This window comes from Botryllus schlosseri, chromosome 15 (assembly GCF_051294905.1).
Source record: "Botryllus schlosseri isolate E-star chromosome 15, Bs_hap1, whole genome shotgun sequence".
NCBI classification, from domain to species: domain Eukaryota; kingdom Metazoa; phylum Chordata; class Ascidiacea; order Stolidobranchia; family Styelidae; genus Botryllus; species Botryllus schlosseri.
Window position 1 is genome coordinate 3,590,663 of NC_137250.1, and position 143,277 is coordinate 3,733,939.

General features: G+C 40.3%; 4 protein-coding genes and 3 long non-coding RNA genes across 9 annotated transcripts; 2 read left to right on the forward strand and 5 right to left on the reverse strand.

The window, feature by feature from the left end:
- Positions 1 to 16,388: 16,388 nt before the first annotated feature.
- On the reverse strand, positions 16,389 to 19,907 carry LOC145457285 (uncharacterized). The gene is made up of 2 exons (XM_080335472.1): positions 16,622 to 19,907; positions 16,389 to 16,554 (listed from the first exon to the last, which is right to left on the reverse strand). The coding sequence occupies exon 1, from the start codon at positions 19,880 to 19,882 to the stop codon at positions 16,898 to 16,900; it is 2,985 nt and encodes a 994-aa protein (XP_080191598.1). The 5' UTR covers positions 19,883 to 19,907; the 3' UTR covers positions 16,389 to 16,554; positions 16,622 to 16,897.
- Positions 19,908 to 20,004: 97 nt separating this feature from the next.
- LOC145457284 (uncharacterized) lies at positions 20,005 to 23,794 on the reverse strand. The gene is made up of 2 exons (XM_080335471.1): positions 23,612 to 23,794; positions 20,005 to 23,544 (listed from the first exon to the last, which is right to left on the reverse strand). The coding sequence occupies exon 2, from the start codon at positions 23,186 to 23,188 to the stop codon at positions 20,021 to 20,023; it is 3,168 nt and encodes a 1,055-aa protein (XP_080191597.1). The 5' UTR covers positions 23,189 to 23,544; positions 23,612 to 23,794; the 3' UTR covers positions 20,005 to 20,020.
- A 12,771-nt stretch (positions 23,795 to 36,565) lies between these two features.
- On the forward strand, positions 36,566 to 36,953 carry LOC145457767 (uncharacterized). Its single transcript, XR_013920968.1, has 2 exons — positions 36,566 to 36,706; positions 36,776 to 36,953. It is a non-coding gene; the product is annotated as an uncharacterized LOC145457767 (long non-coding RNA).
- A 9,245-nt stretch (positions 36,954 to 46,198) lies between these two features.
- Positions 46,199 to 58,621, forward strand: LOC145456995 (uncharacterized). Its single transcript, XR_013920753.1, has 5 exons — positions 46,199 to 47,032; positions 55,205 to 55,330; positions 55,577 to 55,727; positions 57,367 to 57,542; positions 58,436 to 58,621. It is a non-coding gene; the product is annotated as an uncharacterized LOC145456995 (long non-coding RNA).
- Positions 51,959 to 54,612, reverse strand: LOC145456994 (uncharacterized). Of its 2 annotated transcripts, XR_013920751.1 has the most exons (3): positions 53,591 to 54,012; positions 52,042 to 52,212; positions 51,959 to 51,973 (listed from the first exon to the last, which is right to left on the reverse strand). It is a non-coding gene; the product is annotated as an uncharacterized LOC145456994 (long non-coding RNA). The 2 variants fall into 2 exon arrangements; XR_013920752.1 differs by lacking the exon at positions 51,959 to 51,973 and having other exon boundaries at positions 52,140 to 52,212; positions 53,591 to 54,612.
- Positions 58,622 to 63,119: 4,498 nt separating the features above from the next.
- LOC145457574 (uncharacterized) lies at positions 63,120 to 66,221 on the reverse strand. Its single transcript, XM_080335796.1, has one exon. The coding sequence runs from the start codon at positions 66,219 to 66,221 to the stop codon at positions 63,120 to 63,122; it is 3,102 nt and encodes a 1,033-aa protein (XP_080191922.1).
- Positions 66,222 to 72,156: 5,935 nt separating this feature from the next.
- On the reverse strand, positions 72,157 to 121,353 carry LOC145456983 (caspase recruitment domain-containing protein 11-like). 2 transcript variants are annotated; one of them, XM_080335133.1, is made up of 21 exons: positions 120,840 to 121,353; positions 108,761 to 108,880; positions 108,510 to 108,699; positions 105,260 to 105,446; positions 103,747 to 103,893; positions 100,324 to 100,467; positions 98,663 to 98,788; positions 98,404 to 98,595; positions 96,904 to 96,967; positions 96,794 to 96,843; positions 94,663 to 94,745; positions 94,418 to 94,601; positions 90,540 to 90,727; positions 86,118 to 86,291; positions 85,769 to 85,844; positions 84,881 to 84,946; positions 84,589 to 84,736; positions 81,489 to 81,619; positions 78,380 to 78,507; positions 74,342 to 74,458; positions 72,157 to 73,135 (listed from the first exon to the last, which is right to left on the reverse strand). In XM_080335133.1, exons 1-21 carry the CDS (start codon positions 121,039 to 121,041, stop codon positions 73,033 to 73,035), a joined length of 2,820 nt encoding a protein of 939 aa, XP_080191259.1. In that variant the 5' UTR covers positions 121,042 to 121,353; the 3' UTR covers positions 72,157 to 73,032. The 2 variants fall into 2 exon arrangements, with proteins under 2 accessions (XP_080191259.1, XP_080191260.1); XM_080335134.1 differs by having other exon boundaries at positions 96,904 to 96,964; positions 120,840 to 121,352.
- Positions 121,354 to 143,277: the final 21,924 nt, after the last annotated feature.

Sequence of the window (143,277 nt, forward strand, 5' to 3'; positions counted from 1 at the left end):
GTGTTGATTTTTTTATGGTGCCAGCGCCATGTATAGAGTGGTCCGCAGTTGAAATGCAATAAATTTAGAACAAAGATGTTATATTGATGTGAAAATTTCATTCTGTGAACGAGGTTCACAGTGCAGAACCTACGCAAGGTTAGTTTGTGAACGTGAACCTCTAAATTTCTGAGGTTCACACACAGAACGCGAAAGTGAACCTCCCGTTCACACCATCCCTAGTACATTGTATCCAAATTGATTTGTCATTTACTTTCGTAGTAAAAATATCACGTTGACTTTTCTCTAGTATTTCGCTTGGATAGTCCAGATCAGTGGTTCCACCGTGGGTGATATCGTTCCCAAGGGGCGAGAAACAAGGGGGCGAAAACACGTAAGGGGGCGACTAGGTGTGATAGGCGGGCAAAAATGTTAGAACGTCCTGTGAGATATAGGGAGATGTGGTACAGATGGATCAAGAATTGCAAAATGATCTCTGGCCCTCAAATCTTCAGCCGATAAGAGGAGATCGTTTGCTGGCTCAACACTTTGAAACCGGTTATATATATATACGTTAATATCCACCAATAGAAAAAATATTTATAACCGTTCAGAATTAGTTGCTCGAACGTATCATAGGTCCCCACCCGGCGGGTCTGAAGAAACACGACCTGGGAACCTATGAGACATCCGCTCAAGAACTTGAATGTTCCAACTTTTCTTGCTGTGTTAAATAATCTAAGCTACAGCAAGCCAAAAAATGTTTAGTCGCAACCGTCGAGAAAAGACAATAATAATATCTCAAATGTTGCCATGAAATCACGTTTCGATTTAAGCACAAGCTTACAAACTTCAGGGTACATACACATTGCCCGTAAAACGAGATTTTGACTTCCAAATAGCTCATTATAGCGATAATACATCACATGTAATTAATAAATACAGCGTCTATGTTTGTAGGCCTGTTTCTGTCGTTGCATGACTAGTTAGTCCAACTATTTTGCTTGATTTGGCTATGGCGACATTGGCCTCAACCGTATAAATTATGTATATGAATTGAAAAATGGTACGCAAGGATGGTATTGAATACAAAATATATGCCGTTATATAGCGTGGTACAAGTCACATTTCACTTCACATTAAAAATTATTGTAGATTTGTTCGGGTTGAATGTTACCAAGAAAACTAAATACGTCGATTGAAATTCATTTCACACCCCTCAAAACAGAAAACATCTGTCAGAGACCCCATAACTCATTCAAGTCGAAGTTTTTTGCAAGTGAGATTGTGAGGAAAGGTACTGCCAGCATGCAATTGTAGACTAAGTCACGGAGTGTACTCATGGGATTATAGATAATTTTTCAAGTATTTTCGGTCCCAGTGTCTCATCGGTACCACATCTCTACCTATTTAATTACCACGGCCAGAAAATGCACGTGAAGACTGCTTATTCTGCATATGACGCGACAGTTACCTAAAAATAGATCAACTCGACGGAAAATAGACGCGGAAACCGCTTTTCCGAGCACCTACTCGGATAAATGACCTTTTTTAAGTCAATTTACCAGCGATCAGAGTTAATTGAATAAATTCCCCGTATAGCCTATATATGACCTCTTTTTTGAAACTGTTAATATTGGGAGGCCAAGATTTGTGACGAGCTTGATAAGGGGGCGATGAGTCGATAAAGGTTACGAACCACTGGTCCAGATAATCGAAAGAGAGAAGGTTAGCTTTCGTGTGACCAATTATATAACTTGCGTACGGATAGTCGTGGAACATGAAAATGCTCAGTTGGGCACCCATGCGGGCATAGCTAGCAATTTATGTTTGTTTCGTAAACAAATATGATAATCATATGACCGAGCTCCAAAGGTATTGAAATCGATATCAAGAGAAAGATACTATTGCACTGATTCCACACTTGGTATCGTGCTTGAAGCATTACTCGTTTGCAGAATGGAAAAAGTATAATTATACTGTAAGTCTATGGCATTGACACATATTGAACGATCTACTACTCGCAGTAAACCATCGTTTTCCATTTAGCCGTACGCATTGTTCTGCTGATTTTGGATTCAAACTGAAAAATGGATATTTTATTTCAGGATTGCTTTTGCCCTCGATTGCCAAATATAAAGCATTACGAAGAGGTAAGAATAAGCTTCCACAAAATATTAGTCGCGTATTCTACTGAATGCATATTATCTGAGCTACTTAGCAGTAAGGGTGCGAACCCATAAAAAGTATTGAATGTTGTGATGACGAGGCTATAAGAAGTTCACTGTGAACATGAACGTTAACATGATATCATGATAATAAGAGAAGTCATAATGCTAATTCCATGCACCATAATTTTCTCTGTGCCGGCTGTAAATGTGTAGGCCTACAACACTTTAGGGCCAAAGTATAATTCCATAGAGGGCAATAACAACGAAGACGTAACACAAATACTTATTATTACATCTAAAGAGGGACAATTGATTTTTGATGATAGCTACTGGATACATCAATTTACCTGTTGCTGTACAATGTGCAATAGTGCATACACTACATACCTATGCCTATTTTGATTAGATTAATATATATTGAATTAATAGCGCCGCTCGTTGTAACACGAATCCGTGTTCTTTATCAGTGGTTCCCATCCACTGGAGATTTGCCACAAACCATGAAAATTGTCAACTAACTCTATTCCAATAAAACAAAAGAAATAGGTAAAATTCAATGAAAAATATAATACAGCGATAGCATACTTCTTGCTCTTTGGTAAACATTTTTGTTTTATCACTAGATTCAATAATATTATCATATCCAAATTTGTGCAATAGCTACTAAGAAAGTGTTATAAAATTTGTCTTAAGCTTTGTTTTACATATCGACATGAAAATGGAGTTTGCAAGCCACAATGTGCTTTATTTTTTGTCCTTGATTATTTTGCGGCATATACATCTACTCATGATATAGATGCACTGCACACTATATGTGCATATGTATACCATAAGTGCATATGCCGCTGGACAAGGAAGGTGTAGATATACCCTTGGACGGCTTTCTAAGTCTTCTACCACCCCTCCATACTATCCCAGTAATGTATGAGCGCCAAGCGGGGAAGTCATGGATACCAGTGTTACTAATCAGGTCTTTGGTCCGACCCGACCGGGAATCGAACCCACGACCTGCTGTTTAAGAAGCCGGACGCTTCACCATTACGTTGTCTTCTGGAAAAGGAGTCATTGAAACTAAGAAAGTTGAAAGTTCGGTTCGGTTTATTAGAAATTTTTGTCAGTTGAATTCACCACAAAAATTGCGATACAGTGAATAGATAGGAAGGTGTTGAGCGACTTGGACTAATCTTTGGAATCAGACACCCACCTGGGCCTAGGCGATGTAAAGAGGAGTTATGCGCAACTGAATGAAAAGTGAAAGAAAATAGTATAGAGAACAAGTGAAACAAATGGGGTGGCATGTCATGGAAGGCGAAATCGATAGGTCAGTCGTGGTCCGGTAATCTTGAGGGCAGTCTAGTATTCATGCCAGTTGAAAAATGGGGGTGCCGTTGAATTTTCAACATTCAACTGCAGATGGGTCCCACTTTGCAAAAAGGCAGTAAATGGCTGTTCTACACTATAGGAATTGTATCTGAAAAGACGTTTCTCTATCTTCTATTCGTCCTCGTGTATATCACTATTGCATGGACATAGTAGTCAACTACAGTCAGCACCGTAACTGCCGCACCCCAAACCCCCCAATTGGGGAGGGCCCGAGCTCGAAGGGGGCCCAAAATTATTTCGTGAATTAGCATAAATTAAAGAGCATTTTTTTAAAATTTATGCAACTTTTTAAAAAAAATTTCGCGCTGTGCGCGATGTCAAGCTACCAAACATGTTCAATATTTGTAGCCTACTCTTCCTCCAAGAAAAAACACGCAAGATTTATAGAAATAGACATATCGGCGTTGGCCATTACCGCACCAAGACATAGAACGATTTAGGACATATTATATGCGACTCCAGGAAGTGTTCCAGAACGATCGGCAGTGCGAAAACTTTGGCCGAAAAGGACCGCCCTTACGCAATCCGAAAACTTCGTTATATATACAAAATACATATAGGTTTAATTGTCAATAGGCGCCTATATGACTGGCGCCAAATGTTCCTGTCTTGGCAATCTGAACCTCAGAAGACAAATACCATCCCGCAGGGAAAAATTATATGCCAGTGAAGAAATATCAATTTGAAATCGTCTGCGTATTTTAGTTTAGTACGTTTGGGCTATTCTATATTTTTTGATATAGCAGACAGGAGGTCACGTCACGTCACATCATGTAACGAAGTCATACCAACGGGTCCGCCCGTCTGAAGATGTTTAATTATTATTTACGGACCGTACAGTTTCCGGTAAATCTGATAACGTGAGCAGAGAGGACAAGAAATTGATAGCAATATATATGCAATTCCAGATCTTATTGGCTGCCTTTATCATGAATAGGGCTGGGCACAATGATTCGAGTACTCGAATCAGAATCGAGTATTAATTTTAATGATTCGAGTCGAGTAGTAAAGCACGATTTTTTCGAGTACTGAAATTGTACTCTTCTCGCCACTGAATGTTAATTTATCAACGAGAATAATAGTTTCGATACTCATTTTCACTGTAGAAGCCTTGGAACCTTGATTGGCTGTATCGTAGCATACGAAACATATGGTAGGCTACAAAGCTACGAAGGTTACTGGATGTAGCACATTTCCGAAGTGATGATTATCCCACAACATCATCACCAAGTGAAATGAAATCCGTATGGTCGAAAAAAATACCAAAGTATCTTTTATGAGACGAATAACAGGCATTAAATTATTTGTGGTGACATAAGATTCAGATATTTGAACTTTGACGTATTATATTACGTCATGGCGTCATAATGGGTGATACTCGATTACTCGACTCGACTCGAAGCATATTACGTGATTCATAATCGAATCACTCAGGTTCTCGATTTTGCCCAGCCCTAATCATGAATTTTCGAAAATTTTCGCGCTTGGCGCTGGCTCACTAGACAGTACGACTAATTTCGTGACAAAAGCGAACAACGTGATGGGGGAGAGGACGGGTTATCACCCTACCGGAGCGAAAGACCCAATTTTTTGGGGGGGCTGACGAAGTGCTGTTTCATTCCTGCCAACGGGTGTACGCCCGATAATATTGACCGGTTCAATCATGAATTATATAAATGTTTCGCGCTTCGCGCGTCCAGACGGGAATATCCGACTTACTAAACGGATAACCAATGTAGATGACAAGTAGCGGCAAAGATCGGATTGCCAAAGGGGGGTTCGGTTTATCACCGTATGGGGGGCCCAAGACCAACGTTTTGGGGGGGGGCTGACGAAGTGCTGTTACGGCCCTGACTACAGTCAATAATAATAATTAGAGTGCGCCTGGTGTTATTCGTAACACGCCGATCATGAGTCATGACGGTATGACCTGCGAGAAACATCTTATCCTTGGACGCTATAGCAACCATTCAGCTTTATATTTATTGATATGGCGTCTCATTTGGGCCTCCTGTACCTCCTTTCCAGTATTGTTGGAATATACAGAGAGAACATCCGGATGGTTTTTGATGGCCATCTTCTGTACCAATATCACATGCCACTGTATAAGGCCTCGCGCGCTGCCGTGCTAGGCCCGCGACAGTGACGAAGGCAGTCCTTTTATTGCCCTATTATTAAGGATCAGCTTGGCGAGATATGTCTAGCAGAATCCCGCTAAAATCAGTGCAATATTTATACGATATAGGTTTTTAATAATTTTATGTTTAATGTCACTTGTTTCTGCCATCATAGCGAATGAAAAATGATATGATGTTTAATTTCAAAAAATGGCTACCAGAGATTTTTATTTTACTGGAAAGTTAAATTTTTTCACAAAAAGTTTTATTGCACTGAAGGTTCATTTACGAATCTCTGAATTACCAAGCTTCGCAACCCAAGGGGAAGAGGAACCGTCGTTTCGCACCATCCATTATATATAATGGCCTACGATTCAGCATGCTCGATTTTCATGACCTGACAAAACATGCATTTGTTTGCAGTACAATTTCAAATCAGAGTTCGATTGGGGCATAGGCAACAGAAACGACGCAATCCCGAACGACAATGTATTTCCCGAAATACATCTCGCCAAAAACTATGGGAAGAACTGCGGCCAAATTGGTCAGGTAACATTTTAAAGTTATATTTTAGAGTGAGTCATGAAGTGACTGAAATGTGGGCCAGACATAGATAAGAATCGGGTGATGTGTGTTGGTTTGGCTCTGAATATTTAGAAATGCCACCCTCGAAACTTACCAGCATTTTCCAATCCACTCGAAACATTTTATGTCTGGTTTCGACTGCCGAATTCGGGCTCGAATATGCTGACTCTTGACAGGTTCGGGCGCTCGCTGACCATTGCCTGGGCTAAATACCAAGCGGCAGTATTATTTCACCGTAGAGTTTTGCAAAATTCTTCAAATTCTTGGCAAAGGCGGTAAAACCGTCACCATTGCTACTCAAGTAAAGGTATAGGTAATGCACGATTTTCATTTTTGTTCACGAGCGCCGCCATTATGGTCAATGAATGGCGGCCGGTGAATCGTGCCTCATGCGCGCAGATGGCAGTTTTGGAGTTGGTTTCGCTATTTATCTCCGTGGGTTGTCGATTTGATGCTGTTCAGGGCATCGATGCTAAATTAAGATAAATAGCACGTTCATTATTAGCATGGAATCTTTTTGAGCGAAAACAGCCTATTTTCAGTCGTTTTACGAGGTCTTTCGGTACTGGTTTGTGTTGTGACAACTCGTTACTCACGAGAACGAGAAGCCGAGAACGTGGCATATCAGCTTAACCTCTCCTAAGATATAGTGCACATATATTTGTAAATAGCTGGTCGTAACAGATATATTTAAGTAATTTAAATTGGTGAATTTATTCGTGTAATACAGTTTATGTTTGATACCGTATGGACATGTTGGTTTCTTGCAAAGAACTTTTACGGTAAACAACCTATTATATTGCCTGTGAGATAACAGACATGAATGGAGATGCGGGATCGTGGACTGTGACAGGAAGATCACACTATGATTGTTGTGTTCTGAAATGCAACAACGACTCGAGAAAGACCATGAATCCATCTTTTCACAGGAAGAAATGGATATAAAAAATTAGACGTGAACTCGGGCCGAATTTTAAAGTGAGTAAATTACCAGAAGTGTTTCAATTAGATTATACTCTCTCCCGTTCTTCTGTGATAACGCAGGGTTGTAACCAAGGCACAAGGCTCCGAGTCACAAGTCAATCTTAATTTTATAGTTTTGACTCGAGTCAAGTCGAGTCATTTTCAATTCACCACCCAGTCAAGTCCCAGTCCAAGTCATAGAGCAGAGGGTCGAGTCCGAGTCATGGTATTATGACTCGAGTCCGAGCTCAAGTCATTATTTTGACTGTTCATTTTCCAGTTAAAGTCTCGTTAAACCCACTTTTTAACTCTGTTTAGTGATATCTAATAGTTCGCATTTATAATGTAGGCTACTAATTTTCCTCACATTTAGCAATTTCTGGTCGCATTTTCAAGTATCAGTACCAATAGACGAAATCCCAATAGTGTGGTTACTTTACTAGGCTATTCTTCGAAATTACCATGAAATGTTGGCCTTGGCCGTCTGAGTCTCGAGTCATATGACTTGGTTCGAGTCATGCGCAATGACTCGAGTCCAAGTCGATTCACTAAACAGATTGACTCTAGTCGAGTCGAATCATTTCCGTATTTTCAGAAAATGACTCGAGACAAGTCGAGTCATCAGAAAATCGTGACTCGGGTCTGACTCGAGTCGAGTCATTACAACCCTGTGATAACATTGCTATGGACTTTTGTCTAGATAACTGGAAATGCTCGTGTTTGAAGGGAACATTTTAATGACGAGGATTTTGTCTTGCAGACGTCACTATTTGAAAATTGGAGCAGTTCCTGGGATATTCGAGTGGATGAAGTCGCCACCATCAAGGAGGGTGTTGCACAGGCATCAGAGGTGAGATCAATGTAAACTGACATGATATGATGCTATAAATTACTTTCAATTCTTAACAATGACTGGTACATTTCGCGAACTCGGCACATATATCAATTGGGTGGAAGGGAGATTCCAATCACTACATGATACTGCCTTTCCAACAATATGTAGAGTGCATTGCAGCCAAAAATATAACTTGCACAACTCAGTGAAAAATGTCCAAGGTGTGCTTGGTCATTCGAGAATCGCGTAAAAGTATTCCTGGTTATTATGATTAGTGCAGCAAAATTCCGAGCTCAATCCCAAGCTGCTGTATCACTTGAACTGCGACAAACATTATGACCGAACATTATTAGGGATATTAGTGTGTGGCAAGCTGACAGACATTTTATCCAATTCGGCTCATTTGTGATTCGGGTGATTGTTAAATTTAAATGTTTTTCTGCACCTGGTTATGCCACCAACACTAAATATTTAGTAAAAGGTACTCTATTATGGCTAATTCCATTATAATTTAACAGGGGCTGTAATGCATACCCTCAGAATTGTCCAATATTTACAAATGTTATTCTTTTTTGAATTCCAAGTTTATTAAAAAAAAAAAAATTGAAAAATGTTCAGCGGTTCAAAAGATATTGCGATTTAAAATCCTCTCGTCACTAGGTGGCGCTACTTTCAAAAATGTTAAAATGAGGATGCCAAGTTTTACAAATCGTGCGCAAGGTGCAGGAAATCGAAGAGGCAAAAGTACGCAAATATTAACAAGTAACGTTCATTATGGCAGGTCCGAATATCTTTAAGATTCTAACAATCAATGTCAACGGAATGAATCTAGCCAGTAAAAGAGAACTAATATTTAAATACATTAAGGACACAAGCGCCGACATAATTTGTCTGCAAGAAACGCACTCCACCCTGGACACTGAAAGAACTTGGGCTGCAGAATGGAAGGGAAAGTCTTTTTGGAATTCCGGAAACGGGAAAACGGCAGGAACAGCAGTTCTACTAACGCACAGAAGGAAATCATACAGAACACTAGACCAGACGATGGATACGGAAGGAAGAATACTACAAATCCGAATCAAGTCAGGTAAAATCAATCTCACTATCACTAACGTATACGGTCACAATAACAGAACGAAAAGAAGAGCACTCTTGCGTCAACTGGCAACAAGAATAAGCCGGAAAGAACGACACGTGGTAGCGGGAGACTTTAACGGGGTTGACAGCTGCGAACTCGACCGCGAACCGCCCAACATAACAAGACTTGGAGAAGACGCCAGATACAATCGCTCAGTAATGAGGACCATAGGAGTGACCGATACATTTCGTGAAACAAATGGGGAAAAAAAAGACTACACATATTTCTACCCCAAAGGAAAGTCCAGATTGGACAGGATCTACACCTCGAAAGGTATAATACCTCTAAATTGCAAACATATAACCTGTACCCTTACAGACCACGATGCTGTGATTGCGACCTTACGTGTAAAAGGAAAGAGTCCGAGGCCTAATTCGTGGAAGAATAACACACAAATATACGAAAAGGAGGCGTTCCAAAATGACTTCCAAGTAAAATGGCGAAGATGGAAGACGCTGCATCCAGCCATATACGAAACCAAAATCGAATGGTGGGAAGCCGTCAAGAGGAAACTAAAGCACCTCGCGGTGAAACACGCTGGGGAAACCCTAAAAGAAAAGCGGGACATCAGATTGAAGGAGGAGAACGAGCTCGAAGAGGTAAGACAAAATGTTCTACGAAATAACATCTCTGAAGTAGAATACAGGAAAATAAAGAAGAAAATATGGAAGAGGAAAGCGGAAGAGCTATCCAAGCTTCAGGCAGAAGCAAAAGCCAATGGAGAAACGATCCTGGACAACAATCCATACTTCCTCTGTCAGACAATAAGGAAGAGGAAGGAGGCGGTGAACATCGAAGAACTAAAAGACGAAAATGGAACAATAACCTCGGATGATGAACAAATAAGAACAATCATCGAAAAATACTACACGGAACTATACGGTGAGAAACAAACAAACCAACAAACTGCAAGTAGCTTTCTCAGGTACCAGGAAAAACAGCTGACGATGCAGCAGCAGGAGAAAATAGACGCTCTCATCACCGAAGACGAGGTCCGCTTAGCCATCGCACAACAAAACAGGAATCGAACCCCGGGGGAGGATGGGATCAGCGCGGAATTTTACATTGAGAACAGGGACACGATAGCCGAAGATTTGACCGAAGTGTTCAATGAAATCTACACTACGCAGGAAGTATCGAGCGGCCTCGCAAGAGGAATTCTTAAGGTCATCTACAAGAAGGGTGATGCAAAAAATATAGAAAATTACAGACCAATAACACTTTTGAACTGTGACTATAAAATACTAAGCAAAATTCTTTCCAACAGAGTAAAGGCGGCGCTGCCGAACATCACGCATCCGCACCAATTCGTAAACCCGCCCAACACCATCGGGCAGCTGAACCTCTTGATCAGGGAAGCAGCATCAGAAATGAGATCCAAAGAACAAGGCGCAATAATATCTATCGATTTCAAAAAGGCTTACGACACTGTAGATCACAACTACCTACAGGAAGCACTAAAATCGGCAGGCTTCGGGCCAACCTTTCGTGAATTCTACCGGCAAGTATACGAAAAGAGCACATCGCGAGTCTCAGTTGGGGGGAGAATTGGTAACGAAATAGAAATTCAGACGGGAATTAAACAAGGCGACCCTATTTCCATGTATTTGTTCACCATTGCCACCGAATCTTTGTTACAGAGCCTCAACCAGAACCTAGCCGGGTACAAACTGACCGGACTCAAGAACAGAATCACCACCCCGGCGTACGCCGATGATGTGACAATAACGCTGGCGAAAGTACAAGATTGCGAAAAGGCCGTGCGCATCGTCACCCAATTCGGGAAGGCAAGCGGACTACAAATTAATTGGGAAAAAACAAAAGGAATAAAATTTGGAGCAGAAGGCCAATACAATACAGCAACGGCGATCCAATGGGCCGATGAGGTTAGCATATTAGGAAAAATAATAGGCAACAAATTGCAAGCAACAGAACAGCAATGGGAAGCGGCAATTGGCAAAACAGATCGACGCATCCGAGAAATGAAAAAGATGAAATTTCAAAGGTATGAAAAAATAGAACTAATAAGGACCAATATTCTTCCTTTGTTCGCATATCACGCCACCACCTCGAGAATGCCGAAGGACCTGAAGGCCAAACTAAGAGAACTCATTATGTCATTCCTGTTCTGCATAGAGAAGAGGGCGGATTACAACAAGATTATTCAAAAGGAGGAAATCGGAGGACTTGGCCTGACCGATATACCAAGAATTACGGACCTCATCTTCATCAAGCCTGCAATCCGGTATTTAAAAAACTCGGGCAAAAACACGGAGACAGAATGGGACGGACGTATGGAGCACCAGCTGGCAATCATCCTTAACAGGTACAGAAAGAACAAACTATCTAATGACAGACCTCATGCATTTCAGCCGCAACCACACTGGGTGGAAGTGAACGAAACAATGAGGGAACTGGGAATCCTAGACGCAGACTACGAAAAAGGAATGTCGAAGGACATATACCGGGCGACAATCGTAAGGCAACACAAAAGGGAAATCATGGACATGGAAGGCCCGAGCTGGAAGAACGTACGTGCAAAATACCTAACGCGGAAACAAAGAGACCTCAACTGGGATGCGGCGCATCAAATACTTCCAACCATGGATAAGTTGAACGCACGCCTGGTCGAACCAACTGATAAGTGTGCACTCTGCGAAATCCGAACTGAATCTCATGTCCATATTTTTACCCAGTGTGATACAATTACACCAGTTCTAAACCTCATTTTAGGAGCGTGGGAACAAGTCACGGCAAATACCGAACAAAGAGCGAACATGCAGACCATACTTCATATGGCACCCAAACGACCAATCAGGGAAGGCCATGAGCGAACTCTAATGATCCTAATCTCTATGTTCAAACAGGCGATATGGACTGGAAGAAACAAGAAGCTACAAGAGAAGCGCAAGATAGATCGCCAGTGGCTGCTGAATTCGTTCAAGCGGAGGATAACGATGAGGAAACCGATCCTGCAAGACCCCCAACTAGAAAACATCATCTCGAACGTAAAGAACAACATAATGGGGTGCACCTTCCGATGAAGCGAAGCGAAATCAAAATTCGAAATTATTGAGCTTATGAAATTCGAGTGTTACGCCTTCTTACCGCTATGTGCTTTCCATTGTGGAATTTAACATACCATAAGAACGTAATAAACAAAATGTAACCGCTTCAACAATAATAGAAGCAAGTAACAATAGACATATTTACAATTGATCTTGAAATGTGGCAAGTCGACGATCCAAAATGCATGCCAAACACGAAACAAGAAATATGTTCGGATTTTTTACTTTTGACAATGCTAAGAGACAAAATGCATTTTCTCGTTTGTTCCATGTCATGTAGGATTCGGACTACACAAAAAAATACAGCAAAATGTACTTTAAAGCAGTATGGTTGACAACTATTTGTTTGTTCAACTATGAATTAGACAGTTTCACAATATTTGGAACTGGGTGCCTCTTTGGCGCCACCTAGAAACATGGTTCTGACTGCTGTTACCATGGCAAATATTGTGCTTCTTTGATTTTTATAGGCTAGGTAACGTACCTAATCAATACAGTAAAATACAATGCTTCTATTATTGTTGAAGCGGTGGTTCTGCACGGATTCTACTTGAAAAATTTCAAAAACCTAGTCGAATAAATTTATTCATATATCTGACTGGTGATAATAGTATTTACGGTGAGCAGGGATATGGGTTTGGACCATGAAATTTATTTGCGAAGTTATTTGATTTTAGTTTCCAGCACAATATTTTGTTTTGACAATATGCAATATCAAGCATTGACCCCAACAACACCGTGCTGATACTGACATGCTCAAACTCATCAGGATCACTGATGATGCATGCAAAGTCACGAAGTCTGATTCTCAAAGCAAGTTAGGAGCCTATATAATTTGAGTGCTTGAATAAATCTACCAAGGACCTCTGCTAGTATAAATTACAACGTGCCTCTAAAATCTCTTATGTAAGATTCAGCGTATAATTTATCAGCCTTTGCTATTTCCATTACCTCTCGATTCACTGGCAATCCTGTCTACGTCGGCAAAACTGAACTCTCGTAGACCCGTCAACAACTCAGAAAATACAAGCTCCATACATTGCTGTGTAAATTGTTACTGTTACTAGTGACATCAGAAGACAAAGTCAGCAGCAGTTCAGTTAAAGCAATACAGTCACACGCTAAGGCTTCTCAAACAGCTATAATGAAGAACAGACATGGGGTGATTACTTCACGAATGTAATCGATTGCGATTACGATTACTTGTGAATCCCGCGATTACGATTACGATTACAGCAAAATCAGGAAGTAGTCGATTACGATTACGATTACATTTCAAAAGTAATCACGATTACTCACGATTACATTTGTTTTGCTTCCTAGAACTAATTTCAGAAGAGATATTGGAAGACAATGTAAGGATTGCGATGAAAACGTCTGATGAGATAACAACTTTCTTTATAAATCATATGTCATTTGCTTGTTACGTCACAATGCACCCATTGCCCAACTCTATGAAGGATTATTCGTCGCACCTAACGATTTGCATTCTTGCCAGGTCCGTAACTGCCACACCCCAAACTCTCCAATAGGACCGGGAACGAGCTCTAAGGGGACTCAAAGGTATATTCAAGAGAGTTAATTCACTTGAAAATATTATTCGAGCTTCGGGATTCAATGTCTCTAAATAGCTTGATTTTGAAACGCATACCGCTGCCCCTAAAGAAAAAAAAGCATGCATAATTTATAGGAATAGGCATTTCGGTGGCGGTCATTACCCCGCCACGACACACCAAAAGACGTTTGCAATTTCGGCCAACATGCAACTCCACAAAGTGTGCTACCAAAGAATGACCTTGGCCAAAACTTTGGGTATATGTCCATAGTCAGTAGACGCGCTCTGTGGGCGTGACGAATAGTCCGGTCCTTTCAATCTGAACCCCAACAATACAAATGCCAACCGGGGAACTCACAGAGAAATGAAGATATGACAATTTGTGTGTGCGTCTCACGAAAGTTTTTCTTTTAGTCTGCTACGTTTGGGCGACTGCAGTATCTTTTAATTATATAAAAGACGGGTGGTCCCGAATTAACAACATACAATAAAGTAATTATAACAACATACCAGATGCTATAATTATGAATTACGTGCCCCCAGCTCTACCAGTAAATCTGAATGAACAGCAATATAATGCAATTACCAATATTATTGACGAAATTCAGTCATCAACTTGAAAACTGACCACCCTATGGGGCCTCAATCACCAGGGCTGTAATGACTGGATACGCGATTTTTTGGTGACTAGATCTGACTGGAGTCATTTTTTCAAATGCGTAAATTGACTCGATTCAAGTCAATTTTTGTATTGACTCGACTTGTACTCGAGTCATGCAAGTCATATGACTCGAGACTAAAACCGCCAAGATATACATTTCATGTAACTTCGAAGAATAGTAAAGTCACCACATTATTTGAATTTCGTCTACCAGTCCTGATACTTGGAAATGGGGCCGTAAACTGTGAAAACTGATGAAAATTACTATAATATGAACACGAGCCATTCTATATCACTCGAGCAGAGTTGAAAAAGTGGGTTGAACCGGAATGATCTGAAAACTGATCTTAGAACACAACTACTTGGACTCGTACTCGAGTCAAACAATATGACTCGGACTCGACCCTATACTAGCTGACGTGGACTCGGACTTGACTCGGGGGTGAACTGAAAATGACTCGACTTGACTCGAGTCAAAACTATAAAAGTGAGATTGACTTGTGACTCGGAACATTGTGACTTTGGTTACAACCCTACCGATACCAATGTTTGGAGTGGGGGACTAATTGCTGTTTTGGTCCTGATTGTACCTACAACCCACGCAAACATGGTGTACAAGCCAGTGTTGGGATCAAGTCACTACCTTCGAGTCACGAGTCATTTCGAGTCATTGCACATTTTGACTCGAGTCAAGTCAAGTCAATCGATTTTCGAAGGTGACTCGAGTCAAGTCAAGTCAGTCGATTTCTTGAGGTGACTCGAGTCAAGTCGAGTCAAGTCAAGTCAAGTCACGAGTCAAGTCACAATTCAAGTCAAGTAGCCTTTTCGAACTATGAGGCATGATTACATCATTGCATTTTGGTAGCTGTCTGAAATGCAGATTGAGTGGTCATTGATTTTGAAGCGATGAGCGAATATGGAGTTAAATATACACGCAAGTAGGCGCTGTATCGCTGACATATGCGTAGAACTGCTCACTACGGAAATAATTGCATAGCCTTAGTTTATAGTTACCAGCCAAAATAGAGAATAGAGTAACGAATTGATAAGATGCAATACATTACCCATTTACAAATTGATATGATACAATTCGAGCATGCGCCAATGGTTGAGAATCGACTGCATAAACTATATTCGAATTCAATTTCAATAAAACAAGAGGTTTTGTTTAGGCTAGAACATAGAACAGAAATAGACATTCTGCTATAAAAACTAATATACTATACTAGTTTACGACAGCGTAAGCTTCGATCACTTCGTTTGCGGTCGATTTATTTGTGAGAGAACAACGGAGGCTCAGTAAAACGCACGTTCATTGAATTATTAGTCGCTCTCACGGGTTACATCTTACATCAGCGTTTCACGAACAATCCGAACATATGCAAGATAGAGTGATTTTTATCAACATCGATTACTTGATGACTTGAAATTGACTCGTGAATTTAGCTCCGAGTCACGAGTCAATCCACATTTCTGATACGCCGAGTCAAGTCAAGTCAAGTCATTTTAGCAAAGTGACTCGAGTCAAGTCAAGTCATACGAAAAAGGTGACTCGAGTCTGACTCGAGTCAAGTCATGACTCGAGTCATCCCAACACTGGTACAAGCGGATGGCTATGGCGACAGGTATAAATGTCGAGTGAAGAATTGTGAAATAACGATTAGCGCCCGTTCCGAGTATGGTCATATGAGAATAAGATAAATTGAACTTAAAATTCTACCTTACACTTAATACAGATACAGAAAGCTGCCGTTACCAGAAACGGCAAAGAACGGCTCGGTTATGATACATATCAGCAGCTGTTGATTTTAACCATCGTAATGTTTTATTTGACGAGTACAAAATTTCAAATCTTTGTCCGGTGTACGTACAATATATACGTATACTACATAGATAGGCCTACTGCTCGCCAAGCAGCAACGGTCAAACTGTGTAATACGGCTCTTCAAGATCAACTCGAAATACGTAGCAAGGCTCCCGGTAGTCAACGCGTACCACAACCAAATCCACACTTGTATATCCTTCAATATATTCGTTGACTAAAGCCAAGGCGCATGAATCTTCTTTTTGCAGTGGAAATACGGAAGTGATACGGTGAACTAAAAGTTACACAAATTCAGAATCAATACTAGCCTACTGCGTCCTATCTAACAATGCAAATCTTACCAATTTATTCCGGCAACAATCCTACACTAACATCATTGATCTTAATTACTAATTCTGCCTGTAAAAAGGTAAACAATTACTAAATATGCCAATTAAATAAGAAACACGGCAGACCAAGAGCATGGCTTACATCAGGATCACACGCGTGGCTCGGTACTTCTAAACAACGATGGTATGCTATCGTTACATTCCCCCCTAGAAATGACTGCATTTCTAAATAACATTAACACCAAAAATCAAACAGTTTAACAGTAAACAAAAAGGCTCCTCGTCGGGCTATAGTCCCGGTTCTTCTGCCTTCTTCAGTAAAATCAACTTCTGAATCGGTCGCTCCAGAAGCAAGGCATCTTTCGTTCTTCTACCCTTAGAATCAAGAGCGGAGTTTGCGACACGACACAAAACTCTGCGAACATGTCCATCTTCATTCGGGTAAACCTTGTCGACTCGAGCCATTTTCCAACAGTTTCTGGGACTGTTGTCATCAACGATGATCACAATATCATCAACTTTCAAATCACGGCGGGTTGAGTTCCACTTTGGACGTTCTTGTAATGATTGTAAATACTCCTTCCGCCATCTTTGCCAAAATTCATTCGATAAATGCTGAACACGACGCCAACGTTTCCTCAAATACATGTCAGGTTTCCCAAATATTCCGGGTGGTGGTAACACCAATTTTGTCTTCATAGTCAAAATATTGTGTGGAGACAAAGGTATAAGTCCATCTGGATTTGTCAAGTTCTCCACAGTCAGCGGCCTGCTGTTCACAATATTTTCTGCTTCCACCATGAACGTGTGAAGCGAATCTTCATCCAACTGATGACCATTCTTCATCAACAAAGACGAAAGAACAGCTCGACAGCTACGAATCTGTCTTTCCCATACTCCTCCTTGATAAGATGCTGAAGGCGCATTAAATTTGAATGGAAAATAATCACACTCGTCCATCAAAAGCGACTTCTGAATTTTATCATGATTCATCAGCTTATAAGCTTGCTGTAACTCTCTGGATGCCCCAACAAAGTTAGAGCCTCTGTCACAACGAATTTGACGTACCGGTCCATTACGACATACAAAACGACGTAAAGCATTCAAAAAGCTATCAGTTTCCAAACTGGTGGCTACTTCTATGCGGACAGCACGGTTGGACAAGCAGGTAAAGAGTACACCATACCTTTTCAATTCTTTGCGACCCTGCTTGATGATCCATGGTCCAAATATATCCAAACCGCAATAACTGAAAGGTGCCTCCACTTCGATTCTGTCGGCTGGCAAATCGGCCATCTTCTGCTGCAATACTTGTCCTCGCAGTCTGCAACAGGTGCAACAATTCGAAATGCACTGAGAAATCATTCTTGTTGCTCCAATTATCCAAAATCCTGCATTTCGTATTGTATTTTGTGTGATTCCACGTCCTTGATGTTTTGTATTCTCATGGTAGTGTTGAATTATAAGTTTTGTCAAGTGATGATTTTTCGGTAGTATGACTGGGTGTTTCAACCCTTCTGGTAAACTTGACAAAAGCAATCTACCTCCAACACGAAGCAATCCATCTGAATCCACGAACGGGTGCAGTTTGTACATACAGGAAGATTTCTTTACTTTCACACTCCTGTTGGTACTTCCGTCACCAACATCCACACACGTTTCAATGTCCTTCAATTCTTCTTGGAAAACATCATACTGCACCAACTTGATTACGCAACATTTGGCTTTGTTCATTTCTTGCACTGATACTGGTGCCCTTATCTCATCATAATTGGGTGAAAGCTTACTCTTTCTGGCATCCAATTTGATTTTCCAATACTTGATAAATCTTTTCATAACCGCTGTGAAAAGAAGAACTTTCCGCCACGATGAATGATAACACATCTTTTCAAGAAGATCTGGCAACTCAACTTCTCCTTTAGTTGTCAAAACAGTTGCTTTCCTAACTTCTGGATCTTCTTCATTCAACGCAGAAAATTCATTTGAGCTCTTTGAGTCAGCAGGTAATGACTTCCACAAAAAACTTGGACCATTCAAATACCGGCACTGATTCGTCAGTTCCTTTGCAGTCAGTCCTCTCGATGCATCGTCAGCAACATTATCCTTTGTCGGCACATGAAGCCAATCGTTGGTCTGACTGTGGCTTCGAATTTCTTCCACACGATTCGCAATGTAAGTATGGAATCTTTTAGACTCATTCGAAATATATCTCAAAACAACTGAACTGTCTGTCCAATAAGTTTCTGTCAGATGCTCATATTCCAACTCGTCTTGTAACATCTTTCCAACACGCACAGAAACCACAGCGGCAGTTAATTCCAATCGCGGTACTGTCACAAATTTCAAGGGTGCCACTCTCGACTTTCCAATAACAAAGGAACAATGGATATTGTTGTTGTCATCAATAAGACGCAAATATGAGCATTGTCCATATGCCGTATTTGAAGCATCACTGAAATGATGCAATTCGGCTTTCTTAATATCACCGAAACCTTCTGGCTTGAAGCATCTTCTCACTTTCAATTCTGAAATAAGTGGCCGCTCACTGATCCATTTCTCCCAACGTGGCTTTAGATCAGCTGGCAAAGCTTCATCCCAGTCTTTTTTATCCTTTACCATACTTTGGAGGATGAGCTTTCCTTCCAAAACCAGAGGAGCTAAATAGTTACACGGATCATAAATACTGCAAACAGTTCCAAGTAAACCACGCCTAGTGAAGGGTCTTTCCTTCACTGAAACCCGAAACATGAAACTGTCGGACTCAATACACCATTCAACGCCCAGGGTTCTTAGAACAGGTAGGCTGTCACGTGCCAAATCAATATTTTTCACCTCCGAGCATCTATCTTCAACAGGAATCTTACTTAAAACCTCAGTGTTGTTGGCAGCAAACTTCGTGAGATTAAAACCTCCTCTTTTACAAACTTCTTTACAGGACTTCGTCAACAATAAACTTTCCGAAATGGAATCACAGCTGGCAAGAATATCGTCCACATATGAACTTGATATTATCACTTTGGCTACATCAGCACCAAACTCTTCTGCATTGTCCTCGGCAGTCTTCTTCAGAGCAAATATACTACAGCCAGGTGACGAAGAAACACCAAATGAATGTACAGTCATTCTGTATTCTACAGGATCCCTGCTCGTATCTCCATTTTCCCACCAGAGGAAGCGAAAGAAGTCTCGATATTCTGGTTTCAGATGAACCGAATAAAACATCTGTTCAATGTCCGCAGTGAAGCAATACAATCCTTTACGGAATCTTAACATGACTCCAATTATGGAATTCGTCAAACATGGCCCTGGAAGCAAGAGATCATTCAGACAGTCTCCCTGATACTTAGCACTTCCATCGTACACAACTCGAATTTTATTCGATTTCGTAGGATGGTAAACTCCATGATGAATCTAATACCAGGTCTGTCCAGGAGTCCCGCGATCATCTTTCTTAACTTTCTCAGCATAACCTTTACTAATGATCTTCTCCATGAACTCACAGTAGTCATGTTTATACTTCGGATCTTGAGACATTTTCTTCTTCACTGCCTGCAATCGTTTGATGGCAAGTGGTTTGTTGTTACGAATTTTCGGCTCATTACGAAATGGTAACGGTAGCTCATAATGTCCAGTTGCCGTCTTCTCTATTCCATTTTCACAAATTTTCAAAAACTTCTTGTCTTCTATAGATATTGGCTTGTCTGAAAGGCTTGCTGACATGATGCCAGGTTTTGAAGAAATTTCTGAAAAATCCTGTTCAAAGCATTTCAGCACCGTCACTGGATTAATCAATTCTTTGGTCTGATGAATTGGCACAAAACTCGAATTGTTAACATTGTGACTCACAATGCGATTACAATGCAGAGTGCTTGGACATGATTTTGTTACAAGGCCAACTATACTCCATCCCAACACTGATTTAATAGCATAGCTGTTGGACTCTTTATCAGTGATAACTTCCATGGGACTCAGAGCCTCGATGCAATCTGTGCCAATCAGAATGCCAACATCAATATTGGAATCAAATTCCACACATTCACTCATTATGCCTTGGTACTTAGGGCAATCTTTGATCATAGACCTTGACACTACTTGTTCAGTGCTTACGGGTATCTCATCAGTAGAATAACACGAAGGTAAATCAATATAAGGTCCGCCCAATCCTCTCACTCTCAACCCCTTTACTTTTCGAGCCGCAGCCATAGTAACGTTATAAAGAGTAGTGATACGAAGATTTACCTCATGTGATTCAACATCAAACATGTCCATCAACTTCTCAGAGATGAAGGTGCAATCACTGTGTTCATCCAAAGCACAATACGTTTTGATCTCCTTTTCTGGATGCAGCGCATCTTGAATCCAAACCGGCACGATTCTTGTCGACTTGACCCGATCTATTCCAGTCATGAGACAATTTGCGGAACTTGTCTTCTGCTTACTTGTAGCAGGTCTTGACTCTGGAGTAGATCTGTGCATAACTTCTGTGTCGGTACTGTCCCTATGGAGAACTGTCGGGTGAACCTTGTTGCATACTTCACATCTGAGTCTATGTCTGCAGAACTTTGTGATATGATTCTGCTTTAAACACCCGAAACAGAGTCTGTTCTCACGAAGGAACTGAATCTTTGCTGAATATTCTGCATCTTTGAAACTGGCACATTTGAATAATCCATGTTGTCCATGACAGTAGAGACAGTTCAATTCCTTTCTGGATTCACTTCCAAACTTAGGTGCACTCTCTTGCTTAACATCGCTGTCGACCTGGTCGCATGAATTCGTAGCGAATGTACGTGCACTTTTATAATCCTTCTTGTAAGGAGCGTGAATCTTCCTGTCCTCTGCCACAATCTGGTTCAAGATAGCAGTGCCATAAACAGGCTGCGTAGCAACCTTTGCTTCCTTTCTGACATGATCACATAACATCAAGAATGTTGCAGAACTGGAGAGAGCCATTCTATTACGATTACATTCATTTGCTTCAGCGACAAAAGAATGAACATTAGCAGATTCCTTGGCTTCTGCAATGATTCTGGACCAATTATCCCTCTGAGCTGCAGACAACTTAGATACAATGCTTTGATTGACCTTCTCATCATTTATAGACAAGTACTTAGAATTTGTCATCAAAGTCTTGCAGCTGGTCAGGAAACTTGAAAATTGTCTGAGTCCCTTACCTCCATCTGTCGTAGAGATCACAGGCCATTCTAGTATCTTCATTCTGTAACTGTTGGTAATCGCATCAGGATCTCCATACCAATCTTCCAAAATTTGCTGTGCTTCATTGTAACTTTCTGTGGTTGGATTCACAAGAAACGTATTAATATGCTGATTTGCTTCTCCTGCAGTGTATTTATTCAAGTAACTCAGTCGTCTACTTGGATCCTTCACGTTTCTTTCAATTAATTCTGTGAAACGAGTCTTCCATACAGGATACTCCAATATGTCACCACGGAATACCTTCGGTTCCTCACATGGCAGGATCGGCACAGATCTCTGATACTGTTTACTCGGCTCAACAGGTGAATCAAATTCTAGAGATTCCTTGCGAGCAACAGGACGCGATGCAATCAACGGTTCAGCAAACCCAGCACAAGCAGCAGATGGAGAAAACGGTGTCGACTGTGGGTTCAATCTAGTAACTGATGGTAATAGAGTACCTGAAATTTCGATTGGAACAGGAGTCACTTGCAATGATCTGGATGCTGGATTCAAAGTCGGCTTCGGTGTAGGAACCACAAGCGGATTCATAATCTCCATTGCTATATCAGGTCCATGATCAACATCTGCTAGGATCCGTTCTCGGACACGAGCTTTGTCCCTTTCTCTCTGCAACTTTAAATGCTCCATCTGTTGCTTAATCCTGGTTTGAGAAGCATCAAGTTTAGCACGTAATCGTCTGTTATCTGCTTCCAATTCCTCTTTTTTCTGTTCTTCTAACACAAGCTTCTGGCTTAATTCGTTTTCAGCTGCTGAATACCGTAGGTCTACATCTAACGCAGCTCTTTCAGCAGCTGCTTCTGAACGTTGTTGCTTTATTGAGGAAGCATTGGACCTACAAGAACGTATTGAACGTTTACCTTTGGACGAGCTTGAACGGGAGGATCTCATGGAAATTGAATCTGATTCTTCTGCTTCGACACGATGGATAGTTTCATTTATAGAGTTCACTGCTTCATTGTACCTCTCATTTGCTCGAGCAAATTTACTATTTGCATCTTCAATCTCATCTGGCTCAATAAGCTTAGTCACATACGTCTGATGAGCATCAGAAAATTCCTTGAAAGCATCAGTCAGTTTTATTTTTCCTTGTTTAAGTATGTGTAGCTCGGCTCCTGATACCAGGCTTAGCACTTCAGTGGTCGTCTTTGTTAGAGCCAAACGTGTTGACTTGACCTTATCTCGGCACATAGCAATAGCATATTCAGTACCTTTTTCTGTTGGAGTTCTCTTGCGTCCTTCTTGGACGTCTGCTTCAGACACTTCCTGGTTACTTGTTCCCGCTAATTCACTAGAGGGAATTGCATCTTCAGGTTCCTGACGGGCAGAAGCCTCTGTAATTGGATCATCACTATCAAGCATTTCGATTCCTTCCTTACGGCTCAATAATGATGTCTTGAATCTTTACAGTATAACTCCACCTTCCTTCGGAGAGCAAAACCTTCACCAAGCTTAGGCTGACTTGAAAATGTCCACTATTGTTGTGAATTGTTCACTAACAATATCTTGTTCACTATAGATTGTTCAGTAAAGTGTTCCCTAAATTGTTCACTAATACGGCTCTTCAAGATCAACTCGAATTACGTAGCAAGGCTCCCGGTAGTCAACGCGTACCACAACCAAATCCACACTTGTATATCCTTCAATATATTCGTTGACTAAAGCCAAGGCGCATGAATCTTCTTTTTGCAGTGGAAATACGGAAGTGATACGGTGAACTAAAAGTTACACAAATTCAGAATCAATACTAGCCTACTGCGTCCTATCTAACAATGCAAATCTTACCAATTTATTCCGGCAACAATCCTACACTAACATCATTGATCTTAATTACTAATTCTGCCTGTAAAAAGGTAAACAATTACTAAATATGCCAATTAAATAAGAAACACGGCAGACCAAGAGCATGGCTTACATCAGGATCACACGCGTGGCTTGGTACTTCTAAACAACGATGGTATGCTATCGTTACACTGTGTTTAACTAAGCATAACCAAACATCAATACATAAATTACTATTTGAAACTATAGGCAGAGTGGTGATTACTATCTTACTGCGAGGTAGTGGCGTCTGGAGTGTATTGATAACCTGATCTACAGCATGGCTTACACTGTTCTAAAAATCACACAACAATGTACATCGAATATATATTTACTACGTGTGAATACTTCTTACGCAAGGAATAGCAAAGCTAATACTTCTGACGTAATAATGAGCGGTGGCGTTTTAAAATCAACCGTTTGCGCTATCAATAACGTGGTATAATATCTCTCCCGTGTTCACGAATGTTCGGTTATGTCATTTTCATTGTACAAATAAAAAGTAATCGTTCTTTCACAAAGAAATCGATTAGATATGTGAAGTAGTCGATTACGATTACGATTACTTTGGATTTTTTTCGAATGTAATCGATTGCGATTACGATTACTTGAAAATGCTGTAATCATCGTAATCGATTACGATTACTAATCGCGATTACCCCATGTCTGATGAAGAAGTAGGGTCTGGATTTCGCTAGCAATGACATGAAATCAGGCATTAGCAGTGTTGCAATAACCAACAACTCATGCATTCGCAGTAACGAGTCGCAATAAAGGAAAAACAACTGCAATATTCCTGCATACAATGGGGGGACTACCCCAGGGGAGACTACACCTGAAAATGAAAACAAAATGAAAAAAAAATATTTTTGTTAGTATTTGTACTATTAGATGTTATCTTTCATCTACGCAAGTTTCATAATGATTGGATAAGCCTAAGTGTGTCAAATTTAACATTTTATGATCCTATCCAGTGACTGCACCCCCTAATTATCAACTCACCGCGCAACAACAACCAATATCCCGAGACCCTGGTCGCAAGGCTTGATCATTACGATATTCTAGTGTTATTTGAGATATCTATGGTTTGATCAATGATGCGTTACACGGATGTAAACAAACCAGATGCAGAGCTCGGCGCTTGTAGTTTGTGGTTCGTGTGTGCTTAGAAACCGGGTTTGGTGACTGGTTTTCGACAATAAAATGATGAGATTGAAGACTGTGAGACTCCGGATTAGACCTTTACATATATCACAGTCTCAATCTATGCTATGGGGCATGGCATGACACAGAACACATACAAGCAAGAAGCAAGTATGGCATTGGGTTTTGGTACTAGCCACTCACGTTTCATTGTCGACTACCGGAGCAACTATAGCAAATCGTGTGAAATCATGAGGGAAAATGGATTTTAAAGACTGGAAATCAACTCGCTCAGATCACTGCAACAATGAATAACGCTATCAAAACCATAAAACATGAAAATGCTGAAGGAAATCATATACTACTGGGGCGTTTCATTGTACCAACTATGCTAGAATTGAAGTTTTCATAGTATAACTGTTACATTTATGTGTTGCGAAATTAAAGTGACTTTTTCTCGAAATTTTGATTTTGCGTAAGTATGAGTACTAGTAACAATTTTTGAGGCAGAAAAAATCATCCAATCAACTTGAAAATTTGAAGATTGACATATATTGGGATGCTCAACACAATAAAAGATTTGATTTTGGGGTATTGGTAAGGGGTCAATCCGTATTTGCCTGTGGAAGTCAAAAAATGCCATTTTTCCGATTTTTTCCAAAAAACACGATTTTTTTTGCATGTTACCCTTTGTTGGGCCTAAAAAATCTTTTATTGTGTGCATTAGATCTATTTTAATCCATAAAAAGCATTGGGAAACAAATTCAGTGAAAAAGTTTGGTGTGAAAATTTTTCCTGGAAATTAGTCTGAAAAGTAACAAAATTTGATCAAAATCAAAAAATCCTTGATTATATCACACCAAATTTTTATCAAATTTAGAATGTCCACCAAAGCACCTTTTGTCTGAATTTCAACAAGATTGCTCCATTAGTATTCAAGTTATAGGCGTTTAACTGATTTTTCGATTTGAGGGGTAGTATCCCCCCTTATGGAGGCAAAATTACGACCGCCATCCCTCCATAGGGGGCGCTAAAGCGGTGAGAATCGTTCATTATCGCAAATTCTTAGTCAATTAAAAGTAGAAGTATCTAATTCCAAGACATGCTAAAGCTAATTCAATTTAAAAAAGAAAATGAATAGTTAAGAAATGTACTCGGGCAAGTACTTTTTACAAAGTAATAGATTTGGCGTGGGTGTCAATACTATTTTTAAAATCGCAAAATGTATCTTCGGAACAAAGAAAAACGACTGTTGACAATAAAAATGATTAGATTTTATGATAATGATTGGATTTTGTGATATGATTTTATGTATACAAAATGGTATTCTCTATAACCAATGATATATATACAATGATTGGAAACTCCAGTGAGCTCTGCGTTTGAGCGCGTCGCGAGTCATGCTTCACCAGCGGTATGAAATCGATGTAAACAAACGGTTCGCCAGCAATATTTCTTCGGGAACTGGCGTTAACGTAGTGAAATTTTTTTATCGAGACCTCTTTTGCAGGTGAAATGTGTGCATATACTGTACAGGTTTTGGCCAATACCAGTAGCATGGCTTAATATTCAGACGAAACTGATGTACCAGTGTGCCTACGTGATGAACATTGTGATCGGAGGTGGTCTCGCAGTATCAAATAAAGGTGGATACGTCATAGTAAGAGGTAGAGCTGGGATCAGGTCACTATCTTCAAGCCATTGCAAATTTTTAATCAAGTCATGAAGTCATTTCTAAATTTTTCCAGTATATTCAGGCAGGTTCTAAAACTGACTCTGAAGTCAGGCCTTCTGAAGTTGTGAAAGTAGGCAAAACCTACTTAAGGATATCGCAAAAAGCATCACGTAATATTAGTCATTATTCCTCTGTTACGGAGATTCATCTTGTGATTCGAATGCTCATATATACAATTGACTAAAAATATTTTTGTTTGATACTTATCAGGAGTAATCGTCAGCAGCTTGTAGATACAGTATACAATTGACTAACAGATGTATACAAAGTATAGTCTAACTCATTTTTTCATACTACTCGAGTACTTTTCAGACCGTTCATTTTCTGCTTCAACAAGTAGATTTCAATATCCAATTGACTAAGAAACGTCTGCAAAACTTAGTCTTAACCTACTTTTTCAAACTACTTCATGACTACAGTTTACCATGATATGATGGTATATCTTATAAGTGTATGTGTGCGCAAGAGCGACCCACAATAGGCAGAAAGTTCCTGCCACTGTCCACGTCAGGTTTGATAGACTTGTGCACAGCCAATGATATATAAATGATTGTTCACAGCATATGGGCTACTTTGTATAGACTTTAAATTGTAATGTTGTCCATGTCCAGTTTGTCAACTCTTACAATCATAGTTGACTTGCAAGATGGTGACTTCGAAGAATGGGACGGAATAGAGACTATCTAACAATCCCCTTCACTCAACAAATTTCCGAACTTACACATCACCATCTATTCCCTCAACGGTCGAGGTGATCATGAAGAAGTTGATCGAATCCGAGCATCATAACAATGTGTCATCGGATGGGTATTACAGAAATAGGATTTTGAACAGCTTAAATACCCCACCTCTTCATGGACTCCTAAATGCGCTGATACTAGTCGTGACTAAATTTCAATGAGGATACCAACACCATAATATCATTGAGAATTTTATACAGGGTATGGATATTTCATTTACTATAACACTTGAAAACTGCATAAACAACTTTCGTTATCATGTCAGACTTGTTGTCATCTAAATTCAGAATAACAAGAACCAAAATCCTATTCAACGGAAAGCATTTAAGTCAAGTCAATATGTAGCAAAAAGGGATTTTCATGTTTATGCAAATTACAATATCAGATAAATCGATAAATGTACTGTGTGCATCTATTTTTGTTGTAATTTATGAAACTGTGCTGTGCTATTATGAACAATCGAATAACTGTACCTAATAGTTGATAACGTCAATGTTTCTTGTCACGTAACAAAAATATATATTCTCAAATGTTATTTTTTCGAGCATTCTTATTCTCTCTTAATGACAATAACAGGACAGCAGCGATTTTACATGACGTTGAACATCGGAGGGCATTGAAGCATCAAGTACCATGGCATTTGAACACTAGTATGTTTCAAGCCTCTTTAGAAATCAATTATTCTTTGAAAATTACCATATCGCAGGTGCGGCCAGATTTCCTGATCAGGCTATAAATGATTCCAATAACGGATCAAGACTCAATCTCTTGGTGATAATGAGGTAGTCTGCTCGATGGATTGGCAAAAATGTCCGTATCAAATTTATCATTGTTGTTGTTTTCTTGTCTCTTTGATAAGCTTCCCTGCTCACGAATTTCGTTGCTGTTTCTGCGGCATAAGAATATCTCCAGTTTTGCAGTGGCGGCATATCTTTTTCCAGCTAGTACAAGTGAAGCAATATTATCTAGAATGCAATATGGCTTTAAATGGCAGTTGTAGCTGAACTTGGTTGTCATATTCACAAGGCACACGAAATTATCCACAGATTGCATTGTAGTGTCGATCTCTTCACCTCTCGCACTCAAATAATATGCATAGTCTTTCAGCAAGACTATTTTTCTCTGCATCAATCGATCCAATGAGTATCAATCCAATCCGGCACCAATCGTCAAAGTATTATTCATTTTGACTACAATCTTTGGAAATATCTCAATGTCTGAAGCAGAGTGGAACATGACATGGTTGCTTCTCATGGACTGCCCGGCGTGCCAGAATCCCATAAGATAATGATTTGCACTTTTATTAAGATCCCTAAATTCTTTTCAATTTCCTCGCGGTTGTGGGTTGCTTCGCGGCTGTTTCAATACACGAACAATCTTTTCTTGAAAGTTAGAATGGACTATAATTTATAAAAAAATGTTAATAACGGTCCTGTAAAAAATTTATGCATTAGACATTTACAGGATGGGAATTTGTTATGTCACAGTTTTGCCAGTCAACTACCATTGAAATCAAGTTAAAGATTCAATCCGTGAAGTATTTTTCGTACTACCGTATATGCAATATATATGAGAAATGTGCATATTCAAGAGAGATATTTTGCATTGGAGGATTGTGGAGTTACATTGCTGGAAAAATAACCTGGGTAATTGAGGCAGCAGCACATACAAATGCAAGTTGATGCTCATGCTCAGGTCATAAAGCGTGATGCAAATAGCGAAAAGTTATGAAGGTTATACCGGGGCCTACGATAACTTAAGTTATACATGAAATACCATATACGTACACACTATACCATGACGAAGGTTCAAAAATAATTTCCTGACCTTTCAATGAATAAGACGCCATAGAATGTCGCTCGCAAATGCACAAATCATCTATTTTGTACAATCCTTCCAGCTATCAATCTTAACGAGTACTCCTTGTTAATTTTCAAGGTTTACATGCAATTCATGGGGAACACTTCACAACGTGTAGTTTATATCAAAGAAGTGCCAAAACGTTTACCAGGTATATTTTGAATCAATGGGCATTGGTAGACGCTTTCGGACACCCCGGTGTGAAAGATTCAACTATTGAGAGGTGCACGACATATCACGCCAGGTCGATGTGAACGATACCAACTATGGAGTGATTATCCTCAATGTCATTCTAGTGCATTGTTTTGCCGATGGAATATTGATCGGAACAATGCCGATTCTCATCATTGATGTGGATTCATCGGCCTGGCCCCGTAAAAAGTTATATATGTTAGCATTTTACCAATCAGTACAATGATAGTTTCCGGTTAGTTCCGACTTTATATTATGAAGGTACAATCGCTATATTGTTCTATGGTTGCCAGTGAACTCGGCCCTTGGTGAATTCGGCCCCACAATTTTACAATATATACTATATAAAACAACTTAGTTGCTCACACAATTATCGTAATCAACCATTCTCTTTTAAAAAATCAGGTGACATAAATGCTGCCAGAATATTTTAAAATCCTCTTTTAACAATCCTTCTAGGTTCTGCACATCTATATTGACGCTCACCCACAGTAACTATTAATTTTTTAGGCTGTGTCGTACATCCATGGTTGCAACCGATGCTAAAATGCCTCATAGCTAGTCGGTACTTCGATAAATGTGCATTGTTAAAAGTTATATTACATCCTAGTATGCAGCACTGCCTCACTATGCGCAAGAATCCAACAAAAACTAAACCAATTGGGGAAAATCAGTGAATTAGTACGCCAGAAATGTCGATTGCAGCACTCCCCCACAGTCGACATACCCAATCCCGTACCTCTACTCAAGCATATCCCGCGACGGACTGATTTCGCCGGGAATCTATCTTATAGCGTTAAGGGGCGTGGCAGTTTCAAATCATTGTATATATATCATTGCTATAACTTACAAATTCCCCACTAAAGTAGTTTGTTCTAACTCGTGTTTGTAATTGTTTATTTTAAAATTGCGCTGGTACTATAGTACCGTATGTTTCAAAGTTTATTATTGTTTCCATTGTTACGATGCGGACTTCATGGTATGTAATTCAGATTGCTACGTCATACTTTGCCTTTTGGTTTTGCTTTCAAGTCTGTGTAAATCCCTTTAGTGTGCCGCAAACTCTTGAAAAGAGACACCCGAAGAGTCTTCGAGTTCAATAAATATTTTATTACAATGGATGTTGTATTGAAATGATTAGAGCACTTTTCTAAAACATATTTTGCTACCATGATAGAGGAGCTATTCCGTTGGGTTACCATACGTCCTCCTTTTTCGGGTTTTCGAAAATGTCCTCCGAGGACGCCTAAATGTCCTCCGTTTTGAGATTTTGTCCTCTTTTTGAGGAATTTTGGTCAAATTCATAGCAAAATCCGACTGAGATTCCGCAAATCATCACCGAAGTGACGCTCCGACTGGTATTTCGGGAGCGGAGTGGAAAGGTAATTTTTTTTAGTCAATCACCTGATAAAGTGAAGGAGAAATCGGTATTTTGGGCGCTGAGCGAGAAAGTTGACCTTTTTTCAGTCAACCGATTGCGAAGTAAGAAAAATTGCCCAACTTTTCAGGATTTTCCACCGGTGTTCTAAGTTTGAAAATTTTGACAATGTGTCCTCCTTTCCAGATTCCAAAATATGGTAACCCTACTATTCCATCAAGTTGAAATGATAATTTCAGTTTCAAGAGTTATATATACCAAACCCTAAATTGCCTTTTATTCTTAAATAAAGTCAAACTCTAAACAATTAGTTGACTTGCAACTGATAATTAGAAGTTTAGGTACTATGAAGGCACATCCATTTGTCTAAGTACTGTACACCCGTACTGCTGCTATGCAATGATATTACCTTATAGTAGAAAACCTGGTTGAATCCGGCTATTCTTGATCAGTCCGTATATGAGATAAAACCGTTCAAAATTTCATAATGAACGGTTTTGTCGCTGGAGATTAAGAAATTCGGTCTTACAGTTGTCATGTCATTAGTTTCATTTGGCTCATGATTTGAATAAGGTCGGGAACGTATTTCGAACTTACTTGAGCTCTTGAAAAGAGGTGTACCCGCAATTTAGCTCGAATAAAAGTCAAGATATGATCTTTCTCAAGTCAATTGTCCGTCGTCCCGTCGAGTTGCTCTCCAAAATCCTAATCAATCACTGCTATAGACTATAGGACAATCTGCACCAATCATGTGTCATGGTCTCGGTATATTTTGAAGTTTGGCGTGTTGAAAAGATGCAGAATTTACTGTGTATTTTAAATACAGGAAAATATAGGCAAACTCTATGCAACGAATTTCCATTTGTTTACCAATGTAATTGACTTTGAATTAACATCTGCTGCAGTATATTTCAAGCAGTTCTGCCGGCTGTGGTGAATACAATGCTATTTCGGATATTGGGAAATCCTCGGGTGTTGACATTTAGAACGTACATTTCTGTGAGAGCCACATCGATATTTTTCGAAATTTAGGGCAATTAGCATGTACATTTCAAAGCAAAATCAGCAGTTCTAGACAATAGTTAAAGTGCAAATATACTATATTTTATTCAATCGGACGATTATTTCAACAAATCCACTTTCTAAGCAATCTGTGAAACACGCGCGAGATCAGTCATCCCTCATTTGTTCTCGGGCAGTCACGGACTCTTCAATCAGTTTCCTTTAACCACATTAGTATTAATTGTTAAGTGATATCATTTAGTTAACATTACTACTCATTCTAAAAACCCGTGGACTCGGTAAATTTTACCACCGACTCCGACTCCTGAGTCTTAAAACGTACCGACTCCGGATCCGACTCCGACTCCAATCCCGACTCCAACAATATTACCAATTTACAGTGACGTTTGAATGACTATCATGTAACATAAACATATGCAAACATATGATTAACGAGGGCATGCAAGATTGTTTCATTGTGGCACAGCTTGAATTATTCGCTATGCATACAAGATTGCCTTTTTAAATGTCCATCATTTTTTCATATTTTATCAGTTTTCATAACATGGACTCTCTAATAACCTATATAATTAAAATGTAGATAAAACAATCGAAGTGTTGCTCTTATGTATGAATCAGCAACTCATACAGAGATGCATCTTACTAGTCTACATGCACTTAGTCAAGTGTTCAAGGACTAGGAATTACGGCCTTTCTTAATCATTTGTTCGACCCAAGCAGCTAAGCTACACTACAAATATTTTTAATTTTGTCAAGTGGAAAGGAGCGTTAGGTTATATTTTCATCAATTTTACAACCAGACGATATGTTTGGCTCTGTCACAATATCATGGTATAATTCCAAAAATTGAATCAATTTGAGACTGCATCGCGAAGATGCATATTGCTTCTTTCTTCCTCTATGCAACTGAATTGTAATTTGCAAATAATTTCCAATATAAATCTATATCAGGGGTGGCCAACCTTTTCGGTCAACGTGCCATATGTGATTGGTGATCAGAGTAGTCAAGAAATCTACTCAAGTAGAAGTAGAAGTGGCGCCGAAAAAAATCTACCCAAGTACGAGTAGAAGTACTTATTCAATAAGCAACCTAGAACTACTTGAAGAAGAAGTAGAATTGACTGGCTTTAAAAGTACTCAAGTAAGTAAGTAGTCATGAAAACGATCCTAATTCGTTCACAAGGATTGTAAAAAGGTGCAAATTGAGCTATGCGATTGGTGTCGAGCTTGATTCATATTGATGCATACCAGCAGGTATCCAATTTTCGATAGGATAAGTATTCATCCACATCATGGGATGAAAATGATAGTATTGATCTAGAAATGCGATGCTAATCCTCTGTTTACCCGAAAAGCACGTTTTAGAAAATAGCATGGTATGGCACCATTCCCCATATTATAAGGCCCATAGTTCAATAGAAGAGCAATACGGAGAAGTTGTATAGGATACGGTGTAAACACTTTGCGCAATTAGTAAACGTTAATAAAAAATACGGTGGACCATAAAAATACCATATTGTGTAGCTTTATTTCCAGAAATTAAAGGCATTACTACACTTGCTTTTATACTTCAACATGTAGGCCTATATTATCCAGATAAAGGAACTGATAATAATTATAACTCAAAGTATATGATACTGGGAATTGAAAGTGAAATATAAATACTACTTCTAAAAGCAGAACATGTATTCCATGTTTTTAGTCCAGAAAGTTTCGAAGGTGGTATGCTAAAACAGCTCTAAAACTAAAAAAAAGTCAGAGTTCACTTTTACAGATTTCGACACGCCATGGACATGCTAGATTACGATATGACAAGTAAATGCTAGATTGCAAAACATCAGCTTTAAACGTTATGATGAGCCATATATACTGTGACGAATTATTTGATATGGGCGAAGGGCGACAATGCGGTGTGAACGAAACCACGCCAACCCTCTACTTGAATTATATTCACCTATAATTTCGTGAAATCATACTGATCACTCCGTATCCAACACTGCGCGCGAAGCGCGACGAAAATTCTATGCTTTACTAAACTTTTGTGAAAATTAAATGTTGATACTCCTAGAAAACTGCCCCGAAATTCCTGAGGCTATCTTCCTGATTGGAAGATTGAACTACTTCTACTTGACAAACTGACAAACTGAAAATAGTGAAAAGTAAGTAGGTAGATCACAAAATATTACGAAGTAGAAGTAGAAGTAGCGAAAATCAGATCTACTTGAGTAAGTACCAGAAGTAGAGGAAAACTACATAGGTACTTCGAAAAAGTAGAAGTACTTCGTTACTGACCACCTCTGTGATTTACGAACCATTTCGCGGGCAACTTGAAAGTTGATAACCTTTTTTTGGTCGCCCGATAGGAACGAACCGAATTAGGTAACATTGAAAACAAGAGTTAATATATGACTACGCTTTAAAATTGATAACAATTATGTCATGAAAACTGTAACTGCAACTGTACAGTGTGCAGTCATGCCCTGGTTGCGCGACGCACGAAATATATTCAACGGTAATGAATGAATTCGATAAATGAATGTATTACTTGTAAATATGGGGGGTTGCCTCTGTATAGCAATCGGGTCATTTGGCAGGACAGGATTATTTGGCGTTTTAGACATGTAATATCGACGGTTTCGGTGAACATGCCTCTGCCATTTTGTGCAAATGTTTCATCGCCGACGATCTCGCTTCGAGCGCACAAGCGAAGTTGCATGTTGGACGACACGTTATCTCCTAATCGCGAGTATAATTGGACTCAATTTTGTAAATTACTCGTATTTATAATTTTCAGAAGGGGGTTCAAATACTGAATGCAAGAAATCTAGTGACAATGAATCGTGCGAAGTACCGAGAAAAATTTCAACTCAAATAAATCTTCTACGGAACATTCTACTTTATGGTCATATATGAAGATATGCGATGAAGGAGGTTGGCCCCTGGTTACGCCAATGCGTCGAAACTGATGTTTTAGTCATCATCAGCTTTCGCCGTCAGGCTAATCAAATTTTGTTTTGCTTTGCAACTTTACCTGATGTTATATCTAATTTCGAGAATTACCTCGCAGGCCACAGAAAACCTTCTCGCGGTCCACATTTGGCCTTTGGGGCACGTTTTTTTTAATTTATTTTCTTTATTCACAGTAAGAAACTGGTCGATACACACATAATCCGGGGAGCAACCTGCACCCAAAGGAAAATGGCGAGATTGGAGTAAATTTTTTTAAATTTCAGTAATGCAGTCAAATTGTTATTCCTATGCAATACATGGAGTCTAAGTCAGATTACAGAATTGCAGTAGATGAAGATTTGGCAAGGGTTACAGAGCAGAGGTAGAGATGATTGAAAATGAAGAATCGAAATTACAGAACTGATGCTGTGATTCACTAGTATAATTTTAGTCCAGTGGTGCATTCAACGCCTTCCGAAGAATATGCACAGTGCCCAATAACGTGATCTTTTGGATCATGTCGAATCGAACGTTACCTGGAATCTGTCGGATATGTCTCATGAGTTTTTTGCTTACGACCCCTGCAGCGCCAATGACTATCGGCACAATGTTTATTTTGCATCGCCACATTTTCTCACATTCCATTTGAGATCTGCATATTTGGACTGCTTTTCTGATTCTTTTTGTTGTATATTGTGATCAGCTTGGACAGCCAGTTCAATGAACAAGCATTCTCTTTTCTTTTTTTCTTTTTTAGTTTGATGATCATATCCGGGCGGTTGCTTTTGATTTCGCGGTCAGTTATAACTGGTACATCCCACAGAATTTTTATCTGGTCGTTTTCTGTCACTGGTGCTGGGCTGTAATCGTACCAATTTTTTGTCGAAGTGGTGATGTTAAAATGTTTGCATAATTCAAGATCAATGTAGTGACCAATCCTATTGTGTCACCATGTGTATTCGGTAGCTGCAAGTGCACCACAGCCGGACATGAGATGTGCCACAGTTTCATTTTCGTTGTGGCACATTCTGCATTTGCCGTCCGTGTTTTGCTTCAGAATTCTTTTGCGATAGTATTTTGTAGGAAGCGATTGGTCTCGTGCTGCGAAAATGAATCCTTCGCTTGCCGGTTTCAGACCAGAGCTGGATAGCCAGGTCCATGAAAGCTCGTCTACATGGGGCTGTGAAGTTAACTTCTTGTGCTGTCCATGAAGAGGCATTGACTCCCATATCGTTTCTCTCATTTTGAGCGTTGCATTTTTGTATCGAACTCGTGCTGCTTTTGCTATTGTTGTGGGTTTGGCAACAGTGTTTTCAGCAGTGTACACTGTACAGGTTAGCTGTTTCTATGTTGACTTCTCTGATGTACTTGTCGTGACGATAGCTCAGAGATTTTGTTTTGCGCTGTTTGTCTTCCTGTGCATTGAGTTTGCAGTAAATGTTATCGCTGCTGTTGATGTACTGTGACAAGCCAATGATTTCTGTTTTGAAAGTTTGTTCAATTTCTTGTAGTCCTCGACCACCTTTTTTTCTGGGGATGTACAGTCTTTGTGTATCAGATTTTGGGTGATGCATGTGGTGCATTGTCATCAGTTTTCTCGTCTTTGTGTCCAATTTTTTGATTTCATCTTTGCGCCAGTTCACCACACCAAAGCTATATCTCAAGACAGGCACTGCAAGACTGTTTGTGGCATTGATTTTGTTTTTGGAATTGAGTTCAGTTTTGAGAATTGATTTGAGCCTGCTAATGTATTCTTTTTTTAGACTTGATTTCATTGCAGCATTTTTAATGTTGTCGCTTTCGCAGATCCCTAGATATTTATAGTGATCTTCAGCATTCAATTCTGTTATGGTTTCGTCCATTTTGAAGTTCATGTCGCCAGTGCTTGTGGCTCTTTCACGTCGTATGGTAAGTTTTGAGCATTTATCCAAGCCAAATTTCATTTTTATATCTTCCGAAAACTCATGAACAATTTTCATTTGGTTATTCAGGTCCGTATCGGATTTCGCATACAGTTTCAGATCATCCATGAACAAAAGGTGATGAATCTTTTGACCTTCAGAATTTGCTGCTTTTTTCATCACGTATCCTGTTTCATTTTTTCTCAGCAACTCACTGAGTGGTGCTAAGCTGAGGCAGAATAGAAGTGGTGAGAATGAGTCGCCTTGGAAGATACCATTGCATATCTGAATTGTACAGGTTTCTGTTTCACCTTGGTCATGTTTGATCAACAGTTTTGTATGCCAATTTTTCATTGAATTTTCAATAAATCTGATGATGATCGGATTTATTTTGTACATACGCATTGTTTTCAGTATCCACGTGTGAGGGACTGAATCGAAAGCTTTTTTGTAGTCTATCCATGCCATGCTGAGGTTAGTATGTCTCCTCTTGCAGTTTTCAAGAATGGTTTTGTCAAGGAGCAGGTGGTCCTTACAGCCAAGGGCGCCTTCCTTGCAACCTTTCTGCTAAGGCGGTAGAAGATTTTCTAGGTGTTTGTAGCTTTGTTTTGCCAGGATTTTGGTCGGTGTTTTGTACATGGTTGTCAGGCATGTTATTGGCCTGTAGTTCTTGGGGTCCCTGGTGTTTTCATTTTTTGGAATAAGATAGGTGATCTCTTGTGTGAACCAGGCTGGGATCTCGTGCGAGCTGGTTGAGGATAAAAGCTCATTGTAGGTCACTGCTAGGTAACTATGTGTTGCAGTTAGTTTTTTAGCCAAAAGTTTTTGATCTGGTCAGGACCAGCTGCTTTCCAGTTCAGTGAACTTTTTAGGGCCTCCTTGATTTCTTGTTTTGTGATTTCTGACCATTGTTGTTCTAGTGTTTGTAGATGGTCAGTGTGGAGGTCTTGTATCCAATTTGCATTTGAGTTGTGCAATTTTTTGGTTTCCCATATTTTCTTCCAAAATGATTCCACATCTGCAGTGGCTGGTATTTTGCTGCTGGTAATTTTTTGATTTGACTTTTGTTTCATCATTCGAAAAAATTGTCCATGTTTGCGAGCAAATAACAAATTTTGGCGATATTGTGTTTCTCGTTTTTTATATCGTTTCAATCGTTGTGCTTTGGCGCATATTCTCATTTTTAATTCTTCTTGCAACATTGTCAATTTTTCTGTTGACTGCAGTTTGGTTTGGTGCTCCAGTTCTATTGTTTTTACTTTATTTTTTACTTTGCGGGAAACACTTCCTTTTTTTAGTTCTGAGAGTATCGCAACGTCACACCTTGGTTTTGCGATTTTGTTTTCAATTCTGCGTTGCCAAGCTGGCGTATGGCTTCCCCTTTTTTTGTTGACAGTTCTTGGTATTATGCAGTGCCTTTCCGAGATAACTGCTGCAGTGCTGTAAATGAGGTTGTTGATTGTTGTCAAGGGACATCGTGATCTTTCTCCTTGTTTGTCATTTAGAGTTGCAGGTAGTATGGTTTCTGTCAAAATTTTGTTCGCTACTGCAATATCAGTTTTCAGTTTCTTTGTAATTTGTAGGTCAGGTAACTGCACTCTGTCATTTACATTCAATGTGGATTTCATTCGGTCGATGATTTGATTTTTGATCTCCAATTCTTATTCCGTGTCTATGTCGCCATCGTTAGGTGTTGTTGATTCATTCGGGTGCCCGGTGGTATTTTGTAATTCTACTTCTGCGATGTTCGGGTAATCAAGTGATTGTTGTGGGTTCAGGTCATCTTGGCCGAATTGCAGTTCCAGTGCCTCAGAGTTTTCTATGTTTTTGTTACACATTTCTCCCTCGATTTCTGCGAGTTCTTGCTCAGATAATTTTTATTTTTTATTACACAACGTCTCATTGTTGCCAGGGTATTGGCAGTCATGGTTGGAGAGTTGTTTGTTCTCTCTTTCCATTTTTGAAAAGTTCCTTCGGTTACTCCTGCCGAGTTTTCAAATTTGGCTAAGAAGTAACATCTCATTATTTCTTTATACTCTTCTTTACTCCATCTGTGTCTCTTCTTTCTTTTGCAGCAGAGCTGTTTTGTGAGCCACAGTTCGGTGTTGCACAGGCGCCATGTTGAGAAATATCTTCTCTTTGGTGTTCCTGTGTGGTCGGAGCTGACGAGTCCTCTGGGGTCATCCGCTTGGTCCCACGGGGGGTACGTCCAGGTGCTATATATCCAGATCGTTTCGCAGGCATCCACAGCAGTGATACCTTTGAAAGTATTTGTTTTCATGAAAAGTAAGTTGGAGTCGTAGTCGAAGTCAGGGTCATTTTCACAAACTACGACTCCGACCCCAGTCAGTATTTTTTCCACGACTCCGACTCCGACTCAAACCATCATAGTTTTCACGAATCCGACTTCGACCTCATCAAGCAAAAATTAGCCAAACTCCGACTCCACCGACTAGGACTCCGCCACAACACCCCTGCTACAAGCCTACTGTTTTAACGACAGTGCCATAAAACTACATAGAAATCGGGCATGTGGTTGGTTATGCTTGTAATTTGATTCTCTGATAGGGAATGTCTCTTCCAATAGAGATCATTTTCGCCATTGATCAGGAAGACATTGTGAAGTTGAGGGACTGGATTGCCAATTGTCATGCGGTCGTCGTCTTGCGCGCTATGCTCCCTGATCAACAAACGTATCGTGCAATCCATAACTTCAAGCCGCGCAGTGTCGGGTACGGCTGATTCACGACTGATATCGGTTACCCATCTGACAGAAACTTGTATTAAAAAGCATACAAGCCTCGTGTAGAACTAGTGACGGATTAAATTTTTTCGATATAGACGTCTGAATAGCTTGTAAGTGACGTGATTGCCCTATTATGAAACAAAACTATTATATGGGACTGATAAACGAGCATTGAGCCATTATCAGCAGACATTATGTGACATCAATGTTAGGATTTTAAAAGGGATACGGCACTGTTTTTATTTTACATAGGCTTGTCTCGGCTGCCACGATAAGATAATGATTTGTGATTGTAGAGGCAAATTGAATTTTGTCTGAGAGCCAAAACATACCCCCCCCCCCACATACACACAACAAAAAACGCAAATATAATATGCCAACCATAGATTAACGACCTCTGCCCTCGGCTGGGGTATACGATACACCCGGTTGATCAGCCTTCCAGTAGGGTATTCAACCTGTTGCTACGGAGGGTACGACCAGACGGGATATTATCGGACAGACATCCAAAACAGTGGTGGGTCTGTTCAGAAGTTGGTACCATCAGACATAACTGCTAGAATAATCATTAATAATGGTGCTTATCTATTTGCACGGTTGCGTATACCGTGTGTAAAAAGTGTAAAAACTGCTTTGGCTAGGCTTTAGATGCAATAATAAGAAGGTTAACATATAATTGTTGCTATTTTCCAATAATTATATCCTCTCTGTTAATAAATTCGATATTCAATCAAATATTGGGAAATAGTTCCAAGCGCATTCCGGATCATGTCGCTGGCTCCAGTATGATTTATTGTTGTCAGCTTTGCTCACGAGTTTATTATCTTCAAATTTGCTTCATTAATGAAAACGTAGTAAAATTTAATTCTACGATATAGCTTACAATACTCCATAATTCTACAACGAATAAACCATATATATTTTGTGGCAGATCGTTACGAGAGATACCGGCACAGCCAGTCCTAAAGCAACGTTTTCAGCCGTCGGAAAAAAATCTTTTACCATCGAAATCAACGACTGCAAATGGTTAGCAATGTTCAATACCTAGGACTGATTATATCTTAATTACCAATCTTGTTTGATCTCTCAATAAGAGTGGAATATGGCATCTGGAAACTACAGAAAAGGAACGGAGGATGTTGTAAAGCGAACGTCAAGTGGTCGTGCGATACGCAAGCGGAAGAGGTTCCAACCGACTTGATTGCTTGATTGTTTTTCACTAAGTTAATTACCTTATAGTGCGTGTTACCTAAGGTGAACGTTGGTTTGTGCTTTGTAAGCCAGTTCGTTTTTGATCGCTGTGTATGACGGTTACCTTTATTGAACGACGCGCCGAATTGTCACGTTTCGAAGACTGTTGCGGGCTGAGACGGCATCGTATTTAAACTCTCACGGTGTGAGGTGTTGGAGTAATTTCTCGTCTTGACTTTGATTTATCTGTTTGCAAGTCGCTGATCTTTTTCGGGAATTTTGTTTATAAAATTCTACAGAGGAAGCATCACAATATATCACGAGCGGTTTCAGTACAGTGTAAATTAAGGTTGCGTAATACGCCGATTTCCACCAAAATGTAGGTTCACTCTATAGATTCTTTTGAAGATGAATTTCATGGGCGGAGCTTGCTATGTTTTTGTGTGCGATCCAAAGACGGCACCGAAACGAGTGCACAGTAACCCATTATACATTCATGGCGTAGTGATTCATGTATTAGACCCGTGTTCTGCTCCCGCATTGAATCTGGAATTAAAATTTGGTATCAGAAAGTGCCGGTGGCTGGATTTTGACGCAATGCATTTTAGCAGAAATATGGCAGAAATCTTTTTTTCTTCCTATGTATTTACAGTGCCATTGTCGCTCTGTGAATAAGTCAAAAGAGTGTGGCATCGCATCAAGCTCAAAGATCAGATATCGTCTGATATTTAATTGGACTAAATGAAATTTAAATATAGAATGTCGTGTCGTGGAATTCATTCCATATTATGAATGCATAACGTTAGATCGAGCATCACAAACTAAGAGATATATTTGCAACTTTTAGAGGTAATTTCCTCAAAACATAATTGGTGGAATGTAGCTGCCGTATCCGGTATGCTAGGAGTAGGTATAGGACTACCGCTTACCTCGTAATTATTGTGGATATGCAGCATACCTACAGTTTCGTCCACAGCACAACCTATCCGTTCGAAGAAAATTATTGCTTTGTGTTTCGCTTACCCATTATTTTCTGACGAAACGGACCGCCTTTCATCACGTACAAATGTAGATCACTCAATTGCATTCAGTAATTACTAATCATACGGAACGGCGCGACCACGTCGGAGACATCGATTCCGGCGTGCGTGCTCTGAGAAATACCATCTCCTCTCTTTATCAAGCGAGCTAATCGATGTTTTCCTTTTCTAAATTAAATTGTAATTGCTCCCATATGCATCGCACTTATGTGTTTGAAATACTCGATCTTGGTAAGCTTATCAACTGAAGCGCGAAATTGGACAGAGTATTGTTCCACGTGCATGGGAGTTAGATTTCATTCCGAATAGTCACTATTCCACTAGGCTTTGAGGATATTAAGTAGGAAATGCAGTAATAAAGCTCAAACGACGCTCAAATCACCAAACAGTTGTAATGACACGAGCAACTCAATGCGATGTGATCATCATTGGTTTATTAGCAATTTTATCAGTTCAATACACCACAAAAAAATGCGATACAATGAAAATATAGGAAGGTGTCGAAGCGACAAGGAGCAGTCTATGGAATCTGACACCCACCTTGGCCTCCAATTTTTCATGGGTTGGCGCGCACTCACCAACTCACTGCGCGGTCCCATGGACAACGATGCGTAACGACTTAAAAAGGGTCATCACTTCGGCTTTCTTAAACGCAACTTAGATTTTCTGTCCGCAGATACCGTGCCAGCACTGCACAAATGCGTACGCGCGCAGCTTAGAGAGAACATTGGTCATAACCCAGTGGCGGCTCGTGACAATATCGGGTGGTGGGGCAAGGGCTGCGAGCGACTTTTATCAACATGACGTCACAATGGCGTTTTCCAACGTAAAAAAAGTAACTTAAATATGATGGTCACATGAATTTCCCGACAACAGTGATTTTAACGTAGGTGCCGCGAGAGGTTTGCCGGTGAGCCGTGACTTGAAGTGTGGTAACAAATGTTTTATTCATTTTTTTTTTAATCAAAGGATTATTTTACATAATGTACGTGAACTAAGAATCGTCCCTATGCCACGAATCAATTATCAGGTCATCCTTAGTAGCATGCGTTATGATTTCATGGTAGAGTTAGAGATTACGCAAATCGATAGGCCGTCCGAAAGTGTTTCGTACACGATCCTGGTGTGTTACGACCACTGAGCTGGTGGTTACGAGTTACGACCAGGTGATAGGCAACCAAAGCGGAGGTACCCGGCGTACGATTGGATCAATGGACTGGACAATTTCTATCATCATCATCATTGGTTTATTAGCAATTTTATCAGTTCAATACACCACAAAAATGCGATACAATGAAAAGACAGGAATATGTCGAAGCGACAAGGAGTAGTCTTCTAGACCTTTAATTTTCGCTCTAAAGGCAACTGCGTAAACTAGCCTACGTACGGAGCAAAGATTCAATACGATTCATGTTCGCACTTGACTTGACCAGACTAATTCCAATGACTAGAACTCGAGAGATTGCGTAAGCCTAACTGCAAAGGTCGACGACTTCGGACACATACGCAATTGTTATCTCATAGATTGGGCCTGTCATATTGAATCCAGAACATCAATTTGAATGGTCTTTGAAGAACTAAGGACAGCAGCCTCGGAACTTCGGTCTCGGAACAACATAGTACATTTTGGCCTTGAAACTGGAGATTGTGACGCAGCACATACGGCTTACTGTCTGCTGCCAAATCGCCGTTGGAAAATATATTAATCAATAAATACATGAATGAAAGCCGTAAACTTAGCATACTGTTACATGAAATCATCGAGAAGTAGCATTCGCAATCTCATAACCCATTCCGGCATGGTACACTGTCAAAATCAATACAAACAGACGAACACCGAACTTTGAGTAAAATAGATCGAGGAATAGGCTGATCGAATGATCAGCTGTTAGCCGACATCGAAAATGAAATAGCTATCGCATTTGACAGGGGATTGTAAGCAAATGGTTTGAAGGCCACAATTTCACAGTGAAATGCACATTGGCGAACATAAAATTATGTGAATATTTGAATGCAAACCGAGAATCTTAGTTAGCTGTTTCATGCGATCATCGAGATATACCATTGGAAATATCATCACCGATCTCGTTATGGAACGCAGACTAGATTAGCACAGACAGACACCGGCTTTTCCGTGAGATCCGCAATGATGTAGGTAGGCTAAGTATCAGATCAGCGCGCATCTCTACCATACTCGACCTCGAAAACGAAATAACTGCCTCAATCATTGAGCGTCAACTTTAAGACTTGGCACCGCGTTCGATACTAAAATCAAGACATACCGTGCAAAAGCTCATGACAGATCTAGGTATGGAACATCGTTAAAATCAATAGAGACCAATAACGGCTTTTGCGTAAATCTGTTAGCGATAAATGAAGAGTCAGCTCTCACTCGACTTTGGAAACGAAATTACCACCCACATAGTTCAGTGACAAACTTAAAACTTATTACAGCGGTCGATACTAACATTAAGACTTACTGTGCCAAATATCATGACCGATCTCGGTATGGAACATCGTCAAAATCAATGGAGACCAATACCGGCTTTTGAGTAAAATCTGTTTGCTGTACAATGTACATGATAGATCAGCACACACTGAACTTCGGAAACGAAATTACCACCCTTATCTTTGAGTAGCAAGCCTGAAACTTGGAGCAGTGCTAAATACTACCTTTACGACATATCGTACCAAGTTTCAAGAATTATCATAGTGCGAAACACCGTCAAAATCGACATATACCAGCAAAGGTCGAGTCAACGCATATCACGGTAACCGAGTTCAGATATAGATACGATTGTTACATCACACCTTAAGGGCGACAGGCATAGTTGCCCCACTTGCTCGGCCATTTTACGAATAGGAGAGAGTAATTCACCGTTTCTTTATTGTGCGCGGCTTTGAGAGAATAGATAGTGAAAGCTTGTTATGAGCGCTACCGGGGCAAGCCCCGGCTAGGCATTCACAAAGCGAAAACACAGAAGAGAATTCGATTTTCGCAGAGACTTCGCTATGTATGGGCATTTGTTAGCGAAAGCACAAGAATAATGCGGGTTTCGCCGTGATCTCGGTATATACTGATTGCTGTGCGTCTATAAATGGTTAAATTGTTATTGAACAGAATTTTAGGTGGGGCAATGCCCCAGTTGCCCTATAGGACGAGCCGCCACTGTCATAACCCCGTTTTATGGGATGTATGCGACGAATTGCATATAGGATACGAAGTTGCTTGCTTGTAACCATTGGTCTCTAGTATTAAATCTTGAATTCTTGAGACAATCGTATTATCAAGTTATCTCGCAATGTCATTTGCTAATAGGTGGTTCAACTCGTCACCCTCATGGTGTTAAATTACGTTGCCAAATATTGATGGGACCCCAGATTCTACGTTGCACGAATTCTCATTAAATTAGATTCGTTTGAACTGAACTTTTTTTTCAATAAACTTGGCCGCTGTGGGACATACTATTACCCACCGCACCCATATAAAAATTTAAACCATCTCGTATTTGACAGGAAGCCGTTTTCTAGTGGTAAGCTATATGCTGTCATATGGATTCGTCGTCACGTTCGTGTTCATGACCTGCTTAATCGAACAGAATATTGGTCTTATGTATGAGTTTATATAAGTATGTATATGGTTGCTTCGTAATCGTCAATTCTGCTTGCGATGAGCTTAGAGTGTGAAAAATCACAGTGGTATGACACTGCTATTTGTATGAGGCAGCATGTTTTGCGACATCACTATTTGTTCAGTTTAGTGTATTACTTCGTGTTGGTGTCAATTAAATTAGTAATAAGCCAGTTTTCACCGGAAACCAATATCACCTAAGAGACACATTGGAGTTTTACGTTGAAATAACAAGATTAACGCTACATACTGCAGAGGACACCGTCATAGCACCAATCAGCTCTTGCGATATTAGATCGTATCAAGTATCCTTTCAAAATAGTGACCGAGGCAATCGGACGCGAAGAAAAAACAATCGAAATCGGTGGATGCTCGGTGTCATTCCCAGAGGACTGTTTTCAAGAAACACAGCAAGAGTATATAACAGCGGAAGTGAATCCTAAAATATAGCCCAGCGGCATAGTGGGGATCTCGCCCTCTTTGGACATATCCGCCCATACCTTGGTAAAGAAAGCCAAAGTTAAATTGACGATATGGTACCATCCTGATGATGAAGGTGACAATGCAATGATTGATGTACTTGTTGAAAAGAATGTGGAATGGATTCCAATTCACTTATGTTCGGTATATGCGTCAAGCACTATTGAATTTGAAGCGCGACATTTCTGCCGTATCATTGCTGTTTTGCGAAAATTAGGTTTCCTAGCTCGCTATTCATTGCGATCGGTAGTTTACTATAGCAATAATAACTTTGCTGTTGCCTTGACGTTGAACGATCAAATGACGAAGGATTGGTGCCTTAGGAATATTTGAGAACTTTTCGAAACTGTAAATGTCCAACATTTGGAATTTAATGTGTTTTCTTGCAAGGAGGTGAATATAGTTGAAAGTCGCATGTTTTGTGACTACCCCGAGGAAGGATTCGTGTTCCGTCCACCCCAGAGATTTTCCCACTGCATTTTGAGTATTTTTCAATGCAAATCGGTCTCTCTCGCGTGTTGTGTTTTACACCAGTGCCCAGCAAACACAAAACCGTAAAAGGATCATCCGGGATCATCTCGATTAGGTTCTGATTTTCAAAGTGTCGAGGGAATGTCTAAAATACGTAGTAGGATGGTCTTGTGGTTATATTCAATCAGAATAAATTCATACTCAGTGTTGTCCCATCTCATGCATTAGGCTTCGTTATATCCGGTAGTTAACCTAATAATGCAAATTTTCTATCTCTCGCGGGTATGACTAAAATACGTAGAAAGGATGACTTTGTCGGTACATTCAATCACATGAATTCCTATCCGGTTTTGTTCGATCTCATGCGGTAGCTTCGTTCTATCCATTAGAAAACAATGTTCTCCCTTCGTTTTATTGCGTGAGGATGTCACCGGTGTTGTATATTCGTGTTGTTGCTCTACGGTCGAACAGTTTTGTTTTCTTCTGATATATATGATCTTCATTATATATATATTCGCTCTTTCGGTAATCTCGCATGTTCAACGAGTATGGCTAATAGTTTTATTCAGAGAATAACTAAATAAGTGAGATGTTGTACGTTCAGGAATATGATTATCGATGCGTGACTTCTAGAATATTTCGGCGATTCAAATTTTACGTCATCGCGCCGGACAAAGATTTGACGCGCAACAGGTCGCACCCAGGCATAGTTCGCTCTTTCTGTATGGTAAATGCCGTAAATATACAGGAATTGTGACTGACTGAGGTAGCGGGTTAAAGGTATATACGCAGTAGCATATAGCTTATGGGGTATTTCGAATTGCCTGTAGTATATGACGCCTAGAGCTGTTTGACTTTCTGCAAAACAGGTGTAGACAACTATAGAAAAGTTTCAGCTTTTCCAGGTTAGAATTAGAGCTAAACCGTTTTTTCCGAATTAGATTACAATTATATTGCTGGTATTTCGCTCTAATTTAGTGAAATTAGACCACTATAATTATATAGTTGTCCAAGTCGCTTCAAACATCTGAATTACCGGTACCTATACCTACGGCATATCATACGGTAATATTTATGCTTGAATTTTCTAGGTATATAAGTCAATATAGATACATACCTGTAGAACACTGATTCGTGATTTTATAAAAGTTGGTGCAAGAATGGACATTTTCAACTTGATGTTGATTAATGGAGCAAAATTTGATATTTGAGTGCAATTATACCTCGAATCCAGTGACAAGATTATTAATCGTTGAAACCAAACGCAGCTTGTATTTATGTTGGCCCAGAGAATTTGGCTAGCCAGACCATATTGATAGAATATGGTCACAGTAAGATAATATTTTGGGCTAATTTACATGAACTTTCCAACATTTGATTTAATATGTCCGCTAAAACAGTTGTTATTCTGCTTTCGAATAAGACCTAAATTGCTGGTTTCAATGGTAACTGTGTTTGTCAAAGGCTGTAAAGGTAATTTCTTTTCCATGTTAGATGTTTGTTTGAGGTGTTCATGGTGGTGGTTCGACTACACTGGTCATTTTACACCAGCCCGGTTCTTATTATTATCATTCCGTATCTGCCCGATTACCAGTGAACTCGGCACTTAGTGAATTCGGCCGCACACACTCGGCACTTGGTGAATTCGGCCGGAATAGCGGTACCGGTCACCATGATTGGTTACTGGAATGTTTGCCGGTGAACTTGGCACTTTGAGTGGTTATCAATGTTGTACGGGGGTCAGGGCATGCGTAGATCACACAGTCAATGCGTGATTAGATCACAGATTGCGCAATCGCGGGAAATAGCGCGACGCTCTTCACTTGGTGAACTCGGCCCTTGGAGGAATTGGCACTAGAACACCTTCGCATTAGAAATGCATTTAATATGAATGAACAGTATCAAAAAGGAAATTTAAACGTGTCGTAGCTCGCGGTAGATCTCGTAATCTTGGGATCCGTCAACCCTGTTATCGAGACACCCTAACTCCAGAGTGGAATCGTCTCTCCAAAGGCAAAAAATAATTTATTTTGACGTGATCATGCGAAACATTTGTTGATGAGGAACACTGGCTTGTCGTGATCGATAAACGAAGAACCGCCGCTTGATCTTCCACGGTTTCGATCTCACATACAACGCCAAGATCCATCCCAGCAAACACTCGATGTCCAGTTGACTTCCGGTGGAATAGCTGACAGGACATCCGGTTACTTCCGGCCGTTACCTCCCTGGAGTGGGTTTGTCGACAACTAGAGACGTCCTGTCCACTCGCTGAGTACGTCCGCAATGACGTGCTGTGGACATGGAGAGACTCGTCATGGACGCGTCTGACCTGGCCTGGACGTCACGTGGTTACCTATGGACGCGCCTGACGTACTGTGGACATGACGCCACTTCCTATGGACACGCTTGACGTACTGCGGACATGACGTCACTCCCTATGGACACGCCTGACGTACTGTGGACATGACGCCACTCCCTATGGAAGTGTCATTCGCCCCTTTATCATCTCCACTCCATACCTGGTTCAACGCCTCACGACTAACAACATGGGATACAACATCATATCAGCTCACACACAGCGTATATTGGGTGAGTGGGGAATGAAACTGGCAAAATACAAATACGATATTGGTTATTATCAACGAAACTACAACTATCTAATTTACGAAACACAAAATGTGAAATAAGGCGAGAACTACTACCACTTAACACAGTCAAGGCTGAAGTAAAAACAGGAGTTTAGCAAACAGTAACTGCTAATACCACTCAAACTAATGACAAATAGTCAAAGTAAAAAAGCATTAATTACATAAAAAAAGGTGTCACAGGAATATAAGACACTGCAACTGTTGGGACAACTCGAAGCTAATAGAACAGTCCATGTGCAAATGATTGATGAAATGAAAGAATGGTATCGCAGGAATAAAGTAACCGCAACAATTTAAAACGAGCATTACAAAAAGCGTTCAGTAAAAATTCACTCTGCAAGAATTAAATCAATACAACATTTGCAGATGTCGAGTGCCTATTCTTTTTTCTTCGTCAATCACAAGTGGCTGCACCAAACGTTTTTTCTCGGCGCGTGTGGCTGAAATATATATAGCAATGTCAGTGAATTCCGTATGTTGCCTATTTCTGCTCGAAGTAGTTATACAACGCCTTGGAAAGTGTTACATACGCTTCACTGCAGATTTACGTTACTTACCGGTACATGTCTGCTTGAGAACTAATTCCTGTTCGACGAAGACCACTTCTCGAGTACTTATCAACTTATATTTCTACTTCCACTTGAAATAATCTTGACCTACCTTGAAAATTGCTACTTCTACTTCAGTTGAAATTTATGATGTTACTTCTACTTCAGCTTAAGTACCAAAATCGACTACTTTTACTTCGGCTACCCATGTTCGGACCATTACATGGTAAAAGAATGAAACATTACAACCCAATCTACCATTTTCAAACAACTCGAGTACCTTTCAACTTCAATTTCAACTTGGAGTAGTTTTAACATACTTCGTAAATCATTACATACTCCAGTATAAATTCCTGTTACTTCTACTTCCACTATAGTCCCAACGTTGAATACTTTAATTTGTTAAATGCCACTTACGGTTATATGCAAAAATCAAGCGACACCTCGACCAAATTTACGACATCACACTAACGGCTTCCTTGAGGTAGGTTTAACATGTCTTGTAAACCACTACATATACTTCACTAGAAATTATGTATTACTTGAGCAGTACCGACTACTTTTACTTCGACTACCCATGTTGGCAAGAAGCCAAATTCCATTACATCAGGGCTGTCAAACACACAGACCGCCCAGCAATTCTGCATAGATTGAACAATGCTTGTTTGATGCAATGCAACGTTTGAAATTTCCGTAAGAAATACTTCCATTAAATAATCCTTCAACACTGCAAATATCGATTGCGGAAAAAATGCATATTGCGTTCCGAGTTCTATGAAAAAATTACCAAAAACAGAAGCACAAACGCCAAAACGGAACTGATACATGCAAGTTACATGGTGAAGACAATAGTTTCACAAAAATATAATTACAATATCTGTTGTCGCACTAGTGCAGGGCTGGCCAACCTTTTCAGCCAAAGGGCCACATTCGAACGCCGAAATATTGCGCGGGCTACTAGCCGCGCGAAGCGCGAAAAGTTTTCGAAGTTCATAGCTCAATAATATTGTCACTTGACTATATTGCGGGCCTGCAGTATATCGCTGGGCTCAGTTTGCCAGGACTGGACTATTCAGCGCCTGGACATATCAATTTCGAAAGCTTCGACCAACATGCATCAATCATTTTGTGCCTAGGTTTCATAGTCGACGGTCTTTCTGCGAGCGCAAACGCTAGGTCGCATATGTTGAACGACACTTTGTCTCGTAATCGAGAATATAGTTAGACTCAATCTGATACATTAAGCGTTCATTCATTTTCAAAAAGGGGTAACAATATTAAAAGCAAGAAATCGAATGACTACATGTTGCGCGAAGCGTGTAGAAAATATTTACTTTTCATAAAATTTATCGCAAATTATTCTGCTTTGTAGTGTACGAAGATCTACCAAAGTGTGACTGGCTCATGGAAATGCCAATGCGTCGGAACTGATATTTTAGTCATCACATCTCAAGTGTTGCGGCGAGACTAATCAAATATTTGGTTGGCCTTGCAAGTTCACAATCTGTGCAATTCATTTTTTTTATAACAGTACCAAGTTCGGAAATTACCTCGCGGGCCACGGGTTGGCCGGCCCTGCACTAGTGCATCACAAAAGACTCAAATGATCCCTGGCCTTGAGGGAAACCTGAATCACTATTTAAGACGATGAAGAAAATTTCAACGTCCACGTTTACAGTAACATACTTTGTCTACCTCAACGCATACCCAGGTTTGCCACAGTGTTCGAGTAAATTATAGGTAGCATAGAAAAATACCGACTTATATCATTGCGCCAATGCGTCGGAACTGATATTTTCGTCATCAACATCTCAAAGTTTGCGGTCAGGACAATCAAATTTTCGTTGGTCTTGCAAGCTCACAATAAATTACCTGCCTAATTTATTTTTTGATATTGCAACTTCTTTCGATAATTAACTCGCGGGCCACTGAAAACCTTCTCGCGAGCCACGGGTTGGCTACTCCCGACCGAGATCAAATCTACTCTATGAAACAAATTACAAGATTTCTTTCTAACTCAATTTTCTGCTTGTACTGGAAGCAGCATTTACATGCCTTATAGATCTCTACATACACTTGATTAGAAATTTGATGCTTTGCTTGGGTTCCAATGCTGATCATCTTCAACATAAAGATACGCGCTAGTCAACATGGATATACGTTGACTGCCTATATTCAGAAATAGTCACGATTTCGTGGCAAGATGATGGTAAAACCTTGACCAAATTTACTTCGCAGAATTTCTTGAAGACTTATCAACGCAATTTTTTATTTCCGCTTGTAGTTTCAACAGAAATTTAGGATATTACTTTCACCTTGACTATACCTATATTCGGAAATGGCCACTTAAGATTACACTCTAAAGAATTCCACAATTCAGGCTAATCCACTTCTTGATGCTCGTGCAATTTTTTTAATTTTCTATTTCCACTTGAGCAATCGCTCACTACTGCTACTTGAACTTGAGCAGAAATGTATGATATGATGCTACGACTGATTGAGTACCAACACTAAATTCTTTAACCACCTTCGGATTTTGCAAATTGTATCGAAGCTATTTATTTTACCATTGTTTGCTCTCCAACTTTCTTGCCTGGGCCTGGCGCCACACTTCACATTGTTGATGAATGGATTTCGCATCCCATGCCTGAGAATAGATTCTGATTTTGATCATTGATTTTCGCATATGATAGGTAGGCCTACCATTCAACTTACAGAAAATGATATTATACAGGCACCACTTGTTCCGTGTTCTTTTTTGTCAAGTTGAAGCCCATGATGTATTTAAGTACTTCATTATGTTGACGGTACACTACACACTTTATAATGCATTCTTCGTGCAGTCTGCTTGACGTGGTCATCACCAACGGCGGACATTGCTGATATCTAGGTAAAAAATCAGAATGGTTGTATTCAAGTCATCTGATAAAAAAACAAACCGATGCGGGTGCAAGCATGCTGCCTATAGTACATTTACACACTAATCAGTTATCAGGTTACTGTTGGCGAGAATATTGGCTACTGTGAATCACCCAGAATATGATTACGTCATCAATGGTAATTCGATAATTCATTTTGATAGCCGAGATTCGCTGGGCGATAAAGGCCAAACCGCGGCTCTGAGTTGAGGGTTTGATTGCGGCACATGCATTTCCTCAACTTGAAGAGGGAGTCAACATAATCTTGAATAATGCCTTCTATCACGTTTAGACAATATGCTTGTATATTAACATCAGTTGTCACGCGAGCATTTATATCTGATCACGCTGATTAATGAATTATGCTGACGTCACAAAGCGATATCATAGTCCAGATGCAGAATAAGGCGCTTGCGCTTTACAATGAACGCAAGCAACCGTGGCATTTTCGCAACAGCGAATATACGGTGTGACTTTAGTCCGGTGTATACCAGGTCTATTTCAGCACATATTGTCGTTCAAAAGTAATTCAGTATCGAATCAGAGCGAAAAATATTTCCGCCACGCGAATGAAATTTTTCAATCACGCGAGAAATGTGTCCGTCACGCACAACATGTTGTCGAAAACAACCACCGATTCCAGTCTGGGGTGCGGCTATATATACAGGGTGAATTTGGCCACGGCAAGAGCGTATCATGTACTACAAAGGCGCATAGTCATTAATAATCAACTACATAATAATCAATCATGGTATCCTATCAAAGTATAACTTGCACTTGTTCATAATCAATTACTCATATAGGTTGTATATGGGACATACTTTTCAGCAAATGTACTCATTTTATCAGGTTTTTGAAGGAAAAGTCAGCAGAATACTTTCAGCAAGAGTTGTTAATTGGGAATAATCCACAATGGCGGCAATCAGTCTCAGGCGCAACCAAACTAGTACAATCCATATAGAGTTAGCCAGTGATCAAGCAATATATAAATGCCTTATTACATAAATTACTATGGTATGACCGCGCAAATACATGAGATATTTTTATCACTATCTTGAGGAACATTCAGTCTACCGACCAGCAAAACATTGCTATTGGAATGAATCAGCAAATAGGTGTTTATGGCGTTTCAATCATACTGCAGCGTGTTCACACTTCACAGTATGGCGTATCTGCATTCCAAGAAATAACGAGGCGTAACAAACAATGAGTGTTCTACCATATATCGATATCGAACACAAACTATCAACGAAAAAGGAGAAGCTAAATTACGCTCACAAGAAGTGTATACGGTGGTTAAGTCTATTTACGCATCATTCTATATCATTATTAATTAGAACTCTTACCATTTCAAACTGTTTCACTGTTGGAGCGGTTCGGGTAGAGTTTCTGAATCAACAACACTAACAACAGACAGCAAGTCTTCAGCTTTCGCTTCGTACAGCTTCTCAATCTAATCAATGACTAATGACTGTTTTGTCTGCGTCCATTATCTCTAAGAAACTCGTCGCATCAGTCACACAGACATCAACTCAGATTCAAATGCCAGAAGCACGCGCCGTCGCGCTGCACTGAGCAGGTATCACGTGACGGAGAAGGAAGAAGGCTGTCTGGGCCGCGATTGTTGAGATACCAGACTTGACGTGTTGTGTGCTACGAATGGTCAATTGGTCATGGCGTATCATGCTTACTGAATCACGTTGTGATGCCGCCACATGCATCACAATTTCACCTTGATGCTCACATTTGTTCTTGTATTTCACGATATTGGGATAGTATACATATTCAGAACACGTATTTCACCATGATGTGCACTGTGCAGTTGTGCAGGCGCAGGTGCACGCCTGGGTCCTGCTATATGCCTCTTTAGGCCTATAGTTCAGCTTATTAACAATTTCATTAAATCAATACAAAGCAGGATTGCGATATATTTAAAAAAAACAGTACACCAATAAATGGCTATATAGCCTATATGTCTTACGATTTCGTCCGCGAGATGTGCATGTGCATCCCACGTGGGGATGAATAATGATAATATGCCATTTTGAACAGTGAGAGAGAGAGAGTCTTTATTTTGAACAAGCCAGCTGGACTCCATGAAAACGATATCCAAGTAGGGGCATCCTGATGAACTCCCATGTACGTGGCATCCAGGTGACTGACTACCATGACATCCTCTGGAATATTCATTGTTGACGGGAATAGGAAGATTCTAAAAAATTCTTCCACTGGAAGTCACCTGGAGTTACATAACTGGACGTCCAATTTGTGACAAACTGAGCAAGTCCTCAGTAACTAACCTTGGGAGGTGGGACGAGTTGGAACAATTGTGGACATACCAGTAAATCCATGGGATATCGGGTGTTTGCTGGGATCTTCTCAAAACTTACACGACACAGGCCCGTCACTCACGCCATCGATTCCAAGCAGACCGCGCGTGGTCGGTATATGAGCGCTGCAATATTTCCCGCGGCTATGCAATCCGTGATCTAATCACGCCGTGACTACATGATCTACGGATGCCCTGACCTCCTTACAAGATTGACGAATCACTTGATAATACTATTATTAGTTTAATAATTCATATTAATAGCTGTTAAAACACTTCATTACAAAATTTCCCGAGGGCCGAATTCACCAGGTGCCGAGTTCATCGGCAACCATCTGCCCACTTATAGCACGGCCCACTCCTAGGCTTTTTAAGACATGGCTATGCGGATCAGATGGCGAGGAGGAGCCTAGATAAACGGCCAACACTTCGGTAGGAATTATGGAGTCGACGTGTCAGGCTCGAACCCGCAATTCATTGGTGTTTAGCTATAATGGAACGTACCACTACGTTACCTCGCCATACCTTGTAAAATGGGACTGTAGCATTTGGCATTTCGTGTGGCAATTGACTTTTGTGTGGAAAATTGTGTTTGTTTCAGAACTTATCCGAAACTTTTATTCCGCCATAGATTGTATATGATAAAAGGATATCGGAATTGATCCTAGAATAATTCCAAAGCTACTCACCACAAAGGAGGATTTAAAGAAGTTTGATGACATATTGAATGAAAGCAAAAGCCTTTGCAAGATATGTGGTATGTTGAATCTGTTCTGTTATTTTTAAATACTTTGTTGTGCCGATAGCAGACGGTATATATAAACGTAAGATGTGGAAGCTATCAAGGTGTTATGTTTATTATTTTTAGAAATTCAGTCAGTCAAAGTGGACGATCGTATTGCTTGGATTATATTTAGGCTTATTTTAGCATCTTTGAGATGCAACTCTGAACGTGGACGGTCATGAACAGTCAACTAATTCTGTTCCTATATTGACGTATCAGACATTTGCACTCGTACCGTTGACGGCGACAATATTGGTCATTCAGCAAGAAGCATCCTGAAGAAGGTTCCCAGTCTGGTGTAATTATAGCAGAGTCGGAAAGAATGGGAAATACGCTTTCATCAACCTCCATTTGAACAAGATCACATATAGTAAGAGACATTCATGATATGCTGCAAATGTGACTGTGTTCTTTGTCTAGTCACCCCACTCATGTAATTATTGAGGCTTCATGCCAGGGTTGTAACCAAGTCACAAGGCTCCGAGTCGCAAGTCAATCTCAATTTTATAGTTTTGACTCGAGTCATTTTCAATTCACCACCGGGTCAAGTCCGAGTCCAAGTCAGCGAGCAGAGGTCCAAGTCCGAGTTATGGTATTATGACTCGAGCCAGAGTCTAAGTCATTGTGTTATCTGCTCAGTTTCCAATTTAAGTCTTGTTAAACCAACTTTTTATATTTTTTTTTGTGATATCGAGTGGGTCGCATTTATAATATACGAATTTTCCTTACTTTTAGCAGTTTTACCAGTATCGATAGACGAAATCCCAATAGCAATTTGCTGTACTATTCTTTGAAATAACCATGAAATGTCGGTCTTGGCCGTCTGAGTCTCAAGTCATGCGCAATGAGTCGAGTCATTTCCGTACTTTGAGAAGATGACCCGAGTCAAGTCGAGTCAACAGAAAATCGTGACTCGAGTCTTACAACCCTGCTTCATGCAATGAGCATTTACTTTGAAGATAAATAGTAATTAAATAACTGGTTGGTTGTACAAAATTTTAATACTGCTTTCAAAAGTACCTTCATGATAAACGTTATTGAAACCCGAAGAACTTTTCGCGTGCCAATTAAAGAGCTACCGGCACGATAAAGGAAGCAAAACAGAGTTTAATTCAAAACCAGACGGGGAATTATGACGCATTAATGTCGAATTTAGAAATAACATCAATGGAGCCAGAACACAGCAACAATGCAGTGTATAATAACAGCTGCGTAAAACAGTATGACAGCGTGACACAATTCTTTAATTATTTATTATAGTGGTGCCCACCGTAAATACTATTTTATTCAAATCCAAATTTTTCGATGGCAATAACTCCGCTTCCACTTGTTTGAATCGAACCAAATTTGATGAACAACGTTTCTATACATAACCTAACACTTTCATGGGGTGAACAGAAAATTTTTCAATTTTTTCTATTTATTTTTGAAATAATAAATAGAAACTTTCTTTTCCTGTAGCAATGCGGCTACTGTTTGGAATTGAACCAAATTTGGTGTGTAGGCTTGAATTAGGTAACCTAACAATTTTATCAAGTAGCCAGAACGATTTGAGAAAAAAAGTCATTTTTAAGAGCCCTAATGTCCATGTCAGAGAAACGTTTTAGGGTAGGCCTACTCACATGTCTCGCAGCGTTCTCTACATAATTGTCAATTGCGATACAAACTGTTCGCTTGTACTGGTAAAGCCATCCAACTTCGAATTGTAAAATGTTGGGAGTCTTGATATCAAATTTCTGAAAGGTGCACTTTGAGAAATTTTGGAATCTGTCAAATTATACAAAAATTTTTAGCAAATTCTTTGACATATTTCATCTATTTGGGACTCGATCAACGTAAAAGAATTGGTAATTATTTTATACAATATATTGTATTTGTAGTTGAAGTATAGTAATAATTCTTATGGTTACCGCACTTGTAACGATTCACGGCCATAACTGGAATAATTAGAATGATGTAACTTTCAAATTGTCATGCATTTTGCAACAACATTGTTCTCAATTTTCAAGGTGCTGACCATTGGAGGAAGAATCACCATTAAGCCGGGAATTCACGATCCGTAAACGCGGCCGACTGTTTCTCTCCTCAAGCGGAAGCGACAGAGGAGAGAAACGAAGAGAAAAAAGGAGCAGGAATAGCAAGAGTGTGACAAGTCGCGTCCGTTCGCTTTAATGCGTATTTCCAGGTGGGAAAACTAATGGGCGTTTGGTTAGCGCTTATATAAGGTTGACTCCAGCGCTGTATTTGCTAAATGTTGCGGTGAAATAGGGGTGGTGTCATTTGGTATCAATATTGACTATTAAAAGACCATTTGTTAGTGGTCATGAATTTGTTCGGCCAGTATGCAGTAATTTCTGATGGTCACTTCCCGGGCTTCTGTTCTCCAACCCCTCATGATTGTTATTCTGCTTCTAGTAAGACTGTCGATTCTAATGTTTTATCGTATCATTTGTCGGAGGTTTCGCTCGCTTTATTTACAACATTTTGCTCTCTGCTAGGTCAATTACTGGCTGAGTATCACTACAGCCTAAGGAACTGCACTAATTCTCATTTTAATGTCTTGCTGGTTATCTTGCTGTCAATTCTAATAATTTGTTAATGTCTATACCAGTGCCGCCACTCAAATGTTTTGTTCTCTGTACACAATATTGTTAGGTCTTCAGCTTTCCAGGCAGAGTATCATTCCACTTTCTAGACTTGATATATATCTCTCTAACTAGCTGCCAAATAACTGATTCGTTTGGATTGTTGAATTGATCATTTTTGACAGAATGTGACGAAATTTTAGTCAAGAATTCATTTTGTGTTAGTGGCTGTTTTCAAAGATTGCTGAAGTAGTCAGCGTTGATCTTGATAATCAAATAGAAGTGGCGATTGAAGTCAGTTCTCTAGTCATATAATAATAAAAAATATAATATTAAAAACTTGAAAACTTGAGTGGAAATAGTCCAGAATCAAATCCATTTTAGTAAGTATGGGTGAAAAAAATGTTGGAGTCATTCGTTACTCGCTACCTCTGCCATTTTCGCAGTACAAATGTCTTAGCTAATAATCGTCATTTTCATTTTATTTCTGCAGGGTGTTGAAAAGAAAACGCCAGAGGGATTATCATCATCAGACGATGAAACCTTCTGATTACTGACTGTTCTCATAGTTTCATTCATTGGCACTACTTTGCACTACAAGTAATTTCGTTCGTTTCATTTTTTACGCCGCTATTATTTACTTGCCAATTCGTTTTGAATTAAATTACCGCAAATGTGATTAATATGTAGTAGATAATGTGGTGTGTGTGTGGACGCAGCCGTGATCAGGTTATGCCCAGTGGTAGAAAACAGGTTATTATGTCAAGATCTTCTTCTAATGTAGAATCTACATTCTACTCACCATGTTTAAAGGCTGTAGCATCTGCATAATATTTACATTATTGAAGGACATGGAAAAGACGTTGAATTGAGTCGACACAAAATCCCCCTTTCTACGACCTGCCGAGATCTAATATCTACTATATCGACTCAGCTTTTCTACATCTTTGGTCTGTACTGTGTTTACTGGGTGGTTCGCAACGTGGGCGATATCGCCCCCAGGGGGCGATTTGGCGGCCTAGGGGGGCGAAAATGACGAAGGGGGCGACAATGGACAAAGGGGGCGAAAATAGCGAAGGGGGCGATGACGCGTTAAAACGGCTATTTTGGAGTCAATTCGGAGAAATGACTCTTTTTTTTTTGGTCAACCCACGGAAATTTGGTTGCAAAAGTGTAAAATTCGACAACGATCCGAAAAGTCGACCTTTTTTTTCAGTCAACCCGCCGATGACTACAGATTGTATACCGATTTTTCGGTTCACAAAATCTGGGGGGCGATGATCGGCCTTGAGCTTGAAAAGAGGGCGATGAGTCGAAAAAGGTTGGGAACCACTGTTTTACTCAGTAAACGTAATTCTCAAAAGATCGCGATCAGATTCCAGCTCGAGATTGATAGTCAATTGATAGGATAACCAGCCGTTTCAATACCAATGGGAGGCTAAGAACGAACTGGGGCAAGCGGCGTCACTTGATCGATCTTCGACGGATAATGGTCAGAGAACTCAAATCGTAGCTGGCTCCGTAAATTGCGGAACGGCAAATACCTTCAACACGAATTGCATCGATCCTGTCACTGGACCGAGCGAGTGAAAGGCGTGAAACCCACACTGGTTTGCTGGATATTCCTAAACCGCTGCTACCAGAGCTTGAAACTAACTCTATAAGCCAATGGTCGGGAACCTATGGCTCGCGAGCCATATATGGCTCTTTTGGGCACAAGATGTGGCTCTTTTCGAAATTTATGTTTTTGTGCCTAATTTACCAAAACTGCAGCAACTTGTTATTAAATCTTCAGCACCACCAGTATAATTATGCTTGTGGTAGTATAAACATGTCTTTGAGAGGTTTATACAGTTGCGTATTCAAGGTTTGGGGCTCGGACCGCCCGTTTCAAATCCTCAAATTTAAGCTGCTGTATCGCCGGCGACCAATATCACTCCGGATTTCGATAAACCCGCCATGAAATCTTGGATTGCACGATACGGTGATTGATCAAAGAGACTATAGGAGACATGGTGGCGCCTGTATTACAATACAGTTTTCAATTACACATTTTCTTCCTGATCTACGGCGAGAAATGAACTGCCGTGGGTGGAAGTGACATTCACAATTACAAATTCAAATTACAAACAGCGCCATAGCTACCCACGTTATTGATTGATAACGTAGCTTGGTAGTCGCTGTTAAATATAGGCGTGTGGCGCAGCGTTATGTTACCGCCGAATACTTTGAGAATGGAGAAATCGAATCGGAATCAGTGCGACAATTACATTCGTTTAACATCAGTCATTATGAATTCTAAAATATTTACGACGAATTGCGCTATCACAGGTAAGGCATGGCCTCACGTATGCTTTACCTCTCCTTTCGCGTTTTATTCTCGAACAATTTGGTACCGGTAGTAAAAATGTTCAAAATCTAGTAGACAGGTGAGGCGCTGCCTCACTTGCCTCCCCTGACCCCACGTCACTGACCCATCACACATTACAGTGGGTATGTATACTGCTGTATAGTGACTGTGTTTGGCTCCACCTACGTATGTCATCATGGGTTCTCGCATCAAGACGAACCTACGATCTCGTATAACTGAAGAAAGTCTCAAATTTTGTATGAACAACAATTATTAACCAGACTACAAAGCCACCAGGAATAACATGCAACACCAAAATATGCATTGACTGTAAAAAGCGTGTAAAGTATGTTCATACTTTTACTGTTGTCTACGTCTGTTGGAATTCTAAATGTTAATTGTCTTGAACTTCGAAAAATATCACAGGCCACTCAGTGCAATACGATTAAAAATATATAACTTGCAAAAGATCTGTGAAACTCAAGTCTGGTGTACTCATTACTCAAATAAGACGATCAGCAGTATTAGTACGAGTTTTTACCGGGGAAATAGTTGCAAATGACGAATCCCACGTAGTGATTTCAAATTTGTGCTACCATGACGTCACGATTTTTCAATTGTGACGTAATAGTTGATTGACATGTATGGCTCTGTGGACGTTAAAATGGAAAATATAGGGTCAATATGGCTCTTCAGACGAGAAAGGTTCCCGACCACTGCTATAAGCGAATATTCTCAAGGAAACTTTTTCGATAATAGAGCCAACTCGACCCAAAATTTTCAATTGTAATTCCCAAAGAGCCACGCATCAATGTCCACAGTTACGTCACAATCGAAGATCAGTGACGTTAATGAGGCACGAAATCAAAGTTAGCTACATGGATTTTGTTGCGTGCGCCATATTTTGCGTACACTGGGTCATGTTATAACGGCCGGACTAGTCACGTTGGTTGCGTTGCAATTGACCATCCGACACAACGGAAAACTACAGTTGGGCATGTGACACTTTACATCAGGCGTGGGCAATTATTTTCCTCCGCGGGCCAAATGACAAAAATAAATACGTTGGCGGGCCGAGTGAAAAATTTTCGCTATATTCACCAGCGTATTTTAATTTTATGTCTAAATTACATTCTTATTAAATGCTGCTCAGTGTATGTGTTGATATTAGGTATTTTGAAAGCGACAGGTAATTAAAAAAATATCTATTTCCTGTCATGATTCGAAACAATGTTAAACATAATGTATTTTTGCTCTTTTAAAACCCCTATCCACGTTCTCCCATTAGGACTTTGAAGCAGTGGTTCTCAAACTTTTTCAAGCACGCCTCCTTTTATGATAGTGAACAATTTCACGCCCCCTTATCATATATCACAAAATATTAAGAAGTGCAACCGGAATGCCAGTAATCCCTACGGATAGTTTGATAGCATGGAAGATTATGACTATTAATGATATAATTCTATAATATATAAATTCGGACAATACACAAAGCAACAACTACAAGTTGGGTGTATATCGCGCGGAGCGCGAAATTTTTTTTCAATAAACTTCGGCTTCGCGCCATCCTTCTGTTGCTTTCACGTCTCCCAGTTTGAGAACCACTGCACTGAAATGTATATGCAATAGTTCAAAGCTCATTTTCATGATCGCTGCCTTCCGAGCAGTGTGCATGTACACTTGTGCAACCTAAATATCTTTTCGGTTGAGCGAAGCTTGCAGTTTTTCTGAACTTCGCCCTCCCTTGACCAAGTGTTTCGTGTTTTTGTCATAAAACCGACTTTAATTAAAATTCCTAATCTCGGCGACATGCTCGGCAAAAGCTAAAAGGACGGGTTTACCCTGACTTCAGTATAGTGTATTTAATGCACTAAATTCTAAACCTAACCCTTCTTTGAATTTCAGTTTTCGGCTTTCTTTTTTGAGCGTGCCCGGTAATCCTTTATGGGTGATAAATATGATGAGCCATATAGTAATCGCAAGCACTGATTGACTTGTTTTACGAATTAGGGATTTGGAAACATATCACGTAACAAATTGAAACTCATACCGTATATAATGCGTAATTTGACAATGGCAACTAGGAAGGTTTGAACTAAACTATATGGAAAGAGTGATTTCTTGTGTCTTCAATTGCTACTCGTACTTTTGCCACATTGCCTTCGTTGTGGATCTGGATTACGCACGCATGTCAGGGACGTAGGCAGCGTTATCGTGGCATATTAATGAACAGGCTTCAAAGTAAACGAATTTCCTGTTCATTTGATACAGCCAGTATTAGTCATTCAAAAACCAAGCTTTATGTTTTGAATTCCAAGCACCCTTTCGCGGGCCGCACAAAATAACTTCGCGGGCCGCACTTTGCCCAGATCTGCTTTACATGGTTCCGTGCACTTGACGTGCTTCCTCCACTTCAATATAGTAATGTCGTGTGTTTCTGCGCGGCACACGAAATGAGCGTGTGGCGACTAAGGCGCAGAAGCCTGTCTAATCTCGACGGTAGAATGTAAGGCCGGTGTAAATCAAACAACCTTTAATCCAAATTAACGCTTAGTAGAACGTGAACAGCACAAATGGCAGCACGCAGTACGCAGAAATATAAGGTATAAAGTAGGCACAAAGTAGGCACAATGAAGGATTTACAACGATGCTTTATCCTAAAAATCTTCCAACCGTCTGTTCAGCAAAGTAACCAACGAAACGTTATCCAGCATTGAATATATAGGGAACGAAAACGAGACTAATAATGATGATGATCAGACGACGCGACAATTAAATTGAAAATACACAACGGATTCACGAAACAATGCAATGCCGCACGCGCGCGCTAACATCCACCCCCCTTTGACTGGCCACAGTCAACCGAATAATCTTTCTCCAGTAAATGGAGTTTTTGTATAGGTCGCGTAAGATATCCATGAGCGGTTTTCAATTTGAATGTTCTCACGAGGCCGTCTTTGCCCTTGAAAGCATGCACGATTCTGCCGACCTTCCAATTCGAGCGCGCGTATCCATCGTCTGCGATTAAACAAATGTCTCCGACGATTGGGACAGAATGTTCGAAAGCCCATTTCTTTCTTTTGATCAACGTCGGGAGATATTCCTTCGACCATCTCGCCCAGAAATGTCGCAACAGCGTTTGGAGATGGCGAAATCGCTTCGAGACGTTGACACTCGTTTTGGACGGAAAGTTCGGTATATGTCGCAGTGGCCGACCAATTGCCAAATGAGCTGGAGTGATTGCTTGCGGGTTTCTCGGATCGGAACCGAGATACGTCAACGGGCGCTGGTTCATCGCACACTCGATAGCTGTCAAAAGGGTGTAGAGCTCAGTGAAGTTCAACTTTGCCTTACCCAGAATCTTTCTGAGAGGTTCTTTAATGGATCTGTTCATCCTCTCGTAGGAGGCACCGCGGTGTGGAGCACGTTCGGTAATGTATTTCCACGTTATCCCGTTGTCGGTAAGGAATTTTTGCAGAGCTTCATTGTCTGACCGCTTTTTGAAGGACGCGCGTGTGGAAATCTGAATTAAACGTTCAGCCTTTTTGAAAGTCAGTTGGTTGTCGCATATAATTTCTCGACACCAGCCACGCCTGTTTATCATTCGTTGCAGAGCACCGATGAATTCCTCCGTGGACATATCGTTGGTCAATTCCAAATGAATCATTCTACTGTGGGGGCAAGTGAACAAACAAATATACGCTTTTTGCATCGCGTCTTCACCTACTTTAATATAAATTGGCCCCGTGAAATCCAACCCAACCTCAGAAAATGCCGGAGAAGCGCAAATGCGTTCCTTTGGCAGAATGCCCATTTTCTGTTGGAGTGGTTTCGTGTTCCAATGTCGACAAACGATGCAATTTCGCAATACCCTTCTTACCTCGCTCCTGATATGAATAAGGAAACGCTCACGAAGAATAGCGATGGTTGTGTCCTGAGGAGAATGCGAGTTGCTTTCGTGGATATGTAGAATGAGTTTATCCACTAACGGCTCCTTGGTCGGAAGAATAATCGGAGAACTCGTGAACTCAGGCAAATCGCATAAACTCAACCGATCACCGGCAACGATTAGCTTATTTTCGAGGTCTACTCTGGGATCCATGTCTTTAATTTTTGATTTATTCGACACATTCTTACCTTTGTAGAGATTTTCGAATTCGCTTCTGAATCTTACGCGTTGAATCTGACGTAAAAGGAAGTATTCCGCCATCCTGAACTCATTTGGTCCAACGAATCGATTGGTCGCCTGATCGTATTTAGTCAATTTATCAGGGTTTTTCCTTAGAACCTTTTCTGTTGTTAGCAAACGAGAATATGCCTGCGCAAAATTGGGCTGCAACTCTATTGCGTCGCGTTTAAATGGTAACGACACGCAATACTTATCCCCATCGAACGACACTGAATCATTGAATTGTGCAATCGCGTCAACCTCGTCGGAAGTATGAACCAAATCCTTATCTGTAAGCCCAATGCAGTCTTGCTTCCAAATTCGTTCGAGTTTGTTGTCCAACAGTTGCCAAGGATCCAATTCAGAGCGCTGTACTTTTGACGAGCTTCTGGTAAGCAAACAATTAGAAGAACGATTAACTGAGGAATTACGACTACAGGGTCCAGCCAATACCCAACCGAACATAGTTTCAATTGCAAATGGTCCAGATTCGGGGATTTCAGGACTAATAACAGATCCTTGCATCAGTGAGAAATAATAACGTCCTCCCAATAGTATATCCACCGTACCGTCGTCCTTTGGGAGAGGGTCAGCCAGCGGCAATCCGTCAAGGTGTCTAACCTGATCGCAACGTAAAGTGATGGTATCTAATGGCGTGCAAATAACACCGTCTTGAACGTACGCTTCAACTTCAATACAGCCTCTCGGTTCTGAATGTAATGGTTCCAGATTGAATGTGACTAGATCCATTGAACTAGAGGTTGAACTACCGCCAAATCCACTAATATTCATTTGTTGGCTTCGAATAGGCGGTAGCTGCAAGTAATTAGCGGCGTTCCGGGTGATAAAGGACTTCTCCGACAACGAATCGAAAGCAATGCGAACACGCCTAGTCTTACCCTGGTTCGAAATCTGCGCGAGTGCGGTGGGAAGCAAGGTGTCAATTTCGGAGTCCGACGCTGTTGATCGCCTAGCAGCGGATACCATCGCTTTCGCATTCGACGATTCCGTGACGTGCAGTAGTCGGTGATGAGCCTTCCCACATCCTTCGACCTCGCACCGGGCTTTGCACTGATAGAACTGCTTAGGATGTCCAGACTCACCCTGCGATGCGGGACACCTGAAACACACCTTTCCGGGATTCGTTAATAAACGAGACATTCGTTGAGCAGGGGTTAATTTCAGAAATTCTCTACAATCCAGTAACGGATGAGACTTGCTGCAATATGCGCAGAGAGACGACATCGATTGAGTTACCAAAGACTGAGCGGAACAATACTTATCGGTTTTGGAGGTCTGCTGCTTCGTCTTCGGTTGCTTCTCCGATTGCTTGGAGCTAGACCTCTTCAGAGTGTCCATAGTCGCCAATTCTGTTGCAATGAACTCAAACATTAGATCGGACGAAGCTATTTCGTTGGACTCTATCAATGGGCTGATTTTACGCATCCAACGCTCGAGTAATTTCTGAGGTAGCTGCGATTCCAATATCTGAGTGAACATTTGATCCCAGATGATATTATTTTGAGTCAGTATTGACCTCTTTGCATTAGCCCGGTCTAGCATACCTCGCACTTTGTCGAGTTCGAAATCTACCCGGTTCCCTTCAAGCAGATCTTTAATGTGACTGCGAACAATTGCTTGCGTCCTGCCGAATCGTTGCAGTAGCGCAGCAATCGCCGGCTCATAATTAGTCGCATTAGACGGAAAGCCGTTCAGAACACCAGACGCCGATCCCTTCATAGCAGCCTTCAAATAAGTCATTTTGTAAAATTTACTGACCGATTGGTTGTTATGAACAAGTGGTTCAAACGCCTCCCAGAAAGACGGGAAAGAAAGTATGTCGCCATAAAATGAAGGCGGATTCACACCGATTGGTAGACTTCCAGCTGTCCTGTCAGCTTAGTCAATCGCTTTCAATTTCGATAGCTTTGACCTAGCTTGAGGAATGTTGGTTAAATAGACTTGAGTAGCATCTTTCAAACCGTTAATAATATCGGTCTTCAAGTCGCCATCTTCCAATAGATAAATTTTACCATCTACGTAGGATTTCAAATCCGTCATGGACATCTCGACCGATCTCACGTACACTTCAATTTCTTCGACCGAGTTGGAAGTCGTGTACTTGAGTTCGAGTGCCTGCAATAGTTCCAGAAGATCTTTATTCATTCGCTTAAATCGCTTACCAATGACTCTGGGCAGATTGGAGTCCCCGCTAGAATTAGATTTCTCTGCCTCCTTGCGTACGTCGGTGAAGAATTGAGTTAGATTGTGTCTCTCTTCTTTCGGCTCCTGACGCATCGCTTCAATCTGAACTAGGAATCTTTTCTCGGCGGCTTCTTGATGTTGTTTCATCAGTGTAAACATCATCATAATGTCGTTGGGCTTCTCGGTCTGAAGTGAAAATGGATCGGGCGAAGCCGCGGATTGATCTAGCACCGGTGAATCTGGTGGTTGCGTTCTAGATGTCTCCAAATTGTCCGGCTTAAACTCACGAGCTTTCTTCAGTCTTTCCGATAGCACGGCCTTGTTCCCAGTGGTTGGCAATTCGAGAGCAGCAAGTTCTATACGCATCTCTTCAACGGTCATCTTGGCGACAGTCTTGAACGAAGGAGCTAATCGAACTTTCTCGTCGGTCGGAGAGTGTTGCAGCGGCATTCTGATACTAATCGTTTGTCTTCAAAGATCAGGGCAGTTAATGGTGATTGCTAAATTGGTGCAATCGAAAGTACTCTTGACGATGAAACGAACCAAATCTCCGTTGAATAGTACGGAGAGGATTACTTTGTCTTGCTTCTAATATGAAGCAAACGTTAATTGCAGTCGTTGTAAATTGTTTCTGCGCGGCACACGAAATGAGCGTGTGGCGACTAAGGCGCAGAAGCCTGTCTAATCTCGACGGTAGAATGTAAGGCCGGTGTAAATCAAACAACCTTTTTAATCCAAATTAACGCTTAGTAGAACGTGAACAGCACAAATGGCAGCACGCAGTACGCAGAAATATAAGGTATAAAGTAGGCACAAAGTAGGCACAATGGAGGATTTACAACGATGCTTTATCCCAAAAATCTTCCAACCGTCTGTTCAGCAATGTAACCAACGAAACGTTATCCAGCATTGAATATATAGGGAACGAAAACGAGACTAATAATGATGATGATCAGACGACGCGACAATTAAATTGAAAATACACAACGGATTCACGAAACAATGCAATGCCGCACGCGCGCGCTAACATCGTGTACGAATATAAGCAGGACCGTAACTTCCACACCCCAAACCTCCCAATTGTGGGGGGGGGGGCAAGGTCGAAGGGGTCCAAAATTGTATCGTGAATTAGCCTAAATTATAGGGTATTTTTTGAAAATTCATGCAACTTTTTCAAAATATTTTCGCTCTGCGCGCTATTCAATGCCGCCAAATATCTTGATTATTTGGTACCCCTCCCCACGAAAAACTACGCATGATTTATGGAAATGGGTATTTTGGCGTCGGCCATTGCCGCGCCACGACGCACCAAGACATATGACGTTTTAGGCCATGTAACAGGCGACTCCGTGAAGTGTGCCAGAACGATTGGCAGCTATAAAACCTTGGCCGAAAAGGACTGCCCTTATGCTGACCGAAAACCTTGATATATATGCATTACATATATGTTTAATTGTCCGTAGGCGCTAAATGGGCGGCGTCGAATGTTGTTGTCCAAGCAATCTGAACCCCACAAGACAAATGCCATCCCGCAGGGAAAAATTATTTGCCAGTGAAGAAATACAAATTTGAAATCGTGTGCGTCTTTTAGTTTAGTAAGTTTTGGCGATTTCAATATCATGTAACGAAGTCATTATATCGGCGGGTCCACCCGAAGCTGTTTCATCATTATTTACGACCTCAACATTTTCCAAGACCACTCACTCAGCTCTACCGATTATTATATAATATTATATTATGTCACACGATTGTTGATATTCATATACAATGCTCTTTCCAGACATGGGGTAAACGCGATTAGTGATCGTAATCGATAACGAGGATCACAGCGACAAGATAGCGTGATGGATAAGCGTCCGGCTTCTTAATCGGTAGGTCTTGGGTTCGATCCCCGGCCGGGTCAAACCAAAGACCTGATTAGTATCACTGGTATCCATGACTTCCCTGCTTGGCGCTCATGCATTACTGGGAAAGCATGGAGGGGCAATGCAAGAATTAGAAAGCCGTACAAGGCCATATCTGCACCTTCCTTGTCCAGCGGCATATGCACCGCACATCATGCACTCATGGTATGCATACGCACAGATCGTGTGTATGACTATCATGAGTCGGTGTATATGCCGCAAAAACATCAAAGGCAAAATAAACTACGTTCTTTCCTTTCCTTTAAGGATCACAGCATTTTCAAGTAATCGCAACCGATTACATTCGAAAAAAATCCAAAATATTCGTAATCGTAATCGACGACTTCCCATATCTAATCGATTTATTTCTGAAATAACGATTACTTTTTTATTGGTCCAAGGACTATGACATGAACTGAACATCCCTGAACAAGGAAGATAAATTTTACCAGGTTAGTGATAGCACAAACGTCGGATTTTCAAACGCCACCGGTCATTATTACTGAAACTGAAACTGAAAATTGTGATTTGGTTTGGTGCGACCTTCTTGTAAAATTACTCGATTTCGGATTGACTGGGTGATTAAATAAAAATGACTTGAATTGAGTCGGGTCAAACGTTAAAATCAGAGACGGACTTGCGACTCTGAACGGGTGACTTGGTAATCCTACGGACGCAACAATCTATGAAACTTTCATGGAGAATAGAAATATATCAAAAGGTCGTAGTTTGCGTTGCGTAGGGTATATAGATTTCTGATCAGGTCAGTATGGCAACCATTGGTATTCTGTGACCCCCGTGACGTATAGTTGGTTACATGCTGGGTGTTGTTTGTTCTCTTTGTCCATGTTATTATGGGACGGGCAACTTCTCCGGTCGGCGGGCCTGCTGTTGGTAATGAAGTAGCCCATTGGCGGGTCAGATTACGGGATCGACTTGCAAAATCGGAGGAAAATCCTCAAAAATGGTAAATTTGACTTAATAAAAGGTAAACTTTCCGGCTCAGCTCCAAAAATACAGTTTTTCTTTCACATTATCAGGTGGTTGACTAAACAAAAGGTCAACTTTCTGACCCAGCTCCCAAAATACCCGCCGGAGCGTTACTTCAGTGCTGATTTACTGTATCTAAGTCTATTTTGCCATATATTATATTTTTCCATATTACCTGAATTCTCAATAAAGAGGACAAAATCTCCAAAAAGTGGAAATTTGAGCGTCCTCCCAGGACACTTTCAGAATAGTAAAAAAAGAGGACATATACTCTTAAAAGAGGAGGTATGGTAACCCTAATTTATTGCAAACTTTAGGTTTTAACAACAGAGAAAAACAGTATTTAATGAATTTATTAACCTATTGTACTTTAATAGCTGTTGAAGCCGGACATTTGTGGTCGCTCAAAGTTGTCAAAAATTTCTTTAAATTCTGGCTGCATGTCGGATGTAGAAACCCTTAGTAAAAACTGCACGTGTACATCAGTTACATTGGGACGCATCCTTGTCTTGTTAATGTTCATGGTCGAAAAACTGGTGGTTACAGCTCATTTACATGTTTATATTATGCGTTAATTACAGCGATGTAGGCTATACTGCAATTACGCAAGTTGCACAGGGCTTGTTACAGAAAAAATGTCGTGATATGAAAGAGAGTGCCAACCCTTTATCCAAGACTACAAATACACGGGATAAGGCAATCTCTACGTCACGCAATGCAAATCAACATTTTCATTCAGTACCGATTAGAATTAGATAACATTGAACACAACAGCTCGAATATTAATTGAAGAGATTTGAGTCTGGTACCAACTATCAATCTATACTTTCCCGAGTACCTTGAGGTAATATAATGCCTTACTGCATTGTGTTGAGTCGGGTTCCTCCTTTCTGCAATCTTGATATGTGTGAAATTATGGAGGTACTCAACGATTGGGTGAAGGGGCGTGACGTGACAGATTATGTTTGACATTACCAATTCGTGAACGTAGGCTATGTATTCAAGGGCTGTTCAAAAATAACTTTTTTTTTCCGGATTCCAGCCATTCACTTAATAAATTGTCATGTTACTGTAAAAAACGCTGCACGCCAAATTTGGTTCAATTCTGACAAGTATAGGACTCCGCAGATCCAATTAAAAATTTTAATTTATTAGGGAGAATTGAAAAAAAAAATTCAAATTTTTCTGCCAACCCAATGAAATTGTTGATCTGTCTTCAAAGACCATGGAAATCAATTCCTAATCAATTCCAATCTGCGGAGTCCTATACTTGTCAGAATTGAACCAAATTTGGTGTGCAGCGTTTTTTAGGGTAACCTGACAATTTAATCAGTGACTGGCTGGAATCCGGGGGAAAAAGTTATTTTTGAACAGCCCTACGGAGCCTAATACATATAGCCTATATAACTTGTTAGGTAGGCCTACATGGCGCCCATCACCACTATACTGAGGCACTATAGTTTCGAATGCTACATCTGTACCTTATCAATGAAGCACTACCCATATCTGTCGTCAAAGGTTACTCGCAAAACTCTTCTCCTGCGTAAACACTCATATCTATACACGACAAATCTATTCGTCGCTAATAAACAAGCAACACAAATATGAGATAAAGCTTTTATATTCCATTTCATTAGAAAAATCCTTGGCAAAATAGCTCCCGTCTTTTAATAAACGACACGTAGGCATTTTAAAACAGATTAAACTCACCCGCATATAAGCAAAGTGTGGAACTTTCAATAGAGAAATGCGAGATCTGTTGCAACAATGTAGAGCGCGCCAATATTACCAGAGACTTGTCCCATAAACATATACCGAGAGCATAATCATTAGTATTATGTCAGTGACGATCATTACTAGGGCTGGGCACAATGATTCGAGTACTCGAATCAGAATCGAGTATTAATTTTAATGATTCGAGTCGAGTAGTAAAGCACGATTTTTTCGAGTACTGAAATTGTACTCTTCTCGCCACTGAATGTTAATTTATCAACGAGAATAATAGTTTCGATACTCATTTTCACTGTAGAAGCCTTGGAACCTTGATTGGCTGTATCGTAGCATACGAAACATATGGTAGGCTACAAAGCTACGACGGTTACTGGATGTAGCACATTTCCGAAGTCATGATTATCCCACAACATCATCACCAAGTGAAATGAAATCCGTATGGTCGAAAAAAATACCAAAGTATCATTTATGAGACGGATAACAGGCATTAAATTATTTGTGGTGACATAAGATTTAGATATTTGAACTTTGACGTATTATATTATGTCATGGCGTCATAATGGGTGATACTCGATTACTCGACTCGACTCGAAGCATATTACGTGATTCAGAATCGAATCACTCAGGTACTCGATTTTGCCCAGCCCTAATCATTACACCGTAATGAGATTATTACAATCAGTAAGTCCGGGGTTAATCCTACTGATCGGGTTATTACTGTAGCAAAATGTGCCTGGGATGTCACTCGGAGCAGCCACATCCGCTACTTCGGAGGGATTTTTTAGGCATTTGATGTAAGACTCATATATTGTAACGTATTCAAATTTGCCGATTATTTCGTGCACGCATAAGCGCCAACGCTATGTTGCGCAGGCACCGCAAATTGTTCTCCGTACATAGCTCGAATAAATAAACAAGGAATTCGTTCTCATTCTGTGACTTATACTGTATTTGATGTGTTTGCGGAAAAGAAAGTCCTTGGATAAGCTGGGTTGGAGCGGGAGTCGAGAGTGTGCTTACATCCAGTGGAATGATCGAACGGTGAAAGGTTAGCGAGAGTTACTACAGAATTCCGTTCCAAGGCCGTGAATGTTAGCATATTCGCCATAGATGTAAAATACCCTTATAGAATGTTGCGATTTGAGCGGCAATGATCAACGACAAGCTTTCTTACAGTCGTCGAAGTTTGGGAAAACATCTGTAATCGTATCTGAAAATTGAAAGGTATTGAAACATATCTGTGGTAACCCGTTTGATAAAATGACAAAAAATTATAAGGGGAACCCCTATTTTAAAGATCAATTGTGGACAAGCTCAGCAAATAAATAAAAGTAGAAATATACCCACAAATGGCATATTCCTCTCTCTTAAAAATCACATTCCTGTGTTCTCTGCTAATCACTGATTCCAGTACCATTTGGAAGTTGAATTCCCTCTGAAATCATCAATAAATACTAACACCAATAAAGCGATGATCATTATAACCGCAACGTCCATACATTTGATGGATGTGATGTAGACCTCTTAGAGCTAAGCTCTACATGAGGCGAGGAGAGGTAATTGTACCAAGTGTACACGATTAGTCGACGTTACATAAACGATTGAGAAGATTGATCGCGTTGGACACAGTGCAGCACGCCACGCATTTCAATTCCTTTCCCATTTGGTTATCATTAGGAAATTTTCAAGTTCGACTCTACTCGATATGAATCCCCGAGCTGTTCTGAAACGGCCTGCGCGATTTAGATGTGAACGTCAGCTTTTCCGGATATCCAAATGATTTTATTGCTTTCCGCGGACACCTGATCTATAACTTGCTGCACTACATCCTCGAGTCGACTGCATCTAAAATAAAATATGTAATATAATGGCTGTCACTGTGATGCCAATTGCATATCACACGCGAACGAAGTTAGCTATAAACCAGCACGATAATTTGCTATGGTGAAACATATTTAGCTGTTTGACATGGAAATTCTCATGAGTTGTTGACCGGATTGCAAAACAGGACTGCTTGATGTCACAATGTGCATAGTAGCGTGTAAAAATCAAGATCCTGTTATGGCATTTTTTGGTGCGCGACCGTTGCAATATTTCAGCTGGAATTGTACACATATATTTGATTGGATATCATGTATTTCAATTAGGATTCTAGCAAGGGCATAACTAATTGATACCTTAGGTAAGTTATGATACATACATAATACATATTAAAGAGTGTACACAGATACTGACAATTATAGAAAATGTCAGATAGTAACATAGCAATTTAATTTTATGAATTCCGTGATTATGATCTGATAAAGCGCATCAACAAAGAGCTCACGACACCTTCATGGTGGGCTAGGAGCCCTATTACGATAGCGGTGAATGTTCCGATATTATTGCGTCTGCAGGAAAGTCAGCATGACAAGAATTAAACCAAGTTGAGAAGTATCTCTCGCCCGGTAGATGGTATACGGGTGTTTGCTACGGTACATCTAAGATAAGGGAACATACTCATAACTAGGGCTGGGCAAAATCGAGTACCTGAGTGATTCGATTCTGAATCACGAAAAATGCTTCGAGTCGAGTCGAGTATTCGAGTATCACTCATTATGACGTAATAACAGAATGTAATATGTAAAAGTTTAAATATGTACCTTTCATGCCACCACAAATAATATAATGCCTGTTATCGATCACACCAAAGATAGTTTGGTATTTCTCGACTATACGGGTTTCATTGCACTTTGTGACAATGTTGTGAGATGATCATGACTTCGGAAATATATATTTTCAGTAACGTTCGTAGCGTTGTACTATGTCTCGCATGCTGCGATACGACCAGTCAATGTTACTAGGCTTTCACGGGGAAAATTGTATCGGAACTATAATTAGCGTTGATAAATTAACATGCAGTGGCGAGGAGCGTATTATTTCAGTACTCGAAAAAATCGACTTTTACTACTCGACTCGAATCATTAAAATTATTACTCGATTCAGATTCGAGTACTCGAATCATTGTGCCCAGCCCTACTCATAACGTGATAAGATACGAAATCAGCTCACTTGTCAACGTTGATTGTAACATACTGCGGGATGAATTTGTCCAAAATAGATTGCTCTCGCTTGTTCTGCTGAAATATTGCTTGAGAGTCCTTTTCTTTATCCGGGTCAAGCAACATTCTGGGAGTACAATAAACGTTAAGAGGCAACAAATAATACGAATAAGACAAGTAAGCGAAAACCTATTCTGCGTTATAACGATAAAATGTTCACTGTCATTGTGCGAGGCAGATCCTTGTTTCATTTAAACTAGGGTTACCATATTTTGGAAATCTGAAGAGGACACTTTTCAGAAATTGTAAACTTGCAAAACCAGAGGAGAATTCTCAAAAATTGGTAAATTTTTCCCACATTGTGGTATGCTGACTAAAAAAAGGTCAACTTCCTCGCTCGGTGCCCAAAATACAGTATTTTCCTTCACACTGCCGGGTGGTTGACTAAAAATAAAGATCAACTTTTTACTCGGCTCCCGAGATACCTGCCGGAGCGTAACTCTGGTGCTGATTTACGGCATGTCAGTTGAAGTTTGCTATAGTTATGACCAAAATTCTCAAAAAAGGGTACAAAATGTCAAAAAAGAGGACGAAAGGGCGTCCTCCAGGGACACTTTCAAAAAAGTCAAAAAAGAGGACAGATCCTCATAATAGTGGACGTATTGTAACCCTAATTATTAAGTGCTTGCGTCAACAATTATTTAGTTGACCAAGACAATTCTTTGTCAACAAAAGGCTTTTTTTGTGTAAATCGCAGATTTGCCATCGCGTTGTTTTGTTTCACGATGAAATCGTTGTATTTATATTGCATGTTGCTGGTATAGTAACGCATATTTCAAAGTTTGTTGTTGTGATTATTACTCTGCGTACATCATGGTGTGTGATTTTGATTATTACGTCATACTTTACCTTATTGGTTTTGCTTTTAAAGCTGTCTAAATCCCGTTGGTGTACATATAACTTTTGAAAATACGCACCCGAAAAGTCCTCGAGTTTTATTAAATGCTATACTGCAATGGATGTTGTATTGGAAGCAATCTTCAAGTTTTTTACCACGAAAAAGATCATTAAACAAGACCAAACATACACAATGTATACTTCTTAGCGGCAGCCAAAAGCGATTTGTATCTGCTTCAGTTATTCGATTCTAAGTCGACTGTTCAGTGTTCATGGAAAATATTATGTGTAGCAGTCCCTACTAGGCTGATCGACCACTTGGCCAGCTCGGAGCCTCTTCTGGCCCAAGAGGAATTTTAAACGACGGGACACAAATATACCATGGGATTACTACAACTCTGTCTCTAACCGGAATATAAACTCATGATCTCGCTGTACCCCGTATTGGGGTCAAACACGTAGCATGCCGACTGCATTCTACTATTCGCGACCGGAATAGCGCGATATTTTAGGTAAATTGTCGAAAATCAAGGTAGTTTTATCCATACCAGTGGTCAGGAACCTATGGCTCGCGAGCCATATATGGCTCTTTTGGGGCTCTTTTGCCAAATATATATTTTTGTACTGAATTGCAGTGACTTGTGGGTAAATTTTCATCACGGCCAGAATAATTATTCTCGATGACAATGCCGTTTTCAGGTTTAGGCGCTCGGACTCCCTCTTTTCAAAATCACCAAATTTAGGTTACTGTCAAGGCGGCGGCCAATATCACTCGCGAATTGTATGTACCCGACTCGAAATCTTGAATTGTGCGATACGTTGATTAATCAAAGAGCATATAGCAGACCTGGCGGCGCCCATTTCAAAACGCAGTTATCACATACACATTGTCTTCCTGATCTACGGCGCGAAATGAACTGTTGTGGATGCGACATTCACAATTACAAACTCAAATTACTAATGACGCCATAGCTAGCCACGTTCTTGATAGGTAAGTATAGCTCTGTGTTTGTTTGTTTTGTGGTATTCATGGTGTTTGTCGACTACTATGGTCATTTTTTCCGTAACTGCCGACTCATAGCACGGCCCACTTCTAGGCTTTTTGTTAGACACCGCATACGCGGATGAGGTGGCGAGGAGGAGCCTAGATAAACCTCCAACACTTAGGCATAGGAATTCTGAAGTCGACCTCTGTCGGACTCGAACCCGCACCCATTGGTGTTGCAGCAACGGATTATACCACTGCGCTATCTCGCAACCATATAGGTTAGTGTAGTACCGGCGGTAAAATGAATACGTGTAGCGCAACGTTATGTTACCGCCGAATACTTTGAGAAATGAGAAGTCAATAAGTATTTAGATTTTCGGAATCAGTGTAACAGTTATAATAAATTCTAAACTACTTACGATGAACGGCGTTGGTGAGACTTGGCCTGTCTGTGCCTTACCTCTCGTTTCGAGCTTTATTTTCGAACAGTAAATACCAGTTTTTACAGAGAAAATATGGCGCACACGAGGAATCCCATGTAATGAGTTCGAAATCGTGCTACCATGACGGCATTTATTTTCAATTGTGACGTAACAGTTGATTGACATGTATGGCTCTTTAGGAGTTGAGATGGAAAAAAATAGGGCCAATATGGCTCTTCGGACAAAAACGGTTCCCGGCCACTGATCTATACTCTAGGTTTACCATAGTTTTATCGTCATACCCAATCGTTGCTATCACCATCAGAGAGTGATATGAAGTAGACATTCAGAGAATTTTGATCAAAGATATTACTGTATTGTAATAATACTGTAAAAAGCTGCTATTTTTCAAAATGTCACCAGTGTAAAACAGTAATTCTCAACAGGGTTCGTTGAGCCAGTCTCAATGGATCGCTGGGGGTTAACACTAGGGATGATGTGAACCTCTGAAAGGTTCAGGTTCGTGCGAACGTGAACCTTTTTACAAGGTTCTGTGTGAACGCGAGCGTGAACCACGTGACGTCATCTTGCTAATTCAAAGTGATATATTATTGTACACGATAAGTAGCGACGATTCGGTCCTCATAACGTCACAATGCTGAAGTACATCCTGACTTTTTGAACGTCGCCAAATGTATCAACGGGAGCAAGCAAACGATGTAATAATCCCATAAAATCAACATCTTCCATCGCTTTGACAACAATTTCGAAGAGGTCTAGCAAGGCCTTTACGGTCTAGGCCAGACCGGACAATGTATTCGGCGCGTGAGTTTTGCTACGTTGATATTGAGAATAGTGTAAAACGGCTTTTACCCCATTAACAAGTTATACAGCAGTAGCCAACACCCCAATCGCACGGATTTGGTTTTTATGATACAATAAACATATGAAATCGAGATGGACCGTGTACGCTTGCTAGGTTTTTTTCCTCAGACAACGATATCAATTTCATTGATTAGTTGAAGCATCATTCACTGACTACCGACATTGATGTTGTGTGATTGCGGGTCAAGCTCTCAGCAAAGAGTCGCTAAATATTCACAAACAGAAGGCTGGGTATTTCCAGCAAAGTTTCGTAGCAAAGCAAGTAAAATTTTTGAGATTTTCAAGGTGCATGCTCGCTTAGTGTTGGTTTTTTTATGCTGCCAGCACAATGCATAGAGTGTCCCGCAGTTGGAATTGCAATAAATTTCGACTAAAGATGTTATAAAGACCTGTAAAATGTAATATAAGAAAAAGGTTCACAGCGCAGAACCTACCAAGGTTCTTTTTTAAACGTGAACCTCTAAATTTCTGAGATTCAGACACAGAACGCGAACGTGACCTCACGTTCACACCATCCCTAGTTAACACACACCCGACTTATACAGCAGACGTCACACTAATTTGCAGTAAATATCCATTATAATATTTTTAGTTTTGTCAGAAAATCATGGTTTTGTTCTTTTAACACCGTTACTGTCTATCTATATTGTGCAATACTGGTGTAGAACATTCCAAGGTTCGTTTGCGAATACAAACTTCTGGAATATCGAGGTTAGCTTCTCTAACACGATCGCGAATCGAACGTTTGCATCATCCCCACTGACATATCTGTTGTTATTTTATTACAATATATCTCTGGCATGGTTAGAAGAATAAAAAATTTGCTGATATGTGTATTTAAATCACGATTTCGTACTTGAGTCCTTTTTCTTTTTCGCTGCTGATGTGAAACACGATCGGATAGATCTCTTTTACATGCAGCATGGTGTTGAAGGTTTCCAACGACGTACACTTCTCGTTGTATGTAACTATGCAGTGTTTACCCTGAAATACAGTGTTTCGTAATGTAATTTATGACAGTAAAATAGATTTTCGTCCTCATTCGTTGATCACGCATAACCCTGTAAATCTTACAACAATATTAATAACGGCATTTGAAAACAAGAGCCATCGTATGCGGTATACGAGGACAAAATACTATATGTTTTAGGTATAGAGATGGTGCGTTAGAATATCACTTAATTTTGATTGTAAATATCATGTTGACACTCTTCCGTCATGGCCAAGTTTGGAGATATTGATCCCACAATTCGGCGTAGCAACAGAGTAATACCGCCTGATGGAATTGATATTTGGGATTTAGTGATATTGGCCAGGTATTAGCCAAGGTTTCATACTGATAAATACTAAATAAGTTTAGGATAGCTGTTTCTTTGGATTGTATTGCATTTCAACTTCGCCACAATCAAATGATCAAAAACAATCACCCATCCCGATCTCATCTCATGGAACATCTCACTGATACTTGTGTATCGGAAAGAGCAATATAGCTTATACTATAGCTGATGACGCATCGTAGACATGGCTGAGCCGTCTGAGATCAGACTTGGACAACTAGATAATTCTAGTTGTATAATTTCACTAAATTAGAGCGAAATGAAGTATTATAATTCTAATCTAATTTGTGAAATGCTTCTATGTCCAATTCTAATTCCAATCTAATTTGTGAAATGCTTCCATGCTCTAATTCCAATCTAATTTGTGAAATGGTCCTATGTTCTAATTTTAGTTCTAATCTAATTGATTTTTTCCCTGAAAATACTTCATTATCCGCGAGGTAACAAAAATATCCCTCTCGCACAGGAAAATCCAGTGCCAAGCCACCATCGCATTACTTACACCAGGGGCGGGCAACTTCTCCATCCGGCGAACCGGACAGGGCAACATGAACATAAGGCGGGCCGAACTCCTGAATTTTTTTGTGTGATTTTAGTGGAACTCTCCCCGTGGGACAGAGCCACATATCCGTCCATCATACACGGCACTACATTTTTACATACAATTCAGAGACGCACACATCCCTGCAATTGCGAACTATATCTGGATTGGGCAACCGATTCACGGGCGAGCCCAAATCGGTGATATGAATGTGATAAAAAAATGGGAGTGCACCGGGATTCTAGTCGCGCGAAGCGCGAAAATTTTCTGCATAAATGAACGAATTTGATTAATAATATTGGTGAGTGTCTGAGCAAGTGGTTTCTTCTAAAATTTACAGCAAGATTAATTAGAATTTTGAACATTGATCATGGCATAAGAATATACATTATACAATATACATACATTCATGAGCTTATCGCATATTATTCACTTCGGGCGGGCTCAATCTTATTAATTACTTTGTTGAAAACTCCTGCAACCCAACGGCCTCAGGCTATTATAGTGTATCTATGATATTGTATTCTCATAATCAAGACATGTACGTAGAGACACTGAATCGCGCGAAGCTCGCGAATTTTTTTTTAGTTTGAATCCATCTACTCGAAAATATTCCACTATTTACAGATATTACGAATATTTTCGAAAAATTTGGAAATAGCATGGCCCCATTCTCCCCTGGCCCCGTCATTGCGATGAACAATGACATCAGTAGTATTGGAACGTCGCTTTGTCTTGCTAATGTTCATGATCGAAAATGTTTGCGCCTAATTGCCTGTAGACGGCGACGCGGGCCACACCATCACGTAAGACCGTAAACTGTCGGCGGGCCGCACAAAATCCCGTCGCGGGCCGGATCCGACCTGCGGGCCGTATGTTGCCCGCCCCTGACTTACACCGTACTTACAATCATAGTAGTAATTGTGACAAATAATAGCCATGCGTTAGTCCAACGCCGAAGCCATTTCGGCTAGTGGGGTATGGTGTTGTTGGGCACTGCCGAATAGCTAATTTTGGAACAACAACAATAATTCAGCATTTCAAAATGCTTTACTTTGCGTTCTTCCAAAATCACAAATCAGATCGCCTGCCGCATGTGGCTTGCGTCTTGGTGACCCCTGGTGAGTGCAAAACGAGCCAAGCTTGGTGTGGTAACCATTCTCATGGTTATGGGAACGCACTGTGATTTGATATGATCTGTGCTTGATTGTTGCCGTATTTATTTCTCATTCACAATTTCATTCAATTTCCAAGTCTTTTGCGAATTCTGTAATTCTAATTCTAATCTAATTTGGAAAAAGCTGTATAGCTCTAATTCTAATTGTAATCTAATTTGAAAAAAAACTGTGTAGCTCTAATTCTAATTCTAGTCTAATTTGGAAAAAAACTGTGTAGCTCTAATTCTAATTCTAATCTAATTTGGAAAAAGCTGTGTAGCTCTAATTCTAATTCTAATCTAATTAAGAAAAGCTGAAAATTTTCTAGTTGTCCAAGTCTGTCTGACATGTGTATTTTTCTGCCTCATTTTACGATATCAAAATACAGATGCATAACTTTAGGATATATGAAGAACCTGTGACTGCACTTTGGGCAACCAAATGGGGTTAGCAATGTCTGGTCGGTTCGTAAACAGATCAGTTAATTTGAAAACTTTCCACCCAAGTCTAAAATTGATTAGAAGTGGTCCTGAACCTAAGCTACTTTCGAAATGATTCCGAAAATATGCATTATATCCTACCCCGGGCACTTTAAATGCCCCTGAATTGCCCTACTAAGACGTTGAAAATTGGCATTGTTTCAAACAATCGAAGCCGTGCAATACAACGACCAACAATCATGTATTGGGGCGCTCCGACTGTTCGCAAGAATGCCGTGTAGCGCATCTAACCCTAGGTTAGTTACCTGTATTCAAAGCTAAGACATAAAGGTATATGAGCTGGATTTCGACATTGCGATATCAATCATATCAACCTTAGGTTTGAATAGTGCAATTACCGAAAATTTATTAGATTTCGAGTGAGTACCGCTCGGAAAAATTTGCAATGGCCTGAAAAATGGACTGCACAACATGATAGGTTAAATTTTACCTTTTGCATTATGCTTCTCACAGCTTCAACCGTCACGAACTCGTGCATATCTGGACTGATAGTGCGGCAAGAAATCGCTTCTGTACTTACAACGCGTCTAAACGCTTCCTGTTCGCCGCATTTGACAGACTCTGAAAGTATAATGTTAAGTTCAGCGTGTATTTACCCCTGTGTACTGTATTAAGTCTCCAGCCGAGCATATATTTTAGTGTACTTCAGAGAAACGAAACACACATTTTCGCGAACCGAATTTGCTGACTAGGACTGGGACAATGTGGTGAAATTGACGACGAGCCAATGTCAAAAAAATCCGCCACCTTCCAATGTTTCTCCCAATTTTTGTGCATAAGCATGCTCATGCTCATGGACAGGCAAAATATCCACGGGCGTGGGTAAAATGATTCAATTTATATTTTGAAACAAATGCGCAGATCCTTCATAATCGGTTATTCTCGTAAATCAGGTGTAGCCAACCTTTTTGCCATTCACGGCCGCATTTCAACTACTCATAGAGCCTACGGCCGCATTCCAGGGCATAGTCGTAATGAATTCACTGGACGCCAAATGCCCATCTTAGAGTGTTTATGTCCATTTGCGGTGAACTCCGGACTAATCTATTTAATGATATAGGCTTGCTATACGCAACGAAATCGCGAGTAGTCACTGGTCATGTTTAGAGCCCGACCGATTATCGGCTCGCCGATAATATCGAGTCGATATCACGCTTGGAGAGAAATATCGGTATCGGCCATTGAAGGTAAAAAAATATCGGCCATTTTCGTGACGTCACAACATGGTGGCAGGGAGTCAGAGAAGTCGATAGAAGACGTCAGGACGGTAGATTATAAAAATAAATGGCCAAGCTGGATATAGTGCATACTGCATACAGGGCAGTAGGCGTGCCAATCTGAAAAATACTATAGATAACGAACCATCGTTATGCCCCACTGACTTCGTGGGAATCCCCCTGCAGTAATCGATCACCAAAGCCAGAGAGCAGCTGGATGGATAGTTGTCTGCAGAAGATTTCAATCAGTAAGAGAAATGAGAACTTCAATCGTGCTGGACTGACCCTCGTGATGATAGAGAAAAGAGTCGCGTCGAAACATTTCTCTGAAGATAGTGCTATTGGTTCGGTACCAACAGAGCTAATTATACCAGTGATGTATGAAGTCCTCCGACTGAGGCCTGCGAGGCCACCATGATAGGAAATATGCGAGCATAGAGGGGAAGAAAATCAAGCAAACGTGGAGTAAAGTCAATAATTGATACGAAAATTTCTGATTCCATGATGGCATTGGTCAATTCTGACAAAAAAGCGTAAAATATTGATTGTTGAAATGCTGGTCATGGTCAACTCAATGCCCAAGGGGGATGGGTGAAGCAGTTGCAGACGTGGACAATTTGAGTTGTTTGCACATTCTATTCAGCTATTTTTACCGATGTGCTGAAGGCTCCAGGTGCACTGCCAACAGAATATCAATATTAATATCAATATTTGGTGAAACCATTGAAGGAAAGATCCCCTGTGGCAATACGCAATAACTATGGTACCAAGTGAAAGACTGCTCACTGTGTTTAGTACTATATACATCATTTATGGAAGACCACGGAAGTTCACTCCATGGAGAAAGGGCCCAGAAATTGTGCTTCGTGAACTGTAATCTGCAACTGCTGGATTGGTGCTTTTGATATATTTTTATAGCCCCTAGATCATTTATTTTATGTTCACGCATATCAATGGCTGTAAAGTTGTTGTAATAAATGCTCTGAGGTGTTAAACATGGGCCTTGAGCTAGATTCCATATCTTTTGAATATCGGCTGAATATATCGGGGTTATCGGTGGAGGTACTGGATATCGGTCTTATCGGTATCGGCTCAGAAATCCAATATCGGTCGGGCTCTAGTCATGTTATGGGACTGCATATTGTCGCGACAAGCGCGAACATTTTTTTCATATTTACTAATTAATTTCATGATTATTCTTAGTACTTTTCCATATTACTATCAAACATTTATCCTTTCTCAGCCCATGGATGTGATCACATCCACCGGTGGAGTTGATGGACGGGGTATTTTCGAAAATTTAGGTTATAAATGGTGATGCATCTTTGGGTTGGCCAATTGTTATTAGTCACATGCTTGCATGCTGGGATTTCTTGACCTCCCATCAGGATTGTCGGCATAATGACGAGTACACGATTCCGAATTGGTATTTCTATATGGGGCGCATCGTTTTCCTCTGCTGTTCGAATCTGCAATGAGGGGCTATAATTGCAAAGGGGCTTACTACATTAAAATCCAAAAATGAAGTCACATTGATTCGCGCGCAGCGTGAAGAAAAGTTCAAGAATATTGAAAATCTAGCAAAAATCGGGAGTCAATTCGTAAATTCAAATAGCATGTCGACGGCCGTCAACACATACTAATTGAATTACGTGACCACGGCCGCACAAATTCACTTCTACGGCTACTTATGATAGTGATCAGGTAATTGTACTGATCAATTGATCATAGGCAGACTTGATCGACTAACCTAACCAAATATTAAGTTTTACATTCTCATATTTTAAAGACAGAAAAATTATGTCTTACTGGGTTATGTTAGTTGAGCTATAATGATGAACTGAATCCATAATCTTCGATTTTCAGCGAATTGCTGCAAAGGGCGTTATACGTTGACAAGCCTACACCAGCGTCACCATGCGTCTTCAGTAGGGATGAGCAAATAAGTATCACTGATATCAGGAACTGTTAATTAACACTGCGTTGCCCACAATAGGATGATTCCTGTTGATTGGACATGCCCGATTTTAGTTATTCCACATGGAAACAATTACAATCCATTTCGAAACCTTTTGGGCATCCGGAGTCGATGTTTTGTGTGAAACAGCGTCATAAAAGTGAGAGGAATATAAGTAATCGGAATCGCTACGATTTGTTTTAAATGACCAGCAGGACAACAAATTGACTGTATCAGCCTGCTGAGACCTATACGCGAAACTGCAATATGAATATACTACATTATTAGCGATTGTTCGGCTTGGTAATGTTCGGTTTCTTTGAAACAAAGAATTTGTCAAATTTGCAAATACTTACTCGGGACGGGGAAGTCAAATTCGCGAAAGCCGGTAATGGTCGTCAGTTTGTAGCTGAGAACTGTGGACAAGCTGAGCGGAACAAACGAACAGGGACGATATTCGCCCTTTTCTCTGGGCGCCTTTTTCACAACCGTGTAAGGAAAAGCCTGAAAAAAGTACAATAAAATTAACTTGAAAGTTGGAAGTCTCAATAAGACACAGATCAAAATACGGAAGACGAGTGTGCAAACGCCACCTTTTGGAGCTGTGATGACGACACCATCCCGATAAAGTTATTAAAATACTTTTACCTTTTTAATGGAATCAAAACCATTGATGGTGGTCGACGTGCAAAAATCTTGACTACCCGGCATCGTCTGTACAGAAATAAAGAAACAAACGGATGAAATGTGAAGAAGACTTAACGATCATAGAGTATTGTTGCCGTGGCGTTTCAATTCTCAGAAAATCGCCATCAAATAACTACCGTGAAATAGCATACGTATATGTTGCTGACGATTATCTTTGACGACAGTCAGCCGAAAATGATAGGGGATCTTTCAATATCAATATTTTTATCCAATTGTATATTGATGTTTTTTACCTCCAAAAGAGTATTCATATCTATGTGAGTAAAATAAGCTACACTACGGCAAATTATTAAAATATATTTCTTGATGCAGCCCAATCGGATCAGTAAGCCTATAACACAAAATAACACAGGGTGCCAACCTTGTCGTCATTATTCTCTGAATCAGTGTCATCTTTAGCGCATGGAATGAGAGATATAGGCCTACGTAATATGTTTATAAACGGGGATCACTTGCGAGGTCATACGAAATGGACATTGAATAGTATATTTATCTGAAATGAACCCGAATATTTTCGACTGACGCTGGACAGGGGCAATCACCAGCAATTTCTGGAGACTTGAGATTTGTACAATAACATTGCGAGTTGCGCCACTTTGTATCACTGATGTAGCTATAGCTAAAATCTATCCATGGTAACACGTGAAAAGCCGAACTTGTTTGTTGCGCACCCGTCCTCTTTGAATCAACATGATATAATACGTATTTAGAAATCCATATTCCATGCTACATCACTGCTATAATGGAACCGTCTATTGCAATTACTGGTATTCCGATTACCAGCGCGGATCCTTGTCAAGTATGAACGCTGGAAGAATGTACGCTTACGTTAAATATCCTTTGAAAATATTGCGGAGGCTTGCTCGGGGATGCGGCTGGCTTCATGAATTGCTTACTCGATACGCTGAAACAGTTGCATCGTGGCGGTAATACTTGCATCAAATAACATTTACACGACAGTAACGGCTAATTTTGATCGGGATTTGACGAATGACATCCGCTGACTTCGAAATATTTTCGGAATTGCAAAGTAAATCAAATTCTATCGGCGTGATTTCATGAGTGATTAAGAATTGCCGACAACTGACCAAACTCCGTAAATGCACAATCAAAAATTGATTTATTCATAATCACGTCATCCTGTAGCCACCCGCACAAAACCGTAATCACCACATACTAATATCTGTAGCTGGGAATCCGCCCGATTTTTCCGTTGTCTTCTCCGTTGAATAAATTCACGTGATAGGCGTGCCAATCCTGCGAATTGCTGCATTTCGTGTTGACAACGTGTAGCACAGTTCCTTTCTCGAAGCCCAAGTAGCCTTCCTTGTTCTTCAAACTATAATTAGCGCTGCACGACGAGATGAAAAAGACGAAATCTTTTACTACAGCTACAGAATTTATTCCTATGATAGCAACTATATCAGTATAGATATCTGCATTGGCAACGATCTTGATCAAAATACACAAATATGCTTTGTTCTAATGTTTCTAGAATCTGCTGCCGTAGCAGATGATTTGTGCGGCCGTCGACATGCAAATTGAAATTACGAATTTACTCCTGAATTCTCAAGAGATTTCAATTAGTCTTGAAATTTTCTTCGCGCAATGCGACTTCTTTTCTCGATTTTAATATATTAGGGCCCCTTGCAATCTGGACCGGGATCGGAATCGTGTGCCCTTCACGAAAGAAATTTGTTTCTGTTAAATTTGGGCGATTCCAATATATTCCCACTACACCGACAATCGTGACGAGGGACCAAGAAATAACAGCATGAGACAAAATAAAAAACTAACAACAATTGGCCAACCCGAAGATACATTATCATTTGTAACTCTTCCTAGATTTTCCAAAGCATTCCCTCTATCAACTCTGCCGGTGAATCCGATCATGTGGGCAAAGAAAGGATAAATACTTGATAGTAATATGTGATGCTGCTACTATTAATGACTGAATCCATTCATTATCTGAAAAACTTTCGCGTTTCGCGGCCCATAACCAGTCTCAGTGATTATTATTCATAACATTACCACTCGCGATTTGGGTGCGTATAATAGGCCGATATGAAAGGTGGGAAAGCCCGAAGTTCACCGGAAATGGACAATTGGACATGGACAGTTTAACATAGGTATTTTGCGTCCAGTTAGTTCAATACGGCTTTGCCCTGGAATGCGGCCGTAGACTACATGAGTAATCGAAATATGGCCGTGATTAGCAAAAAGGTTGCCCACCTCTGTTCTAGATCATTGCGGCCTTGAATCATCTTATTACCATTATTAAGGCATGTTAGTAGGCATCATTAACCTTAATCCATGTATTACGGGACAGTAGGACTTATGGTAACCAACTAGAAACACGATATTGAAATCAATGCCGTTTAGCATATGTCAAATCTATTTCCAATTCATAATAGAACATTGAACAGGACTGAAATACTGCAAAATTCAGTTGCTTGTTTGCCTGCTGTATTTGGCTCAACGATTACTGCTTACACCGGGGGTGCGCATTAGGCCTACGACATCCATAAATTTCCATAAACCATAAATTTCGTGTAAATCAGGGGTGTCAAACATACGGCCCGCGGGCCGCATCCGGTCCGCCAGACGATTTCATCTGGCTCGCGAAGCAATTCTGAATAGATTGGAAAAGTGTTACATTATTCAACACATTTGTAACAAATGTTGAGATATTTTGCAGTAAATAATTTCATTGAATATTTCCTCAAGACAGCAAATTTTGATCATGTTCATGGGCCACATTATAAACACCAGACTACGGTGTTGAGGGTTTAATCTCTCTATTTCAAAAAGGCAAAAGTGCACACAGAATTCAGAGTTTTATGGAGAACTGGACCAAAAAGTAGTTATTCACAGAAGCCAAAATGCCGATGCGGAACCGTTATATGGAGTTTACATCGAGATATATCTTAGTTACAAAAATACATATTTCAAATATCTATGATTGCACTGCAATGTCACTTCCCACCCAGTAGTTCACCGGACTTAAGAGAAACCCGACTTGGGATTTAATGATATTAATCCAAATCCCAGCGTCCTCGTTTACACTTAAATATCCTGTATTCCACACTGCGTATACGTTGGGCTAACGCCAGATTACGACTACAGCAAAGGGAGCATATAAATATGGCAACTTATATCGTCGTTGGCGCCACTGTTTTATAATTTCTTAACTGTATTCAACCGGTCAATCATCTTAATTTTGCCATTTTCATTGTTAGGGAATAAACATGCTGGGACTTGCTAGAATAGAACCCCTATGAGCCGTGTAATATTATCTATATATGCTTGATATTAAAGTATTCAAGTGAAAAAAGCAAGACCCCGAGGTAGCATTTTGGAATCAGTTCACTGGTCCGGCCTGCGGGCGATTTGAAGGCTTGAATCCGGCCCGCGACGCAATTTGAGTTTGACACCCCTGGTCTAAAGGGTAAGAGAAAAGACCGCATTTAGTTCCTACCAAAGCATAGCGTTTCATCAGCAACAATTCAATTGAATGTTTAATATTTGGGTCTTTAGAATTTAACGTGCCATGTCTCGACATTCGAAGCATATATTTGCCGTAATTGAAATTTACTTCGGAAACAGCGAGCGGCGTACATTGTTATTCCAGAATTAGTGACCATATATCCTATTTATTTGCAATCTCGCATATATCATACAATGTGAATTCAGGATGTGTGACAGACAGATGTTCAACTACGCGGAAACTCAGACCATAGTATTTAACTAGTGTTGACCTGGTGGGGGTAATGATACTATAATGCCGGAAAGGGCCATTATGACGGCAGTCCAAGAGCAATCCGAAGCTGTTTTGTCGGCGATGTAGCTGCTGACGAAATTAACAATACGAAAACGTGAATAAAATTGATATCCTGTCAATAAAGAATTCAAAATAAGGTGGCCTTTTCATAATCCGTTTTGAAAGGATATATACATGAGGACTGAGGAGTCTGGGTTTGGCATGAGAATTTGTTTCCAAGTCACGACTAATTCCACATCTCTCATACGTCGTTTCCTATAGCCAAGTCAATTGATCTTAGGACGGTAACTAAGTCATTTAAAACACGTAACCACGTCACTCACACGAGACTGACTCGTGCAAAGTCATTAATCAATAAAATTAATCATTGGACCGCATGTTTATCACCCGTGTCGAAAGCCCTGTATCATAGCTGGATTGGAGATCTGACAGAGTCTACTCGATTTAAAATAGTATTGCCATATTTTTTTTGCATACCGTATCGAATTTATCCATACCTCGCCCGAACACTTGCTCTAATTTATGCCATTTTACTGCAATGTGCAATACTGCATGACTTCATGACTGCATGACTTGTTGGCCAAGGTGGGTGCTTGATTTAGTGACTTCTTCTGGGCGTATCGATTCCATATCGTCTTTCCATTGTATCGCGTGGCGTTTGGAACACATTCGATAATAGCAACAAACAAACGAACGATGCTCGTCATTGCACTTCTCAGATTTCAAGATTATCGAACTTTGTAAACGTCGGTAACGGAATATGCCGTAACATTGTAATTTGATATGTGATGTAGCCTACATAACTTGGCCGCAATCGATTGTCTGCTTCGGAATCCCGTTTCAAATTATTCGGAAGTTGCCGTCAATGGACTCATTTTGCACTAGGCCGCATGGAATTTGCGATTGAAATTGTATGGTCGTATTTTTAGTCTTGTCTAGCTCCGTGAAATCAATGACATGTACTTCGAGCTTTTGTAAGGTTACGTTACCGATTGATCATACATTCAGCATATGTATTTCGTGAATAGATGATACGGAAATTACAATTTTGAACCCTCACGACTCAGTATACGAATGACAGCAGTCCAATTTAAATCCATGGTAAACATGTATAGTTTATAGAACTTTTCCAATGCTAAATTTCACGTACATGTCATCATAAACGATTGTGGTCGTCATTGACTAATACAAGTCAAGTATAAGCAAGCGTAAGACCGTGCATTTCTCCTCATGTCCATATATAGTAGTATATTGGTATTTAAAGGACATGCGGAAATGATTCCATTCCATTTGATAGGATTTAAAAATTACATTGTAACGCGCGGCGTCGCATGTTCTAATCAACATTCCCGTGCATCAGCAACTACCGGTCTAAATGTGAAGCAAGATTCACCTCCACAATTTCGGAAATGTTATAGTATTGGTGAAATGAATAGAGATGCAACTTGGAAAGATAATCCGATATGTTTCATGGATACGTTGTCATATCCTTTTCACTGATATAAATGATGCAAATCTATCCAAAGCTATTATATATTATACTCTCTACTCACAAAAATTAGGAAAAAAATAGCAATAAATATAGATTTCAAAAAATGTTGAAATAAAGAGGGAAGTAGTACAAAGCCAGCATTGCAGGGATAGTTAGTGAAAGGGGATTAAAATTACGTGGGTACTGCAAAAACAACTTTAGAATACTCCCTGTTGCATGCGATAATGGTAGATTTTGTGGCATTGTGGGTATTTCACTGTCTCAAGAAAGTCAGCTTCCGGTATTAAACAGACTCCATGCTCATCATGTTTATAATGTATACGTACCGGACGTAAAATGAGTCTCCGGAATGCTTGCCGCCCTTCATGCGATCCATTACTTTTTTGAATTCCTCCTCCATGTATTGCACTGTGATAGTTACGGTATCCTCGATTTCTTGGAACAGGTTGTATACGTTCTCCAGCGTACAGTTGCGAAATCTCACTTCTCGCACCGCCTCATCTCCAATTTGCATCTGGAGAAGTTAATGTTAATGGCGGTGGTACCATGATCAATATTCCTCAATAGTGGGCTAAAACGTGTTTCGAGATATGAATTCATTTGCGTGTTACTCCGCAATATATCCATTGCTCAAATTCAGCGCTGACGATTCCTCGCCATCAAAACTTTCACTATAGCTACAAGCCATGCTGACTTAGTGTACAAGAGAACAGCTGGCGGAAGATTAAAATTTTGAGTAAATAATTTCGAAATAACAATTGGTAACTGCTAGCAAGTAGGACCATTGGAAAATAAGACAAAATATGCATGGAATTCTGCCATAGTTAGTAATACTTCTCCAGTTGAACGAACTCTGGTATGCCTACAATCCACCACTTACTGATATTTCCAGTCGCCGTTATGAGCATACGGCAAAGATTTATATGAGCAACCTAGTCCTAGTTATTTTATTTCGAAATTGTCATGTTCAGTTCAAATCTTTGTCTCGAGTACTACAGTGTAACTTGGCGACTAGCAGTTACATTCAACCGGCGTCTAACTGAACCTTTCAACCGAGCATCATATATGTATAATTGCGCATTTTGAATCAACGCATAGTGGAGATTGTAATCATTTTTCAAAGAGCTTGACCAAACAGACGGCGTTACGAAGGTAGTATTTACCATATTACGACATCGAATATTTACTGAATACTTAATACCTGTGGATAATTCTCTACGCCAGACCTGGGCAAAGTGCGACCAGCGACGCGATTCTGAGTGGCTCGCGGAAAGTTATCTAGAATTTGGAATATATAACCCACTTTTGACTGTTAATCCGACGACAAAAATCATAGGCTGTATTGACTGAGCCGGACATTCGTTCACTATTACCCATGTTTATTTATTTGCCGCGATTACGCAGCCTGAGTACGTCATACGAGTAATACAGATTCAAAATATATCCAATTTATCAAAGTTTGTCGTAATAATTAAAGTCACAAAAGTCACCGTTTCCATATAGTTTTGTTTAAACCTTCTTTGTTGCCCTCGTCACATTTAAACACTCTCTGCTTCAAATAGTTACATGATAGGTTTCCAAATCCAGAATTCGTAAAACAAGTCAATCAGTGCTCGTGATGAAACGATGAACAGGCGGGCATGTCATAAAAAGAAGGCCGAGGATCGACGGCCGAGACATCAAGCAGATTCGGAACAGTAAATATTTGTTTACTGGAGTCAGGGTAGGACCGCTCCTTTTAGTTTTTGGCGAGCAGGTCGCCTTGGAGTATAATTTAAACCGGTATTATGACAAAACACGAAGACAGACACTAGGTAGGCTAACGGAGGGCGAATTTCGGAAGCACTGTTAGTTTCCATCAACAACAGAGGCCATTTTACCAAGCTCTACGCTTCTCGGGAGGCAGCGACCAAGATAAGCTTTGTAGTATCCTGAATACATTTTAATGTCCTAATAAAATTCGTGTCCGTGGATTAAAAAAGTTTAAAATGTATCTTGTCTACCATTGTTTTGAATTATAACGGGGAATAAATATTGGTGCTCAGCGGATGTGTTGATTTTTGACAATGATAAAGTGACGGTTAATTACCCATAAATATTTATTTGCCGTCATACCTTGAAACAATGCTAAACATGATACATTTTGAACTCTCTTTAAACCCCTATCCGCGTTTTTCTATCAATAAATTAAAATATATTTGGAATGGCCGAAACAACCTGTCACCATCCTCCCAAACGTTGGTCTTGGGCCACCATAGAGTTCTAAACCAAGCTCCTGGTGGCTTCGCCCCCAGACCAGCCCACATCGAGATGCACGATGTACGAGATGTCTTGTATACACTAATTGGCAACGTTTGTGCCCTAATCGCGCTAAGCTCGGAATTTTTTCATGATTCGTGATTCAATCGGTCAATAATATAGGTAATTGCAAATATATTGCTTTATTTTTTAACCTCTCTCAGCCCACGGAGTGGCCTACTCAGTTTTACCGCTGCAGCTGAGCTGCTATGTGAGAAGATATCGAAATAGTCAAAGCGTACCAAACTAAAAAGACGCACCCGTTTCCCGATTTGTATTTCTTCAATGGCAAATATTGCCTATGGACAATTGGACTTCGTGGTTTTCGGTCAACATAAGGGCAGTCCTTTTCGGCCAAGGTTTTCTCGCTGTCGAGCGTTTTTTCCTTTACTTAGTTAATTTGATCAGCAGTTGCAATTGCGGTGCCTTCTCGGAATCCCGTGTTGGCCTAAGTTCATTTATCTTGGTGCGTCGTGCCGCGGTAATGGCTAACGCCGAAATGCTCAATTCTAAAAACCATTTATATCTAAATCGCGCTGGGAAAATTTTTAATGAAGTTGCATAAATTTTCAAAAAAATACCCTATAATTTATGTTCATTCACGAAATAATTTTGGGCGCCCGTCGAGCTCGCCACCCAATTGGGGGGTTTGGGGTGCGGGAGTTACAGTCCTGAGGATAATATATAGCTTATTGTCTTGGTAGCTGGTTTCCGAGAAGTGTGCAGCTTGTCGTTGTTTAGCCAAGGTTACAGTTATCAACCATCTTTGAATTTCAACTTTAGGCTTACTTTTTTTGACATCCTTTATGGGTGGTAATATATTCATAAAATCATGGACACTGATTCACTTGTTTCACGAATTATGGATTTTGAAAAACACATCACGTAACAATTGGAAACGCAGATCGTGTAATGCGTAATGTGTCAATGGCAACAAAGAAGGCTTGGTGACTTCTTGTGACTTTAATTCTAGCGGCATAATTTGCTACATTCACTTTACTTTGAATCTGGATTAGTCACACTCTTAGAAATATTCGTAGATTTACCCAAATTATACTGGTAAATTTGTCCCGGCAGTTATATTAACGGTAAATGCCCGTTAAATTAGTATTTCAAATTTACTGGTCTCAGAGTCGTAAAACAGCTGCCAAGACCAGACCAGTAATTTGGCATAAAATATTTTCAACAGTGTATGTGAGGTTCGTATAGGCTGCGTAATCACGGTATGTTAATAAACAGTCTTGATGGTAAACGAATTTCCGGTTCAGTTTATACATCCAATGGTTTTAGTCACGCAGCAACATTAAGAAGTAGGTTTGATATTTTAAATTTCATGCAACCTTTCGCGGGCCGCACAGGATCGTTCGGCGCGCCGCATTTGGCCCGCGGGCCGCACTTTGCCCAGGCCTGTAATAATGAGTAGTAGAGCTTACAAATCAAATCAAACGTATCTACTAACAATAATTTGATGTAACGTACTTTTTTCTTCTTTACAAAATGTTCTGTTCATGTCATAGTCAATGTTACAAACGTCAAAAATAATCGTTCTTTTACGATTAACTCAGTCAGTTATGTGACACAATCGCTAAGCCCAACGATTACTCCGGATTTCGTTCGACTGTAAACGATTGCGATTACCATTACAAATGACGATTACCCCATATCTGGTAGGCATGATTAAATGCAGTGGTTTTAAACCGGAGGTCCGCGAAGCCTCAGAATAGTTGATAACCTAATTTGTATTTTTTTTTTATTCGGAAAATTAGAACAGACGCTTCAAATAGGAGCAAACGCGGTCAATATTGAATCAGGGTATGGGTCATCTATATGAAAACTGATGTACATCAGTGATTTGGTGATTCCCGCATGTCATCTCACGCAGAATGAAATCAATGAGAGTCATTACCTTGAGCATTTTCATTCCGGCCTTGAGACCGATGACGTCCGCATACGAGCCAGGAACAGCTTTACCAACGAATATTCCTGTTTCATTGCCGCCTGAGAACTCCACACTTTGTAGAGTTTTCCCAGTTATTTTGACAGTGTGGACCTCGCCGTCAGATTCTACCAGTTTGTGAAATATGTTTTCCCTGGGTAAAGGGCGGATTTAAGAAAGAGTTTCATCTTTGTCATACATTTTCATTGAATTACTTGATGAAGTCGGTGAGTGATCTTTCCTTTCTGTCGGTGGAGCTTGCTTCAGACGCCGCTAGGGACGGGAACCGTGATCTTCGCTGTGATAAAGAATCACACGATATCGTAATCTGCCATGATTGTGATTCTGATTTTGCATGCGATCTCACACAAAGAGAGATTTCAACGTAAGAGGAGATTATTTTTATTGTTGAAACAAAAGAAAACATAGTGACGCTCTTCGTATTAAAGCCTTTTACGTCGCGATAAACACACATGTTATAACTCACACAATACTACTGATGCTACAAGGCATTAGAGCGAAAAAGTGGCGATATAGCGTAGTGGTATGATCCACAGCTTCAATGGGATGTGGGTTCGAGTCCGACCGAGCTCGACTCCAGGATTCCTACCTACGTGTTGGAGGTTTACATAGGCTCCTTCTCGCCTACTAATCCGCGAATGCGGTGTCTTAAAAAAGCCTAGAAGTTGGCCATGCTACAAGTCGGCAGTTACGGAATTAAAAATAGGGAATATAGGCCTGTTGTAAATGACCATTGTAGTCGACAAACACCATGAATGCCACAAACAACAACAGATAGAGCGTGGCAAATGCAGCGTCATAGTTGTGCCGGTGCACAGCCATTTTATACGATTACTAGTATCTAAGAAATCATCAATTTGAGTCTATCCATATACATTAAATGTTAAGTAACGGCCCGTGTTACTGACGTATTCAATGCCTTGATCGCAGTATCGTTACAATAAAGAAGCACAATTTTGGAACGCAGGACATTCGAACATAAAAAGGAAATGGACCAGAGTGGGCATCATATACGAGATAACCAAGCATTTAATGCTAAAATGCTAAGTTTACACCCGCATCAGACTGCACTGCAGGCGGAAAATCTTATTTGCAGGTACTTTACATAATTGACTGATTTCACGCAATATGCGATTGGAATAATGTGGAAGTGGCAAAATTGAAACGCGTGCATGTGTATAAACGACATCCAATATTTTGATAGACATAATATGCCAACACAGTGGTTTTCAAACTGGGGGATGCACCCCCGTTGGAGACGTGAAAGCATCTGAAGGAGGGGGGCGCTAAGTCGCAGTTAAATGAAATTTTTTTCGCGCTCCGCGCCATTTACCTAATGGCTCATGGTGTTTACTCTGTCCATTGTCCAAATTTCATATTTGAGAATTCTCTCATCAATAGCCATAACCTTTATTGCCATCAAATTATCCGTTGGGATAGCTAGCATTCCGATATATCTTTTTAATATTTTGCCATATCACGGTAAGGTTGGGGCGAAATTTTTCACTATAAAAAAGGGGGGGGCGTGCTTAAAAAAGTTTGAGAACCACTGTGCTAACATATCGTAACGACACCTGCGATGGAAGGGAATTCAACATTTGATTCAGCATCTTTCGTGATCACTTCACAGCCGCAGTCGCCAACTCAAGACGACCCACGGGCCCCTTTTCAAATTTCGTAGGGGCCGCGGGTCGCATCATTTCAATATATAAATTAAAATAAGCCACACAGTTAAACACCGCGCATTTACGTCAGTACAACATCGTGCTTTCTGACATGGGCAACGGGCATAGTTACCACGAATAAAAGAATATTTTCTTATAACTAATACAAAAGCAACAAAAATATCTTGATCATCATTTTCATTCGATTTTGAACTATGATCTGAGCACGATCTCTGAACACACTTTTCAACGACTAAGGAATAGATATTGCGGTTAGCTAGACACGGTGTTTTGCTGGAAAACTATCTCCTCGTGAAGCTTGCTCTAGTGGGGAAGACTCAAGTCGTTTTTTAAATTGCCGACCCCTGTTTTACAACATGACTTGTTCATAAATCGGAATAAGTCTGCGCGCCCCATAACCCTCTTGTTGGCGCAGTTCTACCCGAAACTGGAATGAAAATTTGGGAGATGCGGTGAAAGATTGAGTGGCGTTTTAGAAATGACGTGAGAGTGATGAAATGAAAACAGATGTTGTCACAATGAACAATAAAACTATCGTTATCTTGTCGGGAAAAGGGGCATCTTCCTTCCATGGCCCCGCCAGTGACATTGTAGTAGGAACGGAATATCAAGTGAGCAGGAAATCATCAAAGTTGAATACCTCTCCCATCTTTCTCTTTCTCTGTTCACCGGTCACGGAGTCGATGGAAACTGAATATAAAGACAACGTCAACGAACACGGGGACATAGATACAAAACGGGAACACTGACCAACACTCTCGCACTGACTTGTCCGTCGTCCGGTATCGGTTGGTAGGTCTTGTATTAGATCCTGCTGAAAAAGAGTGCTGTAGTCAAATAGAACTGGAAATAGGGATTTGATCTTTGATGTTGCTTACTGATAACTAAATACAGTAACGAGCTACCATTCGGATATTTTAGTAACGATATTAAAAGACATGACCAACCAAGGCAATCAAAAGATGAAGTAACGAATATCTGAATGCCTCTAGCTTTATTTATATGTTCGCTATTTTACCTTTCCAAGTGATATGTCCAGCTACTCTCGACATTCTTTAAAGACAATTGTTAAAACTTCGTCCAATTCAGGGTTCCTTAACCAAATTTTTGCGGGGGTCGTGAACATCGAGATATTATATATATTAGGGCGATTTTTTGACCTAAAAACGGAAGATTTTGACCTAAAAAAAATTTGACATACTTTGACCTTAAAAAACTTAATTTTGACCAAATTTTTACGTAACGTATGCAAATTAGGTGTTTCACCACATAATGTAGGAATTGTAATACGAATCTTCCTTTCTGGTTGCAAAGGTCTTTCCTTACGAAATAGTTTGGCCTGCAAAAACTTTTTTGACTTAAAAACTGACAAATTTTTACACGAAAAAACTTTATTTTAGGGAAATCTGGCCGTATGAAGAATTCCTGTAGTTACATCACGTTATATGGTGAAAACAATTAAAATTTGTTGCAGTACTTTCTTACTGTAGGTATTTTCCTACATTCTCGGGTAGAAAGTGTCCGTCCCTACTAAGTAGCTTGTCAAGAATGGAGAAAGAAATTTCAACAGCAGCAGTTGTTGGCTGACAACACTGAACTTGTGCGTGCACTGCTGGTGACACACCGTGTTGCTGACAATGTTGTCTACCTCACAAGAACCATGCAATGCCCACGCAGTCTTGCTTCAGTTTGGATATTGCGGTACGTTAAGCTATTTGCTTCATTTGAATGTTTTTGATTCACAATGAGCAGAGAATGGGGCCGTCTACAACGGTAGGCCTTAAAGTAGGCAACAAACTGTAAAATGTCAACTGGTAAGTTCATCGAAAGTGAAAAATCGACGATACAAACGAAATGCAGGTTGCAAAATTTTTTTGACTTTTTAAACCGTTTCGACATTTTTTGACCTAACGCTACAATGTGACAAAATTTTGACTTTTTTCTACATGTCAAAAAAATTCGCCCTGGTAATGATATATCTTGCAACACGAGAGAAACTTTTAGGCGGAAGTCAATATCGATTGATTGTGGAAATATATTTTATATTCGGGGCAGGGCACCACAATTACTCCGAAAGTCGACATTGTTTCGCACAAAGACAGCGCCGCAATACAATGATTATAAAAATCACGTACTGCAGCGTTACGATTGCTCGCGACAATGCACCTCGATTCGTAAGTAATGTATTTATAGTTTCACACCCGTAATAAGTGTTTTATAGGATAAATGCAACAGAGAAGGAGTACTCACCAATCCCACCGTGGCTCGGCTGCTCCCTTCGATTTGAGCTTTCAAATCTTGGAGTTGTTGCTCCTTCTGTTTCAATTGATCCAATATCGAATCGTGTTTTTCTTCAAGCTGTCGCATCATGTGACGATATTTCGTCTTTTCCTCCATGTATGTTTGTGCCGTGAGCTGAGCCTCGTTTCGTTCTTTCATCAGCTAAAACACCCAAATTGACCATATTACGATTTAGGTGACGGGATTATAGAATTACGGAATCACATGCCTGGTCCCTTTCTTTCTCAACTTCTTGTAGCTGCTGCCAGATGGCATCGCGCCTTTCTTTGTACATTTTTGTGTCGTCGTTTAAAGCAGCGCATTGGCGCTGATACAATTGACTCTCTTCGTAGAACTATTTCAAAAAAGTGTATGCATCAAAAGCGATATACATTTCAGTCTGACTGTATATTGATAGTGACCATTGAATCAGGGGTGGTCAGTAATGAAGTGCTGATACTTGAAGTACTCAAATAGCTTTTCCTTTCCTGTGCTATTTAATTGAATAGTATGTTCATTTTTAAATGAACCCAAATATTTTCGACCGACACTTGTCAAGGGTAATCGTCAGCAACTAGTAGAGAAATGGAAAGAAAATTGTATATCAACAATTGTATCACAAAATATGACGTCAGCAGAATGGAATTTCGAATAAGGGAGCGTTCAATGTACTATTTTAAAAGGTACACGAACTCCTTTTGTTGACACATCCTTGGCTGGTGTATTTTGATGATAGCTGACTCCAAGGCACAGAAATGAAAGTGCGAACGTCCCCTCCCAACGACGCTAAATCTGTCTTCTCGATAATTTTTCGCACAAGCGGGATTATCCAACAGATGCTTGCTAATGGAGGAATTTATGGCCTTTGATTGCTCAGCATCAAGTTTGAGGGAACGAGTCAAGGGTGAGCTTTTCACTTTGCGCGTGTTCTAATAAATCTGGGGGCAGTCTGTTTCATGCGTTTCTGCAAACGCTTTGACGTTCTTCCCTCGTAGCCACAACCATATTGATAGTGGCACTTTATATTCGTTACTGCATTACTTTGTTGAAGTGCAGGAAGCAGTTGCGTTGTCGTAAAAATCACTGTGTCGTAACAATCACTGATCGCAGAAATCAAATGCTTTTCAAAGCGGATGGAAATAGGACCAATCCAAGGTAGATGGATATAAACATCTTTGGTTGATCGTTCGGAATAGGCGCTGTTGACTTTTCTGCGTTAAATTGCGTTAATTTCCTCGCTATGCCGCTGTCGATGACGTATTCAGGGTAACCGTTATCCAGTAAGATGTTGCAGATGTTGTCAAGTTCTAAAATCGGTTTGTTTTCCGAACATATCATCAACTCTCTGTGTACGAGGGTGCCTATGAGGGTTTATTTCCTGCGTCTAGGCGTTATTCATTAAAGTTGATATGTTTACAGACTACTTTCTCTTTGAAGCAAAATTACTTGCTTTGTCACACCTTCAACTTTGTAAAGCAGAATATAGCTTGTGAATTGCTAGGCTTGAAACAGTTTTACGAGTGTAATTGTCACGAAAACCGAATGAAATAACTCCTGCACATAACAGAAACAAAATATTCTTTCGAAAAGTGCAGTTGCATTGTCAGCAGTCGTTTCGAGTCGAGTCGAGATGATTACTCTTCCAATTTAAAATGGAGCAACGTTCTTTCGACTACTAACAGTATGCGAAACATCGACCAAATCGGCTTTTGGAAACTACCTACTTGCCTACTTTAATTCTTATCACTTTCAACTTCTAGGTTATGTACTTATTGCATATTTGGTAAATCGCTCCATTTGCTTGCAATTGAGAAGAAATTTAAGACTTGACTTCCATTTTTACTTGAATAACGACGATGACTACTTTTTAATCATCCGGATAGAACTCACTTTGATCTTGAGCTCTTCGTTCTTTTCCAGTTCATCTCGGAGTTTCGTGAGTTCGCTGTTCGATTCCTCGTAATGTTCACGGATGTCGCGGAGGTCGTGTTGAAGAATTTCCACCTTGCTGTCAACATCTTTATCGGCAAAATTCTGAAGTAGTAACCAGAAAATGGGACGATATTGCATACCTTAATCCAGGGGAGGTCAGCACGTGGCCCGAGGGAAGGTTTTGAGTGGCACGCGAGGTGATTTTCGAAATTAGTTATATTATCGAAAATGAATTGCTCGGAATGTAAACTTGCAAGGCCAACCAAAAATTTGATTAGTCGGGCCGCGACACTAGGGATGTGTATCACTAAAATATCAGTTCCGACGCATTTACAGATCCAGGGGCCATTCACAATTTTAGTAAATCGTCGTACATTACAATCAAGTGGAATGGCACAACAAATTTTCTTCACGCTTCGCGTGATTTAATTGTCACACGATTTCTTGCTTTTAATGTTTGTACCCCCTCCAGAAAATGAAAAGAACGCATAATTTACGCGATTAATCCAACTATATACGCAATTACGAGAGAAAGTCTTTTCGCGTTTGCGCTCGTCGACGATGAAACCTAGGCACAAAATGATTGTCGCATATTAGCGAAAATTTTCGATATCGATAAGTTCAGATGCCGAATAGTCCTGTCCTTGCAAATTGAGCCCAGCGGGCGGTATACAGTAGACCCGCAATATAGTCAAGTAATGATATTATTGACCTAGTTCATTTCTGAACTCTGAACGTTGTCACGCCTCGCGCGGCTAGTGGCCCGCGCACTCGTTCGTCCATTGGATGTTGCCATTTAGCCGAAAAGGTTGGCCACCCCTGCCCTAATCAGTTATCCAGCAGAAGAGGACGCTCAATTGGTACTGGATCCAGGCGTATAGCCAGGGGGTGCTTAAGTTGTTGTACGTGGGTTTAATGGCGCTACTATAGTCTTGGTCATCACACCTCCTCGAACATTATATATCCGATATATTACATTGATCGGGTGACTAGTACATATTCAATTACAGGCTGAATTGTGCTTGGATTCAATAACAGTGGTGCAATTGTGCATGTCCAGGGGTGGGCAATTATTTTCCTCCGCGGGCCAAATGAGAAAATTAAATACGTTTGCGGGCCGAGTGAAAAAAACTAGCTATATTTTGCAGCGTATTTTAATTTTATTTCTAAATTACATTGTTAAATGCTGCTAAGTGAATGTGTTGATATTAGGTAATGAGAGAGTGACGGTTATTTGAAAAAATAACTATTAGCTGTTATGATTCGAATCAATGTTAAACATGATACATTTTAGCTCTCTTTAAACCCCTATCCAATTTATTTTATTAAGACTCTCAAACAGTGGTTCTCACACTTTTTTAGACACACCTCCTTTTATGATAGTGAACAATTTCGCGCCCACATACTATGATATCACAAAATATTAAGAAGTGCAACCAGAATGCTAGCAATCCCAACGGATAGTTTGAGGGCATGGAAGATTAAGGATGTTGATGAGAGAATTATTAAATATCGAAGTGGGACATACACAGAGCAACAACTGAAAAATGGGGCTACATCGCGCGGAGCGCGAAAATTTGTTTCAATAAACTTAGGCTTTGCGCCACCCTTCTGATGCTTTCTTGTCTCCCAGTTCGAGAACCACTGCACTGAAATGAATATGTGATAGTACAAAGCTTATTGTCTTGGTCGCTGCCTTCCGAGCAGTGTGCAGGTTAAATATAGCCTTTATGTTAAGCGAAGCTTGTAGTTTTTCTGAACTTCGCCCTCCCTAGACCGAGTGTTTCGTGCTTTTGTCAAAAGACCGACTTTAATTAAAATACTCAATCTCGCGACATGATCGGCAAAAATTGAAGGGTTGGGTTTATCCATGACTCCAGTATGCGAATATTCAGTGCTCTAAATTCTAAACCTAAACCTTCTTTGAATTTCAGTTTTCGGCTTTTTCTGGCATGCCCGTTAATCCTTTATGGGTGATAGATATGATGAGTCATATAGTAACTGCGAGCACTGATTGACTTGTTTTACGAAGTAGGGATTTGGAAACATATCACGTCACAAATTGAAACACATACCGTATAATGCGTATTGTGACAATGTCAACAAGGAAGGTTTGAACTAAACTATATATGAAAAGAGTGATTTCTTATGACTTCAATTGCTACGCTTTACCATATTGCCTTTATTTTGAATCTGGATCACGCATGCCAAGTACTTGGGCAGCGTAATCGTGGCATATTAGTTAACAGGCTTTAAAGTAAACGAATTTTCCGTTCATTTGATACAGCCTATGGTTTTAGTCATTCAAAAAGCAAGTTTTATGTTTTGAATTCCAAGCAACCTTTCGCGGGCCGCACAGATTTGCTTCGCGGGCCACATTTGGCCCGCGGGCCGCACTTTGCCCAGGTCTGGTCATGTCGGTATGGTTCCGTATAGCCACATTTTACAAGTATCTTTTTTGGGAGGCATAGCTCAGGTACGCTAGCAGGAGGTGTTCAAGACCGTCTCTTCTATACCATGCAGGTGTGGCACAAACCATCTCCGTGGCACTTCATACGATACAGATGACAATTTAATCGACAATGTTCTGATTTCAACCTCACTATAATGGAGCATTGCCTTCGTGACAAATTTAGCGGCGCAGGAATCTCGGTGATGGGTGAGTGGATTTTGTGATATGCGTAAGTTGCTGCCTAAAATACGACTTCACAAATAAATCATCATCAACTCCAAACCCAGGCAATATTACATTAATTGGGCGCAGAAAGAAAAGAATCACCTAAATTTAGACAAATAGTGCCAAGGTTTCGTGTGACAACTAGAAACCGATGAAAAATCAAGGTGAACTATGGGTTGCCGCGCTTTCCGACTCTCCTTACGGTTATTGTACAACATAATATCACTAAAGTGGCATTATCAAACAGAATGCAAACTGTGTCCAATAATTTCCATCGCCTACATTATTATTACTCTCTAGTAGGGGTGGTCACAGTAGCCAGCGTTTCGGCGCAAGAGACATACGTCAATATTATAATTACTAATAGTAGACTCGTAGTTGCGCATATTGCCATTTCCAACATTTTGGGCCAGAGAAAGAATTACCTTATGCAGGAATGTTACCTATCCGTATAATAACTGCCATGTAAGCCAGAAAACGGCGAGAATAAATATAATATATATGTAAATGCTATAATTATATGGTATATATATTCTAAAATCATTACAAGTATATGTCAAATTTCAAACACAATATATACATTGCCGCATGAAATTATAAATTCGGAGATGGGAGAAAATATTTGGAACCTAATCAGTAAACTGTACGTACAATGTTAACGGGAGTTTAGATTTAATTCCATGTGTCGGCAAGTAATCACTTACTTCATCCTGATGAGCATCCACAACGCGCATTTGGAGATCGCCGATCTGTCTTTGCAGTTCAAGAACCTCTCTTTCCGTTGGTCCCGTGTCCAGCTTGCGTCTCAACCGGATAGATTGACTTCGTTCAGAGTGTATGCTGTTTTCCAACTGAAAAAAGTATTTGCACATCAACATTTGGAAAATGCAATATGCACTTTGTACATCACGGCAGCTTTGTGAATATTATCAAAACCATTTCAACGTGTTTTGTATCACGATCAGTATCTGAAACTTAACCCCTGCATTTTAACCCGAGGTGGTCAAAGTGGTCAGTTTTGCTACTCAATTAGAACTAGATATCGTTGTGGTGATTTCTTAAATTGCCGAAATTGATTTGATAGAAAGCTATCAAGCAGATTCGCGGTCGTCTATCTAGGATATCCTCGAAAGAACACTATAGGCCTACCTTAATGCCGTAACTGTCTACTCAATTGCAAGTAGAAATTACGATGTAAAAACTTATCAACACTACTTCAAGTCGAAGTAGGATATCAGAGTCTTTAAGTACTCCAGAAAGTATATTCAATACCTATATATGTTCGCAGGGTTGCCTACCTTTAGCAGTTAATGGGATCTTGCTACATCCGAAATTACTAGGCGCATCTTTGAGACATACACAAATGATTACCGACTTTGGCAAGTTTCTACCACTTTTTTCATAGCTTTCGGGAGCTTCCTAAATATTCAGACTTTATGTATACTATGCAGTATGATGTTTTAAGCTGTTTGGTGGAATTTTATATTGCAACGTTTACCGACATTTTCTATTTTTTCATGCATCGTTTTACTGCCACTTTTATCAAGTAATGCGCAAAACGTAAAGGAGTGATTTAAAAAACATGCTTCAAAACTATTTCTGGTATGGTTCACTCTTTGATTAGCTTAACAAATAGCTATGCTATGGATTAGTTGCACCTCAATCTTATATATGAAACAAGACTTGCAGATTCAACAACCTTGGCCAGGCACGACAGTGTCTGAACTATTAGTATAGAGATCGCTCGATTGATTCAATTTCGTTTAGAATTGAGGTCCTTTCTCGTCTCACGGACGCCCAGGCGAGACGGCCGGATATTAGCTTTTCAGGCAATTGTTTTTGGTAAAGACGCCAACACGTGATTTTGCTACAATGGCTTGGATCACGTTTGCAGACATAGAGGTTTGCAACTTTTGGTAAAATTAAGTGCAACTTTCATGCGATTTTAATGCAACAGAAACTTGCCCTACTAAGACAGGGCTATTGAAATGCGTATTTCCTGTTACCGTGACACCTAAGGATCGCCCGGCTGCTATGAAACTTTTTCTTTCAAGAATGATGCAAACATGTCTTCAAACCTATTTTCTCCTTTACAAAATCTCAAGTGTTAATGTTAGGTAAAGCAGTACGAGAGCTGAGCAAGCAGTACGAGAAAGCAAAGCCTACTTAAGTACTCTGAAAACGAAGTACTTCGATACTGGTAAGCTATGATTTTACCTGCCGCAATTTCTGGTCTTTCTTGTCGATATCCAGTCGTAACATCACGTTTTCGTCTCGCAGCTTCACGTTGTGATCGTTCGATTCCAAAAGTCGCATGCAGACTTTGTAATTCTCGCTCTTGAAATTCTCGGCGACTTGTCTGTAATCGTCTATTTCCTTTTCCATGCGTTGGCGGTGCTCTTCTCTGCATAAAGCAATCCCATATAAGAAAGCCGTGTTTGAGCGTATAATCGTGGACGTAATTTGCTCCAAGTGATCAGGATTTTAGCTGGAGTGATGTGATTGCCGTGAGTATGGGTGACAAGTAAGGAAACCAAATGCGAATCCAGCCTCAATTCTGATTGCGCAACTTGTTGTAGCGAGTATAGTCATTGGCCCGTGACTGCTGCTGTATATTTGAATGTCTCCAATGTAGTGCAGTATAACACAGTCTGGCAGAAGTCCAGTTTAATGATATTAAAAGTAGTTATAAGAGGTGGACAAAGTGGTCAGTGTTGCTACACAAGTATAAGTAGAAGTAACGCTGTAAATTTATAATCAATTGTAAGTAGAAGTAGCCATTTTAAGGCATTTCAAAACTACTTAAAGAAAAAATGGAATGAACCCTTGAGAGTACTGATATAAGTAATTTAAAAAAGTAGATTTGATCCAAGGGTCGCGTATGTGTAGCGGTAAATCTGAGGTGACTATACTACAGAAATTACAGGCGCTTCTTTGCGAATGAAAAACGACCAATGGCACCATAAATAGGTTCAACATTCCGTGAATATTTTGGATGGTGTGAACGTGAGGTTCACGTTCGCGTTCTGTGCGTGAACCTCCGACATTTAGAGGTTCACGTTCACAAACGACCGGCGTGAACCTTTTTCATATATTACAATTTTTCACTTCATTATAACATATTTGGTTGAAATTTATTGCATTTCAACTGCGAGCCATTTTGTGCATGGCGCTGGCAGCATAAAAAAACACTAAACGAGCATGCACCTTGACAATATCAAAAATTTTACTTGCATTGCTAGAAAAGTTTGCTTGAAATATCCGGCTTTCCGTTTGTGAATATTTAGTGACTATCTGCTATGTGCTTGACCCGCAATCACGCAACATCAGTAGCGAAATACGTTACATATGGGTAGTCACCAAATGATGCTTATTCAACCGATCAGTGAAATGTATATCATAGTCTGATGTAAAAAAATCTAGTTGGCGGACGGGGTTGATCATGATTTCATATGTTTATTGTATCATAAAACCAAATTCGTGCGATTGTGTGTTAGCTACTGCTATATAACTTGTTAATGGGGCAATATCGGTAGCAAGTAAAGAAACCCGTTTTACACTCTGCTCAATATCAACGTAGCAATACTCGGACGCTGAATAAATTGTCCGGTCTGGCCTAAACCGGTAAAGCGTAAGCTTATAATCCCTTGCAAGTCCGCGTCGAAATTGTTGGCAAAGCGAAAGAAGATATTGATTTTATGGGATATTATATCATTTCATTGCCTTAGTTGATACATTTGGCGACGTCTAAAACGTTAATATGTACTTCGGCACTGTGGCATGATGTGGCCCGAGTCGTCGTTAGGTATCGTGTGCACTGTGCTAGCCAGTGGTTCCCAACTTGGGCGATATCGCCCACCAGGGGACGATTTGACGGTCTAAGGGGGCGAAAATGACGAAGGGGGCGATAGGGGGCGAAAATAGCGAAGGGGCGATAGCGGGGCGATGACGCGTCAAACGGCTGACCGTTTTTTTATAGTCAACCCACCGGGTATTACAGTTTGTATGCCATTTTTCGGTACACAAAATTTGGGTGGCGATGATCGGTGTTGAGCTTGAAAAGGGGGCGATTGGTCGAGAAAGGTTGAGGACCACTGTTAAGGCTATCACTTCACTGAAATGTAGGGTTGGAATTTGCAATATGACGTCAGGTGACGTCACGAGGTTCACGTTCGCGTTCACACAGAACCTTTCACAAAGGTTCGCGTTCACACGAGTCTGAACATTTCAGAGGTTCACACCATCCCTAGTAAATATATTAGGATATCGTAATAAAGGGGTTATATCGCGAAAAGGTCATGGCAAGTTCAGTTATAATAGTGATGCAAGCATATCCAGAAACTATTAATGGCTAACTCTGGTCGTTACGCGTTTACTAATGAAACAAGTTCAGCATCCCGGTTTACAGAATGTTCTATGTTGCCGTTTTGAGTTTTGGATGCTCCTGCTATGCAGATGGGTTTTGAGTTAGAACATCGTGAACACTCGATGGCTGTGTACGGGTGAGTATCTCTTGGTGTTGGAGATAAAGCAATAGATTAATGTGACTGAGAGCCTTGCATTTGGGATCACGAGTATGGTGCATCCTGTTCACTCTTTTACAGTAAGATTGGTTGGGTGTGGAAATATCACTGAGAATGCTTGGGTGTACCATGCTTGGATGTCTGGCATTTCAGTTGTGCCCAGTTAGTAGTCACTCCTCGTCCGCGATTAACAGGGCTACTTATTGCTGATGAGTGTGCGAGTGAGTTTGGCAAGGATGGCTGTGTCGGCGAACTGCTGAGCTAGTAGTTTGCTTGGAGTTATGCGTCGGTCCATGTGAAGTGTGAATGGTATTCTTTGCCCACAAACTCAGCGAAAATATTAAATGTTTCCACCTGTGTACCACCCCCGAATATACACCCATGTCACACGAAACTACAACCTACCTCAGACTTTATACTGCGGTGTAACTAATTTATAACATTTTAATTCATGCTGGTTTCGTGTGTCATGGGTGTATATCACTCTCGTATATCAAGGGTGGTACACGGGTCGAAATACACAATCTTTCCGCTAAGACTATGTAGTGTTTAGCTATATCTCTATAAGGTTGGGTGTATTATGTGAAAGCAAAATGAGGTATCTGCAACTGCTGTCTATCCCTGATTTACTCTACGCAAGGGTGAAATTTGTGAGATAAAAGAGTTTAGTTTACAGTGCAGTAAGCTATATATCAGGGACACTGATATGGCAGGGAAGGAAAAGTTTTTATGCTGCACTGAATACTACGTGAGCCAAGGGGAGATTCGTACAGCTTTCAACTGAATTTATGTGATTAGCCAAAGAAAAAAACTAGTATTACCGCAGGTTGTGAATCGAAGTACAGAGCGGTATTAGGGCTTGGACACGAAGTTCGAATCCTAATCAAGATTTGGATTAGGAAATATAGAGTCCGCACATTTGCGAGCACAATAAGTGGTAATACTTTTTCGAATATTCCTCGACATCATTTTTCAGTTTCGTAATAACTTCGGCATTCATTTTCAGTTGTTTAGCCAACGACTGGTTGTCTCTCATCAGATCCAAACATTCCTGCTTTTTCTCCGACAATTTCGCGAATATGAAACTTAATACTTCATCCGAGAAATCGTCCACGTTGAAACCTTCTATTGCAGCTGAAAGTAAAGAATGCGATCCGGCGAAACTGTCAGCGTAATAACTGCTTTCATCCCTTACCTGGAGGAGGGTCTTTCTTAGTTATTTCGGTATATATTTTCGGATAATATCCGCCCATGACGTCGAGAAACGACTCGAAATTTTGCTTCCCTCGCCGGAGTAGCAAATCAACCATTGCATCTGTTGAAGTACAACCAACATTCATTCACTCTACATGAAATAAATTATCACTTAAAAACAAGCCGACTGAATTATATACACCATGCTTTGCAGTGATAAAGATGGTACACAGGTAAGGTATATTAGGAACAAGGTATCATCACAGGCGGTAAAAGCAGTAATTTATGATATTTTGAATAGTCACTTTAAATCAGTGTTTCGCGTACTTTTGTTATACAACGCTTCCCAGGGCCGCAAATCAGGTGTCACCGCCCGTTAACTCCCTCCTACTCCCGAATACAGGCTTTTGGTGCAATATACAGTCACCACACTACCGGATATACTTTTTGAGTTGATCAAATTTATAACCAGCCCTATGCACATTATGCATACGCTATGTCACATTCAAAATTTTTCTACGACGGACATAATCAGTGGAAATTATCTTTTGAGGTAATTTCTCTTAACAAATCATCAATCAAACTTCGTATTGGTGCCCTCCTCATTGTACCCCTGTTTGAATGTGTGCTCAGTGCTTATACCTGCGCTCGTTAAGGGTCACTGAACAATTAGTATATTCCAGGCCTGGGCAAAGTGCGGCCCGCGGGCCAAATTCGGCCCGCCAAGCTATTCTGTGCGGCCCGCGAGAGGTTGATTAAAATTCAAAACCTAAAACTTGTTTTTTGAATGACTAAAACCATGGGCTGTATCATCTGAACAGGACATTCGTTTGCTTTGATCCTGTTCTTTATGCCACGATTCCGCTTCCTACGTATTTCGCATGCGTAATCCAGAATCAAAATAAAGGCAATTTTGCAAAGTATTAGTAGCAATTAAAGTCACAAGAAACCACTCTTTCGATATAGGTTAGTTCAAACCTTCTTTGTTAACATTGTCACATTATGCATTATACGGTGTGTGCATCAAATTGTTACGTGATACGTTTCGAAATCTCTAATTCGAAAAACAGGTCAATCAGTGCATGGCTATAACTATATGTAGATTTGCAAGTTACGCTCAACATCAATGCTATTTAACCTGTACACTGCTCGGAAGGCATCGATCAAAAAATAAGCTTTGTACTATTGCAGATACAGTTCGGTGCAGTGGTTATCTGTTTCAGAGTCTTAAAAGAATCTGAATAGGGGTTCAAAGAGAGGTAAAAATGTATCATTTTTAACATTGTTTCGAATCATGACGGCAAAAAGATATTTTTTCATTAAACGTCATTTTCTCATTACTAGGGCGATGTTTTGGACATGTCAAAATAAGTCGAAATTAGGTCAAAATTGTAGCTTCAGGTCAAAAAATGTCAAGATTGTTTATAAAGTTGAAAATGTTTGCAACCTGCATTTCGTTTGTATCGTAGATTTTGCACAGTCCGTGCGCTTATCATTAGACAATTTACAGCTTGTAGCCCACTTTATAGGCCTACCGTTGTAGGAGGCCCATTGTCTGCTCGTTGTGAATCATAAACATTCAAATGAAACAAATAGGTTGATATGGTGTTATGCTATACGTACCCCAATATCCCAACTGAAGCAAAACTGCCTGGGCATAGCATGGTTCTTATATCAAAAAGCGCATGATGAAACATTATGATGTAGACACCATTGCCATAATGAAGCAACACGGTTTGTCACCAGCAGTGTACGCATAACTTCAGTGTTGTCAGCCAACAATTACTGCTGTTGAACGTTATTTCTCCATTCCTGGCAAGCTACTTAGTAAAGACAGACACTTTCTACCGGAGAATGTAGGAAAACATCTCTCGTTGTACTACACAAATTTTCAATTATTTTTACCATAATGCGTAACGTAACTACTGGAATTCTGCATTGGGCCTCTGTTTCGTTAAAATAAAGTTTTTTCATGCGTAAATTTGTCAGTTTTTGAGGCAAAAAGGTTTTTTTTCAGTCCAAACTACTTCGCAAGGACAGACAGTTCGAACCAGAAATGAAGATAAGTGGTTCAATTCTAACATTATGTATGAAAACACCTTATATGCAGCCGTTGGGTGAAATTTGGTCAAAATTATAATTTTTAAGGTAATAAAATGTCAAAATTTTGATTCGTTAGGTAAAAATCTTCCGTTTATAGGTAAAAAAATCGCTCTACTCATTACATAAAATCAACACATTCACAGAGCAGCATTTATTAACAATGTAATTTGGAAACAAAATTACCATACGCTGGAGAATATAGCTAAAATTGCTCACACGGCCCGCCAACCTATTTTCCACTTCTCATTTGGCCTGCGGATGAAAATAATTGCCCACCCCGGGTCTATTCGTTGTTTGATAGCCTGTCCGGTTAGTTAGAAAACTGAATGTTGTATACCATTGAACAGCTGCGTGGAGCGTTGGTGACGATTTTCGATTAAATGCCCACCTTGTACGACCGCGAACGACGTGGCCCGATACTCATAAATCATACTTTGGTGCACAGAGAAAGCTATTACTTCACGGATATTCCTAATGAGTTTCCCATAGTTCAGAGCGGCCACGTTTACTCGCAGCAGCCCTTCTTCCAGTGCCCCAATCGCCCAATTCGTACCTATTGACCCCTTTGAGGTCGTAAATGCCCCCAGGGGGCGCTGGCTACCACTTTGAAAACCACTGCTAAATAGCTAATTTCTAGTATTTAAGCATCGATTGAGGGCTCTACCTATACAGCTTTACAATGCCGACAAGAATTATCCAACTTCAAATGTGCTACAAATCGTTTCATTTGATCACCTACAGATGATAATGTGTTTCCTATACTAGTGCGTGATCGACAATCCCAGTATATGCGCGGGTCGCTCTGCATACTATTGGAAATTTCCGAGGACTTGGCCTTTCGTCGAACGACGGAAAACGACTATTACCACTATACGCAGTGTTGTCAGGTTTGATCAATAAGCAGTGTTTTAAGGATACCCGCTCATAAACCAGATAATATGCCTATGATAGCAGCCTTGATAATAATCTGCACGGTGCTCACAATGCACCGTGTTTGTACTAGCGCTGTTACTTTTCATGACTGCAGAATCTACCGCCTCTTAACCACTCCTGAAAATCACATATTGCAACTCTTACTCTGGACGTAGACCAATCATATTGGATAAATGTGTGACCCTCAATCGTGCTCCGCACATCTTCAGAACTGGAATTACGAGTGCAGAATTAGCAGGTAACAATATTTGCTTCAAAGATGTATTATTTATCGGCTGAAAAGTCGCATTTTGAACCTGGAAACCCGGGATCGACGGCAGTGTGACTGTCACAAGCCCAAATTCATTGATACATGTTGGCGAATGAGGAAACATAATAAAGAATAATGGCCACGTGTCAACGACCATTCTAGCCGAAACAGCATAAATACAACAACAACAAAAATCAGTATCAACTGCAACCGACAACCCGGAAATTTGAATGCTGGGAGTGGGGTTCTTGGATTTTGCAACGATTCCAATTCCATTGTTTGAAAAGTTACCTGTCTAACGTGTCTTATATAATTAAGACTGGAAAAGGATATCGACGGTTGGAGCAGACAATGTCGGGGTGTTAATATATCATCGATACTAATTAGTAGGGCAAGTTTTTGCAACTTTTGCAACTTTTTTTTACAGCTTCCGGCAGCTTTCTAAATACTCGTAAGATATGTAGAATGCTGTTTTAAGCTGTTTGAAGGAATCTTATAGTGCAACTTTTTGCAACTTTTGTCCATTTTTTTCATGCAACTTTTTGCAACATTTTGCAACTTTTTCGATTTTTCATGAAAGCACCGAAGTAACGCTTTTACGGGTTTATCGGGAGCTGAGCCGGAAAATTGACCTTTTTTTAGTCCACCGAGCAAAATGTGGTCTTTTTTAACTTTTTCAACTTTTGTCAAAAATAATTGAATAAATGCAACTTTCCACGGATTTAACTGCAACAAAAACTCGCCTACTAATTAGTTATAAAGGCATGGTCTGATCATTCCATGTAGAGTTCTAGACGGGATTTTTGAGTTGATACAATTTTATGAAAATATATGTAGTCTATACATGGCGAAGGATTGATACCTGGACTGTGAAACCAGTCATTTTATCCGGTTTTATAGTCGTGATGCTTCCGCCGCTGATACTCTAACGTTGGTATGTATAATACTTAGGGCTGGCAATTTCGAGTACCTGACTGATTCGACTCTGAATCACGTATTATGCTTCGAGTCGAGTAGAGTATTCGACTATCACTCATTATGACGTCATAGCAGTATATAAGATGTCAAGGTTCAAATGTATTCATTTTATGACACCACAAAGAATATAATACATGTTTTCAATCACAATAAAGACACTTTGGTATTTTTTCGACCCTACCGATTTCATTTCACTTTGTGACAATGTTGAGGGAGGATCATGACTTCGGAAATGTGTTATTTCCAGTAACGTTGGTAGCTTCGTGCTGTGTTTTGTATGTTGCGATACGGCCAATCAAGGTTTCAAGGCTTCCACAGTGGAACATAGTATCAAAACTTTAATTCTCGTCGATAAAATAACTTTCAGTGGCGAGGAACATATAATTTCAGTACTCAAAAAATCGTCTTTTGCTACTCGACTCGAATCATAAAAATAATTACACGCTTTTGATTCGAGTACTCGAATTATTGTGCCCAGCCCTATTTAAAAATTTATTATTATAATCAAGTGACCACAAGTCAGCCTATTAACTCGTCATCATCATTGCACGGCGCCATATGCTATACACCAGGGGTGGGCAAACTACGGTCCGCGGGCCGCATGCGGCCCGCAACACCGTTCTGTGCGGCCCGCGAGAGTCTAAAGAAACTTTTTTGAAATATTGATAAAATGCGTACTAAAAATCGAAATAATGCAGTGACTTGATTAAAATTTTTTCGGTATATATTCCACCATGATAATTTTGAGACAGTGGTTCTCAAACTTGACAGCGCAAAGCTGAGCTCAAATGAAAACTTTTTTTCGCGCTCCGCGTGATTTTCACCTAATTCATAGTTGTTGCTCTGTATTTAGTCTGAATTTCATATTTAAAAATCTCTCATCCATGCCATCAAACTATCCGAACACGAAAACTTTCACCATCATAAGGGGGAGGTCGTGTCCTAAAAATTTGGAGAACCACTGTTCCAAGGTAAATACTCCCTATATTATTTTTTACGTCTAATTGCTGACGCGACAGCCCGATTTCAAGGCGCACGCAGTTTAAAGGTTTCAACTGCTAAATATCACAGAAATCCCAAACGAGATTGATATAATTTTGATCACGAGTGGTATTTCAGATTGGTCGCTCCAGTTTTAATTATTTCAGTGATGTCATCGCTGCTCACAGATTTAAATTTCAATCCTGCTCTAAGAATCGGGACAACCGACTTTCATCTCTATAGTTTTGACAAATTGGTTATTGAGGTTGACCAGCCTACGAAATCTTGTCACTTGGTTTCTGACGCGTGTACGATATCATCAAAGCAATGTTTGGTTTGTTTTAAATAAGCACATGTATAATCTCCATATCCTCACTAGATAATCAAATACCAATATTGCGTTTTGGTTTATAGTCCTAATTTTATACAGTGCGGCCCGCAAATGGATTCAGATGTTGAATGCGGCCCGCGAGCTCGAAAGTTTGCCCACCCCTGCTATACAGTATACACTGTTAAATATATTTTTTGAAAATAGCTGTATTGATCAGATTTCCACCATCGCCTATGGTACAAATGATGCCAGCGACGCGGTGTTTGCTTTGCAACCATTCTCATTAATGAAAACCAGCCAATTGCACTAATGCTTATAGAGATATGTCCCAGGGGTGTAGTGGCCAGTGGGTTTGTTCAAGTTTGTTGCGTGATTTCTTGAAGTAGTCTACTAAATGATAGCCCACTCCACCCCTGGTGTATATCTTCATAAGAATTAGTACACTTGAGTCGTTGTTACTCATTGGAATCTGTCTGAAATATCAGTTTTGTACCGGAAAGTTGCGTTTCCAGATTTGCAATCAGCGCTAAGATGGAAATTGGCTGAATGCATGATTATCGTTTACAGTGTAGTGTAGGCTACATATCACATCGCTGCGATACATGATTACAACATGCAAGCGACTATGATGAGTAAATATTTGTTACTCCGTTGTTCGACTGCTTTAAATTCGCCACTATATCATACATCTGTTTACTCTGATTAAACGATTCTCATTGTCAAATAAGCCGTCAATGTATGTTTTGAGCGCAAGAGCATAGTTTAGTACAACTTTTTCATTATTGGCAGAATTACATGGGTCGTATAAGCTGGGTTTTGACTGGAGATGTTGAATGGATAAACATCCAAGATACAGTGAAGATCTTGTTAGCACACCAATGTGAAATTCTAAATAACATACAGAATTTGACATTAACTCAGAATGGTATGATTGTGTGAATGTTCGCCTCAAGTTTATGTTTGACCTGAAAAGCTCGATATCCCAGAGTTGAAACGAACCGTGGAAAATTATATACTGTGAACATTTTTGTGGAATAACAGAATTTTCTATTGATCACACTACTTGTTGCCGATATTCATTGATCAACAATTTACTATCACTCGTTTGCATTATGGTGACAGCGGAAAAATACATTCAACAGTAAACTAGGATAAATATAATTGCGTGGTCGAATTTTATATTGATCCAGGGAACCTCGCTTGACATAGCACTTTATTCTGTTAGTAAATATTAAAGAATAACTTGACTTTGTTACAGCTACTTGTGCTGGACCGGGACTATAGAAATATTATGAGCCTATAATCCCACGTTAGTGAGACAGATTAAGCTACGCCTGATGCAACTATAAATTATATTTAGTTGCGCTATAGTCATATAAGACATTTGAATCCCCATTCCCCAATAACATTATGATTACACATTGAATCCTCTGGGGGACCTCGTAGGAACGGCGAAAAGCGTATTACTACTTCAGTTATGTCCTTTGCAGTCATAGGAGCGTATAGACCAGGGCAGGCCAACCCGTGGCCCGCGAGAAGGTTTTTGAGTAGCCCGCGAGGTAATTTGCGAAATTTCTAATATCATCAAAAATGGATTGCACAGATTGTGAACTTGCAAGGCCAAACAAAAATTTGATTAGTCTGGCTTGCGATGTGATGACTAAAATATCAGTTCCGACGCATTGACAGATCCATCAGCAATTCACATATTGGTACATCTTTGTACACTACAATAAATTTGCGACAGATTTATCAAAGGTAAAAATTTTCTACCCGCTTAGCGCAATATGCTGCCACTCGATTCCTTGTTTTTATTTATTGTTGCCCTTTTGTGAAAATGGAAGTACACCTAAGGTATCAGATTGAGTCTAACTATATTCGCGATTACGAGACAAAGTGACGTTCAACATATACGACCTTGCGTTTGCGCTCGCAGTAAGACCGTCGACTACGAAACCTAGGCACGAAACGATTGACGCATGTTGGTCGCAACTTTCGATATCGATATGTGCATGCGCCGAATAGCCCAGTCCTCGCAAACTTAGCCCAGCGATATACAGTTAGCCCACAATATAGTCAAGTGACAATATTATTGACCTATAAACTTCAAATTTTTTTCGCGCTTCGCGCAGATAGTGGCACGCGCAAATGTTCGTCAATCGAATGTGGACCTTTAGCCGAAAAGGTTGGCCAGCCCTGGTATAGGCGGTCAAACAGCGTTTCCAATACTAATATCGCACAGGACGCAGCGCAAATTTCAGAGCTTCATTCCTTACCCTTGTCGATACCGACAATCGAGGCCAAGACACAACAATTGCAACATGAAAAATTGTACATGCATTTAAATATACGTACGATGATGACATCCTGGATATGCGCAGCGGGAGATAACAAAGCTTGAGCGAGAGTGATGTTATTGCGATTCAGTTCGAATTATACCCGAAATTTACCATCATGCACTCTCAGCGAGAAGACTGTCTAATGCAGGGATGGGCAAACTTTTGAGCCCGCGGGCCTCATTCAACATCTGAATCCATTCGCGGGCCGTACTACATAAAATTGGGATTATAAACCAAAACGCAATATTGGTTTTGGATTATATAGTGATGACAACGAGATAATATCTATGCTTATTTGAAACAAACCAAACATTGCTTCTATGATATCGTACGATCGTCAGAAACAGTGGCGAGATTTCATAGGCTGGTCGACCTCAATAACCAATTTTTCAAAACTATGGAGATGAAAGTCGGTTGTCTCGATTCTTAGAACGGGATTGAAATTTATATTTGTGAGCATCTATCTGCTCATAGATTTACTAATTCCTCGTATGGTCCAGTTCCACGACACACAATGCTAGCAGCATCATAACTATGTTAGCTTCAAGTACACTTCTACTATGTGTAGATAAGATACAAATACCCAATTCTACGCACACAGAGAACGAATCTACCTAAGATACTCGCGAATCGTTTTTTTTTTATAAGCACGTCACCGAAGTAATTAAAATAGGAGTGGCCAATCTGATCCGAATTATCTCAATCTCGTTTAGGATTTCCGTGATGTTTAGCAGTTGAAACCTTTCAAACTGGGTCGGCCGGTAGATCGGGCTGTCGCGCTAGACATTAAACATAAAAAATAAAGTAGGAAGTATTTACCTTAGAACAGTGGTTCTGAAACTTTTTAAGACACGATCCCATTCCCCTCTATGATGGTGAAAGAATTCGCCTACCCCATATCGTCATATCACAAAACGCAACCAGGATGCTAGCAAACCTAACGGGTAGTTTGATTACATGGAAGGTTACGGCTGTGGATGAGAGATTTTAAAATTTGAAATTCCGACTCAATACAGAGCAACAATTGTGGATTGCATGTAAATCGCGCCGAGCGCGCAAATTTTTTCCAGTTGAGCTCAGGTTCGCGCCCCCTCCAGATGCTTTCACGCCTCCGGAACCACTGCCTTAAAATTATCATGGTGAAATATACTTAGAGAACGTTTAATCAAGTCCCTGCATTAATTCGATTTTTAGTACGCGATTTATCAATATTTTTAATAAGTTTCCTTAGATGCTCGCGGGCCGCATAGAACGGTGTTGTGTCTTGGAAACTGTAGGGCCCGTAACTAATAATTAAACATATTCGGACGGGCGAACTCGTTGGTATGACTTCGTTGCATGATGTTATTTCGTGACCTCCGGTCTGTTATATCAAAAAATATAGAATCGCCCAACAGGGATATCGCCCAACAGGAATATCTAGTTTTAGATATCCCTGTCGCCCAATCGCACTAAACTAAAAGACGCACACAATTTCAAATTGGTATTTATTCGCTGGCATATAATTTTTCCCTGCCAGATGGAATTCCTTTTCTGGGGTTAATATTGCAAAGACAGGAACATTCGGTGCCAGTCATTTAGGCGCCCATGGACAATTAAACCTATATGCCTTTTGTAGGCTGAATATAACGAAGTTTTCGGTGTTAATTTGCTCCGAATACTCATTAAGGATATGTCGGATATGTCCTACCACCACATCATCTACTGCGAAGCCATTTTCCTCCAGCGCCCCCATACCGCCCCCTGACCCCAGCGCCCCCCATTTCGCCCCCTGAGCGTTTCTGCCCCCTTCAAAATCGCCAGCGCCCCTTGGGGGGCGCTGGAGGCAAGGTTAAGAACCACTGCTTTAAACGGATGCATTTGAAAATACGAGTTCTTTTAAATTCAATTCAACTGTGACTCTGGAAACCTTAATGGCCATAATAATATGGATCGAGCTATACACTGAGTCTGCCAAGTATTTCAGGCGTATGAAATATTGCGACAACCTTTTAAAGTGCAGCAACCAATCATTCGCTGCTAAAACAGCTTGAGCGACTTCAGACAAGAAAGTCGCCCGAAACCAAACCGAAGCAGACACTAATAGGAGCATGTTACAAGCTAGCTTGGGAACTTAGCAATTTCCCTTTGAAACATGATCTCCAGCGTTATAACGACTCATTTCTGGTTTGTTTACAAAGAACACTACGCTTAAGACTTGGTTCATTGATGTCTTCCGTCCGTTGTTGACGCGTTATAACAATTTCTATAATGGGCACCAGACATCCGTTACATCACGTTGCACGATTGTTTTCGGTGCTGAAGTTAGATATCATTGAATGAAGCATTGTCTATTGCAATATCACAATGATGAGGTTGGAAAGCTATGGTGCTATGTCTACGAGCGACACATCTTCTCACAAATGCAACGTTACTCACAGCTAAGACTAACATAAAGCACAGGTTAACGTTGTTTTACTAAGCCTCGATAGTAAAGAGTGGTAAAACGCACTATGTAGCAAACACAGCCTAGTTGTTGTTGCAATATTCATTGTGTTTCGAAACATATGGTCATTTTGCATCACCAAATTATTACATCCGACTTGTAGCTTGGCTCACTTTCCTTACAGGCTTTTGTGGGTCGCCATGATGTAGAGCAGATGACAATGAAACGCCAAGCCCATATAAATCTCCATATTTTAGGAATGGATTCGGAAGGCTTTACCGTACTCTGTCTCGGCCATTTAATGCATTGTATCGAATCGCTCCAAGGCAGTGGTTCTTCAAGGATGGGTCGCCAAGGGTACGATTTGGGGTCGCGAAGGGTACGATTTGGGGTCGCGACGGTACCAGAGCAATTTGTTAATATGTATGTAATATTTGTTGAATTGCTTCCAACAAAATAATTTCTTCGCGCTATCTCCTAACGTTAGTTTATTCATGTGCGAGGTCACCGCGTGTTTGTTACTCTCTTATTCAATAAGAGGGACGTGGTTACGACAATGCGGCTTGTTCATGAAAATGTGCCGATCTTTGTATTACACAAATTGGTTTGATACTATGATAATATTTGTCTTACATCGGCTTCTCTGAAAAGCCCTGACTTGCGCGGTATAACAGGTATTTTGGAGCCGACCCTTTCTGCGCCCGGATACTTACGGACATGAAGTTTTGACCAATATGCGACAAAGTGCGGTGCCAAAAAATCGGCGGCGATAAACCTTGACGCAAAATGACGGTCGGTGGTTGGTCACAACATTCGGTATTGATAACTCCGATCGTTGAAATGGTCGGCACCGTATTGTTCCGTTCTTTTATTCTAATCTCCGACGTACAAATGCGGCCGAAAGGAAAATATTGCACCTAAACTTGTAATCGTATGCGTCACGCATGTTTCATATACCTGCGCCGCGTACAACTGGTTGTATTCACCTTCTCTATTTCATACATACTCGCAACATCGTAGCATACTGACGGCAAAATACATTATTGCTTGGGTCCCGATATGCTAATAAAACTCAGATTTTTGTCCAGGTTAAAAACCACTGTCCCACGGTATTGTAGGTCTAGGAGTAGTCCTCTATGGAAGATGTTGTCTGCAATTTGATTGCTCCTATGATTTCTTTCAGAACTTTAGGGTCACTCATGCATTACTAAAAAAGCACCGATGCAAATACATATGAATTGCAGTTTTTGTTGTCTGCTATCTGGCAGAACATAAGCATGACTTTTGTTTTTATAAGCAGTACAAGATAAACAAATATAAAGTTGTGAATGAACGTTTTGTGATAAAAAGTAAGCTACTAGCACATCACCTGAAAAACATTCCTGTACTACAGGTTAGGAACCCCTGCCGGGAAATATTAGTTAGGCACCTATAAAATATTGAGCGCTTATTGGAGGTACAGAACTTCAATATACAATTAAATAGTATATTCATGTTGAAACGGACCCAAACATTATCGGCTGACACTCGTCAGGGGTAATCGTCAGCAACCAGCAGATAATTCTCCATGGATATCAGTGATACTAATCAGGCCTTCGGTCTAACCCGGTCGGGGATTGAACCGACGACCTCCCTATTAAGAAGCGGGACGCTTCATCATGTCGCCTAAAGAACGGGTGCATTCTAAAGGGAAATATTCAACCTGCTACAATCATTCGCTCAACCACAATGAAGGCTTACTTGCGCGAGAGGCAGATGTCGGGTTTTGGTATGGATTTTTGATCAACTCATCGTCTTCCTTGTCGATTATCAAAGCACTTTGCAGCGCTGGAGCCAGCTTATTATAGTCCACGTGGTTCACGATAAATAATCGATTGGCTTGAAGTTCAACCTTCCAATCTGTTTCGTCCTTGTCGTCATCGCTTGACAGTAAATCCGACATGATATGGAGTGCAAATTGATGCCGGTTGCTTGTAGTAAATCGTTTAATACATAATGCTACATAATACTGCAAGTTCGAAACGAAGATGTTTATCCTTCTCGTAAAGACGAAAATGATTCGAGAACTGACAACGAAGTTAAATCCAACCTAGCAACCTAGTAATTAGCAAGCAATCTCGAACGTGATTCAGGCTCTTCTGTTATGATTGGTGGGATACTAATTAGTAGGGATGGCGTGAAAGTGAGGCTCACGTTCGCGTTCTGTGTGTGAACCTCAGTAATTTAGAGGTTCACGTTCACAAACGAACCTTGGTAGGTTCTGCACTGTGAAACTTTTTCATGCATTATCATTTTCACTTCATTATAACATCTTTGGTTGAAATTTATTGCGTTTCAACTGCGGGTCACTTTATGCTTGGCGCTGGCAGCATAGAAAATCATCACTAATCGAGCATGCACCTGGACAATCTCAAAAATTTTGCTGTCTTTGTGACAAAAGTTTGCTCGAATAATTAGCGTCTCTCTGCTGTGAGCATGACCCACAATGACACAACATCACCATCGAAATACACTACATGTAGTCACCGAATAATGCTTATTCAACCAATCAATGGGATTGATATCGTTGTCTGATGTAAAAAAAAATCTAGCCGGTGTTCGGGGTAAATCTTGACTTCATAGGCAATCACTTCATTGAAATGCAGGGTTGTAATTAGCAATATGACGTCACATGACGTCATGAGGTTCACGTTGGCGTTGACATGGAACCTTTCAAAAAGGTTCGCGTTCACGCGAGCCTGAATCTTTTAGAGGTTCACATCATCCCTACTAATTACTCGCTTCGCTTCTTACGTCTTGGCGTAATACCATCCTTTTATCATAGTCATTCGCTACCTTCTGAATTACTTCGGCGATATGAAAGCACTTCAAACGACAGATATGGACGCCGTGCGTTATTTTAATTTGATTATAAGAAATTCTTAAAAAGACACCTCTTGGCCAGGTGCAATAGCCCTTGTACTCTCAAGTCTTTACGTCACTATAATTCTTTTTTAGGCTTTTATAAGATACAGCTCACGCGTATTTGAATGGTGATGAGGAGGCTATAAACCAGTGGTTCTCAACCTTTTCGTGTCTGTGGACTACTTTTTGACAGTCACGGACCCCAGCAGACCCCACTAGTTTTAGTTCTAATTTAGCTCAATTATCGTGCAACCGTCTTCTGTCCTGTGTAAATATTAAATTGAGGCTACTGATTACCAGCAGTAAAATGACCTTGATTGAAAATATCATCATACTATACGTAGAAATTGGGTAGACTGTGCATATTTTAATGCGAATTCTGCAGTTGCATTTCTTGAAATACGAGGTCGTGTCTTGAAAATCGATTTAATATGAATGAGTGCAGAAAATATATTTAAACAAATATTGGTGGTAACGAATCTAATATTAACGCGTAACGCTTTCCACGACTCCTGTGGATATGCCGGTAATATATATGGCACTAAAATTCGGAAACATATTTCTTACTGAACATATCGCGGCCAGTGTAGTCATTTCTATTAGAGATGGTGTGAACCTCTGAAAGGTTCAGGTTCGTGTGAACGCGAGCCTTAGTGAAAGGTTCTGTGTGAACGCGACCGTGAACTTCATGAAGTCACGTGACGTCATATTGCTAATTCCAACCCTACATTTCAGTGAAGTGATAACCTATATTAATGTACAGTTGTGTGCACGATACCAAGCGACGACTCGGGCCACATAATGCCACAATGCTGAAGTACATATTGACGTATTAAGCGTCGTCAAATGTATCAATGGGGCAATCAAATGATATAATAATCCCATAAAATCAATATCTTCTGTCGCTTTACCAACAATTTCGAAGAGAACTTGCAAGGGAATGTAAGTTTACGCCTAACGGTCTAGGCCAGACCGGACAATGTATTCGTCGTCTGAGTATCATTGCTACGTTAATATTGAGCGGAGTGTAAAACGGGTTTCTGTACTTGCGACCGATATTACCCGTTTAACAAGTTATTCAGAAGTAGCCAATACCCCAATCGCAACGGATTTGGTTTTTCCATGATACAATAAACATATGACATCAAGATTGACCCCGAACGACTGCTAGATTTTTTACATCAGACAACGATATCAATTTCATTGATTGGTTTATTAAGCATCATTCTCTGAATACCCACGTAGTGAATTTTGCTCTCGATGTTCTGTGGTTGCGGATTGTGAAGATCACATCAGAGAGTCACTAAATATTCACAAACGGAAAGGCGGATATTTCAAGCAAACTTTTGTAACAGAGCCAATAAAGTGTTAAGATTGTCAAGGTGCGTGCTCGCGTAGTGTTGATTTTATATGCTGTCAGCGCCATGCAATAAATGTCAACAAAACATGTTATAATGAAGTGATAATCGTAATATATGGAAAAGGTTCACAGTGCAGAACCTACCAAGGTTCGTTTGTCGACGTGAACTTCCGAGGTTCACACACAGAACGCGAACATGAACCTCTAATTTATATCCACCAGCTCATCTTGAAGGTATTCCGGAATAGGTGTTATGTTCATCACCGAAGAAAATGGATTCCGCGGTGAGGCTTCAATCCCCTAATTTGGACAGATTTAAACAATGATTTTAGGAATTTATATTTCAAATGACTGTTCACTAATTTTCTGAGACTATCAACTTTAAATCCAAAATGTCATGCAGACATTTCGAAGTCAGCCTGATTGATCTTACTATCACCAATTTTTTAGTTTTTCCACAAATCCCCAACAAAACATCTACAAACAGCAATATTTTTGTATCAGTAATAGGCTAGTGGCAATTTGACAATTGAAATGAATTAACCCAGTAGGATAATTCATCCCAGACAGCCATTCTGTTGAGGTGAGTCCTGAAGTTTGGCAGTTAGGAAGCGAAACTGCTTTGTGATTTCCCTATGGTTTCAAAAATTTACAAATTAGTTTAACCAAGATTTTCAAAATTAAGAGGTTTCGCGGACCCCCTGACAATACTTCCCGGACCCCAGAGGTCCCCGGACCCCCGGTTGAGAACCAATGCTATAAAGCCTCAACACTTAGGAAGACATACCGAATTCCCCTCCGTCTGAGTCGAGCCTTCAACCGATTGGCATCACAAAGGTGAAAAATGACACTACGCCACTGGATATCACATATACTATTGCAGTAATATTTTCGGTATCTCAAAATAGCGGATCTTGTAAGACGCATTTTGAGGACTCCTCTATTACGTACGTAATCAAATATGCTAAATGTTTTCGAACTCACTTTCCGTAAATACAGTTGCATCAAGAACCTATGTCACTCAGATCGACATATGAATACTAAAAGAAAAAACAATTATTAGATGGCATCAACTGCATTTCTACCCTCCCATGCAGACTACAAAATCGAGGAAATACCCGACTCAAGAAAACGATAACTATATTACATATTTACAATGTTACGTAATACAAAATTTCTTTGAAATCTGCTTCACTGGCAGATGGCAGATAGCATCACACGTCTAACACACAGATCTTTATTTACTAACACATAATCAGAAATCAAGTTCGAGTGAAACAGTCGTTTCCAATAATTTCGCTGACAAAGGATTCATAGGACATTCGGGCCGAACTCCTGAAACAGCTTCGTCGAACCAATATTAACACCCACTGCCTTGGACTCGGACCTACAATTTGCGATATATGTTTGTATATAACCCTACCTAAGGACGGAAGAAAATAGAAGTCAAATTTTAGTTATCAAATACGAAAACGCAGAAAAACATTACATCGGCGAGGCGGTGTCTTGCGTAGTTCTAATCATAGGCTACATTGTAGTCGCGATTATTCAATATGCGTGATGCGCCAAATCACAACGGCAATACACCAACCAATTTTTCTCCTCCAATATACATTTAATAATGATATTATATTATTTACGAGTAGAGTTTCCCCATTCGATGCCCTCCAGATACTCCTATTCTGTCAATTAGGCCCGTCTTCCTCACAGTCTTCGATCCTCATTGTACTATAGCCTGGTATGCTAAATAGCTCGTATACATCTCATCTTTGTTAGTGCAACAAAATCGGATCAGTAAGCGTGGGTTGCATGCCGATTACCGCTAAAGCTGACTGTCACATAATGCTTATACATCGCTATTACTCTGTAGATCAGCGTCGACGAACGCGACGTACGTCTGTATAGTAGGGTTACCATATTTTGGAAGTCTGGAAAGACGACACTTTTTCAAAATTTTCAGACTCGCAATACCGGAGGAAAATCCTGCAAAATGGTAAATTTATTGCACTTCGTGGTCGATTGACTAAAAAAGGGTCAACTCTCTCGCTCAGCTCCCAAAATACAGTTTTCCTTTCACATTATCATTTGGTTGACTAAAACAAAGTCAACTAAGCTCCCGAAATAGCCGCCGGAGCGTTACTTCAGTGTCAGACTTGTACAAACTACTGAATTTTCAAAAAGCGCAACTAGAACTAGAACTACTCAATTTTTAAGACTCGCAACTATAACTATAACTAGAACTACCCAATTTTCAACTTCCGCAACTAGAACTATAACTAGAACTACTCAATTTTCAAAACTCGCAACTATAACTAGAACTAGAACTAACGAAATTTAAATATCGGCAACTAACTAACTAGAACACAACTAACTAAATTTAATTCTCAATCAACTCATTCATTTTTATTTTATTCGAATTCGGCGTTCCAGCCTTCCACATGAATGTCGGTACAACGAAATTACTGAAAAATCAGACAGACAGAACTATTCTGTAATCAGTACAGGATGAACTAAACCAATTTATGCAGCGGTTGCTGATTGCAGCGAATCAACATGAGTCGCGAAAATGTTTTTTCGTTGAATTTTGCCCTCTTTGGGGAATACAAAATCCCAGCATGCGAGAAAGCCCTTTCACTGGTCGCAGATGTTGCAGTCATCTCAAGAAAATCTTTCGCCAAGTTACGTGATTCTGGCAAGTCGGTCATATTCCGCCAACAGTTTGACTGACTTGGAGGTAGAAAGTTGAATAGTGAGGGTCTCGGTTTCTTGTGCGTTGGAGAGCCAGGATAAGACGACCCAGGCGATTTCTGCAATTTCCTTTGTAAAGATACCTTGGGCGAATCCAGATCGTCTTCTCTTTGTGCCTGAGCAGGCGTGGTCGGCATCATCATCACGAATCAAATCTCGTAAGTTTAACAAACGCGAAAGCTTAGTTCCGACATAATACTCGCCAGCGCACAGCAGGAGATCACTAGTTCACATTCCAATTAGTAAACAACCTCAGCGGGAGATCGCGTGCGCTGCGCACTGTCGCTTGTTGTAAATTTGCCGAGTTATCAGTGAACTGAACTCCACATAATCAATGAATTAACTATGATCCAACAATGAGCATTTGATCCTTTGTCATGATCACATTAATAACCCTAAGTAACCTCACTGGTGACGCGAGGAGAGTTCTCATCGCGCAGTGCAGGACACACGAGGACGAGTGTTCTCTAGTTGTTCGACAACTAATATTTTTTTGAAATGCGCAACTAAAACTAGAACTAGAACTACTGAATTTTCAAAATCTGTAACTACAACTAGAACTAGAACTACGCAATTTCCAAAACCCCCAACTACAGCTAGAACTGGAACTACTCAAAAAACTGTTAGTTAGTTGACCGTCAACTAACTAAATGTTTAGTTTGTACAAGTCTGTTCAGTGCTGATTTCCTGTATCACATTCGAATTTTTCCCTATATTTAACCAACATTCTCAAAAAAGAGGAGATTTGGACGTCCTCCGTGGACACTTTCAAATAACTCAAAAAAGAGGACAAATCCTCTTAAAAGAGGACGTGTGGTAACCCTACTGTATAGTGGGAGAAAGGTGCGTAGTATGTAATATGCGTATGACCGGAGATGAACTGTGCGGTCATACGCAATGGACATTGGCCATCCATTGCACGACAACATGTTGAGAGATATACAACAACATTGTGAGTCAAGTCTCACGGGTGCGTCTCTCCTTATCCTTCAACGCGGCCTGTCTTTCTTTCAGTACTAGATTACCCTGATTCAAATGTGTCAGGCGGTAAATGTCGTCCATCATCTATCTATGTCAATAAGATTAGATAGTCATACCAAGCGATTGTTCTCATTGATGAGTATATGCTATTGCAGACACTATACCACGATATACTCCATCTGCAATGGCAGCTAATGTACCGTGAGGTGATTGAAGTCACTAATAAAATACTGCGCAACGTATATACACAAAATGACCTCACCGGTTTCCCCGTTTAAGATTTCCTATGAAGTATCATTGATTTATATTGACATACGCGGGCAGTCACATGTGCAGTGTCACATGTGCTTCCACTTTACAGGAAGGGTATTCCCGCTATGCGTCCTTCATCCATAAATAGTCAGCCTCTGATTTATCGACAAACCCTCGTAATCTTCCATGGCCACTGACTACACCACGTATTCATATTAATGAATACATGGATTTTTGCGACAATTAGTTCAACGATTGAATAGACATATTCCATCCATGTCCAAATGATAAATTCGAATCGGTCGCATCAAGTACATTCCCAACATTCCGTAAGTGTGTAAGATTATATTGTTATTGTCATCCTTCGAAACAAATTGAGTGACTCTTGACTCATATCACTACAATGGTTGCGACCAGAAATGCTGGTATTCAAATGAAGTGTAGTATTTAGTACTGAAACGCATTTCTAAAAGCAGGCTGGACTTGAGACGATACGCTAATCGTAGCTTCTATAATTATTTTACCCAGTACCTGCCGGAGTGAATTAGTATTTGTGCACTATTATTATTATGTAATCAAAAGTCTGGTTCGAAATGGCGAATAATGACCTAACCATCAAAGCACTAGAACAGGGGTGGCTACTCTGTTTGGCCAAAGGTTACGTGTGGTTCTCCAAACCATTGTCACCTGAGCATGGATGATCTTTTGTTCGGCGAGCAGGGGTGTCAAACATATACGGTTTGCGAGCCACATCCGACTAATGAGACGATTTCAACCGGCTCGGTAAGCTGTTCTGAGTAGTTTGAAAATATTATTGAATTATCCTGCACATATCGAACAAATGTTGACATTTTTTCTAGGAAAAACTCCCATTAAATAACCCCTCAAGACTGCAAATGCCCAGCATGTTCTATTTAATCATCACGTCACATTATAAGCCCGAGACTGCAGTGGTGTGGTTCCACTTTAGTCAGTATTAGGAACAACTAGGTGACATTAACACCCAATTTCGAGTATAGCGAAAAGTGCACGCTGAGTTTAGAGTTTTCTTGAAGAATGGACCATAAAAAGTAGTTATCCACAGAGGCGAGAGGGTTACATGGAGACAATGTTCCCTCTAATTCATCACGAGTCTGCACGCACTCATCAACTCACGGCGCAGTCATTTCGACAACAGTGCGTAACGGCTAAAAAAAGGTCATCACTTCGGCTTTTTTGTGCGCAGCTCATATTTTCTGTGCGCAGAGACCGTGTCAGCACTGCGCAAATGCGCACGCGCGCAGCTTAGAGGGAACATTGCATGGAGAGTATATCAGTTGAACAAAACATAAATCAAATATCCAAGATCACATTACTGCTGTGTCACTTTCGACTCAGCTAGGTCTGCGGCCTCCAGAACAGACTGATTCAATAATGAACCAAATTCCAATTCTAAATTCCGAATCGCCATTTAATAAAAAACAAATTAGAATGCCACGTTTGGATTTAAATCTCTTGTATTTTTCACTACGCCTACACAGGGATAACGCCACATCAGGAATGAAACCAAGCGAGCCTAGAAATATAACAACTCATATCGTCGTTAGCGCCGCTGTTTTAGTGGTTCATGACTGTATAAAGGTGTTGCTAGAAAAGAACCCTACTGAAGTGAAAGACAAGAGCATGAGGTAACATTTTGGAATCATTTGACTGGTCCGGCCCGCAAGCGATCTCAAGGTTTTAATCGAGCCCGCGAAGCAAATAGAGTTCGACTATAGGTTACTAACCCACGTCCCACGGATAGATCCGCAAGTCCGTCGTCACACTTGGATACACAGCGAGGTCTATTTTTGGGCCGGGTAAAAGCAGCATAATTGGTTGACCTATAGCTGGCAACCCGAGCGGTCAAAATTTAATAATACTGATGGTCCTAATCAAAAGACAGTGTTCCTGAACCACCATGAAAAAGTCGTTGTATGGCATGACGAAATGATGATGTTTAAAACCGTGATACAATAAGGATTATTGCAGTTGTTGAAACCTTGAAGTTTTGGGTCAAATTAAACTCTTAACGTGTAAAAGACATTTCTCTCACGAGGTTCGCGCCCCAACTTTGAGGACCACTGATTTAGCTGATGACGACATCCTGTCATAATTACCGCAGTATACTAAGTCGGCTCATCACTTTTGTATGCCGAGTACAGATTTGAATCGAAAAACCGAAACAGGTTTGGATTCGGAAGACGCAATCCCCTCATCCAGATTACATCTCCACAGCCATACATGGTTGTTTCAGATATGTTTATACGACACAACAAATAGCATTGTGTTTATCATCGGAATTCTAATACCATGAAATCGCAATATCTGCGAGAATTATTACGCGTGCGAGCAATCGAGTAAATACGGAAATTCCAGGAGAAATGATACCGAAAACCAGGGATTGTTGTATTAATACTGTTTCAATTATATGCTTATCTTACACCATGTCGATATTATTTATTATTGCTGAGGTACAGACTTGAAGGACGGTTTACTTTCATTCTAAGCTATTGTCAATAGCGCTTACTCCGATTGCATGGCATTTACCATGGCTATTGTAAAATACCCTTCGTGTAAAATACCCGTCGATAATATTTATTACAAGATATGCCGCGAAGGGAATTACCCCCTCAAGAGTAACACGACCACGGCCATAAAAAATTACAATATGAGCTTAACGTAAGTTATTTTGAAGTATGCATAATTGTGTATGGCGTAGTCTTTCGATGCAGTTATTAGTAATATTATGATAAGTTTTCAGTGGCACTTATCACCTGTTAATGTCTTGCGTCCCACGGACGCAAATAAATTCATGAAAATTCATGAAAACGGCACGCAGATGAATCGACTATTGGCCAGAACAAATTCAGCAACCGCAGGCGATAAAGTGGGGTTAGATAACACATCAAACAGAGTAAAATTAAGGCTGAGACTAGTACATTCGTCGCGCAGAAATCTGCGATGAAATTGATATTCCGGACCTACAATAACTAAATGGTACACCGTTTCGGGTACATGACAACGTTCACGAAGGTGGGAGAGAAGAATTGTAACCTTAGCAAGTCCCGAATTAGCACCTGCCATACCGTCATTTCATCACATTTAATTATTCTAATAGTTACGAGTGGGCACATTGATTTGAGTACTCGTTTCCAAATCTAGTATTAATAGTAATTATGTTAATCGAGTAGCGACAGATGCTATTTTTAAGTCCTGGCGTTATACTTTCCTTTCTTTTAAGCTTCAAAGTATCGATGAGACGTATATGTACGATGCTTTTCCCTAGCTTGCAGGCATTGTAACTTCGACACATCGTGTCACAGCATGCGAGGCAAAATAATGCACTGTATGATACACTCTACGAAGCTATGTATACGTTTGCGGATATTACAGTTCGTTGAAGTCGTGATTAGTCCACACCAATTTCACAGAGTATAATGACATAGCCACGGTCATGAATAAATATAATATTATAGCTGTTTATCCGTAATAAACTGATCATCATCAGTAATAAGATTGAGGGAAGAATGCTTTGGAAATCGCAATTATAGGTTTCAATGTGAGCGTTTCCTCATGAAGTTAATGCCACTACACCAAGCGGCGGCACCAGATCTTCAACGTTATAAATATTGTAGAAGGTGTTTCCATTTGTTGGCTTTGATATCTTTTGCACGGAGCGTAATATTCCAATCTAGGGATGGTGAGAACCTCTGAAAGGTTCTGTGTGAACGCGAACGTGAGCCTCATGACGTCACATTGCTAATTCCAACTGTACATTTCAGAGAAGTGATATATATTAATGTACAGGTACATGATACCTAGCGACGACTCGGGTCACATAATCCTCAATGCTAAAGTACATACTGACTTGTTAAACGTCGCCAAATGTATCAACTGATGCAATCAAATGATATAATAATCCCATAAAATCATTATCTTCCGTTACTTCGCCAACTATTTCGACGAAGACTTACAAGGAAATATAAGCCTACGACTTAACGGTCCAGGCCAGACCGGACAGGACAATGTATTCGGCGTCAGAGTGTTACTACGTTGATGTTGAGCAGAGTGTAAAACGGGTTTTACCCCATTAACAAATTATACAGAAGTAGCCAACACCCCAATCGCACGGATTTGTTTTTATGATACAATAAACATATGAAATCGAGATGTACATCAGACAACGATATCAATCTCATTGATGATTGGTAGAATAAGCATCATACGCTGACTCCCTACGTAGCGCATATCTCTCTTGATGTTGTGTGATTACGGGTCAAGCTCACAGCAAAGAATCACTAGATATTCGTAAACAGAAAGATGGATATTTGGAGCAAACTTCTGTAACGAAGCAGATAAAAGGTTTGAGATTGTCACGGTGAATGCTCGTCTAGTGTTGATATTTCATGCTGCCAACGCCATGTATGGAGTGACCCGCAGTTGAAATGCAATAAATTTCAACCAATGCTGTTATAAGAAAGTAAAAATTGTAATATATGAAACAGTTTGACAGTGCAGAACCTATCAAGGTCCGTTTATCACCGTGAACCTCCTAATTTCGGAGATTCACACACAGAACGCGAACGTGAACCTCACGTTCACACAATCTCTTCGCAATCTCATCGAATTTAAGAAAATGATGCGTGGCGTTGAAACGAGAGCAATTGCCGAACATTGTGTTGCACGTGTAGAGCCGCAGTATCTACGTTTTCGCAAGTCACATATATAGCAGAACAATAATACTCACATATTTACTGAAATAGGTTTCATGATAGATATCTGTTGTTTCGATAATTTGATATGAATCCGAGGACATTGCGGCCGGTATATTGTTGTTGGTGACCGACGGATATCGATTTGCGGACATGACCTTAGTTTGACAAACGTAGAAACGTAGAAACACGAATCTAGAATGCTAATGTTATGTGAAGTGCGAACGACACTCACTATCGAAATACCTTCAATCCGCTACTTTAAGTCTAAACTCTGGTGGTAAATAAATGCATCCTTTCGTAGTGTCCATTGCTATTCGTAGAGATCTAAAGGTCATCTTATCAAGGCAACTTTGGCTAGCCTGATATCCTTATCGGACGACTTCTGTTCCCTTGCACTGCACACGATGAAGCGTACTAGTGAATTGATCTCTGATGTCAAGTCTTGTGGTTGACGATGGACAGAACGCATATGAATATCCCTCCTTTGTGGTCTTATATATGTACATTTTAAACGCAAAACACGGGCGGGATTTACTGATATGCAGACGTTGTTACCAATGGAAATCCATCGGAAAATATATATCGGAAAACACAGGAAGCGTGACTTCAAACGTTAATAACAATGCGATGAAATCGGAAAAGCCTTTAACTGATTGTTTTTAAATTAATTATGAATTTCTCATGAATTTCAGCTATTTTCAGACTTAATATTCGATCTGCGATTGCAATAGCAACTAAACCAATACATTACACGTAGACTGCGCGTAAGCCCTCATCTAACCACCTTGCTTGCTTAGCACATAATGTTCCGATTTTCTGGGCGCAAGACACCGATGAAACTATTTGCTCTGGAGTATGTCAACAATAGAACAATACCAAACGTGAATATGATATTCAGGCGTGCGTCAAACAGAGTCATTATAGAGCGTTTTATCTTGGGATATGCATGTTAAATGCGGATATGACGAATTGAAAGATAGCAACCTACGTAGCACACCACACAAATCCGTGCTTACTCTGGACACCAATTAGTCTGCTAATCCAATAAGCGAAGTAATTCATAGCACACAACTCACTGCGTCCAACACTCAAAAGAGCGTATCTCTGGTGCAGTAAATTGCACTATCGATGTACCTCGACATATGAAGCAATATCGAATACTGTATTTAGGCACACTCGTTCTTGGATGTCACGCAGAAAGTCGCTTGTTATACTCACAATCTCCGTCAGTCGGGTAGCACGATGAAACAAAGGAAAGTTGGTAATCTGATCACGTTAAGGCTGAGTCTAGTGGCATTGTATTGCGATAGAGATAGCGTGTGCCACCAGAGCACGCTTCATAAAGCGGCCGATTAATTGGGTGTGTTGACGAAAATACAGGAGAACTGATTGATGCAACTGCCCCGTGCTGAAATCCCATTTCATGTCATCTAAATCGGTGCTATTCAACTTATGGGAGGGTACGCAGTTGTGCGGATGAAAAAATTGCACTGCAGACGACCAACGTGGCAAGGATGAGTGCGGATGAAAACTACTTTTTTACTTTTTCAGATTTAGATGAGCTTTATCGGGCATTATCTGCAATTGGACCTGCACCTTTGTCGTTGCAACGTATTTGCAAAACATCGTTGAGATTTTGACGCACCGTTAATTGCAATTTTACAATCATTTAGTCTCGCACCAGCCTTAGTAAATTCATATTTGCACGCTATGATTATTACGTAATCGAAGGTCGGATTTGCAAGCGGGTGTAAGGACCTGATCATAACTTATTGTACATATTCCACAACTTTTACGGGTGATAACGGCTTTCATGCTTTCATTCTTGACGAGACAGTTTGTGGTATAATACGGGGAGCTTTAAAGCAAGAAGTTCTCCCCTAGTCGCTTGAAATATTCACAAGTAGCCGAGTCAGTTGTCTACATTTTACAAAATTTGAATAGAAACGTCCTTCCACTCTGCATTTTCATTTCGTCCACGCTGAAAGATCCCTGTTGTTAAATGGAAATCCTCTACCTCTGGTCTGAAAGAAGCTGTATTTCGAACTGTTAGATAAGGTATGAAGAGAAAACCGAGTGTCAGCGAGCGTGCTCTTTTCAGGACGCTCTGTCTCCCTCATCTGACCGTCCTTACGTTGTCACTTGTCATCTGTCATTTTGCCAACTGATAAATCCTCCATCGCGAAATATATATTTGATATAATATCGCGGAGTGAATGAAATAATCTGAAAAGTTTATGGTCAGTTCAGCCTTGAATGACGCGATTTGCGGGGGTCCGGTTCCGATTGTGTAACAATATTCACCTACAGTGCTCACTGTAAATTTACCATAGTGATTCTGCGTCTCATTGTGGCATGGCATATTACCAACAACAAAATATTTTTCAATATGATGCCCCTAATTTTACACAATTGTCCCAGCTTGGTGGGTGTGATTTAAATCAGTTTTTTTTCATTGATTTTTATTTTAATTTTACCGTTTTGATTTTATTTATTATTATTTTTTTTTCAAATTTTGGACGAGATGAGTGAATGTGGTTTATATGTGTGCAAAATGTGCATTTTATATAAACCGGAGACAGCCTCTCGTCACCGCCACCGGTATAGTTCAGCTATTTGACAGACAGACGGGAAAAGAGCAAAGAGCGATAGTCAATCAATATGTTGACGTTTTGCTGTGGATACTAGTTAGCTGTCTGCGACATGCTGCTGCTATTTCGGAGGCACTCGTGGGATACCGCAAACGAAGCGCAATCCGGAGTCGTTATCGAATTCGAAAGATTCCTTCATCTCTGATCCAGTTTGATGGTGGAAACAACTCCATCGATCAAGATGAAGATGCAACCTTTATGGATGGTCCCGATTTGACTGAACATGTTTCCTCGCTACTAGAACAGATCAGTAATGATTCTGGCGACCCATCAATATCACATAGTTTGAACGTTTTCAGCTATCATTACCACATAGGTAGAGCGTTTTCCGATATCTGGATGATGATTCACAGCCCAACATTATTAAAGTTTAAGCGTTATCCTTCATCACCTTGGTTGACATGGTCGTCATTCACCCCATTTTCTTTCGTTCGTATTGTTGTTTTTATGAGTAAAATCGAAAATCAAAAAAATCATGATTTAAATTATTTAATTGATTAAAAACGATTTTAATCTAGGGCCAAATGATTTAAACCAGAACCCTAGTTTCCAACCTTTTTGGATGTCGGAGCCTCATTTCAAACTTCATAGTATTAGGTATGGAGCCGCATGAAAACACTCGAGTAGTCTACTTGTAACGAAAACTTAAAGGTAGATGGACTAACCTTGGATATTGCCATCCAGCTGATTCAAAACCATGCACATTTAGACATACTTCTATACCCTATAGATTCTATGTCCGTTATTTTAGCGTTGATAGACGCAGTGAGTATTACACATTGAAATAAACTGAAAGTGCTTGTGTAATGCTTATGTAAAGGTATATGACCAGCATAACACAATATATATCCGTGTGTGACGGGTATTCAATTAATCCATGTGTTTGACGCTAGTCTACAAGAATTCTTTTCCGGTTTTCAGAAGCGGCATTGGACGGCAATAGACATTACTAATACCCCCCATTTTAGCATTCATATACAGAAATTGACTATGCCCATTTATAGAAACAAACAACGACTGTCGTCTATTATATATTTGAGGCATATTTAAAGGACAATCAGGCCAGCATGAAGGCTACCTTGGAGCCGCATGCGGCTCTGAGAGCAGCGATTGTGAATCACTTCCAGAGTGTAACAAGCATGCTGTTCACGAGACCTCTAGTTTAAGGCGTTAATGTGGCCAAGATCTTCCGTGTACCACAAGGTGTCAAACATACTGCCGACTGACGATTTCATCCGGCTCGAGAAGCAATCCTTGTATCATCCTACACGTATATTTCAATAAATGGGATAATTGATTAGAAATACTACCACGCAAATGCACTACCAAGACAGCAAATGTCGAATATTTTCATTGTACCTATATCACAATATATAACCACCCGCCCAGTCAGTAACAAGTCTGTGACATTGACGCCAAATTACGGACATGTAAGAAAGCTCTTTGCAAGTTACATAACCATCAAAGAATATGTAGTATAGCCTATATGAGTGATACTGCTATAAAACCTAATACTCGAAAGTTCCCGGGCCTCACAAATTCATTTGGTCTATTCTATCCATTGCATGCTTACTTTCAAAGGATGATGTTTGCGGTACAGATAATTTCTTTAACCCTAGGCTGCTCTGGTGAGATATCGTTACACGATTGCTCTGGTGGGGTCGATTAGACCCCATCAGTTAATATGCTTTTTGTCTTGCCAATTTCGCTATACAGCTGTCTAATAACCTCTTGCATGACGTTATAACGATGCATCTTCCCTTTTTGAACCCTACTGTTTACCCATTTAAAAGTTCCCGCTGACGCTCACCATTACACGAATGGCGATATGGGGTCAAACACCCCCCAACAGTTAATCATAATAACAAAGAAATAACATCAAGACAATACAACAGAGCAACAACGACAGCAACAAACTAGATTCGATCCGAATCCTCCGGCTCCATGCACTTTTGACATGTCACTATTTTCACGGAGTGTGCTTGGCAGACAAAGTCCTCACAGTTTACACATTTCTCGGTTGTTTTCCGGTCTGGTGTTCTACCGCAAAGACAGCATCTGCCACGTGCAGCTTTGGAGAGCTTCGCTGGTGGCATTTTACTGGAGAGCTTCGCTGGTGGCATTTTACTGTCTTCTCCAGGAAAAATTCTTTTAGACTCGAGTCTTGTGCGGACGCGCAAGTGAGTATTTGATTGCCTGGACACTGCATTTTTCTTTGTTAGGGCCAGTGCAATTTCCATTACAAATCCTCTGTGTGTTTGTTTCTTCGCGCGATTACCTTTAGCCAGCAAAGATAATATATAGCCGTTGCATGCAGACAAGTTCATCAATCCAAAGAAGATCGTCAGAGGCCAGCGGTTACTATTGCGAGAACAGGAATAGTTTGCCACCATTCTGTCTGCCACGTCGACGCCACCTTTTGTTTGATTATAAAATGTTATTATATCTGATTTCCGAGCATCACCATAGCTTTCATCAATTTTATCATCGTGATGCTGGCTGCTCACCATCGTAAGAATTTTCTTTGGGCCTTTGCCCTTTGGAAGATATGACAGCAGTGTCATATCTTTTTGAAATCCAAAAATGCTGCTGTACACTTCCCTCCCCCGCAGAGAAATGAACGTAGGATGTATCTCTCTCTTGTTCTTTCGAAGGGTGCCAACTGCTGTCAGTTTATGGTCGTGAAGCAATGACGTCACCAATGGTATACTGGTGTACCAGTTATCGAATGAGATGTTTCAGCCAGATCCTAATATATCAGACACCAGCCGCGTCACTACTTCTTTGGCCGAGTTGTCGACTTTGTATGGCCCTTCCAGTTGCGTCCCGCAATAAATTTCAAAATTATGGGTGTAGTAAGTCTTTGCATCGCACAAGGCATGTAGTTTGATGCCATATTTTGCCGTTTTGTTTCGAATATACTGTCGGAAAGAACAACGTCCTCGAAACCCCCAAGCATTTCGTCAATTGTCACAAATTTAGACAACACGTAATTCTTCTTGAAGGTGTTCAATATCATATCTGATATTGTTCGAATTTTCGCCAATTTGTCCTTTTTTCTATCTTAACGTGTGGTAATGTCATCAAACCTAAGACATCGCAAAATGAATCGAAATCTTTCGCATGACATTGTTACCTTGAAGATATCAAGTCCTGTGCCGTCATCTGCCCAAAAATCATCAAGTTACAATCTTGAGCTTTTATGAACCCCAGCCAGAAGAAGAAGACCAATGACAGCTTCCATCTCCACCGAATTAGTTGGCCCTACCCTGTACTTCTCTGTGTAGTTTTGGGCTTCTTCAGGTATCTTCTTGTTTGTAAATTCAACAAGTAAATCTATCACTTGTGGTGTAAAGAAGAGCTTCCAATAAACAATGCAGTTATCAGCTTCTAGTGCGGGCCCAGTGAGACCCGGTGAAAACTTTATCATATTCGCTGCAATTCTTCGACTAGCAGTCGGAGTAGTCTTTCTCCAAAACGCGGTACCGTCTTTTCCTAACCACCCATCACTGCCAGCTTCACCTTCTTCAGGATTTTCTTGATCATCTTGCTCTTCGTCTGAAGAGCTCTCAGAAATTGCAGTGTCCGGAATATACTCTTCTTCGTCTCCTTCACTACCGGACGATATAGTAAGTTTGTTAAGTTCAGCTAACACCTCTTCTCCCGTCAACCAGCTCATTATTTCACCACTCAATCCAGATAAAACTGAATTCCTCTGACCAACAAAGAGATCTGAAAGCTTGCCGTCATGCCTAGTTGACTCGACGTGGCATAAGCAATGCGAAAGAGTGATAAACAGTCGGAATCGATGCGATTACAATGACGAGAAAAATACCTAATCTGCCCACTATACTTCCAAAAACTGACCCATGCGCAATCAATAGCTCATTGCGGCGAGGTATTAGCGATAACCAGCTAATGCTTTATTCCGAATGATAGTATATAACACCATTCAGGATTACATGTCTGGCAAGAACAATCCGACCGCACATAAAAATATGGCTCACATTTTTGTTCGCCTGGGGTCTTTGGGACCCCAACCTGAGCAGCCTAGGGTTAAAGACTGGAATACCGCTTCGAACTTGGCGTGAGACATACCATATGTATACTAATAGATCAGTGATGTGCAACCTGTTGCAGTAGAAGGGAATTTGTGCGGCCGCCGACACCTAATTCAATTAGTATGTGTTAGCATCCGTCGACATGCAAATTGAAATTACTAAGTCATCCCAATTTTTTAAGAGATTTTGGTTAATCTTGAAATTTTCTTCGCGCTCCACGCAATTCAACATCAATAAATTTTTCGATTCTAATATAGTAGCGCCCTTCTAAATCTGAGCAGGAATCAGAATCGTGTGCTCACGGAAGAAATTTTTTTATGGTACATTTGGGCGATTTCAATATATTTCCACTACCGATACGATGGACAATCCTGAATGGGGAGTCAACAAATAACAGTATGCAACGAAGTGCATGACTAATAGCAATTGGCCCACACAAAGATGCATTATCATTTATAACTTGCCCTAAATTTTCGAAAGCACTCCGTCCATGAACCCTACCGGTGCATCTGATGATATGGGCTGAAAAAGGATAAATATTTGACAGTAATATGTGATATTGCTACTATTACTTACGGTGTTCATTTATAAATCTAAAAAAAAATTCGCGCTCCGCTCTGCGCGAAAATATGGAATCCCAGCAACTACTCATAGCATTACCACTCTCGATTTAGGTGCGTACAATAGCCCTTTGTGAAAAGTATAATAGTCCAGAGTTCACCGGGAATGGATATGGACGGTGGTGGCCATACGAACGGGAGGGCCCTGGGCGAGACTTACCGAGGGCCCCCCTATAAGTATCTAACCGTAACCTCCCTTTCCCATCTGTTATTGTTATAGATCTTTCACCACGGCAAGGTTTGGCCAGGTGCTGGATTCGGCCATGTCTATTTTTGCATGTGTGCAAGGATAGACTACATCAAAACTAAGTAATTCTGCCTCATGCAGATACGTGATGATTATCGGGATATGGGACTTTTCTAACAAATGCAGAGATTTGATGATGATTGACACATCTGTACGGAATCATATTCTTGCTTGGTACACGGACTTACATGTATATTCGTTATTATTCTTGAAAAAAAGCGCATAATCCGAATCGGGGGGGGGGGGGGGGCTTCGACCAGGGGGAGGCCCGGGCGACCGCCCACCTCGCTCACCCCAAAAGCCACCACTGGATATGGACATTGGACAGACTAACATAGCCTATGTCTATATTAGATGATGTGCTCTTTTTGACATGACGATAAGTGCAGGGAGCGCAATTTTTTTGGCCATCGCCAAGGGGGGCGCATATTCAAAAAGGTTGAGAACCGCTGCATTAGATAAAGTAAGTAATGACTCTCTGCCATATCATGTAAAAGGCGGATCCGTCATCACACAATGTACCAGTACCGGTACTTCAAAAATTGTTATATTTTTGTTAGCCTATTGGTCTAGTAGTCTTTATAATGTCATGTCTAGGTTAGGAACTTAGCTTAATATAGCGACTTACACATGAATTATTTTTAGTGGAACTGCAATATACTAGTTACACAGAAGGAATGAGGCCGAGGAAAAGAAACAATTAGAAGTTTGGCCGATGGTGCGAGACCACCCGTGTTACTGCATGTCTCCTAAAGAAGAATTAGACCTCCAGCAGCAATACTTTTCCACCGATAACCTTCTCATCGTGAATCATGAATGAATATACAGTTTGTTCCAATGTCGTTTTATGGGTGTGAAGAAGCTTTGCAATATTTTAGCATCGGGTTGCTTTGCGATAGGTATGGGATGTACGTGAATTTACAAGCTGGTATGTAATCCTGATTTACACAGACAGCATGTATGTTGGCAGGCAGTAGAATTACAGTCTCAGTGGCAAATATACAGCAGAAAATGTAGATTGGATATACCGGAGATGACTGCAACATTACAGTCTGGCGTGTAAAGTGAGATTACCGGACGAGTGTAAGTTAAATTTACATTGACTAGAGGTAATGCTACATTACCACGAAATGTCTGGCTAACGTGCTTCCAAACATTTCGCGGTAAATCGAGGTTTTTTTCACAGTATACGTGAAGAAAGACCTTCCCTCTTGAGGCCCTTTCATTGCAATCGTTATGTCTTACAAAGAGAAGTTCTAAGAAGCAAATTAAATGTAATCGCTAGTAATCGTGATATCTTCTCCAAAGTAATCGTAATCGACTACACTGTAAAAAATAACCTCGATTTACCGCGAAATGTTTGGAAGCACGGTAGCCAGACATTTCGTGGTAATGTAACATTAACGTTGGTCAATGTAAATTTAACTTACAGTCGTCCGGTAATCTCACGTAACACGCCAGACTGTACCGTTACAGTCACCTCCGGTATATCCAATCTACATGTTCTTCTGTACATTTGCGACCGAGACTGTAATTTTACCGCCTACCTGCATACATGCCAGGGCTCTGGAGTCGGTAAATTTCACCATCGACTCCGGCTCCGACTCTGACTCCACACATCTTCAATATACCGACTCCGACTCCGACTCCTGGGTTTTTAAACGTACCGACTCCGACTCCCGACTCCGACTCCAGCATTACTACCAATTTATTTCGAAAACTATATGCCACATTGTCGGTTGAATGACTATACAACCATTAAACATATGCAAACATATGATTAACGGTGGCATGCTCAATTGTTTCATTGTGGCACAGCTCGAATTATCCGCTATGCAATTAACATGAAAGAAAGATTTGCTAAATATCCTTCCTGTTTCAAGTTTTCATAACATGGACTCGCTAATATTCTGAAATGTATGAATCATTCAAATATGGCAGATATCCAATCCTGTATAATAAAAATGTAGATAAAAAATCCAAGTGTAGCTCTTGTGTGTGAGTCAGCAACTAATAAAGTGATTGAACTTACTAATTTTGTCATTGCACACTATCCTGATTACATGCACACACACTCTTACTACTAATAGACATTGGTCATAACTGGAATTTAGTTAAGTAGTCAAAAGGCCTGGTTACATGTTCGACTCGACTTGGCGTTCAAGTCGTCTCTAGTGACGTCACGTCTCATCTCCAAGCTGACTCGTTAAAGGGCCCTGTTTACATGATCCTTCAGGAAGCTGTATCGTGGACGACCCGGTGTCGCTTTACCCCGTACAAAGGGTACAACGACGATGTGTGTTTGGTCGTACTCTGAAACGTTTCTTATCCTCGAAATTAACGAGGATGATGAGATACTCATAATATCGATATTTGTAGCGAAAAATAATCTTGTTCATATCATGATTGTAGAGGAAAACAACAAGTATAAGTTATCAGCTAGCTTTTTCGGCGTCAACGAAGATGCGCCGTGGATTATAGGCGGGAGTAACGACTGTTTTGATATGTCAGGCATCACTTGTCGATGCGATCAAAATAAGGTCATTAACACTCAAGTGACCCACTTGCAAACCCCATGTGGCCTCTAGTTGTTCTGCCGCTCCTCTGTAACAGACTACCCCATGTATGCCGGTGACTTAAGAGTCAGTCACGATACAGGAACTACTGCAGAGATTTTATTGAAGCATCTTGTCGGCATGATATACCAAACAGGAAGTTAACAATACCAAGAATGTCTATAAAAACTGTCATAAAGAGCAATATAGAGCACTACTACTAAATTGCTACCCACCAATTAAACTTTGAGAAGTGCCAATTTCAGCACCCTCACAAACACATAGGCTACCATGAATACAATATCAAAACGGCAAGCTGAAAATCGTGAACACCCGCACGACCGCATCATATCAGCAGAACACTATAACCCAGAACTAAAAACAAAGCAATAATCCTAACACCGCTGCGCTTCATCATCACCAGGAGAGTCACAAATCTCCATATCATCCACCCGGGAGAGACACCAGCTTCATCCCATCACATGCGCGCTCACATCAGTTTATCCAGTGGAACAGTAGGCCTATGTACGAAATGCAGCAATCGTTCATGTATTCCCGTATCGATATAGCACACTGCAAGGCCGCTTCTTCCATCAGTTCACTATGCATGTCGTAGTCGAATTGTAGTACCGGTACAATCCACATCACTTCCGAACTGTAGTCTGAGAAGTTGAAATACAGATGCAACGTTTTACTTTGTTAGCCATTTTATGTAGCTGATGACAGCAACTAGGCTACTACAGATCGAAGCGTAAATATCAAATATAAAACTGCCTTAACAGAGCACGGTTGCTACTCCGGTACTGGTGTACTGGTGTACTACATATATTCCATCGTAAACAAGCGAGCACTTACACAGTAGCCCCACTTTTCCTTGCCACGTTCGCCCAATTTCTCAACATCAGATGAAAAACATGAATGACGATGCCAAGAGCCCGCGCGGCAAAAACCAGCGCCGTCGAACGAAAATCGCCGCACGCCGATGACCAAATACTCTAGCCGATCGTAAACCACATTACACAACAGCTTGAGGCTCGAGTCGACTTGAAGCAGTTTGCCTTTC

Coding starts and splice junctions, on each gene's coding strand:
- LOC145457285 (XM_080335472.1), bottom strand. CDS start 19,882: ATGTTAAGATTCCGTAAAGGATTGTATTGCTTCACTGCGGACATTGAA.
- LOC145457284 (XM_080335471.1), bottom strand. CDS start 23,188: ATGCTTGATAGTGATGATCCAATTACAGAGGCTTCTGCCCGTCAGGAA.
- LOC145457574 (XM_080335796.1), bottom strand. CDS start 66,221: ATGACTTATTTGAAGGCTGCTATGAAGGGATCGGCGTCTGGTGTTCTG.
- LOC145456983 (XM_080335133.1), bottom strand. CDS start 121,041: ATGTCGGATTTACTGTCAAGCGATGACGACAAGGACGAAACAGATTGG. Junction 108,700..108,760: donor TAAGAAAGACCCTCCTCCAG/GTAAGGGATGAA, acceptor CTTTACTTTCAG/CTGCAATAGAAGGTTTCAAC. Junction 98,789..100,323: donor ACGAAGAGCTCAAGATCAAA/GTGAGTTCTATC, acceptor TTTTTGAAATAG/TTCTACGAAGAGAGTCAATT.